General features: G+C 39.7%; 4 protein-coding genes across 6 annotated transcripts; 2 read left to right on the top strand and 2 right to left on the bottom strand.

The window, feature by feature from the left end:
- Positions 1 to 23,749: 23,749 nt before the first annotated feature.
- Positions 23,750 to 53,955, bottom strand: KLHL15 (kelch like family member 15). 3 transcript variants are annotated; one of them, XM_081222369.1, is made up of 4 exons: positions 53,867 to 53,955; positions 48,279 to 48,329; positions 42,089 to 42,800; positions 23,750 to 27,686 (listed from the first exon to the last, which is right to left on the bottom strand). In XM_081222369.1, the coding sequence occupies exons 3-4, from the start codon at positions 42,791 to 42,793 to the stop codon at positions 26,577 to 26,579; spliced, it is 1,815 nt and encodes a 604-aa protein (XP_081078495.1). In that variant the 5' UTR covers positions 42,794 to 42,800; positions 48,279 to 48,329; positions 53,867 to 53,955; the 3' UTR covers positions 23,750 to 26,576. The 3 variants fall into 3 exon arrangements, with proteins under 3 accessions (XP_081078495.1, XP_081078496.1, XP_081078497.1); XM_081222370.1 differs by lacking the exon at positions 48,279 to 48,329 and having other exon boundaries at positions 53,867 to 53,952; XM_081222371.1 differs by lacking the exons at positions 48,279 to 48,329; positions 53,867 to 53,955 and having other exon boundaries at positions 42,089 to 43,462.
- On the top strand, positions 44,278 to 63,973 carry LOC308609487 (uncharacterized protein; the record flags this gene model as incomplete). Its single annotated transcript, XM_081223134.1, has 6 exons — positions 44,278 to 44,339; positions 51,886 to 51,991; positions 53,806 to 54,522; positions 61,676 to 61,737; positions 62,050 to 62,175; positions 63,732 to 63,973. 5 exons carry the CDS (start codon positions 44,278 to 44,280, stop codon positions 62,153 to 62,155), a joined length of 1,053 nt encoding a protein of 350 aa, XP_081079260.1. The 3' UTR covers positions 62,156 to 62,175; positions 63,732 to 63,973.
- Positions 63,418 to 63,825, bottom strand: LOC308608975 (guanine nucleotide-binding protein G(I)/G(S)/G(O) subunit gamma-5-like; the record flags this gene model as incomplete). The annotated part of the gene is made up of 1 exon (XM_081222379.1): positions 63,418 to 63,825. One exon carries the CDS (start codon positions 63,823 to 63,825, stop codon positions 63,619 to 63,621), a length of 207 nt encoding a protein of 68 aa, XP_081078505.1. The 3' UTR covers positions 63,418 to 63,618.
- A 4,449-nt stretch (positions 63,974 to 68,422) lies between the features above and the next one.
- EIF2S3 (eukaryotic translation initiation factor 2 subunit gamma) lies at positions 68,423 to 84,891 on the top strand. The gene is made up of 12 exons (XM_081222373.1): positions 68,423 to 68,634; positions 69,186 to 69,249; positions 70,218 to 70,345; positions 70,436 to 70,557; positions 72,918 to 73,012; positions 74,305 to 74,463; positions 75,411 to 75,545; positions 77,052 to 77,146; positions 77,569 to 77,713; positions 79,611 to 79,780; positions 80,159 to 80,331; positions 84,299 to 84,891. The coding sequence occupies exons 1-12, from the start codon at positions 68,566 to 68,568 to the stop codon at positions 84,360 to 84,362; spliced, it is 1,419 nt and encodes a 472-aa protein (XP_081078499.1). The 5' UTR covers positions 68,423 to 68,565; the 3' UTR covers positions 84,363 to 84,891.
- Positions 84,892 to 137,096: the final 52,205 nt, after the last annotated feature.

Below are 137,096 nucleotides of genomic sequence, written 5' to 3'. Positions count from 1 at the left end.
ATTCCATTAATCTATTTGTCAATATTTTACCCAAAAAAGATCCTGCTAGGACTTTGGGATTGCATTCAATTTTTGATCAGTGTGGGAGAGAATTAACATCTTAATATTGAGTCTTCAATATTAAGAAGACACATACCATACATTTCACCCATTTATTTTTTTAAATTAATTTATTTATTTTTGGCTGCACTGTGTCTTCGCTGTGCATGGGCTTTTTCTAGTTGCGGCGAGCGGGGGCTACTCTTCTTCACTGTGGTGTGCGGGCCTCTCATTGCGATGGCTTCTCTTGTTGTGGAGCACGGGCTCTAGGCAGAAGGACTTCAGTAGTTGTGGCGCACGGGCTTAGTTGCTCCGCGGCATGTGGGATCTTCTGGGATGAGGGCTCGAACCCGTGTCCCCTGCATTGGCAGGCGGATTCTTAACCACTGCGCCACCAGGGAAGCCCCAATTCACCCATTTAAACTAAGTATATCTTGTCATTAATTGAGTCTTTTTAAATCTCTCTCAGCAATATTTTGTAGTTTTCAGAGTGTAGGTCTTTCACATCTTTTGGCAAGTTAATCCCCAAGTATTTAATGTTTTATGCTACTATAAATAAAATTTTTTCAAAATTTCAATTTTCAACTGTTTATTGTGAATATATAGAAGTAAAATTGATGTTTGTGTATTGTTCTTGTATCCTACTACCTTGCTAAACTCATTAGTTCTAGTAGCTTTTTTTTGTAGATTCCATCAGATTTTCTACATATATAATCTTGTACAAGACAATTTTACTTCCTTTTTCCAATCTGGATGCCTTTTTAAAACAGCTTAATTGAAATACAATTCACATACCATACAATTCACCCATTTAAAGTGTACAATTTTATGGTTATTAGTATATTCACAGAGTTGTGAAACCATCACTGCAGTCAATTCTAGAACATTTTCATACAGCAAAAGGAAATCTCATACCCGTTATCAGTCACTCTCCATTTACCCCCTACCACTGCCCCCACCCCCAGCCCTAGGCAACCACCAGTCTACTTTATGTCTCTATAGATTTGCCTATTCTGGGCATTTCATATAAATGGAATCATATAATATGTGACCTTTTATGTCTGACTTCTTTTACTTAGCATCATGTCTTCAAAGTTAATCATGTTGTAGCATGTATCAGTACTTCATTCCTTTTTTTCCCCATTTTTTTTATTGTGGTAAAATACACATAAGATAAATTTGCCATCTTAGCTACTTTGATGGTAAAGTACAGCTCAGTGGTATTAAATACATTCATATTATGCTACCATCACCACCATCCATCTCCAGAACGCTTCTCTTCTTGTAGAACTGGAGCTGTATACCCATTAAGCAATATCTCCTCATTCCTCAATTCCCCCTCCCGCCCCACCCCCTGCCAAGTCCCTGGCAACCACCATTCTATTTTCTGTCTCCATGATTTTGACAACTCCAAGTATTTCATATAATTGGTATCATACAGTATTTTTCTTTCTGTGACTGGCTTATTTCACTAAACATACATTACCGAGTCCGAGCTCATACTGCTTGCTGCCTGACAGGCCGATAAATCGAGAGAAGAATTGTCAGGGCAAGGAATAGCGACTTTATTCTGAAAGCCAGCAGACCAAGAAGACAGTGGACTAGTGTTCCAAAGAGCCATCTTCCCCAAGTTAGAATTCAGCCTTCTTTTATAGTCAAGGGAGAAGGGTAAAGTCTTGGTTCCAGCCAGACTCCAGAGGGGGTGTGTTAATTTCGTCCTTCCTGCAGCCATTCACAGGTAGGCCTGGCCACGATGTTTCCTGTGAGCTAAACAAAGGTATTTTAGCTTAAGGCTCATTACCTGGGAGGCAGGGTTCCCAGATATGGGCCATTATGTATAATTTAAGTTTATAGGCAGCATCCCTTTAGTGATTAACTTGTAATAGAATACAAAGGTTCTTACCTATTACACAAAGTGTCTATCCTCGAGATTCATCCATGTAGCATACGTCAGTATAGTATTTCATTCCTTTTATTGCTGAATAATATTACAGTGTATGGATATATGTACCACATTTTTTTATCCATTCATCAGTTGATGGACATTTGGATACTTTTCACTTTTCGATATTAAGAATAATGCTGCTATGAATATTTTTGTACAACTTTTACCCCTTACCAATGGAAACCACTGACATCTATTCTGTCTTCATGGTTTTGCCTTTTTCCAGAATGCCATACAGATGGAATTACACAGCGTGTAGCTTTTTGAACCTAGATTCTTTCACTTACCATAATGCATTTGAGATTCTTCCATAATGTTGCATGCATCAGTAGTTCCTTTTTAATGCTGAATATTATTCCATTTTATTGATGTACCATACTTTGTTTATCCACTCAGCAGTAGAATGATATCTGGGTTGCATCCAGTTTTTGACAACTGTGAATAATGCTACCATACACATTTGCATGCAGGGTTTTGTCTAAACATCTGTTTTCATTTCTCTTAAGTAAATATCTAGGAGTGGAATTGCTGTGTGGTATGGCAAGTTGTATTAGTTTCCTATTGCTGTTGTAACAAATTACCAAAAACTCACTGGCTTAAAACAACACATATTTATTCTCCTACAGTTCTGGAGGTCAGAAGTCCAAAATGAGTCTTTTTTTTTTTTTTTTTAGTATTTATTTATTTGGCTGCGCCTGGTCTTAGTTGCGGCATGCAGGATCTTTACTTGCGGCATGTGGGATCTAGTTCCCTGACCAGGGATTGAACCCGGGCCCCCTCCATTGGGAGCGTGGAGTTTTAGCCACTGGACCACCAGGGAAGTCCCGAAAATGAGTCTTAAGTGGCTAAAATCAAGATGTCAGTAGGGCTGATTCCTTCTGGAGGTTATGAGGAGAGATCCTTTTCCTTGCCTTTTTCAGTTTCTAGTGGCCACTTGTATTCTTTCTTCAGGTGGAATACAGAAGGATGGATGAAGGTCTCTTCTTCCATCTTCAAAGCTCATCACTCCAATTCTCTGCTTCCATCATCACATTACCTTCTCCTCTTACTGACTTCTCTTGCATCCCTCTTATAAGTACCACTGTGATTACGTGAGCCCCACCCAGATAATCCAGGATTATTCCCTCATCCCAATAGCCTTAACTTAATCACATCTGCTTGTTCCTTTTACCATGTAAAGTAACTTTCACAAATTCCAGCGATTAGGATGTGGACGCATTTGGAAGGTCATTATTCAGCCTATGTGTGTTTAACTTTGTAAGTGTATGTTTAACTTTATAAGAAACTGCCAATCTCTTTTCCAAAGAGGCCATAACATTTTGCATTCTCACCAGCAATGTATAAGAGTTCTAATGGCGCCACAGCCTTACTTTGCGCTTGATATTATTAGTTGTCTTAATCTTAGCCATTCTAGAGGGAGTGGAGTGGTATTTCATTATGGTTTAAATTTGCTGTTTCCCTAATAACTAATGATATCAAGCAGCTTTTCGTCATCCATATATCTTCTTTAGTGAAGTATCTGTTTAAATATTTTGACCATTTTTTAGTTAGGTTGTTTGTGTTCTTAGTGAGTTTTCAGAGTTCATTACGTATTCTGCCTACAATTCCTTTATCAGATATGTATTTTGCAAATATTTTTCTCAGCCTGTGGTTTGTCTGTTTCCTTTTCTTAAAAATGTTTTTCAAAGAGCAGAATTTTAGTGAAGTCCAGCATCAATTTTTTATAGATTGTCCTTTTAGTGTCAGAGATAAGGATTCCTTGTCTAACAAAAGTCACAAGAATTTCATTCTAAAAGTTTTCTGCTTTAGATTTTACATCTAGTTCTGTGATCTATGCTTAATTCATTTGTGTATATGACGTGAGGTATACAATGAAGTTCTCTTGTTTGTTTTCCCTGTGACTGTTCAGTGGTTCCAGCAACATTTGTTGAAGAAATTATCTATTTAAAATTTGCCTTTGTGCCTATGTTAAAAATCAATTGACCATATATGTGTGGGTTTATTTCTGGATTCTCTGTTCTATTTCATGGGTCTATGGATCTTTTTTGTTTTGTTTTGTTTTGTTTTTGTTTTTGTTTTTTGTTTTTTGTTTTGGTCTATGGGTCTTTTTGCCAATACCACACTTAATTACTCTAGCTTTATATCACATCTTGAAATCAGACACTTTGAGCCCTCCAGCTCTGCTCTTCTTTTTCAAAATTATTTTGACTATTCTAGTTCCTTTGCTTTACTATATCAATTTTAGAGGCAGATTGACAATTTCTACAAAAAATCTTTCTGAGATTTTTGGTTGGGATTGCATGGAATCTATCCACCAATTTGGGGAAAATTGACATAGTATTATCTATTACTACATAACAGACTAGCCTAAAATTAACCAGTCTACACCATCAAATATTTATTACCTCACAGATTCTGTGGATCAGGTGTCTCAGCTTAGCAGGGTGCCTCTGCCTCATGTCTTTTCACCAGCTTGCAATAAGTTGTCAGCCGGGGCTTGGTTGAAGGCTCAACTTGTGGAGGTTCTCCTTCCAAACTCACTCATGTGGTTGTTGGCAAGATTCAGTTCCTTTTGGGGTGTTGGCTGGAAGCCTCCCTTAGTTCCTTTACCCATGGGCCTTTCTGAAGAGCAGCTCACAACATGGTAGCTTGTTTTCCTCTGAGCAACAGGGTGAGAGAGTGCTCAAGACAAAACCACAGAATCTTTGCAACCTAATCTAGGAAGCCACATCATTTTTGCCCTATTCTGTTCATTAGATGTGCATGACCCTATGTAGCCCACCTTCAAGGGGAGGAGTTAGTGCAAGGGCATGAGTACCAGAAGGCAGGGATCATTAAGGGCCATCTTTTTTTTTTTTTCAACATCTTTATTGGAGTATAATTGCTTTATAACAGTGTGTTAGTTTCTGCTTTATAACAAAGTGAATCAGCTATACATATACATATATCCCCATATCTCCTCCCTCTTGCATCTCCCTCCCACTGTCCCTATCCCACCCCTCTAGGTGGTCACAAAGCACCGAACTGATCTCCCTGTGCTATGCAGCTGCTTCTTAAGGGCCATCTTGAAGGCTGCCTACCACAGACATCTTAACAATGAGTCTTCCAGTTTATGAAGATAATATATCATTATGTATTGACGTCTTCTTTGATTTCTTTCACTGATATTTTGTAATTTTCAGCATACTGATCTTGCACATATTTTATAAGAATCATACCTAAGGATTTCGTGTTTCTGGTGCTCTTGTAAATAGGCCTATTTTCAATTCTCAATTTCCAATTGTTTATTACTAATATACAGAAATATAGTTGATTTTCACATATTGACCTCCGGTCCTATGACCTTGATAAACTCACTTATTGTTTCTAGTAGTTTTTTCGTAGACTCTTTGGGTTTTTATACATGGAAGGGTTGTTTGTCAATATAAATGATTTTATTTCTTTTCTGATATGTATGCTGTTTATTTCTTTTTCTTGCCTTTTTTCACTGGCAATGTCCCAGATGTTCCTCTTAGAATCATTTTTATCCTTCTGGGATATATTCTTTAAAAGTTCTTTTAATGATGTCTGTTTATGTCTGAAAATATCTCTATTTCACCATAATTCATAAAAGTTTATTTGCTGGTGGAACTTCCCTGGTGGCACAGTGGTTAAGAATCTGCCTGCCAACGCAGGGGACATGGTTTCCATCCCTGGTCAGGGCAGATCCCACATGCCGCGGAGCAACTAAGCCCGTGTGTCACAACTACTGAAGCTCGCACGCACCTGGAACCTGTGCTACGCAACAGGAGAAGCCCGCACACCTCAATGAGAAGTGGCCCCCCACTCGCCGTAACTAGAGAAAGCCCGTGCACAGCAACAAAGACCCAACGCAGCCAAAAATAAATTAATTAATTTTTTCAAAAGTTTATTTGCTGGTATAAAATTCTAGGTTCACAGTTATTTCTCTTGCCGCTTCAAATATACTATTTTATTGTCTTCTGGCTACCATTACTGGAAAGTCTTCTGCTTGTCTTTGCTATACTGAAGTTTTATTACTACGTGTTTAAGTGTGAATTTATTTTAATTATCCTGCTTAGAATTCTTAGGTTTCTGCATCTGAAGATTGGTGTCCTTCATAATAACTGAAAACTTATCTCTTTATATATTGCGTTTTCCTCTATTATCATTCTTCTCTCCTTCTGGAATTCCACTTGGAACATATATTGGACCTTTTCCACGCTCTATTTCTCTTAACCTCTAATTAGTATTTTCTATCATTGTCTTTTTTCCTATATTGGTAATTTATTTAGATCTCTCTTCTAATTCTCTGATTTTATCTTTAGTTCTAGCTGCTGTTTATAACATCCTTTGAGTTTCTAATTTAAATTATTACTTTTTTATTGTATAAACTCCTATTTGATTTTCTTTCAAACTTACCCTAGTCAGTTTTGATAGTCTCTTTGCCCTTAATTGTCAAGCCTATTTTAAATTTTTTTTAATGTATTTATTTATTTATTTTTGGCTGTGTTGGGTCTTTGTTGCTGCGTGCAGGCTTTCTCTAGCTGCGGTGAGCGGGGGCTGCTCTTCGTAGTGGTACGTGGCCTTCTCATTGTGGTGGCTTCTCTTGTTGCGGAGCACGGGCTCTAGGTGCTTGGGGTTCAGTAGTTGTGGCTCGCGGGCTCTAGAGTGCAGGTTCAGTAGTTTTGGCGCACAGGGTTAGTTGCTCCACGGCATGTGGCATCTTCCTGGACCAGGGCTCAGACCCGTGTCCCCTGCATTGGCAGGCGGATTCTTAACCACTGTGCCACCAGGCAAGTCCCTAATTCTTTATATACAACAAACATTGCTGTTTTATAATTGGTACATGAATATCCCATATCTATTGTTTTGTGTGTGTATGTAGCTGAGTCTGAATTTTGATGTTCATATTGACTCTCATGGATTTAGTGATTTAGTTATTATTCTGAATTAGTAACTTTATGGTAATTCTTTAAAGCTGGTAAACGTGTTCCTTCAAAGAAAAATTTTTGTTTTCTTCTGGCAGTTTTCTGAGGGCACTACCAAGGACCACTTTGAACTCTATTTTGGACATGGTGTTTATTTTGGCCACAGCAATTCAGGTTTAGATCTGGCCCATACTCATGTGAGTTCGCTTGTGCGTGGCTGTTCCCATGAAGTTTACTTCCCCCAGTTCCATCTGCAGGGTGGGCTTTTTCTAGCTGAACTTCTTGAGGCTGTTGCTCTTTGGCTCTCCGGCCTTTATGCAAACGTCTCCATCCTGACCTCTCACACTGCTTGGCTCTAGGATTTGTCTCCTGTCCCCCACAGCAATGGCTCATTAAAAGCTGGCTCTAGACCATCAGGAATCAGCAGATACCTCCAGAGTAATATAATCTCTAACTCTTGTGGATTTGTGCTTTCTTATCATTCCTGCCCCCACCCCAGGAATTCCCGTACTTTCCCACCACTACCCTATGTATTAAAATATTAAAACTAGGGGACTTCCCTGGCGGTCCAGTGGTTAAGACTCCACGCTTCCAATGCAGCGGGTGCGGGTTCGATCCCTGGTCAGGGAACTAAGATCCCACATGCTACACGGCCAAAAAATAAAATGTTAAAACTTCTTTTTTTGGCATTTAATGTCTTCTGAACTAGGAGTTTCTCTAAATACCTAGTTCAGCATATTGCTGGAAAACACAAGTTCTGCTGTGAAATTATTAGTGTTTTCCTTACGGAAATTTTTTCCATGCAGGTATGTCATCAGTATAATAAGAAAACACCATGCATACTGCTTTATAACTTGTTGTTGTGTCATTTAGCAATATATTTTGAACATCTTTTTCACGTGAATAAATGTGTCAGCAGTGCTGTGGGCGGGGTTCCCCAGGAAACGGACTCTGAAGAGATTTGAGCGCAGGAAGTTTATCTGGGACAACTCTTAAGATCAACACCATAGGGAAAGGGAATAAAGTAGGACTAGGCAGAAGGGGAAGTTAGGCAATGGTGCAGTAGTCGCAAGGGCTCCAGCTCTGGAGCTGGGAGGGCCCTGCAAATCGAAGAAAGAAGGCTGGGTCTTTACACTTCTGTGGACAGGTGGATGTGGGCTGCCTCCTGGGAGGGGGAATGTGACATTGAGCAAGGCAGCCAACTTCAGCTGAGTGCAATTCCTGGAGATAGCTGGCAGGTGAAGACTGGCAGCCTGGAGCACTCCTAGTATCTGGGAGCCCTGAAGGGAGATCTGAGGAAGCACATCACAACATCCATCAAGTTAGAGACACTTTGGGCTCCAAAAAACAGAAAACCCAAGCAACTCTTGCTTAACAAATAGTTAAAAATTTCTCCCTTAGTATAAGGTCTGCAGTAGATGATTATTGGCATCAACAGAATCTTTCCCTTTGATTAGGAAAGCAAAAAACTTCCTCAAAGCCCCCAGTAGACTTCTCCTTAGATTTCATTGACCAGAACCGGATCACATGTCCACTCCTAGGTGCAAGGGAAGCTGGGAAAGTGGGAACAGGATTGTCATGATTTTCTGCCTTCGAAGTGAGCATTGCTGCCCTGAAAAATATCTGGGTTCTGTCACTATAGAGGAAGAGGGGAAAGGATTTTAGACATGCAATTAACAAAGCCTTCCACAATAGACCTCAACAAAATTATTTTGAATAATTAGACATGTATATAACTTAGTGAAGCAGTCCCCATATTGCTGGACATTTTGATTATTTCCAATATTTTGCTATTATACACTGCACTGCAGTAAACATCCTTGCCTGCCCACATCCTCAGTTATTTACTCGAAATGCCAAATATGTAACTTCTGGGCCAAGAGAATCCTTTTTAAGGATTTTGATATAGATACCAAGATGTACTTGAGAAAGGGTCTACAGATTTATGTTTCCAGGAGCAGTAAATGTAGAAGCCTAGTTCCCCTGGATCCTTACTAACACTAGATGTTAACATTCTTGTGACTTTTCATCAGACTTACATTCTCAAAAATGTACCTTATTATAATTTGCATTTTGATAACTTTGTACTCATCGTATTTATTCATTTTTTGAATTATGGTCCAAAAATAGGGTTTGTATGGTTTCAGTATTTTGGAAATTATTGAGTTATACTTTGTGTTTTGCTATTGCACTATAAAGGTTAATCACAGCAGATCTGCAATTAACCTGAGCTGTTTGGTAAAATTAAACCTCCTGATTGACACTGACTCCTGGTCACGGCAGGAAACACTGATGTGTAGTGTCTCTATGTAACCATGAATCCAAAGAGTTTCAGGGTAGTTTGGCCCAGCTTGTCTGCCTTGTTTATTAACGGTGAGATTGAAGAGTTGCACCTGGTTTGGTGTGATACTCCCCAGCCCCCGCCCCAGGGTTCTGCTGGTTCTGCAGCAGGGCTATGCCTAGGTGGTGAGCAAAATGTAAACAACCTCAGCAAAGACTTCATTTTAGTCTCCCTGGTTCTGAAGTGTTCTGTGCATACATCAGTGGTTCCCGATCCACAAGACATCTGGCCTGGCCTTTCCAGCAAGGGGACAATAGGAGCCTGCACCTGGCCTCTCCAGACCCCTGCTGTGAGTCATATGCTCCGATGTATGTTCTGACTTTCACGCTCTTGCTATACTGTGTCCTTTCCCTGTAATAAACTGTACATTTGTAATCTTTGCCATTTTGGGTCCTGTGAGTCTTCTTCAGCAATTGAACCCTGTTTAAGTGTCACTGTTAGTGCAGCATATATTCAATTTTTGTGAGTGTTCCATGGGCACTAGGAAAAAAGATGTATTGTTTGGTATACATGTTTCTTTCCAGGAAGCTATTAAATAAGACTTACTGTTATTATTGAGGCTTTATCCTTCATATTTTAGTTTTATACATTTCCAAGCCATTTCATTCAGTTTTTGGTCTCAAATTCTACTAATTCAAGTATCTTGATCTTGGTTTCCCTTCATTTGTATCTGTTTTGCATGTTTCTCCAATTCTCTTTTTGTGCCATTGTGTGATTCTTTTAAATAACATAGAAATGATTTTTTAAAATCCAGTCTGGGAAATTTTATTTTTAAATATGGGAGCAGATTCCATTTATATTTATCATTATCGCTAATACATTTAGTTTATTATGTTTCATCTTTTTCTAAGCTATTTTTAGTGGGCTTTTTTGCCATTTCCTTTGGTTTATGATTTTTCTTTTATGAGTATTTCCTTTGCTTTAACTTCTTCATGCTTTGGAAGGCATATATACTCCTTTTAGGACTAGTAAGTATGCCCTTTAAGCATTCTGTGGGTCTGGAGAAGGACACATACAAGGTGTTTTGATAGCAATAAAACTATCAGAGACTACTAGATCATGTCAAAAGGATTCAGGAGCCAATTTCAAGTTCCCCCTAGCTAAAGTGGGGATAATTTTAGCATCAATAAAGATAATTGCACTGGTGTGAAACACATCAAATATGTTTGAATCCATGAGTTCATATTACCAAAAAACCTTTACTGTTTATCTTTTAAAAAAAACTTACTGTTTTTTTTTTAAGAGCTGTTTCTGGCCCCAGCTGTATTTGGAAAACTGCTAAATAAAATATGCAAGCAGAACAACAATTTTTTAAAAAAGCATTCTGTGGCCTGTATTTCTTAAATTATCAGAATTTTTTAAATGAAATAGTAATCTTTTAGTTTCTCCTGCTTCAGCCAAGTTGACCTCACTTTTACTTTCCTCCCTCTTCTCTTTGTTAATAAAATCTTACATTTAGATGCAGATTAATCATTTAGACTTTTAAAATTTTTGTCGTTTTTACACGATTTTGTAATTTTTTTGAACTCTGTTTCTTTACTCTCGTTATTGTGGCATATATTTTTATTAAATTTTTTTTCAAGAAGTATGTGTTGGGACTTCCCTGGTGGTCCAGTGGTTAAGATTCCGCACTTCCAATGCAGAGGGCGTAGGTTCAATCCCTGGTTGGGGAACTAAGATCCCACATGCCACACAGCATGGCCAAAACTAATAAAATAAAAAGTGTGTGTTGATGATATGCTTTTGAACCCTGACAGTGTGGAAGAGCGGTTCCCAGCATGGGCTTAGAAGATCAGATTGCCTAGGCACCATCCTGGCTCTTAGATAAGGTACTCAATCTCTCTGGGCTTCAGTTTCCTCATCTGTAAAATGAGGATAATAAGAATTTCTGTCTTACAGGGTTGTCCATAGAGTGGATGAGTCAATATATATAAACCACTTAGAACAGTGCCTGTCACACAGGGTGTGGTTTTCTTTTTCTGGCGGGGGGCCGCCCCGCGTGGCATGCGGACCAGGGATCAAACCTGTGCCCCCTGCAGTGGAAACATGGACTCTTAACCACTGGACCACTGGGGAAGTCCACACAGGGTGTGTTTAATATCTGTTCCGTATTATTGTGAAAGACAATTTGGCAGGGCACGCAAATCTTTGGTTACAATCTTTTTCTCCACAAAGTCTAGCTGTTGCTCCGTTTTCTTCTGAAAGCTGATGTTGCAAAGAAGCCTGAAACCAAACTGGTGTTGTTGCCTTATAGCACAGTGGTTAACAGCTCTGGTCAGACTGCCTCGGTTTGTGTCCTGGCTCTTCACCTTACCCTGGATGTGCGACCTTGGGCAAGTTACTCGACCTCTCTAATCCTTACTGTCGTCATCTGTAAAGTGGGGCAGCTCCTAGACCTCCCTGTCGTGGACCCTTTGGATTTGTTAGCCAAACCATCCTTCCTCTCTTTTATTTGTCTATTTTTTCTCACTCTAACCTGTTAGTTCTGGGACGTCTAATCATAGTGCCCTCAGCCCCTGGCCAAGGATCTTCCTCCCTCCTCTTGGCCACCGTGGTGGATCCAAGGGCAAGCACAGAACATAAAGACAACTGGTGTCCTTCTGTGGTGAAACCAGAAGAGGGACCCTGCCTTTCTTCTGGGGCAACTGAGCTGGGACAACGTGAGCCCGGAGCTGCGTGTGCCGCTCTGGGGGAAGCCTGCCTGCTCCCACGCGGAATGAGAGAGCTGAGGCAGCTGGAGAGCACAGGGATCCTGACAAGATCGTCCGAGTTTCTGAATCCAGTCCACTTAAAGGCCCGCACCGCCACTTTACTGGAATGCTATGAGGGTTAAATGAGAGCGTCCACGGAAAGCACCGAGTGGCGTGTGGAACTCCAGGTGAGCCCTCGGTTAATGATGACTTGTTTTCTCCTGCCGTAATGATCACAGGGTTTTTCCCCCTTGTTAAAAGTTGTTGCCAACTGTGTCTGCGTGTAGGTAGTTCATTTTCCCTGAAGTGTGGCAAGTTCTTGCAGTCTGCAGGTACAGATCTTCCTCAAGCTTAGGAAGACCATTTTCTCAGAGACCTTTCATTGCACGTCTTGGCTGGGAACAGCGAGTACCTGGGTGCTGGTGCTCCCTCTCTGTTCTCCGGATCGATCGATCGTCTCTCTCGTCGTTCTCTCCTCCACCTCTGCCTGATGAGCTCCTGGGGGCGTGCACGTGGGGGACAGTGTTAATCCCGGGAGCGCTTGACTCCTTCCTTGTTCTAGCCCCAACCCTCCTGGGCCACAGAAGGCCTGGGAGGACGAAGCCCCTGGCTGCCTTGAGGCAGCCCCTTTATCCGGAGGGGTCCCCGGGACGATGGGCTTTGGCCATTTCCCGGGCCAGGGCCTCTGTCCTTCTAGCAGCAGTGCTGGCAGGTACCTGCCATAGGCGTCTTCTGAGTGCAGACTTCAGGCAGAGTCGGGGGAGGAGCGGCGGCTCTGCAGGATCCCACAGGCCACTGCTGCACAGGCCTAGCCTGGGCGCTCAGAGGAAATGCAGAATCTCAGGCACCATTCAGGACCCACTGCATCCCAAGGAGCGTTTCTCACAACATCCCCAGGCGATTTGTGTGCCCATTAACCTCTGAGAAGCTTTGCTCCAGAGCACAGGCCACTTTAACCCTTTTGTTCATGATCCTTTTTTTTTTTCTCTTTTTTTTGGTCTACTCACAAAGTCGTTCTTTACAGCAAAAACCTTCCCAGACTTTATCACCAGACCAGATCACGTCATGTTCTCTTTATTGCTTACTTCATCTTCATGTGAATTTTCCCTTAATGTAATGTTATTATCATAGAGTGGGGGCTCCATTGCCAGGGACTAGGAGTCTTATATGCACAGTCCACACTTCACTGAAACTTTAACTTTACTAGGTCAGATTCCTGCTGTGTCCTTGGCTCGCCTCACCTTGCCATATTGTGTCAGCAGCTTCTGTTTTGTTCTTCTCTCCATAAGAGCTCAATGATTTGAATACTTTCTCCTGGAGTTTAGAAAGGTAACTAATTTGTTTCTACTCACTAACCGTGATACATTTTCTTTCTCCAGCACTGGATCAATATTGCCCACCCAACAGTAACAAAATATTAATGGCTAACATTGGTTACCACACACCATTGACATGGTTAATCTCATTGCAACTCCATCAGGTAGGTTCACATATTCCCATTTTTTGGATGAGTTGGAATTGGGATCTTTCTCTCTCTCTTTAAGATACTTCCATTCTCATGACAAAATATTATGTGTACTATAATGGGTATATAGAAATTCAATATACAATTTTGTCTACTTCTGTGTACCTCTGCATATTTCCATCAGGAAAAGGTACGTAAAAGCAAAATAAATAAGTACTGTCTGTAACAGTGGATGACTGTCCAATGTATCTCTCCAGCTCTGACCTCTCTTCTAAGCTTCATCTAGATTTATATCTAGGGACTTTTTTGACCTTTACACTTGTGAACACCTCACAAGCATTTGAGACCTGATGGGACTGAACCTGCACTCCCGCTACTTCCTCCCCAAATCGCTCTTCTACCCATCCTTCCCACTGTAATTTATGGCATCATCATATGTCCTGTACTCAAGATGGTCCCCTCTCCAGCACCTCTTGTACCCAACCCATCACCAAGTTCTGTCAGTTGTAACCTCCAGAGGATGTCCTAACCATTCACTTCTCTGTCTGCAGTGTCAGCCACCACTGTTTTCCAAGTCATCATCACCCTTCACACTTCCCTGACCCACTCAGTGAGAGTCCCAGCTCCATCCTTATTGCCATCTGGGGACCAGACGAACCTTTAAAATATAAATCACATCGGCCACTTATTTAGAACCCTTCAATGACTTCCCATTTCCCTTAGAATAAAATACAAACTCCTTACCCAGCCTTAGGTGGCCTTGTGTGATCTGGCCCTAGTACCTCTCCCATCATATCTTGCACCACATTTCCCACCTTCCTCTCCTCAGTCCTCTTTTAGTCTCTCTGCTGCCCCACATGCTTTTTTGCTGCAGAGCTACACACCCCTGCCCACTCTCTATTTTTCGATCTTCTCTTACTCATCCTTTATATCTCCAGCTATATAGTCCTTCTTTAGAGAGACCTTTCCTAACCACCCAGTCAGAACTGGCTTCTCCTGAGTAATCTTTATAGTGCCAATTGTGGCAGCCATCACAATTTGCAATTACATGTTAACTTGTGTTTAAGGGTTTAATGGCTGCTTCTCGTACTCTGAAGATAGAGAATATGAAAGCCTTTAGATCCTAGCACCTAGCACAGTGACTGGCACATAATAGGTGTTCATGAAGCATGTGGTGAAGAACTGAATCTCCTTGTCATTTTCTTCTGCACTCTGGGAAAGCATCTCAAAGATGTCTTTCAGGTGAGCAGGTGAATTTTCTACCACTTCCTTTCTATTCTTTACTGACTTCATATGGATTTTAATTCTCTTGTTGCCTTTGGAATTTTCTTAGTCTTTGAGTCAACTACCTTTTCGTCTTTTGCTCTTCATCTTCCTGTGACCTTTTGCTCCTCACGCACAGAGGTTATGATTACTTGCAATCTTTTGAAGATGCCAAGTAGTGTGACTTCCTTCTTCTGGACCTGAAAGCAAATAATTTCCCACAAATATTTCCTTTCTCTGAGTCTTCCAACTACTTCTCTTATCCCATAGTCTTTGTTTGTAAACCCCAACTTGTTTTTTCACCCAACTTCTTTTTTCACTTAAGTCATAAACAAATAAGGGAAGACCCTTCCAGACTCAGTGGGTCAACAGAATGCATGGGTTGCCTTTAGTCTCAACTTCTATCTGTTTGGGTAGCGGTTCCATCCCTTTGATACATCTGTAGTTGGAAAGTGGGTGAGTTGATGAGCACAGCTTCCAGTCCACATTTCAGCTTCTAATAGGCTCTCATTGCACCTGTTGAATTCTGGTGATTATTGCCCTCCTCTCATTGTCTCCTTCTCTGGTACTGGAAGCCAGTGGCAGTAAGTGAAACTGTTCTTCCTATGTCTGTGGTCGCCTACACTGAGTGAGTAATGGGGGAGGATATGCTTTATACCACGGCCACTTGGTCCTTACTTCCTGCCTAGTTGATTGCTGGGCTTGTTCTGTCTCAATGTGAAAATGTAAAAAGACAGTTGGGTAGACTGAGCGGTGGGGATGGGGGCCGGAGGGGTCAGAGGGCGCTGGTGGGGGTGAGGGGTTTCAAGGCAAGGGGCAAAACTCAGGAACAAAACTGCCTCACTTACAGTGTAGCTCCTTGGAATCAAGAGAATTGAATGCCCAGTTCTCTGGCTAGTAAAAGTCCGAATCTCTGAGTCAGGACACAGTTGGTGGAGCAATAACAATATACCTTAAAAAATATGTATTTCTCCACTTGCTCTCTTTCATGAAGGGAAGCCTGAGTATTCCATAATGTGAAGTATGGATCTATTTTTCTCAGTCTAACTCCATCTGCCTTAAAATTATTTTCAGGGCTGCTCACAATTTTATATTATGTTGCCTGTCAATCTTTCATTATTTTAATGGGTTTTTATTCTTTTCTGTAAGGTCATGGGATATTAGTGAAAAGTTGTGAGGAGTTTCACTGGAGGACTGTAATATCCAATTTTTCTCTTATCCGCTTTCAACAAAGGACTCTGTAGATCCACAGAATATTCATGAATATGATTTTTTTTCTTAACATCTGCTCCCATAGCTCTGTCAGTGAGGAATTCATCATTCCCAAAGCATTCCATATGCTTTTCCACTCTGCATTTACCCATGCAATTTCCCCTGGCACAAATCCTCTTCATTTTTTGGCCTCTAGCAATTCAAGAACAGGATGTTTCGATCCTCCTCTTCTTTTGAGCCGAGGACACTGTGACTCCATGTTTGTGAGTACAAACATTCTAATCAGAATCATGCCAACATTGATGAAATTTAATGAAGAACATATTTTCCTGAGCAAATTCAAATCAATTTAATTCCTTGATATCATTTTTCTGTATAATGCAGGTAAAATGTTTCTAGTATATATTTAAATTTATTTGCTTTTATTTTACTAATTATTTTCATCTGGAAAATTCTTGTTTATAAAAATGTCACCATGGAGACCTCTTTTAAAATTTGTCCCAATAGGGCTTCCCTGGTGGCACAGTGGTTGAGAGTCCACCTGCCGATGCAGGGGACACGGGTTCGTGGCCCGGTCTGGGAAGATCCCACGTGCTGCGGAGCGGCTGCGCCCGTGAGCCATGGCCACTGAGCCTGCGCGTCCGGAGCCTGTGCTCCGCAACGGAGAGGCCACAACAGTGAGAGGCCCACGTACCGCAAAAAAAAAAAAAAAAAAAAATTGTCCCAATAAAAAAATTTAACCTCTTACAAGTGAGTTTACTTTTATGGCAATTTTGTCTACCAATTTCCTGAGATGCAAATTTTGTGGCCCTGAATTTTGCCAAGACGTGATTCTTCTGATAGTTTTGAGCCAATAATAAATGTAGAAGATAGTAGTGGTGACCCTCCCCATACTCCCTTGGCACTCACCCTTCAGTATACCTGCAACTCCCCACCTGAGGGCTTTCTCTCAGCCAGACACCCCAGGCCAGAAGTGCTGGGGGGTTAATGTGCCTGGGAGTAACCCTGAGCCAATGACGGACAGCAGTTGGAGGATAAATATCCTAGCTTCCTTGTCCTCTGGTGAGATGACTCAGGTGAGTTCTACAGTTTTTCCCAGTACGCCGGGGAAAGGGGTGGGATTGACCCCCAGTGAAAAACTGCTTGCTGATATACTCTTTACTGGCTCATCCCCAGCCCTGTCTTATTTCCCACCTCCCTACTGATGCTTTCTGGAGTGACCTCTTAGATCATTCTAATACTCTCATTCTAGTCTCAGATGGAGTCAGCTTCCAGGGAGCCCAACCTAAGATTACAAATATAATTGTATAAAGTTTTTGCCATTGTCAGTTATATTGTGTTGATTATTTTTATGGAGTCTAAATTTTCCATGGTTGGTGTTTTTTTTTTAATTCCCAGAGATAAAAAAAAATTTTAATGAGTTAAAATAAATGAGCCCCTAAATAAAAATGAGCCATTTTTTCATCTTAACAAATTTTACTAGGTGCTATTCTATGTTGATTATTTCTACCAGAACTAGAATCTACTTGAATAGAAAACTGATAGATTGGATCTGGGTGCATGCCTGGGTCAGAACCTCCTGCCTCATGTGACATCCTGTGCTTTTTTGCACATCCTTTCTTAAAAAGCCTTTTTCATATTCTCCACCTAGAGAAATCCAACTTAATCTCCATGACCAAGTAGAAATGCCAATTCCTCCATGAACCTTTTACTGATTCTCATCAATAGTAACTATAACTCTGAGCTCCCACAGCACTCCTGTTTTTCCTTCTACTTGGCACCTTGTCTTAAGTGATATTTAGGTGTTTCTGTTTCCTCATTAGATTGAGAGCAAAGTAGATCTTTTCTTTCACTCCCACTAGCACCCACATAGCAGGTATTTAATAAAAGTTTGAACGTATGTTTTCATTACAGAAGATGGAACCCTACAAAGAAAATTCTCATAATCCAGATCTAAGGAGAATGCTATTTAGGGTTTCTTTTGAATCTGTAATGTATAACACGCTTTTCTCAATATTTTGTCTCTCAAATATATTTGATTCTTAATCATTTTGTTACATTAGTATATTTTCCATCCCTTTTTCTCTAAATTGTTTTATTTGCTTTCCGTATTTAATGAAATGTGATGATATGATTTTTAATAATTGCCAATAATTAAAGATACCTAGTCATCATTTGAAATACTATACTGAAGAGTGACAGAGCATAGTTGAAGAATCCTTCAAAATCCATAATAAAACACCAAAATATCATTGAAAAATGCATAAATGACATGAACAGGAATTCATAGAACATATATGACAAATAGACGTGAAAATTACTCAACACTCACTATAATCAAAGAAATAGTAATTAAAATACAATTTTCATCTATTAAATTGCTAATTTATTTATTTCTAAGTACAGGGTATGGTAATAGAGAAACTCAAATTCACTGCTGATGTGAGTTTAATATTGTACAACTTTCCTGGAACTTAACCTAGCAATATTTGTCAGGGACTTCAGTTCATTTTTTAATTCCATCTTACAAAACTACATTTAGGAAACAACTGTAAGTCTGGAACATATCAAATGAAAGAAATTTTTTAAATGTAGTATAGGAACAAGAGGGGCATGGTTAGATAAATTACGGTACAGCCATATTATGGAACACTAGGCAATCAGTACAAATATTTTCAAAGAAATTTTAATGACTTGTGAAATTGTTTCTAATAAAATTTTATGTGGAATACAGGGTACAAATACAGGATACAAAACTAATCTCACTCATCTCCATAACACTCTGATCCCCAAGACAGCTTTCTATTGACTCCTAGGTATGAGTCACTTTCCTGTTTCTTAGCATGTCTCACAATTTTTCATTAGAAACATTTTAGATAATATATTGTAGCAACTCTGGATCCTGTGGGGTTGTTTTGCTGTTTTTTTGGTTTGTTGTGTTTGTTTAGTGACTTGCCTGGAGGAATTGTGGTGGCTATTCCCCGCCCCCCTCCCCCACCCAGGTACAACCACTGATGTCTCAGCTCACTTTTTTTTTTTTTTAACTCTTGTTTTTATTTTTAAACTGGGATGCCCAGGGATCACCGGAGTCATCACAGCTTTGTGGTCAGCCAGTGATTGGTCAGAAGTTACACTTAAACACCTTGAGCCAGTAAAGCTTCTGCCCTTTGCTGAGCAATCTGTGTGTGGCCTGGGGAATGCATTCAAAGTCTGTGCAGTTTCCAAGTCTATTACAGCTTTTATTTTCTGTGTTTGCAAGGCCTCACATCCAGCCAGGGACAAGTAGCTTGCTAGGGCCCTCTTAGGTCTCCCCTTAGTTACACACAGCCTTGTCCATGAGCACAGCTTCCTAGACCACCAGGGTTAAAGTAAATATCTCATTCACAAGATCTCCTGGTCTGTCCACTAGTCTATTGCTAAACCCAATCACTATTGAGACCTCAGGCTAGCTGCAGTGTCGGCCACACTGACACATGGGATTCTCCACACTCCATTCCAAAGAAAGGCAGACCCCTCCAATGGCCCTGGTAGAATTTCCATGCCACAGAGCTGGGGGACAAGGAGTTAGGATGAGAACAGCCCCAGGCTAAAACATCAGACTCCCACTGTTCTTACTGAGGTTCAGTACATTTTCTTGAATAAGTGCTTCTCAAGTTGTTGGATGCCTTTGGTCAATTTCCAGTTTACATTTTTTTTGACAAGATTGTTCACTTTTATCATTGTTTTTTAGGGAGAGGATTTGCTGAGCTCCTTAGTTGTCCATTCTGGAAGTCCTGCTCCTTAAATCATACAAGTTGTACAAATTAATTACACAAACTTATCTTACTCCTGGGGGGAGAAGGTGGGACCTTCCTTGGGATGTGAAATCCCCAGGGTAATGTTGCCTTGGCAAGATTTTCACTTCAAGCCTGGAAGCTAACTGGAGCTGCAGGAGTTAAGTCCTACTTTGTAAACCAGAGTGCCTGAATCAGTGGTCCTCTGTGCTTGTTTTCTTTCAGTTACTCCTTAGCCAGGCTTTCTCAAGAGCATTCATGGATCATATACATTCCATGAAAAAAAGAGCTCCGTGGTCAAATGTTTGATTTACACCTAAACGAAATCAAATGAATTTACATAAGGACTTCTCACAGCCTTTTAACATGCTGTTTGAGATTCTCTGAGAAACGATATGTAGGGTTTCCTCAAATTATCGTGACCACTGAACACTATCCCCCACCCAGAGCATTTCAGGGGATTAATGACCTGCAAAACACCCTTTGGTCTTGTTTCATTTGACATTTTCAGCCTGGGTCAGAAATACTGGATATTAAGGGAAGAGCTATCTGTTGACAACTGTGATAGCTGTATGCATCAACCTTTTAGACATAGGAGCGATGGTGGTGGAAACTGAATGGAGGGAAATTCCTCTGGGAGGTCAATTTTGGCAGACAATCTAGCTCTCTAATACAGCTGCCCCTCCTCACCAGGAGTATTTCATTGGTGATCTTCCAAGTTTCTGGGTTCTATTTTTATTAAGGCAGACTTATCATGTGCCAGACATTAAGTCAGACTCTTGGAAAATAAAAAGACAGCATCTGTCCTCAATGAGTACAGTTAAAGGTAAGGTAAAGAAGACATTTATAATCAAGTTTTAGAGGAGGTGGGGTCTAGGTATCCACAAGGTGCTATGGTAAGACCAAGGGGACATTTAAAAAAGATGACAAAGGCCATGATGCCCAGGCTGGTTCTTGAAGGCCAAGAAAGGGTTAGCCAGGAAAAGAGGGACAGATCATGTGTGAAGGCAGAGAGGCTGGAGAGAACATGGCATGTTCAGGGAACTCCCAGCAGCTTGCATAGCTAGAGAATAGGGCACAGGAGAGACTGAACAGGTATGAAGGGCATGCTAGGTTTGAATCTTATTCTCATGGTGAAGGGGGATTATTAAATGCTGTTGAATCTCAGGATCAGATTTACCTTTTGAAAGGTCACTCTGCAAGCAGTGTAGAAAATGGATTGTGGAGGTAGAAGATCAGAGAGAAAGCTCCACGAGGCCAGTATGGATGGCAAGGTGAGGGCAGTTGAGAGTTTAAAGTGATAGGAGTGGGTGAAGTAAGACGTTGGGGTGAAGCAGGAGAGAGGCAATGGTAGCGCCACATAATAATACATGGAATACAGGACAAGGGGCAGGTTTGGGGGGGAGAAGATAATGTACTGAGGTTTGCACTTGTTCAGTTTGAGATTCCGATAAAACATGTGAGAGATGTTCAGAAGATGGTTGGAACTCTGGGTTGAGAAATAGAGATTTAACAGGTATCAGAATAAAAGTGGTAGGTGAAGCCATAGATGTGGGTGAAACTGGACAGGGAATGTATAGACTGAGAAAAAAGCAGAGACAAAAACCCTGAGGAACTATATTATCTCCCTCTTCCAAATGCCTACAGAATCTTTTTGTAACTCATATAGCAATAAACATTTAGCTCAGTGCCTATTATGTACAAAAAGTATCATGCTAGATATGAGGGTACAAAGAGGAATAAAAGAAGGTCCCTTCATCCAAGGAGACTATGTTCTAATTGTGGAAGGAATTACACCCAACTAGTATGCAAAATGAAATGAAATAAGAGCTATAAATGTGTTGAGCATAGAAGAGGCAATTAATTCAATGGAAGAGATAAAACATGTTTCAGGAGAGGAGGAGAGCATTTGAGTTGGGCTTTGCAAAATAAGTGGACTTTGCAAGCAGGGAAGGGGAAACAAGGCAAGCGATTTGAAGCTGGAAATTAGCAAAGATCACAACAGAATAGAGTGCTGGAAGTGATAGAAAGAGGTGGGAAAGGTGGCTTGAGGCCAGGATCCAGGGAATCCTGTCCAGGTTTCTCAGGAGTCCATTTTAAAGAAGGCACACATGTGCCTAAATATATCCAAGTGCTTGTGTTGCAACAGATTCATTTCTACCGGATTCCCTAATTTCAGAAATGCCTTTAAGAACAATGAATCAAAAATGCTAAAGGAAATCTAAAAATCACCAAACTAAGGCTTGAGGGCTTATAAATGCTTTTTCTCAGTTCTCTATTTCCATTCTGCAAAACTCTGTTAGTGGAACTTTAATTACTTGGCTTCACTATAAAATTTCCATTGCATGTAAGTGTAAATAATTTCACTCAAATGCTCTCATTTCAATCTGTGGCTGAAAGCATCGGTAGAAATTACATTTTTGTGGCACTTCCTTGGCACGTTGAAGGAAAACAAAATGTATACTGTTAATCAAGTCATGAGCGACTTTGAAAGTGACAGATTATATCAAGATAGTAAATAATAAGAGATGAAGTATATTTTAAAGATTAAAAATATTTTATTTAAACTTTTCTTCATAAACACTTTTAACATTTTTTTCAATTCAAAAACAGAATGGATAGCATAAACATGTTTTGAATAGATTATATTCACGGCTTGGGAAAAATTACCTGACAAAAATGTAAAGGCTTCCAAAACAGGTATAAAAGGCAAACCTTAAATTATTCTAAGATTTTTAAATCGGCCCTAGGATTATTTGACTACTGGCCCAAAATGTACCTAAAGGTCAAAATATTTTTTCTATAGACAAAATATGCCCAAGGGGTATAGGGCATATACAAGTTAGATAGAAAATAACCTCTCTGATCACCTCACTGGAACATTCCTTCAGAAAGCAAACACCTAATCCTTACTGATATACTGATTAATAAGGTTTTTAATGTAGTTGTTCCCAAAGATGTAAAAAGAAAATCTAAGAACATTAAGGAGGAACAAACAAAGCTGATGGCATTCTCTCAATGTTACTCGTGTAATATTGAAGTTATACTGGTATACTGAAAGGAAACGACTTCCATGAGTTTACCTATTCCAGTCTATGTCTATTGAATATTTGACTTTATAAACTCTTGATAAACTAATTTTTCAGAACTTTCATTTTTAAGATAAATCTCTTTTTAGAAGATATTTATCCCCAAACCAACTCTAATCTGATAGAATGCATGATCCCTAAAAATGTTCAGAGTACAAAAAAAAAAAATGTATAATAGGCAAACAGGAAAAATGGCACTAGCAGTTTTACTGCCATATAGCCCTCATTTATATCTAATTTACACTATTATCTATGTTGTGTTTTACTTCAGTCTAAAATTTTAAATTACGTATTCTCAAAAGAGCTAGTCTTTTCTGAGCGATAGCTTATAAACTGAAATAACAAATTATATTATAAACTGAAATGTTATGACCTACAACCACATATACATATATAAAAATAGTCCCACTGAACGTCTGACATGTTTAGATAATGCAGCTCAAATAATTTGTTATAAAATATTTTAAAGCTTAGTTTCATGTAATTAAGACAAAACCATTTTTACCACTTCTGCCCACACAAATGTGTGTGTCCTTTCCTATGACTCGAGCAGGCTTCCCAGAATGAGGTGTCCAAAGGTGCTGCTTTAGAAAAGATAAGTGAAGGGCTCAGCCAATATTTCACAAGTTATAGTAACACTCACACAGAGTAATGAGGACACAGAGAAAGCTGTCTCAAGAAAAGCTAATAATTCTATTAATTAAGCTTTACTTTTTAAAAACCAGTAGTATTTCTTCCAATACAAAACCTTCAACGTGAGAATCTTGAATTTTATGAAAAGGTTGTAGTGCAAGGATTTTCTTTAAGCAGATTAAAATAAAAACTTAGGTCAAAGACATGGAAGAGAACAAACTTTCTAATTAAGATGCAATTAACAAAAATCAGCTATTTTTGTAAAGTCTGGCATTTAAAATGTAAAGTGAAAATTAACACACAAAGATCACAGCAATTACACTGTATAGTTTTAAATCTTACTGAATTTTTAAAAAGCTATTTTGAGCACATATAATGTATATAAACAAAAATGGTTCCAAATGAAGCACACAAAAAATAAACTTGAAAAAAATTCTATGAAAAATTTTTCCATAGTTTAGTATAACAAAAATAAATCTCTTTCAGCAATTAAACCATAATTTTAAAAGGGAATGTACGTTAATCATGGATTTAAAATAACCTAAATTAGCACTACATATAAACAGAAGAGTTTTCTCATACATTCAGAACCCAAGCAATAACAACTATTCTTAAAGCTCAAAACTGATTACAGCTAACATCAGGTCAGACATGACTTACGTGTGAAGCTAAACCCAGAGTTAGTTCAAGTTAAAAGATTTCACAAATTTTCCAAAACATGAACTTTGATCTTGGCCTTGTGTTTTTACAATGAAGACCAAGAATATTCAATTGTTTGCCCAGATCTTACTTTAACTAGGACTACGAAGTCATATCTAAGCAATTAAAGAGAACCACCACTGGAGTGTAAAAGCCTGATAGGGTACCCTGTCTCGGTCTTTTCCAGCAAAAGACAACAATGAGGAAAATAATGAAGACGTTACTGTTATTTTCTTTAAAGCAAGATGGCACACATATAAAACACTAAGCCAACTAATATATTAGAAAAAGAATTAAATGGCTAATCTAACTCCTAGTTTTCAAAAATAAAACGACTAAAAATGATTTTTAAGATGTAGAAAAAGACTTTTACCCATATTACCATGGGAAACATGATACTGAATTTCATTTTTAGAAACTGAAAGTAAATGATAGGACAACTTAATAAAAATTTAAGTCTCATATACAAAAGAATATTAACTTGATTTCTAAAGCCAATCCCAATGTTTCGCTTTTTTAAAAACTACTTATGTACCTGACTGTTTCTAGCCTCCAGTTGTAGAGTTTTAAAATCAGGTTTTTTTCATAATTGTCTATTTTAATTGCAAAAATGAAACAAGTCTTCACATTTCCATGACTTCACTCTTCCATTTCATATTCAGTGGTGGCAGCAGCAAAAAGAAAAAAAAAAGTGAAACTAGAAACTTTATACAACAGCCATATAGAAGGCATTGCAATATTGCACCAATATCCTAAGGTCTGGCAAGTTTTGCCAGTGTAGATCTAGACTGTATCATATAGTCTACTCAGAAGAAAATGGCATCAATTTGAATGATCCACTTCCTGGCTATTCTTGCTTAATTTTGACAACTATATGTTTTTTCTTCGAGTTTAAAGAGTTGAAAGGTGCGGCTAATCCTAAAACACTTATTATAAATGCTTTAAAAGTTATTCTTGATCCATTCTGAACTTTGAGGTTACTATCCTTCATGCTAGTAGCTTTCAGTAAATAAAACAAAAGCTGAGGGCTTACATCCCCAGTGCCACTAAATATTTTGTACTAAATAAACAAGTAGATATGACCAGTTAAGATTATAATTCTACTCCTTACCTCTAAGTCAAAACTGAGCTCAAATTTTCCACAAGTTGCTACTTTCCATTCAATAACAGATGCAGCAGCCTTATTGAATGTAAAGAACGGGAGTTGCACTTACTTTTAAGGGGCCTTTATTTAGGACTCTGGTATTACCTAAATTCTCTTTAAAAGTGCTTGCACGCTGCAGGGCCAGGGCTTGTCATATACCACTCCAATTCTCACTAAAAACAGGGTAACATTAAACAGACTGCAGAGAAAAACATTTTCAAAAAGAAGACATACATCGATAAGCAACATTAACGTTTACTTTTGAAAATAAAACATAAAATGTTAGTTTTCAGGGCTTCCCTGGTGGCTCAGTGGTTGAGAGTCCGCCTGCCGATGCAGGGGACACGGGTTCGTGCCCCGGTCCGGGAAGATCCCACATGCCGCGGAGCGGCTGGGCCCGTGAGCCATGGCCGCTGAGCCTGCACGTCCGGAGCCTGTGCTCCGCAACGGGAGAGGCCACAACGGTGAGAGGCCCGCGTACCGCAAAAAAAAAAAAAAAAAAAAAAGTTAGTTTTCATAAAACCATACATGTTTCAGGAATATAAGCAGTTTGAATATTACTGAATCAGTATGGACTGAAGATAGGCTACTCTGATACCAAACGAGGACTCCAGTTATTTTAACTTTCTAAAAATGTTAATACATGAAAAGACATTACATCTAGAATACAACAAGTATGGCAAACCGTGTGTGCAAGTGCACTAGCTTAAAAATATAGAATCCTAACCACGCATAAAAGGGGATGTGCCTTATATATTCATAAGATGTAAGCCAGTATGGATATGCATTCACTAACACAATGCAGATAAGAGAAGGCAGCTTAGAAATAGTGTTCTGAATATAAAAAAGTTAAATTTATAGAAAATTTATATTTTTGCATTTTCAGCAAAAAGCCATGCAAAAAGGTCAAGAGTGTTAAACTTAAAAAATAAAATCAAAGTCTAACAGACTGCAATACACCGAAATAAATGTTCAAAAAGATTTCAGATAGAGATAGGAACTGAAATTACATCCAGTGACACTTATCAGGTCTTCTCTTAGAAGATGCATGACTCCTACACTGACATTTGAAAGAAATGTTTAAAGCATAACATCAACTTCCCAGATAAGTGAATCGTTCTATTAAACTGCTTCTGGAAGTAGTTTCAAGAGCTAGTGCTTAGAATTGACTTATTGCATGAGTTTGAGGCCACTAAAAAGAAAAAAAAAGGATGTGAGAACAGAATGAAATTATTTTTATATATTAGACCAATGGCTTTGATAGCAAAACTAGTGAGGTTTTTCTTATGTTTCTTAATTAACTACTTTGTCTCAAACATTTTTTGTTTGGCTTTTTTGAAGGGAGAAAGATGCCATTAATTGCAACGTCTGACCTCGTCCAGTATATATTCTGGAAAATGCAGGTTGCATACTTGTAAACCATCCAGCTTGCAGGGCATCCGCGGGTACTCATCTTCCTTCCATTTGTTTTCATCCGGATCAAAAGTGAGAATAGAATCGCTGTAATGACCATTGTAGCAAAGACCTCCAAGAACCATTATCTGTTTGTCCAGCACAGTCACACCATGGCCACTTCTACCAATTGGCATGGACGCCAAGATGGTCCACTGATCAGTCTCTGGGTTGTACACTTCTGTGGAAGGGCATCCCTGAGACTCAAAAGAGGCCCTCAAGATCACACAGACACCACCGAAGACATAAAGCTTGCCGTTGTAAGAAATCATCTTGTGAAAGCATCTAGCGTAATTCATTTTGCTCTTATTCTCCCAACAGTTGGTAACTACTTGAGTTCTCCTGGTCCGCTGTTCTATGGTCCCTTCTTTACTGGGGTCAAACACGCACACTTGTTTGGAGGTGGAAGATGAGGTGATTCCACCAGTGATAAACAACTTGTTATTGAGCACTGTCCCCTCATGTCCATATTTGTTAACTGGATAAGGATCCACAAATTCCCACTTATCATTCGTGATATCATATCTCTCTGTTGAATAGAAAGTCTCATCTCTGGTTCTGCCTGCTACAGCGTAAATAAACTTTCCAATAACACCAACTGCAAATTCTGAACGTGGTACAGACATGTCTGCCATCCGGAGCCAAGAGTTTTGTCTCGGGTCATACCTGAACACTTTGGAAGAAGCATGGAATTCGCCATCTGGGCCCAGTTCTTCCCCACCCAACAAGAACACGAAGTTATTCACGATAGCAAGGCAGTCCGGACGCAGAGGTACTTGTGGGCCCTCCAGTTCCCACCAGACTCTTGGTTTCTTTAAGAGAAGTATTTTACTGTTAACCATGCTATGTCCAATCATGCCTCGGAATACTGTAGTTTGGGGTTTGGCAGAGCGGATGCGGCTTGATTTCATGTCCAAAAGAGGCTGCTGGTGAACGTTCTGAAAGTAATTCAAGGCTTGATCAACTTCATAGCGCAGCTGTCGGGAGTATCTATAAAATTCTGATGTCTTAACCTAAGAATACAAGTAAAATAATTTAACAACAAAAACAAAAAACAAAAACAAAACATCAATGGCAAACAAAATATCAAAGCCCACTAAGATGATTAGCTTATGATTTTAAGCTACTTTACTAAAACTGATTTCCTGTTAAGATCACATACTTTCTTTTTATTATTTTTTTTACACAGCTTTTATCATATTTGTTTTTGTAATTTGTATTTGTACTAATTTATGCACATTCCCAATCTTTTTAAAAGTAAACAAGTTATTTTCCAGGCACAAGCTAAATTCCTCTAACAAAAAAATGTATTAATCATCTAATATATGTCGGGACCTGGGCTACAAATGATGGCTATATGAGGACAAGTAGAGGTTGCACAGTAGAGGAAACGTTGGCCTTGCTTTTCTTAACCACAAGGAACACTGTAAGAACACCCATGGCTGAATAATTTGGGGAATTAAGTTAGTGAGTTAGTAAAAATTTAAATACACACAAAATTCTCAGTTGGTTTTTGACATAAAAACTTGGTCTGCGGGGCTTCCCTGGTGGCACAGTGGTTGAGAATCTGCCTGCCGATGCAGGGGACACAGGTTCGTGCCCCGGTCCGGGAAGATCCCACATGCCGCGGAGTGGCTGGGCCCGTGAGCCATGGCCGCTGAGCCTGCGTGTCCGGAGCCTGTGCTCCGCAACGGGAGAGGCCCGCGTACCACCAAAAAAAAAAAAAAAAAAAAAAAAAAAAACCTTGGTCTGATATCATTAACTCCTATAGTAATAATTCAGTTGACAAGAAAAGGTCAAACTTTTTCCTTTTTTTGCGGGGGGTTGGAACTACCGAATTATAATGACTGCTAACATCTTATGAAGCACTTTTAAGTATCATGCTAACTTCTGTGGGGAGATTAAAAAAAAAAAAAGAGTATAAGATGTGGTCCATTTCCTCAAAGAACTTAGAGTATATTTCAGGAAATGAAAACAAATACACATTTACCAGTTTTAAGTGAATGAGGCAATTGACAGTTAGGTATGAAGCTGTATAGCACATCTGTGAGTGCTACGAACTTTAGATACAGAACATATCAAACTGGTCCAAAACATTCAAGGGATGTTTTGTGAAAGAGGTAGGAAGTTGGAAACCAAGCAGAAACAGCCTGTATCATAATGACAAGGGTGAAATAAGAGGGCTAGGACTTGGATGGTTACCATTTGGATCCTGTAGAGATAAAATCGACAGATTTTATACTTTTTCTCTTTATTGAAATTGTTCACTATTATTATTTGCTGTGGTTTCTTTCACAGTTATTTTGCTAGGAAGAATTAGATTGTATGTCCAATCATTGTGATCATATGATTAATTCTTTGTATTAAGAACAATTATACTATCTTTTCTCTTAGAGGGGTCATTAGGCTAACAAATTAAATATTTAAGTGCCTACTGTGCACAGCCAGTAGTCTGACTGCTACACAGGTTTTGAAGTAACAGAATCAGCATAGTAATTAAGCACCACATCAAGCAGCCCAGTATGGTGATTAAGAATTCGATTTAGGAAATATCTGACTTTGCCACTCACAAGCTGTGTGATTTTGGGCAAGTGACTCAGTATCTTTAAGCCAGTTTCCTCATCTGTATTACTGGGACAGTAGCACCTACACCTCATAACCCTAAGGTAGGAGACAGGCAAGATAATCCTACACGGAAAGGACTTAGTATGGTGCCTGTCATGTGGCAGTGCAGGAAAAATCACAGCTGTTATTAGCTATTATTACTGACCAGGGGACATCTGTGGAAGTGTCACTCAATTTACATCAATGCATCTGATGATGTGCGTTTGTTTGTGTAAATATTAAGTCTTCCAGAAAGTAGAGGAGAAATGAGAAAAACTGTTACTTTGTATCTAATCCTCACCAGAAAAGCATGACTGATGACATGCAAGTAGGAGGAAGCTTTAGAGGAAGCAGCCATGTTGTTTGGAGATCAAGAAAGAAAGGAAGGGGAATGCTGCCCATAATGGATAGGCAGATTTCAAGATTTTCAAAGGAAAAATAGGATCAATTCCAAGATCAGAAACTGTGTAAAGAAGCTCGAGAAGGCTTGGAGGCTCTCAAAAGCATAATGCTGACTGCATAATTGCAAAACATACTGATGAGGGGAAGAAAGGGGGAAAGTATCTAAAAAATCTGATGTGCTGCAGAGAGCTTTCTGGAATTCGGATGTTAAAAAACCACTTACGACAGATGGTAAAAAACAGGCACATAAAACAAGTATTATAAAGAGTGAAATGGAGCTGTAAGAATATTGTGAACAAAGCTAAAGCCTAAGGGGGAACTGTGACTTTACAAAGTGCCAGAGAGTGAATAAATGGCATTTTAGAGGTTAAAGTAAAAAAAAAGTAGAGGAAAAAGTGAATTCCCCCCTGGATGAGGTGGTTAATGTAATATTAATAAAGATAAAGAGAAACAGCCTCCTATCTTATTTCCATTCTTGGCTAAGAATATTATATTCTTTCCAATCTGAAGATCAAACACAATAACTAAGAAAAAACTTAAATCCAAGATGGCTGAGAAAAAAGAAAAACCAGCTAGATATTCACACCGAGTTCAAGTCATCTGATCTCACAAATCACGTCCTGGGATCCTAGGAGCCTTCACAGATAAGGCTGCTTAACTGCTTTCTGTAATCTGTGTGGAATCATGAAGGATGGCAGAGGACTAGAAACCAGACAGACTTCCGAACTAAGACTGCTTAGCTTGAGCCTGATCCTGCATTGTTCAAAACTAGTTAGCACTTGCATGTAAGAAAGCACTACAAACTAGGAGGCAACACAGACTCACCAAGTAATGCCAAGACTGACCATTTCTGGTTTAATTTTTGATGATGTAACAACACTGCTAGAGAATGAGAGAACCTATGACTTCAGCAAAGTAATCAACAAAGCTTAGTCATAAAGAAAACAGAAACACTAGGGACCCATGAACCACCTGAAATTGCAACAGTAATTATGTTAATGCATTTGGGGGGGGAGGGGGGAAGTCCAAAGCTTTTATCAGATGTTCCAGGGATCCACAAACTCCAAATGTAAAGCTTTAACTGACTCTATCCTCACTACGAACCAACAATGTGATATGACAGTCTTAAGAACTAATAAAATCATGGACTGAATTAGACAGTCCCAACCTCTCTGTTCAGGTGAAACCACAACTAAGACAGTGTTCAATTCCACCAGTGTACTTTAGACAACAAAGTGGATCATGTCGAGAAGACAGCAAAGAGATCCAAATCACAGGAAGAGTGGTCAAACAGATGAAGAATGTTTCAATCCAAGAGAAGACTCAGGAGAGAAAGATGGCAACTGTTTTCAGGACCAATAAGTAGAAGGTAAGAGAAAGACTTTAGGCCAATATAAGGAAAAGCTTTGCAATTAGGACTGACAACATAATGGATGTTCACTGAATTATTATTTGTAAGAGCACAAAAACTGGGCACAACTCACATATCTATTAATATTAAATTGGTTGACCAAACTCTGGTATATAACATGCAATCATTAAAAGGAATGATATTAATCCACATGCAGTAACAGACATTCAAAATGTCAAAATGACAAAACCTGCAGTACTGTATATATAATACTCAAAAAATAAAAATGGACTGTTTTGCACAGTCAGCAGTATATGCAGGGGAAAAATGTATATAATACGTGTACAACATATAGTTACCAGTGAGCTCTTGAGGGGCTTGCCCTTTTTAGATTCAAAATAGGCCTGTACTGGGCTTTTCTACAGGGACTACAGTAAAAAGGGTACGGGTACATGTTCCCAAAGTGAAGAACTGTCTACTTCTGGAGTCTAGCATCCTGCCACTGAAGGTAGTCCAGGTGTGGCCACCTATCAGGATGGCTGGAGAGGAATTCCAGCATCACACGAGGACTAGGCAGAATGGCCTATAATGGCTTTCCACCTTCCAACCCCAGGTTCTTGCAGATCACGTCAAACTGGGCCAGCTTAATGGCTTCCTACAGTCACTTCCTAGTCTTTCCTTTTTTTTGTATACCCAATCTTTGGTCCCTTTGTCCTCTCCCTATTCATTCTATTGTGCTCCTTTGATATTTGGGTTCCAACGAGTTTACAAGAATCACTTCAGCACTATGTTGAAGTCCCAGTCAAAGCTGCATCTTTACCTGATCTGTTCTACCTCTAAGCCCACAATAATGGAAGTTGTGCCTTTTGAGATAGCTATTATACCCTAAGAGATATTCTAACCAAAGAAATTTAGCTCCTACTTCTCTCTGCCAAGGCTAGAAGTTCTAGACCTACCTTGCCTTTTTCCAGGGCTACTTATTGCTGCAATTTTCCTCTAAAACCACACAATATCAATAAGCATAACTAGCTTCTCCTTTCATGATAGGAACAGAAAATTAATGAATCTGTGATAATCCTGGACAAAGTAATTACAGATACACTCTGCTTTAAAACAAAAAGTGTAGGGCCAAAAGCTTCTTTGTGAATGGAATCACTTAAAATGCATTAATGAAGGGAGCTATCCAAAAAGAAACGTGTGGCTCATTTTTTCACAGAGAAAGCATTTCTCTCATCATTTGCTCCTCATATAACAGTTTAACTATCTGTGTATCAGGCTCTTTCAAAAGAAAGATACGGAAAGAATGACATTTCTTTCATGTTCTGAATTACTTTCCTTATCCTTTCTAGGACTTAAAAAGCTGTCTTGGGCCTCCCTGGTGGCGCAGTGGTTGAGAGTCCGCCTGCCGATGCAGGGGATACGGGTTCGTGCCCCGGTCTGGGAGGATCCCATATGCCGCGGAGCGGCTGGGCCCGTGAGCCGTGGCCGCTGGGCCTGCGCGTCCGGAGCCTGTGCTCCGCAATGGGAGAGGCCACAACAGTGAGAGGCCCGCGTACCGCAAAAAAAAAAAAGAAAAAAAAAATTGTATTATGAAAAGCATTTTGAAGTGAAAGTATTTACTACCTCTTAAAAACAGTGATCTGAAAATTTTAAATTAGCCATTTCCTCCTCTAATCTTTTGGTTTAATGAAATTGTGTGCATGCACATATGCATGTAGAGAAAATGTGAGAATTAATAATTTTGAATGTGATTCCTCTAAATATGTTTATTAAGTCAAAGAAATAATAGCTAGCCATTAGCACTGGGTAAAAATTCCATGATTCTCTTCTGTCAAAATGTTATATAATCCACTTACTAAATTTTTAACTTTTAAAGGTAATTTGTTTATACAGCTCTTAATTTTGAAAGAATTAAAATGAAGCAGGCAATATAATTAAAACAGGCATTTCCATAGAGCTTACTACCTTTATTTGATTAAAAATCTACAATTTAAAAGTATCTACTAAAACAGGCTATAGTTTAAAAAATTATTTTAGGCTTTCAGCCAGCCAATTTAAGGTACTATCAGCTGTTTCACCTTTCAAAAGGATTTTTTAAATGCCCAATATACTAAACCAAAGAAACAAAAGGGCTTTTATTAGTTTAACCAGTTGTAGGGAGGTGAGAGGGGTGAGAACTGAGGGTCAGAATAATCTCTGAACTCAAGATCCCAGGTCTTAGACTTGGCACTGTCCCCAAGTCACTGTATGACCATGGAGCCTCCAGTTTAGGTATTTTCCCTTTATAAAAGGAGTAAGTTGCATGAACAGGCATCTCTCTGGCCCTCCTACATCCAAAACTGCTAACCTAATTTTTGCAGTGGTGAGTATAAGGTGTCATGTGGAAGGAAGACTGAGTCCTGGCTGTCAGTTTTATCATCCTTCCTCCATGATTCAGTATTCTCAAAAGAAATACCCAGAAATAAAGCAGTTACTGTCATGGAGCTTTAGTGCAAAAACAAATTATGTCTTTGGGAACCACAGCTACACTTGATATTAATTTTGATATTCAGTAAAATGTGGAAGTCTTTATATGTTTTACTGCAAAAGCATCTACCCTGATATCAGAGGCTTACTTATAAAATCATGCTCAGAACTGAAGCTTGTATTGATTTATGTGACACAAAAAAAGCTAGTTACAAAGTGCCTTTAATTAATCCCTTTGTCCTGAAAAACTGAATAATGACCAGGGATAAGGCTATTTAAAAAAATTAGTTCCTGTTAAGCACAAATCCTCTCAATAACACTATAATTGCAGTCAAATACCAAACAGTTAAAACAAATTTGAAAAAGGATTTACACATCCTGTCTTCTCCAGGTAGGCAAGAGTCTGAAGTATTGACAGCTTCAGAAGGCAAGTGACCAGGGCAAATGGGGGAAAGGGAAAGGACTCCCTCAGGACAATCTTCTTATACGAGTTTCAGCACAATTTGGTGAGTCCTCTATCCCTTCAACTTTTCTATAGATAGTGAAAAACATTTAACTCAAAAATAAACGTGCTTCATATGTAGGAAATAAACTTACGGTTACCAAGGGGGGCGGGTGGGAGGGATAAACTGGGAGATTGGGACTGACATATACACACACTACTATATATAAAATAGATAACGAGTAAGAACCTACGTATAGTACAGGGAACTCTACTCAATACTCTGTAATGACCTATATGGGAATAGAATCTAAAAAACAGTGGATATATGTGTATGTGTAACTGATTCACTTTGCTGTACAGCAGAAACTAACACAACATTGTAAATCAACTATACTCCAATAAAAAATAATTATAAATAAATAAATAAATGTGCTTAGGGAATTCCCTGGGGGTCCAGTGGTGAGGACTTGGCGCTTTCACTGCCAAGGGCCCAAGTTCGATCCCTGGTCAGGGAACTAAGACCCCACAAGCTGCGCTGCAAGGCCAAAAATAAATAAATAGATAGATAAATAAATGGGCTTAGAAAGTCTAATTTCCTTCCAATTTTGGTACGACAGTAATAGAGCACCACTAGAAATTAAATGAGTGCACAAGCCTAAAAGGTAGAAAATAATGTAAAAGACTTAAGAATATCTTATCACCTGATTACACTAATATTTAGATAGTACAACTAAGTTCTAGAATTCACAACTTTTTTTACACAATTTTTTCCATACTTATGGAAATACTCTCAACTATGTCAATATTTTATTTATAAATACGGAAGAGCAGAAGGAAAGTCAAATAAAAGGTTTAATCCTAGAACTAACTTCTGAATGAGCAAGGCTTACCTATGACACATGTAACATTTTCTGGGTAAATATTAAATTTGAGAATTAAAACTTTAAAGCCTAAAATCTTAATATACCCCCCTGGTTCCTTTCCTGCTCCTAACCTTTTCTCCAGTCATTTTCTGAATTCTCTGATCCTTTTTGATTTCTGCTTATCATTTGGTTTTTCTCCCTCTCTTTATTTCCCAATTCATTAAAAAGATTTTCTCCTTTTACAAGTAAATATGGCTGTCCCCATTCCATGTCTTCCTCTCCTGTTACTCCACAGTCAGTTTCCAATTCTATGCTTTTGTTTTCATCTCCCTTTTATTTAAAAGGAAAATCAGCAAGTAAGGTTGAATTTTTTAACTCCCATTTTCAATAGGTTCCTACCAGCTTAATACAACATTCTAATAGTCTCTTTCCCAGGGGATTTCACAGCAGTCAACACCTAGTCAACTCTAGGAACCTGGAATGAATGCAAGTCAAAGGCGGAAAATAAGAGCACTCCAAATCTATACACAAAGGGCAGAAGACTGGAGAGGAGAAAAACACCTTGGGTGATTTTTAAAGAAGCGCACATGTATTAATTACAATCATCCAAGTCCATGGGGCTGGGAGGGAGGGGTCGATAAAAAAGAGACTGATGCAGAAAAAGACATTGACTGAGAAAGTACGCTTAACCCACTGACCTAATTTCAAACAAAAACCTGCTAATCTCTGTGTTTTCACTCCAAGGGGCAAGTGAGCTGATTGTTAAGTAATTTCATGTTTATAGCTGTATAAGTACTATTTAATATATGAAGGGGATTTTAAACTTTTTCAAAAACAACTCAAGCTTATTAGAAATTCTAATCAAATTTCACATTGGAAATCCAGGTTACTGTCTTCTAAAAAATATTTTTATTGTCAAATACAGCACTGCTTGTTTCTTCTAAAACTGTGAGGGTTAGAGGGAAATTTGGGTTTTTTTCCTCTAGATTTTTCTGGCTGTAGTATAAGTCATTAGAAATAATTACTTTTTTTGAGTTTTTGGGCTAAACTGTGGTAACACTGAAGTTAATGGTTTGGTTTCTGGACAGAAATTTTGGATTGGTCAAGTGCTAGTTTAGTCACAACATGTTGCAGTGCCTAAGTGAAGGAATTCTGAGGGGTACACAGCACCTACATTTTTACATAGATGTGTCCTTGCCCAGGCAATTTCATTACCAAGTGGGTTGTGCCTCAACCAAAATATCGCACACCCAAGCACGACACATGAAGAATAAATTTCCTTATGTGTCATAGTCCACTGTTAATGCTATATAAACAACTATGCTGATAGGGAAATATTTGGAAGATTATCAGTGCTTTGTGAAGACCAGTTCTGAGAGCTACCACGTTCTTCAGAAAGTACTAAGGGTCTTAGTAAGGTATACTTGGATACTTAATTTGTAATCCTTAAATTCTATCAGTTTCAAGGTGAGTCCAGGACACCTTACCCCATTTTAAACTGTAGCTTTTAAAGCCACAAATTCTGGTCCTTAAGTAAAAGACATTAAAAAAAAAAAAAGTGTTAGCCTTTCTGAAGCATTTTCACTCTGATCCTAGGATTAATATTCACTAGTAATGAACTTATCTTCTTTCAATGGACTATCAAAATTATCTCAAGGCTGTAAATATCCTTATAACAACAAACTTTTATAAAATGCAGACATGATTTGCTAAATCCAAATATATTCTCAGTGAAGAACATCTTTTCTCATTAAAACATTAGCTTTGCTCTTCAAAAGTTGAATAAATGTAATTTGGGGGGATATGGTGAATTACATTTAACAGGTTGGGGAAAAAAAGCACATTATGGTATCTGAATATCATGAGCTAGTTTATAAAACAAAATATTTGGAATAAAGCAGAATTCATCTATATAATCTGATTCCTTAAAAAATAATTTTCTTTCCTTTTGAAAAATTGTAAGATCTTATGATTATGATTAATATAATTTCTAAGGGGATCATTGGTATGCTAAATCTTACCTTACACATATTTATGATACTGAAGATGCCCTGCGTTCAAAAATATTAAAATGTCACTTTACTAAAAAATCAACATATGGGTATTTTAATGAATAATTTAACAATTTTGCTAAAAAGATCTTTCCTGTACAAAAAAGTAAAAGAGGCATTTTGCCAAATATACATTTACTTAATAAAATGTTTTCAATAAAGCAATAATTGTTTTTTAAAAACCAAAAGACCAAAGAGAGCAAAGTTTAAACTATTTAAATCTTCACATCACTGAAATTCAGAATGACAAATGTCAGGCCTTATCTCTGTTAACAGATGCAAAGACCATTAGAGTTAGTAAAAATACATGACACAGACATTTGCATTACGTAAAAACTGAGATTGAAGTCTAGCATTAAAACTGAGAATGGACTATAGTTAGAATCAGTCATACTCCTAACCAACTATGTCAAAAGGACAAGATCCTTAATTTTCAGCTTTCCTCGATTATACAGTGAAAACTCCAGAATTCTGCTTTCACACCTTACAGTGTTCCCACATCTTACACTTTTTTCAGTGCCATTAAAATTCTTAGGCTATGTTTTGTTCATGCAAACATGTTAGGATTTTCACAGCTCTGTAACAACTTCTAAACCACCCAAGCAGGCCCACAGGGTTAACTACATGCTTCCTGCACATGAGGGTCCTCTCCCTACTCTAGTAGCTTGGACTGAGAAGCAACCAGACCCGGGTTCCAGTCTAGACAGTGCCACTTACTCTGGGATAAGACTCCTAACTCTTCTGAGCCTGTTTCCTTACCTACAAAACAGAGATAACCTGCAGACTCTACCTATGTGTACAGCACTCAGTGCAAGGCCTGGCATATAAGTGTAAGGTGTTCAGGTAAGTAGAATCACTGCCTCTAAGGAACTTGGTGAGGAAATCTGCGAAGTCTTGGTCTCTTGGTTGATGATCCTGTCCCACAGAGTCAGTACAAAAGTTAAGACAGTCTGTTTTCAGCTGGGGAGAAAATCCAGTAGACGACTAGGGGAAAAGATACCGTAGAAGAAAAACCCAAAGATTTCCGCACAGCTAGAGGGCATGATTCAGGTCCCTGGAATCAGTGGGGGCTATTCCTTAGGGAGAGGCAGAATGGCCCTACAAAGCCATTGCTCAGATCTGATCGTTACTACCAAAGGAAGAATTAAAATCTCTAAAGGTTTCTTCACGAAGCTTTGTTCAATCACTTTTTATTTTCCTGAGGCCAGGGAAAGGATTCTGACAAAGAGATGCTATACTTAAGTTATCTTCATCAGCCATTCCACAGAATAGTTAAGTAGGAAGGTTCACTTAACACTATACTGTACAGAACATTTCTAAAGGTTAAGGCTCCAGGAAAGGGTTAAATAAGTTAGAAAGGCTGTTTAATGTATGCATATTTAGAGTTTCTAGAGCACAACTTACTCCCTGAACTTGTAGAGCAGCGCTGTGCAACGGAAATATAATCTGAGCCACAAATGTGAGCCAACGATGTAATTTTTACACTTTTTAGTGGCCATAGTTTAAAAAGCAAAAAGGTGAAATTGACTTTAATAATGTATTTTAGCCCAATATATCCAAAATATCATTTCAACATATAATCAATATTAAAGTTAGTAATGAGGTAATTTATATCCTTTGTGTCATCTTAACCTTTGAAATCTCAAATCAGACTTGTCACATTTCAAGTATTCAAAAGCCACAAGCAGTGATTGTATTGAACAGCATGGTTCTTAGAGATACACTACTTTTTTAATAAGAAAGAATAATCTTTTAATTTCGACATTTTAGCTAGTTTTAATTCCAATAAATTGAATGGAAAGGCTCCAAATTTTTTTTTTAAAGGGAGGGAAATTTTATGAATCTAAAAGGAACCTAATGCAGAGTAGTGTGAATAAAGTCCTTGATGATTTTAGTCATAGGATTGGGCTACTTAGCCTCTTAATACAGAAAAGAATGGCAAATTCTAAGTTTGATCAGAGTTGCTAAGTGGTTTTCCAAGACTTTCTCTGGCATTACAACAATATTTTCCTGTAATTGTTCCTGAAAATACACGATGCTAAAAAGTAGGTGTGTTAACAGGAAATATAAGGAAGAGAAGAACTAAGTTAACACCAACACAAGGAAATAATCTGATAAATCCAGAATGTGGGGACACACTAGGACAATTGGCAATCTGATCTTTCTAAAAAAAAAAAAAGTGGGGGACTGTTTTAGATTCTTTAAGAAAGATTAAACAGACATGATAACCAAAAGCAATGTGTAAACCATGACTGGATTCTAGGGCATTTGGGGGACAACTCTGAATATGAACTAGCTGTTAGATGATATCAGGGTCTTACTCTTAATTTTCCTGGGTGGAATGGTATTGAACCTGGGTAGGAAAAAGTCCTTATTCTTAGGAGAGGCATGCTAATAAGTATTAAGGGATGAGATGTCATGATGTTTTCAACTTATTTTCAAACGTTCAGCAAAGGAAAAAAATCTACATAAAGAAAATATGGTAAAATGTTAACAGTTCTTGAATCTAGGTGATAGCTATATAGGTATTCATTTTAATTTCAATAACGGTATTATGGTTATGTAGAATTTCCTCACTCTTGGGAGATAAGATGCTTGCTGAAGTAGTTAAGGAGGAAACGTCACATCTACAACTTTCTTTGAAATGGTTTAGCAAAAAACAAAAATTTTACATAAAGGCACACACTCTCCTCTCTATCTAAAAACAGGGCGGCAAAATGACAACAACTATTAACCTACAAGATATGTTTATGGGTGATCATTCTACTGTTCCTTCAGCTTTTTTGTATGTTTACAAAGTCTAATAGACAGTTTTTAAAAATTGAAAGCTAAAAAGTGCATATTAACATTTCATTTTTCTAAATTTCAGCAAATAGGATAAAACCACAAATCAAAACTGCCTACACTTTTCCCCATGTAGATCCTCATACTAAAAAAGGACCAGCACAGATGTACTATGTCTTTATTTCTGTGCCCTTTCTGGTTCCATGCATATATAATGGTTTTAAAACGGCCTTGTTTGAGACCTGCAGAGTGCTGAGTACAGGAAAAATAGATGGGCCCTATTTTCAAGGAGCTCGTAACAGTATGGTGTAAAATAGTCCAAATTCTTATTTCCCAACCAAATTTTCCATTTTAGTTTCTGAAGTTTAATTTCTAGAGATAAGGTCTCAAATCTGCTTAGTGTTTTACAACACATTCCTTTGATAAACATTATCTCTCACACACTGCTAAGACAAGAATCACCAACTACCTTCCCTTCCATTTACCTTACCAGTATCACAAATAAAACTGGAAGATTTATATAAAAAACAGAAAGATTTCTCTGTAGCTAGGGCCTTATTAAGTTTTCGTAAGAAATTAATTCAAGAAGGAAGCCTTAACAACAGTTTTATTCTGATGAGATTCCCAATACCTGGCCAATAAGTAATAACCACATCCTACGCTATATATGCAAACAGAACCATCAGAAGGTACAAGTGTTGTTTTATATGATTTACCAAACTGGGAGTTCCCTGGCGGTCCAGTGGTTAGGACTCCATGCTTCGATCCCTGGTCGGGGAATTAAGATCCCACAAGCCGCGCAGTGCGGCCAAAAAAAAAAAAAAAAAGAAAGAAAAAAAGAAAGAAGATGATGGAAAAAAAAAACTACAAAATTACCTGATGATATTAACTTCCATCCACTGTCACTATTGACCACACTGAACTGATAGTTGGAATATAAAAAGGCTCTGCAGCTCAGCACTTAATCATTTACTGCTATCAATTATCCATTATAATGTCCTACAAGAGGGAAAATTTTATTCTCTATTTCATGAGCGCTTCCATCTAGACTGAAGTTGAGGGGTGTTTGTTTGCTTTAATAGTGGGAAAGCATTTCCATCTAACATGTAAAGACAAAACAGGATTCCCCAGGAAAAGAGAGCAATAAAAACAATAGTAAGGAAAAAAATCAAAACATCAGAGAAAAATGATTTACATTGTTGATGTGGGGCTGATTATCACTGAACAAAAAATAATTAAGAAATGTATTCTTTAGTTTCAATTATTTCTGTCATATCAGTACATTCTGAGAATAAAGATAAAATCCCACAAAACTGAGTTATCTAGTAAAAGTTTAAGTTAATGATATTTCACAGCATTTCAGAGGGGAAAAAAAAAGACATGCCAGGCTGCTGAGTGTTATTCGAAGGCGCAAATTTGTTTATTTTTCAAATGGTGTAAACAACCCTCCTTTGCAAATATTATATTTTTATCACCAGGTCTGGTAACTAAAGCTAAGGAACCACCTAACATGAAAGGTGTCGACCAAAGCTTTCAATGTGCTTTCTAGAAAGAAGAAAAGATGCAAGAGGTAAACAGAGCGCCAGAGGTAACCATGTGATTAGAATCCAATTAAGTTAAGTAATTACTGAAACTGCTTTCTCTCCTTTGGGCAAGAGAGCATTACAACCGAGACTCTGATATAAAAATGAAAAATGCTTACATGCAAAAAGGCCAAGGCTGTTTTGGAGAAAGACAATTTTAAGACAGCAGAACTATTACATGGTAAAATGTGCACAGGGATGTTTGATCAATGTAGGTAGAGGATCTATAGTCTATTTGTTTAGAAATGCCAAAACAACGGTTTTAGACAAACATGTTTTCAAGATTAAATTTAGTTAGTATTCACAGTGAAGGGGGGTGGGGGAGACGGATGGGGAGGCGCAGAACTAGGCAAGAGTAGGGAAGAAAATCAGCGCCAGGGCCTACTGGTTTTCAAGAGCTATTTTATGTTTCCTCACTACATTTTAGAGGAATACGAAATTGTGTTAATACTTATCATTCAGAACTACAAAACTCCTCTCAACTCTAATTTCATCATGTATCACTTAAACTCATTTTTAAAAAGAGAGCTAGACGGACCCAGTTCAAATTTAATTACTCTGTGAAAAGAAAGAGAAGCTAAAGCAAACTTATAATATTTGGGGTTAAATAATTATGCTTCAACTTTAAAAGTACTTTCAAAATGAAACTATTCTACCACCTACCTGGTTCATCTTTCACCCACAAAATGTGTTTTAAAAAACCTAAATACACAAGCTACAACAAATTAGACTTCTTACACATCACTATTCTTAAAAACTATTCATTCTTTCTGGCTCCTGACCAAGCCTGAGAATCTTATCTATAAAGACATACTGCCTTATTAGCTAAACGATGAGTCCTGTCTATTGCTTTCAAATGTACCAACCTTCTCAAAAACACTGGATGGGGTCATCAAACAAAACCTGATGTTCTGAATGATGGTATCGGTATGTCTCCAGCGTCTTCTATCATGCCGCAGCCAAGACTGCACAGCCTCGTACAGCTCTATCTCTGGGAACCTGCTCAGATGATCATTATCCAAGTAAGACATGAGCTTCTCAAAGCTCAGATAAGACAGGAAGTCAGGCCTGGACATGAGTGGTACGAAGTTGTCTAGCAGAAAGGCGTCCAACTTCTCCCTGACTCCCTCGATGTTTACACCGAAATCATCTAAGAGTCTCATAATTTCTGCACAGTTTTCTAAGCAGATTTTTGCTAATAGAAAAGAGCAGCAGAACTTCACCACTTCTATAAGTTGAACATACATGGCAGCCTGAAGAATCTCATGAACAGTACTCATACTCAGTTCTATAGTTCCATAGTACATAAACTGAAGGACGTGGCTGAAACCGGTAGCAGTTAGACCTTTTAAATGAATTTTGTCCTGATCTCGCTCCCTCATGTCTGCGGTAAACATAATTCTGAAGTAATCACTCTGGGTGGCCAAGAGTGCTTTATGGGCCTGGAACTGATGATCTTCAATAACCAGAGTGACATCAAGAAGCAATCCCTCCTCATACAGTGCTCTGAACCCAGCAGAGACACTGGTGTCATGGATGGAGGAACAGAATCCTTCCACGTCCCCTGCCATGAATCACCTGGAAAAAAAGTAATCAAAGAAAACTGTGTTAATCATTTCCATGCATTCTGAAGACATTATTAACTTAGAGCTTAAAAAGTTTTTATAATTATCTCAATTCCACTGCCTAAGTCCTACATGTACAAACCCTTTGGGAGAAAACAACTTAAAGGTTTGTGGGCTAATATTTTTGGCTTCCCTACCTGGGGGAAAAAGTCTATTAAATATCTATTCAACAATGGTAAATTGTTAACTTACAAATATATGCCTATCCCAGTGATTTTACACTGTTTACCAAATATATTTAAACATGTCCCCAAATTATCAACCAAAAAGGATTTCTCAGCCAAATACTAAATCATGAGAAAAAGAGGTAAGAAATTAAACCAAAAAGTACACTGTTGACCTTGAAACCTCCTAGAAACTTACCCAAAGGAAATAATCAGATACATATGCCAACTTGCACACACAAGGTTTTTCTTTCTAACCTTATTTATAATAAAAAACTGGAAAGTATTCAAAAGCCCAACAATAGAAATAAATACAGTACAGTCCTACAATGGATTACTGTAACAACTAAAAATGATGGCAGCAATCTACCTATTCTGAGAAATAATATTTACTAGGTATTGCTATTATGTGGGAAAAAAAGCAGGCAATTGCAGTATACTCAGTATATTTTCAAAAATTAAATATACATATATATATATATATATATATATATATATATATATATATGTTTAGATGAGAAAAAGTCTGGAGGAATATATACCAAAATGATGTCCCTGGGGTAGTGGGACTTCAGGAAATTTTGAGGTTTATCTTTTCCTTCTCACTTACCTCATTAACCTTATTTTTAAAAACAATGACCATGTATTGTTTGTATATTTAAAACATAAATACATAATTTTTAAAGGAAATTAAACCGCATTTTTGCATATCAGAGAAATGAAGCCAAATAGTGGGATTATAATTAGATCTCTTAAGCAGAATAAACTAATTCAGTCTACTAGACTGTTTATGAAGTAAAGTAATTTTCTTTCCACACAACCCCCCCAGGCCAACTATCTATCCTCTCCTCAACTCTCATCCTCACACAGCTCCAAGCTTCCTCCACGATGACACATCATCCCATCCACGAATTCCCTCCCAACCCTTTCCACTGTGCCCTGTGGAACCTTGCTTCAGTGTAAACAAACTCCCCTACAGGCTCATGCGGGTCACAGAAAGTTTTCTCTGCTTTCTGATTTAAAAACAAAAAACAGAACAACCCTCTTCTACGTTCTTCTTAGAACAAAATGCTCTTCTATAGCTTACGACCTACCTTCTAATAAGCCTTCTTTTAGCTTTCTACTGTCCTTTTTCTAAAACATGGCAGAGGGGATTCCTGGGAGGCATATACCACTATATCTAACGTAACGCCTGGCACACAGAGGTGCTCTTCTTTTGGTTAACAAAGGGGAAGGCACTGGTAATAGAGCGGTGAGGCTGCCAGGATGGCCTCCCTGAAGGAGGTAGAGCAGGTGCCAGCAGTGACTGCGGTGCCAGCTGCTTCGCTGTAGGGCTCGTGGTCCACCCAAACACTCAACCAGGGAAAGGAAAGAAGGTCTAAGCTGGAGAAGGACAGAGGTAAAGTTTGGAGATGACAGACCAAATGAAAAGAGAGGAGATTAAGCCAGAGACTGGGAAGCCAACAGTTAAAGATTTCAGGTGTGGATCAGTTCCTGATTGTGGCAAGGCCCAGCAGGTTTGAGAATAAGGTTTTAAAATGGAGCAAGGCGGGGGGGGAGGTTATAAGAGTTTAGGTGGTCAGGGAACTTTGCCTCTCAGTTTTTGGATGAGTGGTCTTATGTGAACATTGAAGAGGTGGAGAAAATGAGTCCTAGCCAGGTACCACAGTCATCAGTGAATATGGAGGGGAGAGAGAGAGATCAGGATATGTGTATATGGTAAGTAACAAGGAGCAATAGAAGGTGGATTTTTATCTAAGAGAGCTATCCCTTAAACACTGGTGTTCCCTAGGATTCTATTGTTGCACCTTTCCTCCTCTCATCTAAACACTGTATTTCCCTCAACGATCTCATCTAAACCCATGGTTTCTACTAATACCTACCTTTATCAGTGCCTTCACCATCACTGTCCCAATCTCTATCCTTACACTAGTACTGTACATAGCAAATCTCCTGTTAGATACCTCTGGGTGCCCCACAGGGATTTCAAAATTGTGTCTAAACAGAATTATAACTCTACTCTCTCCCCAATCAGTTCTTTCTTTTGTATTCCCCGTCTTATCAAGAGGCATTCTAGGTGCCTCTTTCTTCCCCTTTGTCCTTAACTTACCTGTAAGTCTTACTGATTACCCAACATAATATGTTCACTTACCTAACACAGCAAAGTATGCACAAGATGAAATTAATATCAAAATTTTTATCAGCACTCCATTAATCCAAAAGCTATATACTTTCACTTTGCAAAGACAGAACACAAGAGGGCTGTCTATAATTTGGAAAATAGATATATTTTAGACACTGTAATCAATGCTTGGCAGAACTACTTTACTAACACATTCAAGACTAAAGTAAGCTATCAGATTTTATTTCCTGAATTATTTTTAAAGGTAAAATGAATGAACTTAGAATTTTCCAAGTGATATGAAGCACATGTACAAAAATGCATACTGCGAACAAAAGGAACATATCGGAATAATCAAATATTCTGGGTAGTAGAAGGCTATCAACATCACACTAATTCTCAATTTTCAAAATAATTAGAATAAAAAACAAATTAAACTGGATGAAATTTTGATATTTCATTATCTTTCTCAGGATCATTAAGGACACCAACTATCACTCTGACTCATCAAGATTTATTGGTCACAGTTAATGTAGATTTAATAGTAGAAGGTTGGACATGAGCATTTATATACTTGAGAGGAAACTGCTTTGTTTCATTAATCTGTTATTTTGACAGTGCCTAAAATACCATACATTTCACTTCTTGTCAAAGTAACCCTCTCTATTTAACAGTTATCACTATGTGATATGGTCTCAAACAGCTAATATTCACCTTTTGGACAAAGATTCCATCTAAAGGAAAGATTTTAAAGGAGATACCATGCTTTCTCAAAAAAAGTAACCTAGGTTCCAGATACTTAATATGGTGGTAACATCATAGGGCAAAGAAGCTGGGGTGGGGGGGCGGGAATGAGGAGGACTGATAAGCTGTGAGGCAAAAGACCCTAAAGATGTAAGGAGAGCACCCACTCTCCTCTGGGCACCCAGCCCACCAAGTGGGATTCCTAGCAGACAGGCATCCACCCTGTGATCTTGTCCTGTTACATATGGTCAGATTGGGGTGGGAAATATGAATCAAGATGAACGCTCTTGTGTCAAGAATTTAGAAAGAAGAGGAGAGATAAAAGAAAAAGAGACGTGCACTGACTATGTATGACTGGAACTAGAACATGTCAAAGAGCAGCTGTGGGCACCAACTTCTGCCTGCCATGTGGGCTGAGTATCAGAGAAAGCCAGTCAACTGAGAAAGAAGAGGAGAGCCAAGACGAGAGGACAGGGAGTTCTCCCTAACTCCTTCATTTTTCCACTTTGTAGGCCCAGCTCTATTCCTACCCATGGGTGCTGAGAGAAATCCTTACATGCTCAGAATAGATCTTCCCCCTTACTACCTCAGGTGGGTTTTTCCTACATATAACCAAGGTCCCTAACTAATACAGTTTTAGAGCAGAAATAGCTATACTTTGAGTAAGTTACTCAAACTTCCTTGGCCTTATCTCTGCACCTATAAAATAAAAGCATTCAACACGATGATCTCTGAAAATTTTTAGTCATAAAACTCTTATTTATTCTACTTTTTATATGATTTTACAGATGTGTAAAGCACGTATAAAGACATGCAAAGTAAATAAACTATAGCTATTTTTTAAGTCTTAGCAATGCATTTCTGAAGTTTATCTGATCTAAAGTTCTTCTAAAACTAATTTGTAATAGCTGGGAAATTTGCAGTAATTTTTTTCTACATGAAAAAGCTTGGTGCAGGGGCTTCCCTGGTGGCGCAGTGGTTGGGAGTCCACCTGCCGATGCAGGGGACACGGGTTCGTGCCCCTATCCCGGAGGATCCCACATGCCGCGGAGCGGCTGGGCCCGCGAGCCATGGCCGCGGAGCCTGTGTGTCCGGAGCCTGTGCTCCGCAACGGGAGAGGCCACAGCAGTGAGAGGCCCGCGTACAGAAAAAAAAAAAAAAAAAAAAAAAAAAAAAAAAAAAAAGCTTGGTGCATCTATCAATAAGACAGCTTTAGAGAAGCAGCAGTATCTTACACTTTTATAGGAAGCATGTATGTAAGTAGAAAATGATACTCAGTGATTAACTGACCAACATGATATAGTCTGTAAATGGTAGTGAGTTACGAGTACAGGACTCCAGACCTGGAGTCTCTTAATTCTGGAGAAACCCTTCTCCTTAGCAACAGCACTTCAAACCCCAGCTCATTTTCTCAGTAAGGTCTCTTAGGACGCAGGCCAACTCTAACTTGAGAGATGAAGATACTAATGTCCACAGGTGAAATTTTTCTTCAAAGTCATACAACTAGTTAGAAATAGAGTTAAGACTAGATTTGCAAGAAGTACAAAATAGTATGGTTAGGAAGAGCAAAATCTTTGAAATCAGAGCGCTTTTAGTACTTACCATCGGTGTGACCTGGAGAAATTTAACTTCCTGACCTCAGTTTCCATCCATATATTAGGAATAATCATCATCTATTATTACTGAGTTGGGGTGATGATCAAATAAACTGACGTAAGTTAAATGTCTAGCCCAGAGGGAGGCACCCCACCAGAGGTCAATCAATGCTGCCTTCCCTGTCCAGCTCTTACCTAATGCTCCTTATCACCCACAGAACCACAGGAACTTAACACCCTTCAAACTTCCCTCTACAGACGCCATACCTCCCTAAGGTTTATCACAATGCAAGTTTATAAGAGATCAGGAGATGTACTGGTAGTCAAAACACTGGACCTCATTTGCAATGGCATTGTTTTCCATTTTTTTCTCTTCACACAAGTATAACTTTCTAGCTTTTCTGGGCTCCTTAGGCTTTTCTGCCCTAACAAGAGTAATTACTCTTTGTATCTGTGCTGTTCAATATGAAAGCCACTACCCATAGGGCTTTTGAACACTTGAAATATGGTAAGACCAAACTGAGATGATGTGCTTTAAGTGTAAAATGAACACCAGATTTTGAAGACTTAGAAAAAAAAAAGTAAAATATCTCATTATACAAATTTTTAATACTGATTACATGTTGAAGTAATATTCTGGATATACTGAGTTAAATAAAACATTAAAATTAATCTCACCTTTTTTTACTTTTTAAAGCTGCTGCTATGAGAAAAATTTAAATTACATATTGTGGCTTGCATTATATTCTGTCAGACAGCACAGATCTATAACATAAATGTTTAAGGTGTCAAACAACCAAACTTACAAATGAACATGTGAAACAAAACCAACTTGTCCACAATCCATACCCTGGAAGCTATAAAGAAAAGAAAAAAAAAGTGAGGCTTAGATTAAAATAAAACAAAAATAACACAAAAACACACATGTAAGCAAATAAAATAAATAACAAGAAAAAGGTAAGTGTAAGAAGAATACAAAAAGAAAAATATACAAAATCTTAAGTGTAAGATAATTATAGGAATTTAAGGAATAAATTAATAATTATAAGAACTAATCACTGTAAAAGTAAACAAAAATAACGATAAATCAGTGAGGGCTAGAGAAAAATAATCTGCTAAGGGGCTTTGAGAAAAGATATTTACTGACATACAAAATGCTCAATGTCAAAAATTATGTATCCTAACTTTTCAAAACACATCATCAAGTTAAGAGAAATCATGGTTTATAAACCTGTATACCCTTGGCTTTCTACACTTCTGTATTCTACACCTGGCCTTCAGAATTTCAAACGGTAGGGTTTTTCAAAAGAGGAACCAACTTAAACTAAATGATAAGGCATACTGATACTACGAGGAAAGAAAATACTGGAGTTTGTCCTGTTCCATAAACTTGGCACTGACTAAAGAAAAAAGAAAGCCTCACATTTTCTATGCATGAGAATGACTGGTATAGCATTTCTCAAAGTGTGGTCCAGGTATAACTGGGACCTTAGTCCCCTAAGAGAACTTAGTGAGATCAAAACAATTTTCATAATAATTATTTTATTTTATTTTATTTTATTTATTTATTTTTTTGCGGTACGCGGGCCTCTCACTGTTGTGGCCTCTCCCATTGCGGCGCACAGGCTCCGGACACACAGGCTCAGCGGCCATGGCTCACGGGCCCAGCCGCTCCGCGGCATGTGGGATCTTCCCGGACCAGGGCACGAACCCATGTCCCCTGCATCGGCAGGCGGACTCTCAACCACTGCGCCACCAGGGAAGCCCATAATAATGATTTTAAAAGCGATTTTTCTTTTTTACTTTCATTCTCTGTGTTTTCCAGATACTACATGTGATATGAATGCAGAAGCCAATAAGAAGCCTATTGTCTTTTATTAAGCCAGACCTTAAAGAGATTTGCAAAAATGTAAAACGATGCCGTTCTTCTCACCAAGTTTTTCGTTGTTTTGGAAAATATTTATTTTCCATTAAAAAATGTTATTTAGATTAACAGGTAATGGTTTTTTTTGAGAATGAATAACAAGTAAGTATTTTTTTAAACTTCCCAATTTTAATTATTAACATGTAATGGGTTTTTAGAATGAATTACAAGTATTTTTTTAAACTTCCCAATTTTAATTTCTAATATGGTCAATATAAATAGACACAACCCACATAAACAAAAGCTCTTTGAGATCCCCATAATTTTTAAGAGTATAATGATGTTCTGAGACCAAAAAGTTTAAGTACCACTGACTGTACAAGAGATAAATAACAACACACACACACACACACACAAAGCAACCTCTTCCTACCTCTGCCCTGGAAGACCATTACTGCTATTTGTATCACAGAAATTTCCAACAGTTCAAACTCTCTAGTGACCAGTAAAGAAAGAAGTCTGGTGGGAGTAAAATTGGACAGGAAATTAAAGGCAAAGAAATTAAATGCTTCCTTTTCAGTTAGAAGGCTGTCATTCTGATTGGAAGGCAAAATTCTGGGCAATTAAGTAGAAGATATTTCAAAATTAACTAACCTCCATGTTTATGCCATAAGCAATAATTTAATGCTTTCACATTCCTCCTACAGCTGCTTGAAAATTCATACTAAACCCTAATTTATTCAGTACAAAGCTAGATTCTCAGAGGTTGATACACGTATCCCCAATGAAAACTTTGAAATATTTCAGACTACCTTCATCCTCAAACTGTTAGCCTACCAATGTTGATGCCTATGCAGAAAATGCCATACTTGCATACTAAAAAGAAAATGCAAAGCTTACTACGGATAAAAATAGAATTAATGCCTGAATCGTAAAATTTCTCACAATTTCTGTAACCTGTAAAATTTTTATTCAACAATCTCAAAGCAACCAACTTCTCAATCTAAAAGGAAAGAAATTCCAAAAACAGACTAACTTTATTAGCTCTATTAGCAGTCATTTTACCCTGAGATATGCTACTCAAATTGAGAAACAACTAAGGCTAATAATACTAGAGGAAAGGCTGCATAAGTTAACTAATTTGTTTAGTACTGGAAATTCTTTCTTGTCCATCAAAATGTTTTTATAACTCAGTACCAAACTGCAAATGACCATTAACTAAGCTTTTAGAAAGGCTCTGGGTCCTCCAGCCTCCTGGTTGGCACCTAATATCTAAATTACTTCACTTTTCAGGTATGTTTAGTATTTAGTCATCCTATAATAAAAGAAACCTTATAAGAAAAAGCCACTCCTGTTTCAATGCTACTTTTTCATCAGAAGATTTTAATTTAATGCCCCTCTGCTTATTCCTCACTACAAGTAAAAGTAGTCCAAGAGTGATGTCATGGAAAACAGCTTCCCTAGCCTTTAGAGATTGGATCCAGTGAGAATTCTAGGAAAAGCCTCTATTGGGGAATAAAACCCCAAATCTTCTACTGAGTTACTTCCTAACATGAAATCATCAATACTATAATGTTAACACCTTAGTTTTACATAAGAAATAAACAACTAAACTGAATCTTTCGGAAGGTCCTGATGTTATGATACAGATTTCCTGCAAATCTTAAAATGATGCAGAATCATTAACTAAATTCAATGATCTTATCAGAGACAAAGAACACATCTTCTGTTTTTATCTGCTTCAATGATTCAGCCAAATGAGTTTTAAAGGTCTTCTATTAAAAACAAAAAGTCTGAGGAAATATCTTGCCACTTGCCTCCTTGCTGTTTCTTGAAAAACAGCCATACACCCGCCTTAAGACCTCTGAACTTGCCATTCCCTCTGCCTGGATCACTAATCCCAATATACATGGCTCCCTTCAGGTCTTTACTCCCGTGTCTTATCTCAGTGAGGCCTTCCCCAAACCCCCTCTTTAAAATCGAAAACCACCCACCCGCCCCACCCAACAGAAAGTCCTCCTGTTCTTCTCCTGCTTTATTTTTCTCCATAGTATATTAAATGGAGATACAGGCTATTTTCCTTATTTAGTTTACTTTTCTGTTTTCTTTTTTTTTGTTTTGTTTTGTTTCGTTGACTGTTGTATCCTCAAAACCTTTCTAGGAACGGTGCTTGGCACATAATAAGTGCTTAATAAATATTTGTGGGATGAATAAACAAATTTAACCCTCGCAACCCTCCATGTTCTGTTACCATCCCTGATTTAGAGATGAAAAAAAATCAAAGCTCACAGACGTTAAGTAACTTGCCCAGGGCTATGATTCTTCATAAGCTGGGGTCAGTCTGACTTCAGAGCCTTCGAGTTTAACCACTATCCTGCAATGCTTCACCAATAACTGCCTTTCATTTCTCTTTAATAAAAAGGCCCAAAACAGCTACAGCATTCCAATTCAGAGGAAATATATGCTAATAAACTAATCCGACCCTTCATAAGCTATAGATTCATTCTCTTCACAGTTAATCTTATTCACTCTGAAAACGTCTAAAATAGGAAAGGGCAAGTTTCAGAACAGGCCAGCTACATCATTTTTGGGGCACAGGGCAAAATGAAAATGTGGGGCCCCTCGCTCAAAAGCAGGAAAAAAGTGTTGTTAAAGGTAGTAAAGTACAAAGCTTTCTCCTTTCTTCTGAGGTCTCTCTCGACATGTCATGGTGTTTTTTTATTTGCTGTTTAATGCATTCTAAGTAAAGAAAAATAAAAATTTACATTATTACCACGAATTTCACCATTCACCTTTATATTGTACAATGCCAGTTTTACGCGCAGATTATTAAACCAAGTTTGGGGTCCTTCTGGACACCCATGAAGCCACGCCAGCCCTGGTTCCAAGGTTTTAGCCCCAGGTAACCCAAATCAAGGCAGAGAGAAGGCCAAACCTTGAAATTCCCAATGAAGCACCGATTTGCCAAAATTTTATCTTCAGGACAAGCGATAAGTCCAATGTATAAAAGCTAGCACATTAAAATAGGCTCTTCCTTTTGCTAATTTAATCCTGCCCGCCTTATATTATTCTGCTTTAAAAAAAAAAGCATATTCGGAAAGACAACTGGTATTGGATTATAAATTTAATAAAACATTTCAGAAAAAAACTCAGAAAACCATTTGTTAGCTAAAAATAACAATATACTAAAAAAAAAAAAGCTTCTCTTTCACTTTTTGTGGACCATTTTAAGAAGCCATACATTTTTGATGTGCCAAATAAAAATGATTTCATACTGATCTGTTACACATATGTATCATAAATTCTGACAAATAAGTCCGATTTTCAAACCACAAATATTTATGGCTTATATATCCTAGTATCCCCCCCAAGTTAATCGGCAATAAAAAGTGCAAATTAACATCCTTTACCACTGAAAAACTGGTTCTAAGCACCTACTAAGTGTTGTGATGATTAAAAAAGAGAATTAAGTTACATAAATATGAAATTAAGTGTCCCAAAATTGAAATTTTCTATACATTTCTAGATCTATTAAGTACAGAAATCTGAATGCATTTACAAGCTCTCCAAAAACAATTTTCAAATTACTAGAGATATTCAGGCATCTTGTTTCCTAGATATGAAAATCAGGCATTAAAATTAGGGTATATATCTTAAAAGCATTTTCTAAATTACAATTTAATCAGATTACCAGAAGAAAATGTAAATTCAAAATATAGAAAAGACTAAACAAATGCAAGGTGCTTAATATTCCGAGTAAGAAAAAGGGCATAAGCGGCCTAGAAAAATGAAAAGCAAAGCACTACAGTAACGTTAAATTTGAATTAAAGAATACCGTTATTTAAATAAGCAGTTAGCATTTCGTAGGAAGAAGGCCAAGCAACGTGACTATTATATATCTAGTCGATTTCATAGCACTGCTTCGCTATCCCGCACTTATTCCTTATACTTATAATATAGAAATAAAGAGGCAGCAACAGTTAGCCACTACAACATTCACCACTCTGGCAAAGGTTACTTTAAAAATTGCCTTGCATTTTTACAACACTTTACAGCTACAGATTATTTTCACATATATGGCCTCATACAGTCCTCACTACCCTGTGATGTGGCTATAACTGACTAGATTTCATAGATAAGAAACCGAGGTTCGGTAAGCGATTTTCTCGGAGTCACCCAGTCGAACCCAGACCTTCTGATTCCGCGTTTTATGCCTCGCATTTCGCACAGTTCTATTTCAGGCACACACAGAATTTTTAAAGGGAAGAAACGGGTTAGGGAGAAGATAATCATGGTACCTGCAGCTGTGTGCTGCAAAAAATGGCTGAATTATGCTTCTTTTTTTTTTTCTCCTTGAAAAAAATTAAATTTCAAACAATTTAAGTAAACTCAAAGACAAATTAGATCCCGGCGTCAACCAAATGTGTGACTCCGGTCGGTACGGAAAGGGCTACCGAATTCGTGCCTAGCGCGGGGCCGCGGACGAAGCCCGGGCTCCCGCAGGCCGGAGGGCCAGGGGCGGCTACGCACCTCGGGGGTCCGTCCAGCCTCTAGTGGACGGCAGTCTGCATCAGGAAGAAGCGGGCCAGCGGGCCGGACGGTGGGCGGTCGGGCGCCGGGACGGCACTCAGCAGGCTCCTCGAACGTCTACAAGGGGCCGCTCCGGCGCCGGGCCGGGGCGCTCCGGCGGGGGGCGAGGCTGCGCGCTTGCGGCCCCTACGAAACCAGTCCTGGGAAAGAAGACAGCGCTGAGACGCGATTCGAGACAGTCGGGATCTGCGCGAGGCGGAGCGGCGTCGGGGCCGGGCCCGGCCTTGCCAACGCCAGGGGCCTCGCAGCGCCCGGCGGGGGTCGGCGGTAGGGCCGACTCGGTGCCTCGGGCGGAGAGAGGGGCTGGGGGGTCGCGGGCAGCAGCAGAGGCGCAAGCACCGGCGACGTCGACGACGGCGTCTCCGGGCTCCTACCCCGAAGCGCGCCGAGCCTCAGGATCACCCACGCCGGGGGTGGAGGAAGGCGGGAAAGGGGCGGGCAAGGGGCGGAGCGTGCGGGGCCACGAGCCACGGGCCGCTCCGGGCCGCGCGTCCCCTGAGGGCCACGGGAGCCGCCCGGGGCCCGCCCAGGGAGGCGGGGCCCGCCGGTATGGGGCTCCGTCCGCCGTCGTCGCAAAGCGGAAGCCTGCCACGCGGGTAGGGAGGTCGTGGGGTGGGAAGCCGAGAGTTGGAACGTAGGCCTGGGAGGCACCCTCGGCCCCCACCGGCGCCTCGAGGGGGCCCGCGCGCGGGGAGCGGCCCGGAGGGTGTTTACCTCCCCCCTGGTCGAGCGCCAATGCCGCCATCTTTCAGCCAGCGCGCGTCACTTCCGGCGCCGCGGGAGCGGGAGCGCGTGTGGGAGCGGGGTGGGGGCAGGGCTGTCCCACGCCCGCGGGGCCCCACGTTCTACAGGCCACGCCAGCGGGCCTCACCGAGGGAAGAAGGCGGCCCGACGCTGCCGCCGCGGGCCCGGCCCGACGCGGCTTCCCCCGCGGCTTCGCCGTCGGGGCTGGGAACTCTCGGCAATGCTGGTCCCCTCGCCGCGGTCCCACTCGAGCGGTGGGCTCGAGCCGGTGGGGTGCGCCCACCCTCGACAAGTTGAGGGTTAGGAAACCCGGGAAATGTCTTTTTACATCTTGTACACGGTGGGGGTGGGGGAATCAGGGATGACGTGGAGGGAGCTTTGCGGTACGTACCTGTGTTGTAAACGTGACTACATCTGCGCCAAATGATATCGTTGTTTTAAAGGCAACTTGCAGGGGATGGTTGCATCATAGTTCCACTTGGCTAGTTGCACAACAGTTACACGTTTCAGAAATACATTTCCCAGAGGTGAGAAAATTCATAGAAAACGGCATGTCTGCACCGCACAGAAATGCCGGATCTAAAAACGCTGTTCTGTTTCTATTTGCGTCAAAATAAGATGGCAAGAACGAACATTCAGAGGGCAGTGATTTTGGGGGTTGTTGTTCGCTTTTGACAAATCGGTTCTAGAGTTGTAGCTATTCACATACCGCCTTTTCTTGATTTAAGAATTTAAAACTACATTACAGGACTGTTTTGTAAATTTATTGTTGTGAAATCTCTTTGTGGGAAAAGTGTAGATGACAGAAAAACACAGTTGGAGGCCACTGGTTCTACAACTAACCTTAAATTAAGTCATCCATTGCCCATTTCTGATCCTAAACTGAGAGATTTCTCCTACCCCCACCCCCTGCCACCATTTTCTCTCTACACCAATATCCCGAAGATATTGGGAGATGTATGGCTAAAAACGATCATTAATCTCTTTCTAGCAAACTTGAATATGTCATGTTTCCCAAGAGGCCAAAAAAGCACACTGTGTACCGTTTTGCTGAAGTAGACTACTCCGTGAAAAAATAGTGAATCACTTTAATCTTTTGAAAATAGGGAAATACGTGTCCCTTTTCTGATTTAAACCATAAAACAAGCTTTAAAAAACTGTAAGCCATAAATAACTTTTTAAAAAATAAATTTATTTTTGGCTGCGTTGGGTCTTCATTGCTGTGCGCAGGCTTTCTCTAGTTGCGGCGAGTGGGGGCTACTCTTTGTTGCAGTGTGCGGGCTTCTCATTGCCGTGGCTTCTCTTGTTGCGGAGCACAGGCTCCAGTAGTTGTGGCTCGCGGGCTCTAGAGCGCAGGCTCAGTAGTTGTGGCGCATGGGCTTAGTTGCCCCGCGGCATGTGGGATCTTCCTGGACCAGGGCTCGAACCCGTGTCCCCTGCTTAGGCAGGCTGATTCTTAACCATTGCGCCACCAGGGAAGTCCTCTATAACGTTTTAAAGTTATTTTATGGGGCTTCCCTGGTGGCGCAGTGGTTAAGAATCCACCTGCCAATGCAGGGGACACGGGTTCGAGCCCTGGTCCAGGAAGATCCCACATGCCGCGGGGCAACTAAGCCCATGCGCCACAACTACTGAGCCTGCGCTCTAGAACCCGCTAGCCACAACTACTGAAGCCCGCGCGCCTAGAGCCCAAGCTCCTCAACAAGAGAAGCCACCACAATGAGAAGCCCGCGTGCAGCAACAAAAGACCCAACTCAGCCAAAAATAAATAAATAAATAGATAAATAAAATTTTAAAAAGTTATAGATTCAACTTTGAACATCTGAGTTTTCATGCGTTATTCTTTTTTTTTAATTAATTTATTTTTTGGCTGTGTTGGGTCTTCGTTGCTGTGCGTGGGCTTTCTCTAGTTGTGGCAAGCAGGGGCTACTCTTCGTTGCGGTGCGCGGGCTTCTCATTGCGGTGGCTTCTCTTGTTGTGAAGCACGGGCTCTAGGCACACGGGCTTCAGTAGTTGTGGCACGTGGGCTCAGTAGTTGTGGCTCGCGGGCTCTAGAGCGCAGGCTCAGTAGTGGCGTACGGGCTTAGTTGCTCCGCGGCATGTGGGATCTTCCTGGACCAGGGCTCGAACCCGTGTCCCCTGCATTGGCAGGCGGATTCTTAACCACTGCGCCACCAGGGAAGCCCCATGCGTTATTCTTGAACATCTAAAAGCGCTGGATTTTGATTTTTGTACATTAGCTAATAGACATACTTTTTTTTTTTTTTTTTTTTTTTTTTTTGTGGTACGCGGGCCTCTCACTGTTGTGGCCTCTCCCGCTGCGGAGCACAGGCTCCGGACGTGCAGGCTCAGCGGCCATGGCTCACGGGCCCAGCCGCTCCGCGGCATGTGGGATCTTCCCAGACCGGGGCACGAATCCGCATCCGCTGCATCGGAAGGCGGACTCTCAACCACTGCGCCACCAGGGAAGCCCTAGACATACATTTTGAACTATGTATTACATAGTGTGGCACTGTCCGGAGAGAGACTTGTTCAAGCAGAGACTGAAATGTGTCTGTGTCTGTGTTCTAAGTAGCACGTGTATATATAGTTACTGTGATGTCATGAGCTATTGTCATCACAATGCTCCTTATTATGACATGACACGGTCTGGTGACATTCCATTAAGTCCAGCTTATGTGTGTGTGTATATATATACAGTTTCTGAAACTGGGCTGTGTCTTTCCACCAATCTATATATTTACTATGTAGAGCCCCCCCCCGAAAAAAAGTTATCTTTAATCACTGATGCCTCCTTTACTATCTTTTTTTTATGAGCGTTTTAAACAAAATTTTTTTAAAAAGAACATAAAAAATAAATTTAAAAAAATGAGTGTTTTATAGAAGGGTCTAGTATAATAAGAAGCATTCTGCTTCTCCAAGACCAAGCAAAATAAAACCACATCATTTAAATAAACTAACTCCTCCAGGTAATTCCTGTCTTCAATTACTTTTCCCACCAATTACTGGAAAGTAATGGGAGTTCCTAAATGCCTTGAGGGCATCCTTTCACACTGAAAAACCCCATGGGGCAACTGGAAGCTGTCTTTTCCTAGCCATCTAGCTTAAGTATTTGAGAGTACAGTCCTCAAACCCGATATCTAGCAGTCCAGAAATGTCCGGATGCGTGCTAGAGGCTTGGGGCTGGGAGTGGTAGTGGAGTTAGAAGGAAGTTCATAGCCAGGGGTTCTGAGGATTTAGGATACTGTATACCCTCTCCCCTCCCTCTTTTTTTAAAAAAGAAGTTGAGGCTCTTCAGAAATCCAGAGTCTATGGTAATTATCTTGGTAATCACTTTTCAGGTAACTAGCCTCCACCCCAGTCTTAGGGAATCAAAGAGTTACACCCTCAGCAAACTCTAATAAAGCTGCATATGCATTTTCTTTCCTCGAAAACTTTTGCCAAGCATTCTGTAGCTCTTCAGCGTTTTTTTTAAGCCCCTCAGGGTACACCGGTATCCCCCAAATCAGTACAAACTTCTGCGGGTCCACACCAAGACTTGTACACTGACACATTCCAACAGGATGGTGGCTGTTGTCCTAGGCCTTATTTCCGGGTCCCTATCCCGGGTGGAACCTTCAAAATGCAATCAGGATCCCCTGTTTGATCCCAAACTTTTCCAGCCTTGAAAGCTTGTTGTTTTAACAGCCAAACAGAATATTATGTTGCATGACTAATAGGAAATCGGTGTCTTCATGAATGTTGGAGGAATCCTGGTTAACGTTTACACATCTTGGGCATCGTTGCTCACCTGTCACTTGGAATGACTCTTCTTAGCTTCTCTCCTGTTATTACCTCTGGCCTTCTGGTCTTTCACCACCTCTCCATATTTCTCCAACTCTCTCTTTGCACTTCGTGACTCAAACTTAATTCTCCCTCCACTTCCCTAGCAAAGCAAAAACCTAAAGCCATCACAAGGAAACTGCAATCTCTTTAAACAGGTCATGGCTTCTAGAGATCCTTACACAGGGATGTTCTTTCTGGTCATCTCTAAGTCAGATCTGTACTATTTGGTGGGAACCCATTCTTAAAAATATCAGTTGTTTCTCCCATCTTCTCTCTTCCCCAGTCTCATGAGCCCCCAGACCCATCCCCTGGGCCCAGCTAGGAGAATACGAAATTCCTAAACATCCAAAAGCGATGTGGACACAAAAACAAACAAGCAAAGGCCCTTCACAGGGCACTCCCCCCATGAAACAGGTGTGTCTGAAATATTTTCATTTGTGTTATTTCACCAATGTGGGGAGCTACCTCAAGGAAAATGAAGTGATAACATATCTTTATGGTCAAGGGGACTCAACACTAATTCTTCCAGGAACCAAATGCTTCTTCATATTTCACTTCCATCCTTAAAGCCCTAGCAAACAATTCTCTGCCTGCAGTTGTTAGGGTAACTGCTTTGCACCTGTGGCCAGCCAACAAGGATTCAAAAACACTCAGCTTTGGTTTCAGAGTCCCTCACACATTGTGACAGATTTAGACAACATGGGGTGCTGTGTGAGCTAGCACAAACGGGGGGATGTAATCTGGGCTTCGGCGTGTCAAGCAAGGTTACTTGGAGGCAGTGATTGCTAAGTTCAGTCCAAAGGGAAGGAGGAAAGGGAAAAGGAGTAAAGGATACTCACAGGGCAGTGCCTTCCAATCCTGGAAGAGGCAGTGAGGCACCTTTATTTAGAGAACCGCTGAAAATTTAGATAGGGTTACAGTAGGACCCGAAGGGCAGAGGGAAAAGAAGCAAAAATCAGGAAGGCTGGCATGTACAGACCTTGGCAGACAGGGCTTCTCCCCTCCTGTGTTGCCTCTCACCCCGTGCTCTTTCCACTGTATTATGTTATTATACAGATTAACATATTCAGTGATCTTCACACTTGCATTTTTTTTACTCCTACTTAATTCAATAAATTGTTCACTTATAATCTACTATACTAATTTATTTATTTATGCCATAAATATTTATGAGTACCTACTATGTGCCAAGTCCTGTTCTAAGCACTGCGGATCTATCAGTGACCAAAATATATAAAAATCCTTGCCTTCATATAGACTGTGTAAGTCAGGCAATAAACAAAATAAATAAGCAAATTATATGGTCTCTCTTAGAATGTGACCATAGGGGAAATAATAGAGCAGGATAAAGAGATTACGAGTGTCAAGGAGGAGAGGTGTTTCAATTTTAACTGGGATGATAGGGTAGTCATTTTAGCCTTTTTTTTCTTTTTCTTTTTTTGGCCACACTGCGCAGCATGCAGGATCTTAGTTCCCTTACCAGGGATTGAATCCACGCCCCTGCAGTGGAAGGGCGGAGTCTTAACCACTGGACCACCAGGGAAGTCCCTTTTTTTTTTTCTTCTATTATTTTAGCCTTGACTTGAAGGAGATGAGGGACCAGACTGTGTAAAGCCTTATTGGCCATTATAAGGTCTTTGGCCTTTGAGAAATTAGGAACCTTTGGAAGGTTTTGAGGAGAGGAGTAATATGATTAACACTCAGGCTGTTGTGTAGAACAGAATTTAGGCGTAATGTAATATACAACATGATGAGTATAGTTAACACTGGTGTATGGTATATTTGAAAGTTACTTAAAGAGTGGATCCTAAGAGTTCTCACCACAAGGAAAAAAGCATTTTTTCTTTCTTTTTTTTCCCTTTGTATCTGTATGAGATGATGGATGTTAACTAGACTTATTGTGGTGATTGTTTCACCATATATGTAAGTCAGGTCATTATGCTGTACACCTTAAACTTATACAGTGCTGTATGTCAGTTACATCTCAATAGAACTGAAAGGGGAAAAAACACTGGAAGATAATACACACAAAAAAATAAAATGAGCAGTTTAAAAAAAGAATTAGGCAGACAGGTGTGGAAGCAGGGAGATGGGTAAGGAGATGGACTTTTCCAACGATGTAGTGGAATGGGGGCCACAGTGGAGACGGTGAGAACTGGCCAGAGTCTGTAAATATTGTTGAAGGTAGAACCAACAGAATTTCCTGGATGTAGGGATAAAGGAAAGAAAGGTAGCAAAGAAGGATGGAGTTTTCATTTCCTGAGATCTGGAAGACTTCAAGAAGGAGCAGGTTCGAAGGGAATGGGGGAAAAAGGAGAAGGTGCAAGGAGTAGAACCTGGGGCGTGCCAAGGGTAGGGAGCCATCCCAGAGAACATCAGGAACTGGTCTAGGAGACTAGAGTGTGGTACGCTACAAGCTGGGGAGACACGTGCTGTAAGTTGCTGAACATCCACCGTCAATAAAAGATACAGTGAATGTCGCCATTTTTTAAAATTAATTTTTATTGGAGTGTAGTCGATTTACAGTGTTGTGTTAGGGAATGCCCTGGCAGTCCGGTGGTTAGCACTCTGTGCTTTCACTGCCAAGGGCCGGGGTTTGATCCCTGGTTGGGGAACTAAGACCCCGCAAGCCACGAGGCACGGCCAAAAAACAAACAAAAAATACAATGTTGTGTTAGTTTCTGCTGTACAGTAAATTGAATCAATTATACATATATCCACTCTTTTTTAGATTCTTTTCCCATATAGGTCATTACAGAGTATTGAGTAGAATTCCCTGTGCTATACAGTAGGTTTTTGTTGGTTATCTATTTTATATATAGCAGTGTGTATGTGTCAATCCCAGTCTCCCAATTTATCCCTCCCCCCCTTTCTCCTTGGTAACCATAAGTTTGTTTTCTACATCTGTAACTCCATTTCTGTTTTGTAAATAAGTTCATTTGTACCATTTTTTTAGATTCCACAATATAAGCGATATCATGTGATATTTGTCTTTCTCTGTCTGACTTACTTCACTCCATATGACAGTCTCTGGGTCCATTTTAACTGAAAATATTTACCTCGAAATGCAGTCTAGACAATGCCCCCTTGAAAATGAAAACATTAAAAAATAAAATTTTTAAAGAAATTCACCACTTTTGTGCTCCTTACAAGCTAATGAAAAATAACACTGTGTTTCAGAAGCCTCAACATGCAAGCCACATATTCATGAGGTGTTTGGGAGATTACCAAGGGGCTGAGGGTAAGTAGAGCAAGGGCTGGGCTCTGGGGCACTCCAACGTTAGGGAGTCATCTGGGAGAAGATAGAGAGCTGTCAAGGAGACAGAGAAGGAGTAGCCAGTGACATAAGAGTAAAACAGTGTGGTATGCTAAGCTCACTAGAAAAGTACTGTAAGTTGTTAAACACCCACTATCAATCAAAGATGAAATTAATGCCATCATTTTAATGAAGTGTATTTACTTTGAAACACAATGTAGACAATACCCCCTTGTAAATGAAAATGTTAAGAAGAACAAATCCTCCCCTAAAGTTAATCATTTTTATGTTCTTTAAGAACCAATGAAAAGCAATACTATACTTTAGAAGCCTCAAGACACAAGCCGCATATTCATCAATACTGCACTTCAGTAGATCTGCATGCAAACACACACACATCCTAAGTGTGAACGCCAGAGTTGAAGTGAGTGGGAGCAATGAAGAGCTGCTATATGGTGTTTGCTTGATGAAAGAAGTGAAGAAAAGCCTCCAGTAACTGCTGTTGCCAGAGCACAGCTTTAGGGTTTGGGGACTGTGGTTAAGGATAGAGACGGGATTGAATCTAGGCTCTGAGGTTATTTATTGGTTCTAAAACTAAGTTCTTCAAAAAAACAGCTATGCATAGCTGTCTTGGGACAAAATGTCTTTGTCAGTACAGGGCACGGAGGGACTTCAGGTAAGTCAGTTCTGGCCTCTTCAGCTTGGGGCGGGGGTAGCTGAAGTGGAAGCAGGGGAGGTACATGTGAACAACCGGGCCCAGGCCTGGCTGAAAGGACGGCTGAACTTTCCGCTGTCCTGGGAGCATGACTTGGGAGGGACACTGGAATGCTAAACATAAGTGGGGCAGGATGGCCCTCTGGGAATGGAAGTTTCAAGGTTGTGAAGATGGTGATTTTCCTCAAATTTATCTACAGCTTTAAAACAATCCCTATCAGAAGTGTTCTCCTTATACAAGCAAACACCATGTGCCTGTAGCACTTTGGTCAGCTTCACCAGAGAGCAGTGCAGGAGACTGTGCAGCACAGTGCTTCAACATGTGGGTTCTGGGTCTGACTGCGTGGGTTCAAATCCTAGATCCTCCATTTTTTTGCTTTATGCCTTGGGGCAATTTATTTAAAAAATTTTTTTATTTTATGTTGGAGTATAGTTGATAAACAATGTTGTGTTAGTTTCAGGTGTACAGTAAAGTGATTCAGTTATACATAGACGTGTATCTATTTCAAATTCTTTCCCCATTTAAGTTATTACAGAATATTGAGCAGAGTTCCCTGTGCTATATAGTAGGTCCTTGTTGGTTATCTATTTTAAATATAGCAGTGTGTACATGTCAATTAATTTCACCTTTCCAAGGATATGGACAATCTCCAAGGGTAATTGCTTTTCTTTTTTTTTTTTTTTTTTTTTTTGCGGTACGCGGGCCTCTCATTGTTGTGGTACGCGGGCCTCTCACTGTTGTGGCCTCTCCCGTTGTGGAGCACAGGCTCCGGACGCGCAGGCTCAGCGGCCATGGCTCACGGGCCCAGCCGCTCCGCAGCATGTGGGATCTTCCCAGACCGGGACACGAACCCGTGTCCCCTGCATCGGCAGGCGGACTCTCAACCACTGCGCCACCAGGGAAGCCCCTTCTTTTTTTTTTTTATATACTAAGTATTTTATTGTATGCTGCCACCAGTGTATATAAAATAATTACCCTTGTGAAACAGAAATTCATGAATAGTCAGAGAGGTAGACTGACAGAAGTAGAAGTTTGTATAGTATGGCACGTGTTATAGAGACAGGCTTTTGTACAGCCTTCAAATTTAGCTTTCCTTTGAATATTCACCGGTTTGTGAAAAGTGGTTTAAAAACCTTGCAAAGATTCATTTTACTACAAAAAGGAACAGACTTTCTGAGGTCTGAAGGGATTTGTACTTGAAGATACTCTAGTCAGCAGGGGGTCATGTTGAGCATTCTGCAGACAGAATTGTTTCAAATCTGCAGCTGCCTGGGAACCCTTCACGCGGTTGAGCCTGGCCTCCAGCCGGAGCTGTTGAACCACTTTCTTCATAGCGGCGACGCTGGAGGAACCAGACATGGCGCACGTGAGAGCTGGGCAGATCGGCAATCCGTCGGTGGATCGGTGGTGGGTCCTCCAAGGGTAATTGTAAGGAACAAATGCAATAAGGACTGTAAACCACTCAGCACCATGCCTGGTAAACAGCAAATATTTATTTATATTGTTATTCCTAAGAAATATATGCTAAGAATTTGGGGCTATTTAGGAAGAGGAGAGCATCCAAAGGAATAAAAAGATATCCCCCCCAAAATAAAATCCCTATCAAAAACCCAGCAGGCTTAATTGCAGAAATTGACAAGCTGATCCTGAAATTTATATGGAAATACAAAGGCTCTAGAAGAGCCAAACCAGTTTTGAAAAAGAACATAGTTAAAGGACTTACACATTCCAAATTCAAAATGTACTATAAAACTATAGAAATCAAGACATTGTGGTACTGGCATAAGGATAGACATGTAGATCAATGGAACAGAATAGAGAGTCCAGAAATAAACATTTATATGGTCAATTTCTTTTCAAAAATATTTATTTGGCTGTGCTGGGTCTTAGTTGCAGCATGCAGGATCTTCGTTATGGCATGCGGGATCTTTTTTTTTTTTTTTTTTTTTTTAGTTGCGGTGTGCGAATTCTTAGTTGCGGCGTGTGGGATCTAGTTCCCCAACCAGGGATCAAACCCGGGCCCCCTGCATTGGGAGCACAGAGGCTTAGCCACTGGACCACCCGGGAAGTCCTTGGTCAATTTATTTTTGACAAAGGTGCCAAGGCAATTCCATAGGAAAAGGATTGTCTTTTCAATATATAGTGCTGGTACAATTGGATAAGTACATGCAAAAATATGGAGTTAAACCCTTAGCTCACACTATACACAAAATAGATCACAGACCCAAAAGGTAAGAGCTGAAACCATAAACCTTTAAGAAGAAAACATAGGAGTAGGTGACTTCCCTGGTGGCACAATGGTTAAGGATCCACCTGCCAATGCAGGGGACACAGGTTCGAGCCCTGGTCCAGGAAGATCACATATGCTGTGGAGCAACTAAGACTGTGTGTGCCACAACTACTGAGCCTGCTTTCTAGAGCCCATGAGCCACAACTACTGAAGCCTGCGCGCCTAGAGCACGTGCTCTGCAACAAGACAAGCCACCGCAGTGAGAAGCCACGCACCGCACAGAAGAGTAGCCCCTGCTCGCCACAGCTAGAGAAAGCGCGCGCACAGCAACGAAGACCCAATGCAGCCACAAATAAAAATAAATTAATTAATTAATTAAAACAAAAGAAAACATAAGAGTAAATCTTTGTGTCCTTGGGTTAGGCAAAGTGTTCTTAAATTTGACACCGAAAGCAAGATTCATAAAAGAAGAAATAAATTGGACTTCATCAAAGGTAGAAACTTTTGTTCTTCACAGATACCATTAAGAAAATGAAAAGACAAGCTACAGACTGGGAGAAAACATTTGCAAATCATGCATCTGATGAAGACTTGTATCCAGAATATATAAAGAACTCTTGCAACTCAATAATAAGATAAACAACCTAATTTTAAAATGGGTTTAAATAGATATTTTACCAAAGAAGAGATATGAATGGCTATTAAGTACATGAAAAGATGTTCAACATAGTCATTAGAGAAATGCAAATTAAAACCACATCTACTAGAATGTCTACAATAAAAAGAAGAGACATTATCAAGCATTGGTAAGGGTGTGGAGAAACTGGAGCTCTCATATGTTGCTGCTGGGAATGTAAAATGGTGCAGCCACTTTGGAAAAATTTGGCTGTTCCTCAAGATGTTAAACATAGATTTACCATAGGACTCAGCAAATGCACAAGTACATATTTACCAACATAAAGGAAAATATGTTCTCATAAAAACTTGTACACAAATGTTCATAGCAATATTATTCACAACACCCAAAAAGTGGGAACAATCCCAATATCCATCAACTGGTGAATGGATCAACAAAAGCGGTATGTCCATAAAATGGAATTATATTCAGCAATAGAAAGGCATGAACTACTACTGATAGATGCTACAACATGGATGAACCTCAAAATCATTATGCTAAGTGAGAGAAGCCAGAAGCAAAAGACCACATATTGTATAATTCCATTTATATAAAATGTCCGGAAAAGGCGAATCTATATATAGAGAAAGACCACTAGTGGTTGCCTGGGGCCAGAGATGGATCCAGGGATTGACTGAAAATGGGATTGACATGAGGGATCTCTTTGGGGTGATGGAAATGTTCAAAATCTGGATTGTGGTGATGGTTTCACAACTCTGTAAATTTACTTAAAAGCATTGAATTGTATACTTTTTTTTTTCTTCTCGTGCCTTGCAGCTTGTGGGATCTTAATTCCCCGACCAGGGATTGAACCCAGGCCCCGGCCGTGAAAGCAATGAATCCTAACCACTGGACCGCCAGGGAATTCCCCAAGTTGGAGCCAATGTTAATACTATTATTAATAGCATTATTTTCAGTGACATTTCTACTTCCAATAAAAGTTTCTGACAGTGAAGCATATTATATACTATTACCAACAAATTTTATGTTTTTTATTGAGATATAATTCACATACCATAAGATTCTCCCTTTTAAACAGTACAATTCACTGTTTTTTAGTATATTTGCAGTTGTGTAACCATCACCACTAATTCCACATCTTTATTACCTCAATGGGTTTTCTGAATTGGCTGGTACAGTATAACTATTTAGAATGTAAGATAAATTTGAAATTTAGGAACTTATAAATTTAGAAGTTAATTTGTTCAAGTTTAGGAATTAAATGCCTCCACCCAAATACAATATATTGTACAGTTTTTACCATCACTTAACCAATGAATGCATTTATTGAAATGTAACTTCCTATTTTAGGTTAACTGTTGTACCCAAAACTTGTGTGATAGAAAACATATATATATATAAATATATATATGTTTTATATATGTAAACATATATATATGTTTACAAAATGTTTATTTTATTGAAGTATAGTTGATTTACAATGTGTTAATTTCTGCTGTACAGCAAAGTGATTCAGTTATACATATATATACATTCTTTTTCATATTCCTTTCCAATATGGTTTACCACAGGATGTTGAATATAGTTCCCTGTGCTATACAGTAGGACCTTGTTGTTTATCCATCCTATATGTAATTGTTTGCATCTGCTAATCCCAAACTCCCAATCCATCCCTCCCTGAACCCCCCTCCCCCTTGGCAACCAGAAGTCTGTTCTGTCTGTGATTCTGTTTCGTAGATAAGTTCATTTGTCATATTTTAGATTCCGCATATGTGGTATCATATGGTATTTTTCTCAGATAGAAAACATACATTAATTTTAATCTTGCTTAAGTATTCAATGACCACAGGTAACTGAAATACTCATTTCTCCTTACATTTTTTCTGGCTAGAAATGAAGACCTGTACATGATAGAAAATTTGTAAAGTGTAGAAATGCATGCAGAGAAATGAAACTTACTGTAATGCTTTTTAACACGACGAAAAATGGGTTAATAAAGTCTCAAAAATCTTTAAATTTTAAAATACCGATTTATTGGTAATCGTTCCAGTGAAGAAGTGGGTTTTCTCGGATTTTTTTCATACAGAATATACAGTTTGTTGTTATTATATGCACATTTTACTGAAAATCAGGAAGTCAAACAGGAAAGCAATAGCTCTTACCAGAAACAAAATTCCAAGTATATTAAAATAAGTCAGAGATTATAAATATCTTTAGTATATTCACTACTCTTCGCTTTTTTCACTGTTTTAAAAAACAAATCCCCAAAGAATAATTTTACATTTGATTTCAGGGCAGGTGATTTTTAACTATATTTTCTTACATTTAAGATTTACAAAAAATATGTATGTACAGATTGTTTTATGTTCTTGGGATAAAAAAACATATTTGATGATTCCCAATTTCCACTGAATACTATCTGTACTCTCAAACATGACATTTGAAGACCTTCACTTTTCATTAGCTGCAGAAAAAGCACATTGAATATTTAGAAACAAGAAAGAGTAAAGAAAATAGAGATGGAAATTCGGATCGGCTTAAAAAATATATTGGGGCGCTCTCACGACACCTAACTTCTATCCAGTGCTAGCTCCATTAGGGCCACCATGGACCACCTCCCTGGCTCTAGAAACTTCCCTCCGAGAACAAGTTAGAGACTTTGCTTTTGCCCTCCCTGGGCCGGGGAACCTCCGCGTGAGGGCGCCCTCCCCACCGCCAGCTCGGTGCGCGGCCACTTTCCGGCCAAGGGCCCCGGCCGGACCCGGAGCTGATCTCGCCTTACTAAATTATAGAAATCGGTAAAGAAGGACATTCCCAGTGTCTATCCTCACACCCCAGATAAGAATCCCAGGTTTCGGGAAATTCTTTCGGCCCTCCCCACGGGAAACGGAAATGGCTCCACCCTCCCCAGCGCGCGCGCCGGTTGCATCGCCTGCCTAGCAAGGGGCCTTTTTTAGGGCTGCCCTCACCGTTGCCTGCACAAAAATGCCACAGGTCTGCTGCGAATAGATCCTGAAACTGGCCTTGTGTTTTTTAGTCAGCCTGCCGGCAGGCACTGTACAAACCCATGGGGAGAAAAGTCCAAGCAGTGAGGCCTTCGCTGCACCGGCCATCCTCCTCTCCCAGGCCTGAGCTCTAGTCGGCCCTCCCGCCTCCGCTGCCCCGCCCTGCACAGGGGGGCTTGCGAACGGTCAGGCAGCCACCTGGACGACTTCCTTCCTCTCCGGGCAAGATGGCAGGGGGTGAGGCTGGTGTGACTTTAGGGCAGCCGCACCTTTCTCGGCAAGATCTCAACACTTTGGTAAGTCATCGCTCTGGCAGGATGCTGAAGGAGCTCAGGAGTGGGGATGACCAGGCCTGCCGGGAGGTTTTGAGACGAGGCAGTGCCGGGCTGTCGGGAGCATGGGTTAGGCGGTAGAGCCGGGGCCCGGCGCCCTAAGTCGTGCTCGGGCCGCCCTATGCGCCTCTGCTAGTATGCGAGCTGGGAATGAGGCTATGCGGTCGTGGGACCCCGAGCCTCCCGAATGATTCGGCTGGAAAGTCACAGTGTTAAGTGTCATTAAGGCTTTTCAGTTCGGAAGGTCTGGGAAGGGAGTATCTACACTGTCCTCGTGCTGATGCTCTCAAGGTTGGGGGACCTCAAGCTTCCACATCTCCCATAGGCAGTGTGTAACGATGAAGGACTTTTAGGGCTTCCCAGTCATCAGAGTCCAAGGTTGCTTATACAGAAAAAGCGCTTTAGAAGTAGAAGAGGGTTATTCAAATGGTAGAGAGCTGTAGGTAGCAAATGTAAAGTCAGAGTTGTGATTTGTCTTACGTACAGCGATTTAAAATAAAAATGTTCGATTGCAGGATGTTACCAAGTTGACGCCACTTTCACATGAAGTTATCAGCAGACAGGCCACAATTAATATAGGTAAGATAAGAATAACTTGGAGACGTGACTTAATTGATCTCCGGCCACTAATTTTAACCTCTCTCTTTGTGTGATTACCTGAATTACATGAAGATGCAAATAATTCAATAAATAGATGTTCAGCTCTTGCGAGCCAAGCACCTGCTAGATATTTTTGGGAAGCCCATGTTGCCCGTGCCTAGCTTACAGACTAGGTGAGAAGAAGCGATAAATACATAAGAAAAGTTTAATAGCATAAGGTGATTGTAGTCATGTAGCATTTTAAAGAAGAGGGGGAAATGCGACTGTACTTGCCACACAGGGTTATTGCAACGGCAGTTTGCGGAAGTTTTGTTTGATATATAAGCTATTATTAACTAGATAATTTTTTTTCTTAATTGGCACGTAGAACTTTAGAGAAGAAGTTATGTTGACTGATTGTAAATTTGGGGTATTTGAGAGTCTGCACAAACAACACAGTAAAGCCTAGTTAAAAGTAAGGCTCTACCATGAGGCTGTTAAAAACTTATAAGATATGTGCTACCCTTGACAGCATTACCGTAATGATACCTGAGTTGTTTTCTTGTTTTCATGGATTCCTTTTTGTTGTGTGACGGCTCCTCATACCTATTTACTTCACTCTGAGAATGCTGGAAAGTTTCTTGATATACAAGATTTCATGTACTTTTTACCAAGTGTTTATTTTAAATGAAGGCATTCTTTTCTGTGAGTAAAAACATAAGATGGATAGCTTTTATTATGCTGAGTATGGTTTAAAACAAGGTTGTCGGTTACATGGAAAGTTCTCAGTCCTGTATCAGAGTAAGTTTTTTGTAATCAAGGATGTGTAGGAGGAGAAATTGAAGTCACTATTAGTTTTACATTGATGTTTACAGTGAGTTTTGGCTTTGGGTTTTCTACTCTAAAACTGAAAAAATATGTTGTGTAACTGAGTGCACATGAATTAATTTTTTGTACTTTGTCTATAGGTACAATTGGTCATGTAGCTCATGGGAAGTCTACGGTTGTAAAAGCTATTTCTGGAGTTCACACTGTCAGGTTCAAAAATGAACTAGAAAGAAACATTACCATCAAACTTGGCTATGCTAATGCTAAGGTGAGCTGTGTACAGTGAAATTAGGAACTAACTTTAATTGTTGAATGGGCAGATAACAAATCCAAGTCTTTTTTTCATTGGAACTTTTAGATTTATAAACTTGACGACCCAAGTTGTCCTCGGCCAGAATGTTATAGATCCTGTGGAAGTAGTACACCCGATGAGTTTCCTACAGATATTCCAGGGACCAAAGGGAACTTCAAATTAGTCAGGTGACCTCTTTTCTGCTAAAAACACTTTACAGTTCATATTTTGTTGTTGTGTGATTTGTGCTTTTTGAAATATTTAACTGAGATTTTAAACAGTGAACCTAATTGTTGAATGGCTTTATTTTTGCATTATTTTGTTTTTATTGTCCATAATGACAATAATTTGAAAAGTCAAGTATTTAAACCTACATTAAGAGATGTACATGTAAGTTCTCCAAAGAAAAAGTATCACATAAGCAGAATGAAATGGAGGGAAACACAGCTCATTGGATTTAAGGGATTCTTTTTGCCAGTCCTCCTAAATTTCTCTTACACAATGTTGTTTCTGTTTCTGAGAGGAGAACAAAGCCATTCTTAATCACGTTTTTTAAATACACGGGCTTGTTACCCATCTGTTTTCTGAATATGATTGCGTATACTTTTCTTTATTGGAGGATACTGTCATCCACCCAGCAGTGTTTATGGGGGTTGGGGATATTCCACAAAGAAACTGTAAACTGGAGCACAGCTGGGACTAGGGAGAGGCGAGTGAAGCCCAAAGTTTAAGGGGAGGGAGAAGCTTTAAAAAGAAAAAAGAAAAGAAGAGAAAAGCAAAAGGGCCTCGGCAATCAAGATAAATAGTATTATTTATTTATTTATTTTTAAATTTAAAAAAAATTTATTTGTCCCCACCGTGCAGCGTGTGGGATCTTAGTTCCCCGACAGCTCAAACTACTAGTGTTTTGCTTTTCATCATCACTTGGGGTTTTTTTGGTTTTTTTTTTTTTTTTTTTTTTTTTTGTGGTACGCGGGCCTCTCACTGTTGTGACCTCTCCCATTGCAGAGCACAGGCTCCGGACGCGCAGGCTCAGCGGCCATGGCTCACGGGCCCAGCCGCTCCGTGGCATGTGGGATCTTCCCGGACCGGGGCACGAACCCGCGTCCCCTGCATCGGCAGGTGGACTCTCAACCACTGCGCCACCAGGGAAGCCCTCACTTGGGGTTTTTTGTTTGATTTGCTTTTGGCATGGCATTGTTGCTGATCCTGTTTTCATTTAAATTTTTGATATTTTTTTCGTCATAGATTTTTTGCATGAATTTTGATTTTTTTAAATATTAAATTTAAATATTGTTTGTCTTGATTACTGGGTTTTTTTGGGCACCCCCTTAAATTTTGCACCTAGGGCGAGTGGCTCACTTGCCTCACCCTAGTTGTGGCGCTTATCAGATAGCAGCAAACTTTTCCTGCAAAGGGCCCGATAGTAAATATTTTCAGCTTTGCAGGCCATAGATTCTCTTTGCAACTACTCATTTCTGCTATTGTGTTGTGAAAGCAGACATGATGTGCATGAGTGGTTATGGCAGTGGGCCAGTCTGCTGCCCCTATTTTAGATCGTGAGTGTGAGCATACAATTATTAAAAATAATGATTCCTAACGAGTAGCATAATTTTGTTTAAATGGTGCTGCCATCTGCACTTCAGATGGGCAATTTCAGCTTTTCAAGATGCTAGAGAAGTTTTTGGCAAATTTTTTCAGATGGCACTGCCCATTCTGTTAACACTGGTTTAGCTTTCAAATCAATGACATTCCCAGTATATACTTTATACCATATTCACTTTGATTGGATTTGGGAGTTTTTGTATCTAGTTATTTCTACACATAGCTAATTTCATTTGCTTTGTAATGATCTGCAGTGATTTTACTCTCAGCCAGTAGGTACTTTTTGTTGTTGTTCTTTTCATATTTTATTTTTTCCCTCCAGTTTTATTGAGATGTAATTGACATACAGCACTGTATAAGCTTAAGGTATACAGCATAATGATTTGACTTACATACGTCGTGAAATGATCACAATAAGTTTAGTGAACATCCATCATCTCGTATAAACTTAAATGAGTAGAAAAATTTTTTCCTTATGATGAGAACTCTTAAGATTTATTCTGTTAACAACTTTCATGTATAACGAACAGTGGTGTTAACTATATTTATCATATTGTACGTCATATTTCTAGTACTTATCTTATAACTGAAAGTGTGTACCTTTTGACTGCTTTCATTCGATTCCCCCTCCCTCCATGCCCCACCTCTGGTAACCGCAGATCTGGTAATCACAAATCTGATCTCTTTTTCTATGAGTTTTTTTGTTTGTTTGTTTTTGAAGTATAACTGAGCCAGTAGGTAATCTTATTTCTAAGGTCTAGAAACTCCAAGTCCTGTAACCACTTGACTTTACAGAAATAAGAATTATTTCCATATTCTTATTTCATACTTACATGTAATATTCATATTCTATATTTAAAGGGATTTAATTTTAGGAAATCTGTAACTCGAATGTTGAAGTATTGATTGATCTTAGGACTGATTGCTGTTTTTTAATTGTTAGACATGTTTCCTTTGTTGACTGTCCTGGCCACGATATTTTGATGGCTACTATGCTGAACGGTGCCGCAGTGATGGATGCAGCTCTTCTGTTGATAGGTAAATACGTCAGAACTGGTTTGGACAAATCATTGTGGGGCAAATCCAAGATGGACAATTTAAAGGGAAACTAAGGCCTTTAAGGGCCACATCCAGTACCTAAAGGTGACGGAAATGGGAACTAACATGTCAACCAGGATGATATCCTTGTCTACCAGCTATCACAAAATACTAAAGATAGACCTAGGGCAGATGTCTTATGAGAATTCTTTTGGTAGTGTATATATATATATTTGAAAAAATCAGTAGTGCATTTTCTCCCCTTAGATCACATGAAATGATTTATTAGTTTTATATTTACATGTAAAAGTGCATGTATTTTTTTGTGTGTGTGCATCTTTGAGTTGTCTACTGCAACAGTGGTGTATAATGGTTTTATTTAGATGCAAATCTCATTCATAATAAGTGCTGAAGTCTAGATGAATTGGGGTTTTCAAGGCTGGTGTTGTGCCGCCTTCTTTATGTGAGCTGTCAAGAGATTTTGTTGCTATGGGATATAATTTTTAAAAGTGTGCCGAGTGGATATAGTATAGGACACCTGAACATCATCACTTAGGATGGTCATTAAGGTGCTCAAAAAACATACCTATTTCTTTATAATACCAATGGTTGTTCTTAGTGTTCTTCCCTCGGTTTGTTAGGGAGTAGCCTCTGATAGTAGCTGAAATTCATGGACTGTGTTAAGTGTCTTCCCTTAATTACTCTCTGCCTCTCGGGAGCTTGACTGGGCCAGAACGTCTCTAAGACTAGACGGAGCCAGAGGGCTCTTCCTTATGCCTGAGCAAAAGCTAAGGGCAGACCCTGAGATGTCAAACTTGTGGAGTCCAAGCTTTTGGCTTAGGACCAGGGAAGAGAGCCAAATGATCAGGAGGCTCCAGTGAATCCAGACACAGTGGATGAAGCAGGGGCAAAGGTGGATGCTCGGCAACGATCCAGGACTTTTGCCTTGAGTAGGGCTAGGGCATTCAAGCGTTTCCTTTTTTAGATGTCAGCTAGTGTTTTTTTGGTAATACAATACACATAACACAAAATTTAGCATTTTAGCCATTTAAAGTATACAATTCAATGATATTAAGTACATTCACAGTGTTCTACAAGTGTCAGCACTGTCTAGTTCTGGAACATTTTCATCACCCCAAAAGGAAACCTGGTGCCCATTAAGCAATCACTCTGATCCCCCTTTCCCTCAGTTCCTGGCAACCACTAACGTGCCTTCTGTCTCATGGATTTGCCTATTCTGACAAAGATTTCTAGCTAATTCTCATGCATCTTTTTTATCCTTTATTATTTAGCTGGTAATGAGTCTTGTCCTCAGCCCCAGACTTCTGAACACCTGGCTGCTATAGAAATCATGAAACTGAAGCATATTTTGATTCTACAAAATAAAATTGATTTGGTAAAAGAAAGCCAGGCTAAAGAACAGTATGAACAGATCCTTGCATTTGTACAAGGTAAGAAGCCATAGTATCTAATAAGAATCCTCCTCAGTGATAGTAAAATAAACAAAAGCATTTAAAAAAAAAAACAAAAACCTTAAGTCTTCGGAATTCCCTGGTGGTCCAGTGGTTAGGATTCTGCACTTTCACTGCCGAGGGAGTGGGTTCAATCCCTGGTCGGGGAACTAAGATCCCACAAGCCACACGGCATGGCCAAAAAAAATAATTAATTAATTTTTTAAAAAATCCATTAAAAAAAAACTTCAGTCTTAAACTGTTCTTACTGAGTAGCTACTTTTAGAATTGAAACTGACAATGATTTATTTTATCTTTTAGTGTTCCTTTCCTCTAACAGCAGTGTTTTTCATTTCAGGGAAGACATCTTATTGACATTTGATCCTTTCTTAGCCTTGTTTTTCTTGTTAGAAAGGTTGATTTCCTATGCACCCAGTTCTCTCATAACAAAAAAGAATAAATCATTTTGATTAAAATCTCATTGTGTTTGGTCCGTTTCTTTCACCAGCCTGTTTGACATTTAATTAATAAGGAGCAAATACTATATATGCCATCACTCTTTGATTAGCAGAGTCTATAATTTTATCTTGACATTTATTGGGAAGTTAATTACATGTTATCAGAAATCTTTCAACTAGTAACGTGCTCTTTCCCAGGAGCGTTAGTATTTTATTCTTTTGAGCAGTTTTATCATTTTGATGTATTAAATATATCTATTAATATATTTTGACTTTTTTTCCCCTTAAATGCAATAGTATTCATTTTCAGGAGCAAAAACAAACAGAATACTGACACTTTTCTAAAAAGAATTATCATTTTCTACCTGTTGCTGGCATTTGGGGATGTTTAGGCATCTATTTTAGTAATCTTAACTGTTTCCTATAATATGTAAAGAACAAGTTCTGTAAAACTGAAGAATTTTGATCTTTCTGAATTTTGTCTTATAGGTACAGTAGCAGAAGGAGCTCCTATTATTCCAATTTCTGCTCAGCTAAAATACAATATTGAAGTTGTCTGTGAGTACATAGTAAAGAAAATTCCAGTACCTCCAAGAGACTTTACTTCAGAACCCCGACTTATTGGTAAGTGATAGGATTTTGTCTGATCTTTTCCACATTGGTGATTCCTCTTTAAGGGAATCAGCAATGATTTCTGCAGAGGTGATAATAAATTACAATCTCCATAAAATTTTTTTTGAACTCAATTCTGAGATTGTATTAGCAGTACTAGATTGCATTACTGGTGAGAGAAAGTTTTGAATACAGAAGGAACTTTTAGTCTTTTTGTGCTTGGTATGTGATATGTTACATGATTAAGATGGAGTAATGCATTATTCTGTATGGAATTATGTTTTAGTCAGGAGCAGGATATTAGAATTTCCATACAAATTATTTCATTGTACCATTAATGAAGATTTTCATCTCTTTCAACTTATTTAAGTTCATAGTACCAATATTGGTATAATTTGATCATCTAAACTCGTGATTTCTACATAGATATAGGAGCCTTTTCGAAACAGACATTTGAACCCCTCCCTTCATCCAGGCCCCCCCCCTCTGTGTGTTGTGGGAAGGGTTCTCTTGGGTGATTGTGATGTGTACCCCTTGTTAATGATCACTGCTCTCAGGACTGAAGTGCAGGTCATGTAGTTCTAGGGTTGTGGGGTTTTTTGTTTTTTGTTTTTAATTAATTTATTTATTTATCTTTTGGCTATGTTGGGTCTTTGTTGCTGTGTGTGGGCTTTCTCTAGTTGCAGCGAGCCGGGGCTACTCTTCGTTGCAGTGCACAGGCTTCTCATTGCGGAGCACAGGCTCTAGGCGCGCCAGTTCAGTAGTTGTGGCTCGTGGGCTCTAGAGTGCAGGCTCAGTAGTTGTGATGCACGGGCTTAGTTGCTCTGTGGCATGTGGGATCTTCCCAGACCAGGGATCGAACCCTTGTCCCCTGCATTCGCAGGTGGATTCTTAACCACTGCGCCACCAGGGAAGTCCAATCCTAGGGTTGTTTTGAAGTTTTAAAACTACATTTTTAATGCAGAAATCATATAATATAGAGGTATATGAAGAAAAAGGTCTACAATCTCCCTGCCTCGCCCCTTAGCCCTGAAGTAACCAAAGTTAACAGTTGGTGTGTACTATTCCCGCACCTTTCTCTTTGTTCATATTATCATGTATAAACATATACACATTTCTTGTTTTAGTTTTTGTTTGTGGAAGTGGGATCATACTATGCATAACTAGTTTTTTCTTTTTTCCTTAACAATATATGAAGGTTATCCTTCCACATCATTACATGTGCTCTAACATTCTTTTTTAATAACTGCTATTAATAACTGCTATTAATAATAGCTATTAATAACTCCATACTATGGGTGTACCATAATATGCCTCCTATCAATGAACTTTTAAGTTATTTCCACTTTTTCCATTGTAATTAAGGTTGCAGTATACTTAGTTGGAATAATATTAGATTTTGTCACAGTTCCCCTTGTATAAATCTTATGTGTCTACTATTTTAGAGAAGTTAACTTAATCAAATTTTTCTGAAGTTAAAGTGAATAGAATTGGCTTTAATTTGTTTTTTTTTTTTAGTTATTAGATCCTTTGATGTCAACAAACCTGGCTGTGAAGTTGATGACCTTAAGGGGGGTGTAGCTGGTGGCAGTATTCTAAAAGGAGTATTAAAGGTAAACTAGGTTTTGGTTGTTGTGTTTTTATTTTGTTTGTTTTTCTCTTGTCTTAATTAGGAAAATAGTATGAACACTCCAAATTGAAAAATAATTTTTTTCTTCATGGTGTCTAGTACTTGATATAGACTTCTTTGTTTACTATTATATCTTTTGAGTGTGTTTGACCTCTAACTTTATAGGCTTCTATGAACATGGAGCACATTTTATATGGTGATAGACCTGTGTGGTAGGTAGTTTGAAACATTTGGATGGTTCTGGTTTTGAAGATCTCTCCCACATCTTTTTTTTTTTTAAATAGTGATCTTTGAAATAGAGAAAGGGTTGCTTTTCAGTTTTGTGGTCTTCCTGTTAGGACTTTTTGTATGTAATGGAAATCGTGTTGTCCCACAAATTCTAATCACTAATGTATATTTTTACAGGTGGGCCAGGAGATAGAAGTCAGACCTGGTATTGTTTCCAAAGATAGTGAAGGAAAGCTCATGTGTAAACCCATCTTTTCCAAAATTGTATCACTTTTCGCAGAGCATAATGATCTTCAGTATGCTGCTCCAGGAGGTCTTATTGGTAAAGATTTTTCTCTCATCCCTACGTTTTTAATTTGTGGATATTCATGGTACTTTTCATGAGAAACATATTACTCATAAAGATATAGATTTTTAATTTGATGTTTAATAATTGAATGGGGTAGAGGAACATATGTGGTTAAGCTGTTGATTTTAGGTCATAAGATGGTTTCATGTGTTTGTAAAAATTATTTTTAAACATAAAGTAGGGCTTCCCTGGTGGCACAGTGGTTGAGAGTCCACCTGCCGATGCGAGGGACACGGGTTCATGCCCCGGTCCGGGAATATCCCACATGCCACGGAGCGGCTGGGCCCGTGAGCCATGGCCGCTGAGCCTGCGCGTCCGGAGCCTGTGCTCCGCAACGGGAGAGGCCACAACAGTGAGAGGTCCGCGTATCACAAAAAAAATAAAATAAAAAGTAGAATTTTGGTTTAGTTTGTTTCTTTTTTTGTGCGGTACGTGGGCCTCTCACTGTTGTGGCCTCTCCCGTTGCGGAGCACAGGCTCCGGACGCGCAGGCTCAGCGGCCATGGCTCACGGGCCCAGCCGCTCAGTGGCATGTGGGATCTTCCCGGACCGGGGCATGAACCCGTGTCCCCCGCATCGGCAGACGGACTCTCAACCACTGCGCCACCAGGGAAGCCCTTGGTTTAGTTTTTAAAGTAGCTCCTTTTTAGCAGTAACAAAGTAAGTTTTATGTCCTATCATTTAAAATACCTAACTATACTTTTTTTTTTTAGCCTACATGGTTTTGGGGGTAGAGTGGTGGTGTTTTTTTGTTTCTGTTTTTGTTTTTTTTAATGTATGTTTTGCAAATGGAGAGTTACCCACAAGTGTCAGCTGAATCATGTCAGATCATAGTTACACTGAAGTGGGAATTAAAGAAGATAACTTCCGTTATGTTGGAATTACTGAGATAATTTATGGATCTTCTCATCTCATACAATAGTGTATTACCAGATACCCAGAAAAAGGCAAGATACAGTGAGAATTAGAGGTATTATAACTTACGGATTAAAGAAGAAAACATTTGGTGAAGGAGTTTGTCTTTTTGTTCTCTGGTGTTTGGCTATATAATTCATTTTTCTATTGTATATTGTAATTAGGAGTTTACCGTGTATAATTTTATCCTTTTTGTTTGTTTTGTAAACAAGGAAACTCTGGAGACTTCTAAAATTTAACTTATGGAACTTTTCAAACATAAAAGTAGAGAGACTAGTGTAATGTAGTGTAATGTGTGGTCACGTAGCCACCACCCAGGTTCAACAGTTAATACTTTACCACTCTTTTTTTCACTTTGGCCACGCTACGCGGTTTGCGGGATATTAGTTCCCCGAAACCTGGGCCCACGGCAGTGAGAGCACCAACTCCTAACCGCTGGACTGCCAGGAATTCCCAGTACTTTACTGTTCTTGCCTCATCTTTGTATCTTCTTCCCTCTTCTGCTTGAAAGACATACAGCTAAAATATTTTGAAGTGGATCCCAGGAATCATATAAAGTCTTTAAGCTATCTTTTTGATCAGCCTTCCAGGGGAGAAATGGCAGGCAAATATCCTGAAAACTACTCATGAATTTCGTATCTTTTCAACCTTCATTAAGGATATTCAGGCTCATTTTTGAGTTAGGCTCTTAGCTCTGTTTGTCCTTTGCTTAGAATTTAAATCAAGAGAATCTTTCTGTTCTCAAATGTTCAACTAACCCATGAGTTTACAGTTCTGTTTCTTCATATAAAACAGGTATTTTGTCACATGTATGTAGCTAATAAATGAGTATGAAAATATAAGTGTATTAAAATGTATAGGTATATGCTGTACTTGTTTGACTAAGTCTTTTGGGTAAACAGCTTTATAGGAAATAAAATGTTGAACAATAAAATGTATATCTTATTTTGTATTAGGAGTTGGAACAAAAATTGACCCCACTTTGTGCCGGGCTGACAGAATGGTGGGGCAGGTACTTGGTGCAGTTGGAGCTTTACCTGAGATCTTCACAGAACTGGAAATTTCCTATTTCTTGCTTAGACGGCTTCTAGGTGTACGCACTGAAGGAGACAAGAAAGCAGCAAAAGTAAGTGCTTTCTGTAATTCCTGTTCCAAAAAAAGTGACAGTGAAGTTAAGACCAGTTTTGAGGTTCATTTCTTTTCAGTTAACGTGGGATTAAGAAAAAAGAAGAGGTAGATAAACTTGACTTCCTGAAAATTGAGAACTTCTGTATGGCAGTCAGTTCAAAGTAAAACAAAACAGGAAACAGTATGTCATGTATGACAGTGACATGATAATTCCTATTATCCATGTGGTTTTTTTAAAAAGTCTTACTGAGATCAGGGTGGCAGAGATGGAAAATTGCTGACATCTTTTGTTGGCAAGGTTGTAGGAAAATAAGCAGTTGTTTGGAAAGCATTTTCTTGATTTTGGGGTTTATTTTCCCCCCCTTGATTTCCCTAGGTGCAAAAGCTGTCTAAGAATGAAGTGCTTATGGTGAACATAGGATCCCTGTCGACAGGAGGAAGAGTTAGTGCAGTCAAGGCTGATTTGGGCAAAATCGTTTTGACTAATCCTGTGTGCACAGAAGTAGGAGAAAAAATTGCACTTAGCCGAAGAGTTGAGAAACACTGGCGGTAAGTTTATTAGCCTTTGTCAGTGTCTAATAAAAAAGACAGAATCAGTTTTCTTAACACATGCACAAACACACTTTACCTTGAATGCAACAGTTACTGTACTGTGGTTTCAAGTCTCAACTGTTTATTCGAATGACTTAGAAATCTGTATTTCTAGGCCTGATGAGTGATAGACACAACCTATGTGAAAACCAGTGAACTTAGGTTTACTATCTCCCTTATCTTTTTCTGAACCGTTTGAGGAATAGGTTGCCCCTTGATGTCTTAATACTTTGGTGTATATTTCCTAAAAACAAGGATATTCTCTTATATAACCACTTAACAAGTTTAACATTGTTAAAATACTGAAATCTACAGTCTTTTCCAGTTTTATCACTTCTTCCAGTAATGTCCTCTGTGTCCCCCGTCTAGGATCATGCATTGCATTTAGTTTTCATGTCCCTTGATCTCTAATCTGGAACTTCCTCAGCCTTTCTTTGTCTTGTCATTGGCAATTTTGAAGAATACAAGCTAGTTCCTTTCTAGACTGCTCCTCAGTTTGGGCTTACTTGGTATTTCCTAGGATTAGGTTCAGGTTATGAATTCTTGGTTGGAATACTTTGGTGTAGGTGGTGATGTCTCTCCTTAGGGAGTCACAGCCAGAGACACATGATATCTGGTTCCTCCTTGTTGAAGTTAATTTTGATCATGCAGTCAAGGTGTTAGCCAGTTTCTCCACTATATGGTTACTCTTTTTTACCCTTGCAAATAAGCGTTCTGTGGGGCGACTCTATGCAAATAGCCTGCTCCTCATCAAATCCCACCCCGCTGGATTTAGCATCCACTGATGATTTTTGTCTGAACTGAGCTTGATTATAGTGTTTACAAAATGGTGATCCCCATCCCCCAGCTCCACCACTCCTCATTTATCATTTGTCATTCTTTCTGCCCCGTTATTTACTTATCTAGTTATAATACGCACTCATGGCATCCTATTTTATTCAGTAGGTTATGATTCATTACTGTTCTTATTTATTTATTTATTTTGAATTTTTGAATTTTATTTATTTTTTATACAGCAGGTTCTTATTAGTTATTCATTTTATACATATTAGTGTATATATGTCAATCCCAATCTCCCAGTTCATCCCACCACCACCTCCCCACCCCGCCAAGTTTGTTCTCTCCATCTGTGTCTCTATTTCTGCCTTGCAAACCGGTTCATCTGTACCGTTTTTCTAGGTTCCACAAATATGCGTTAATACACGTATTTGTTTTTCTGACTTACTTTACGCTGTATGACAGTCTCTAGATCCATCCGTGTCTCTACAAATGACCCAATTTCGTTCCTTTTTATGGCTGAGTAATATTCCACTGTATATATGTACCACATCTTTATCCATTCGTCTGTCAGTGGGCACTTGGGTTGCTTCCATGTTCTGGCTATTGTAAATAGTGCTGCAGTGAACATTGTGGTACATGACTCTTTGAATTATGGTTTTCTCAGGTATATGCCCAGTAGTGGGATTGCTGGGTCGTATGGTAGTTCTATTTTTAGTTTTTTAAGGAACTGCCATACTGTTCTCTGTAGTGGCTGTATCAATTTACATTCCCACCAACAGTGCAAGAGGGTTCCCTTTTCTCCACACCCTCTCCAGCATTTGTTGTTTGTAGATTTTCTGATGATGCCCATTCTGACTGGTGTGAGGTGATAACCTGTTCTTATTTATTTTGATGCCCAAACTGTCGAGCATTTGTCCAGTAGAGACCCTTTAGGTGACTCCTATGTCCTTTTGACATTTCCCCTCTTTTTTTTAAAGCTATTATCTTATTAAGGAATCCATTTCTATGACTGTCATGAAACCCAGGCTAGGTTAGCAGTGATGCATTCTGGAGGTAACTACATCCCACTCTGGACTTTCTGGTAATAGCCACTGTCTTCTCTACCTCAACTGAAAACCCAGAATCAGTCCCTACCCTCCTACCTTGGGAAGATGCCAACTACATAAGAGGCTTTTTCAGAGAAGATGACTTTTCTTAGAAGACAAACCCTCTGCTTTGTTTTACGAAGCAGATAGCAATCCCATGGACAGGTTGGGACTTGCGCAAGCCTCAGTATTTCCCCATTGGGTTTGTTTTTGGTTTTGGTTTTTTGACAGTTCCTTACTTTGTGGCACAAGATGTTCTGGAATCATCTTGTACTTCTCCCCTGCTCCAGTTTAGAATTGGTCATTTCTCCTGAGGAGGCCCTGGTTCTTCTTAGTGGAAAATGGTATTAGAAATGCAGATATGGGTGCTAGGTGTGCTTGTTGTTCCTAAGGTGCTGTTGCTTCGGGGCGCTTCGAGTGGATAGAGCTAGGAAACATGCACATATTGTTGACTCCTGTCTCTTTTCTCTTTTCCGGGTTAGTTACTGAATCTACTGTTTCCTTTCTATTCTGTGTGACCTCATTATAGCCCATACCACCATCATTTCACACATAAAAGTTATTGCAAAAGATTCCTAATTTGCCTCTTCCACTGTTACTTAAGCACTCAGTCAAAATTAATCTTCGTTAAACATTTTTTCATGCTGTACTCAGTAATTTTTAGTAGCTTCCCACTACTTTCTGATATTCAGGACCTTTCTGGAAGCCTGCTTGAAAGAATTTTAAGTTTCTCCTGCTTTGTCTCATATAAACCCTCTAAATTAGACTGTTCTGTGTCCTGATTGTCCCCATAATTACTCAAGTCACCCTTGGCTTTTTTTTCTCATTACCTACCTCCCTTATTAAGGCTTCCCTGGTACAGTGCCTCAGGATGGTCTCTCACCATTTACTGTTCAGAAGATATGAATTATTACTCTCTAATTTAGACAGAGTTAAACTTTTTGTTCTCTTTTAAGTAAATCATTTCTGCTTTGTGGTGATTTATGCCTGCTTGATTTTACTCTCTTGTGTGATTATACTATTTGCTGTTATAGACATTCTGATTTATAGTGTATTTTAAAAGAAAGGAATGACCTTTTTGTGTCTGTGTACTATTTTTTATATTTATTTGTTTATTTATTTGGCTGCGCCAGGTCTTAGTTGTGGCACACAGGATCTTCATTGCGGCGTGCGGGAGCTTTTGTTGTGGCACGTGAACTCTTAGTTGCAGCATGTGGGATCTAGTTCCCTGACCAGGGATCGAACCCGGTCCCCCTGCATTGGGAGCACAGAGTCTTAGCCACTGGACCACCAGTGAGGTCCCTGTCTACTAATACTGTAAGAGGATTCTACCCAAATGAAATTTTATACCTTGCTTAAAAATTAGCAAGTATGTTAAAAGAAATGAAAGCATCTGAATGATCCTTATATTCTTTAGATTTGTTGTTTTTAACCCATGCTTAGGTAAGTTCTGTTCTAGAAGCTACCGTTGAGGTAGCAGTCTGGCCTGACCAGTGACTAGAGCAGACATTGAAAGAGAAGGAGCAGAAATCCCTCTGCTCTTGAGAGTAATCTGTTTATAGATTATCTAGTCCTCTAGGACTTCTCTTAATTTCCTTTACCAGCTAAAGTCATGGTAAAGCAAGCCATGGTGATCTGTTGAAGTGCTATGAATGGTTAAAAAACAAAACAGAACAAAACAAAAACATTTTCCAAAGAGGAAAAGAGAATGAAATTAAAAAAAAAAAAAAATCAGACTGAAGTGGTTTGTGTATGGTTCCTTGGGCAGACTGGAAATTTCTTCATTAGTGGTTCTGAGGGGCAGGTATATTTTGGTAAGAGTGAAGGTGAGCATATTTATACTAGCACCTTTTTGTTTGCTTTTCTTATCATTCCTTCTGGCTAGAGCCCATCTCTCTGGGTCTAAGAAGATAATGTGAGCTTTCTTTCTGAAGGAGCAGGTTCTGGAAACATTTAGATTTAGCAGATAGGCAAGTAAAACTAGTTATGTCATGTGATTATGTGGTAATGATAATGAAATGGATATAAAATTCATTATTTCTTTTATTTTCATTTTGCAGTTTAATTGGTTGGGGTCAAATAAGAAGAGGAGTGACCATCAAGCCAACAGTAGATGATGACTGAAGAATTAAATAACAGATTTGGAGGAAGTCGGAATTTCTCTTAACAACCTAGGGGTATATTTACAAAGCAATAGTGGGGAGTTAATTTCACAGTTCATTACCTTAGGAGTAGCTGTAAGGTTATTTTCATTTTTTGGTTATGAAAATTTAACTTCTAGTACTAAAATAGGGTCTACAGTAAATGTAAAAATTGGCATAATGTTGGATTGAATCTACATTTTACCAGAAATTAATCATTCCCAAGTAATGTCTAATTTATACATCAGTGCAGGTTTGAAAGGAAACTGCTACAACCAGCCTTTGCTGTAGCACACATGCAACTGAATCTGTTTGAAATAAAAGTTTTCTTCTTATTTTTCATGATTCGTCTTTGAGTAGCTCCAGGCTTGAAGGATTATTGTTATCAGTAAAAACTTGAAGACAAATTCTTGAAGACCAACTTCCCCTTTACCCCATATTTTATGTTGCTTTTATCTTTTTAACTTTGAGTGACAAATTAATAGGTTCAAATAAAATTGTCCTTTCAGGCATGAGGGCTTGTTCCCATGGGCACTCCTTTCTCTCCCCTTTTTTTCTGGACTAGAACACAGGAAGCTAGAGCCCGAAGTTCTCATCCTCTCCCTGTGATGCCCTGCGATTGTTTCTGCATTGCTTTATGCCCGAAACCCTACAGCCTTCCCCCATTGGAAAGTACTGTTAACACCAGATGATTTTAGTTAAGTAACAAAGATCTTTCCAGGCCTTATTTTATGTTTTTTCTTAACTGCCCAACCTAATTGATAAGGTTATGATGTAGATTCAAATATTAGTAATCTTTGGAACTTTCAGGAGGCAAAAAATGTTATACAGCAAAGGGTGAGCCCTTTCGCTTTTAACTTAATCTCCGTGTTCCTGCACTTTTCCTGTGTTACGCATTTCAATTTTGTTTATTTTTGTTTCATAAAATTCTGTTAAAGCAGTGGTTCTTAACTCTGGCTGACATTAGAATTGTTGGGGAAGCTTAAAAAAAGATAGATGCTCCACAGAGATTCTGATTTTAATTGGCTTTGGGTAGAGCCCAGGCATTAATTTTTAAAGCTCCCCTGTGTTGAGTAACAAATTTAGAGAGTTGAGAAGTAGGAGTAGCAAATAACAGAATCTTACTAAGGTTTGGTAGTCTGATAATATTCTTGTTTGCTTTTCTTAAATTTGCATTTAATGTGGGACTTGATGACACAGTTGTAACCTTGTGCTCTTTGGGGCATTGGACATGCTGCCTTGTAGAAGTTTAAAAGCTGTGGCTCTGGTTGTTACGTAAGTTTATAAGTTTTGGGGAAACATATTAATGTTACATACCTCCTTGACTTTGAAGGGTTGTGTTATAGCATGGAGAACACACTTAAATGAAACGAGGTTTTAATCCAGACATTAATTTTATGTCTAACATGTCCCCATGTGTTTTGTAAGCACCTTCTACCAGAAATTCTGGAGTAACGTAAGACCCAAGTTCACTGATGTATTGTAATTGATCTCATGTCAGCACTGAAACCAGAAGTCTTTTCTATTTCAAACATCCACATGAATTTCAACAAATTTGCAAAGCACTGTGCTTAGTGTAAATGGGAATACGCAAATACGAAAACAGTGGGCCTTGTTTTCATAGAACAGTGATTCTCAGCAAAAGTTGTACCTGGTTGAGAATCTGCCTGTAATGCGAGGTTATTGATGAAAGTACACTGTATATGTAAATCCTGTTGGCTCTCCTGTTAAGGTATTTTCAGAATCTGACCAGTTCTCACCATCTGCACTGCTACTGTCCTAGTCCAAGCCACCAGTGGCTCTCACCTTGAATAGCCCTGTAACAACTCCTCACTTCCACACTTGCCCCACTGCAGTCTGTTCTCAAAACAGCCAGAGTTAACCTTTTTGTAAGAGAGAATGCTATGCACCACTCTGATAAATTATAGAGTTCATCTCACAGGAATGGGGGGCATCAGGACAGTAGCTTTGACATCTTCCAAATGATTTCCAGGCTGACCTAGAAAGCTCACTCTACTATTTCACTCTTTGTATGTAACCTCCAAAGATGATGATGATGTGTTTTTGGTTTTTGCAGAGCAAAAAAGAATTTTTCTTTTAATAAGAGTGTGCAAATAGCTGCACTCCCATAAAACTGAAATTCTATTTCTAGAAAAATTTAATATGGTGAAAGGAAATGGATGCTTCTCTGGAAACACACAAAAAAAATTTTAAATTACCAGAGATGAAGCAAATACCCTTAAAATATTGATAATCAAGAAACAGGTTATTAAAAAATTAACCTCTGCAGAAGTTTCCACAAACTCACAATACAAGGAATGGGTAATTCCTGTTGTTTAATTTGTACCAGAATGTAGGACACAAAAAGGAGGCAAGAAAGGAGACATTCTAATTCATTGTTCAAAAGTATTATATCCTTGCTGCCCAAACGTGGAGAGAACACTACCAAAAACAAAGCAAAAGCAAACCACTAGAGACCATTCTCACAAAGATAAAATCCATACTAAAATATTAGTAGATTAAGTCCAGCATTCTATTGAAAGAGTAATGCATTCTTATATGTACCTGGAGCTTTTAGAGGTGGAAAGGAAAAAGCATACCTTGAAGATGTATTTGATACAATTCAAAAATTTTTAAATGTAGGTAATGTAGAGAAGGACACTATTAACTTGATATAAGGTACTCAGAGAACTATCAGAATCATTGTTTTTATTTTATTTATTATTATTATTTTTTTTTTTTTGCGGTATGCGGGCCTCTCACTGTTGTGGCTTCTCCAGTTGCAGAGCGCAGGCTCCGGACGTGCAGGCTCAGCGGCCATGGCTCACAGACCCAGCTGCTCTGCGGCCTGTGGGATCTTCCTGGACCGGGGCACGAACCCGTGTCCCCTGCATCAGCAGGCGGACTCTCAACCATTGCGCCACCAGGGAAGCCCAGAATCATTGTTTTTAATGATGAAACACTGGAGCACAGTAACATCCTTCCATAATGCTGTAGGTGTGATAAATTTTCAATTGGGTAAAATGTGGGGTTGTGAGGTTAATGAAATAACAAGGGTAAATTCAGAGGGTTGGGAAGTAGTCATCAATTGCATTGAACCGGAATTCATATTGTTTGGCTTCTCTGTATTCTCATTAGGGTCTGGAACAAGTCAAGAGTATCAGCTACCACTTGAATTCTACAATATTGTTCTCTGGGGCTTAGCAAATGAGGCAAATATTAAGAATGGAAGCGACAGAACGTTACTTACAAGGTATAATAAGATTGTCTGCCTAGAAACTACAACCCAGAAACTAAAAAACTTGAACTGCTATGAGAGTTCAGTGAGGTGACAGTTCAAAATAAACATGCAAAAGTTATTAGTTTACTAAATAATTTACTAATTACACCACACTTACGTACACACAGACACACACATCAGAAAATGCCATGGGTATAAACTTACCAGGTATAAATTTAACACGATTATGTAAGATATACATGAATAAAAAACTAACTTGTTGAAGGACAAGAGAGGAGCATATGAGTAATGAGAAAATAGGCAATACTCTTAGATGAGAATACTCAATATCGTACAGATGACTCCTTTTCTTCCCACCTATAAATTCAGTGTATTTTTTTATAGTTTATTTTTTTATTTAATTTTTATTTTTGGCTGTGTTGAGTCTTCGTTGCTGTGCATGGGCTTTCTCTAGTTGGGGCGAGCGGGGGGCTACTCTTGTGGTGCGCAGGCTTCTAATTGTGATGGCTTCTCTTGTTGTGGAGCACGGGCTCTAGGCATGTGGGCTCAGTAGTTGTGGCACATGGGCTCAGTAGTTGTGCCACGCAGGCTCTAGAGCACAGGCTCAGTAGTTGTGGTGCACGGGCTTAGTTGCTGCGTGGCATGTGGGATCTTCCCAGACCAGGGCTCGAACCCGTGTCCCCTGCATTGGCAGGCGGATTCTTTTTTTTTATTTTTTATTTTTTTATTTTTTTGCGGTATGTGGGCCTCTCACTGTTGTGGCGTCTCCCGTTGCGGAGCACAGGCTCTGGACGCGCAGGCTCAGCGGCCGTGGCTCACGGGCCCAGCCGCTCCGCGGCATGTGGGATCTTCCCGGACCGGGGCACGAACCCGTGTCCCCTGCATCGGCAGGCGGACTCTCAACCACTGCGCCACCAGGGAAGCCCTAGCAAAGCATTTTTTTTTTTTTTTTTTTTTTTTTTTTTTTGCGGTACGCGGGCCTCTCACTGCTGCGGCCTCTCCCGTTGCGGAGCACAGGCTCCGGACACGCAGGCCCAGCGGCCATGGCTCACGGGCCCAGCCGCTCCGCGGCATGTGGGATTCTCCCAGACCGGGGCACGAACCCGTGTCCCCTGCATCGGCAGGCGGACTCTCAACCACTGCGCCACCAGGGAAGCCCTGGCAGGCGGATTCTTAACCACTGCACCTCCAGGGAAGCCCAATTCAGTGCATTCTGAATAAAAATTTCGATAAGGTTTTTTAAAGAACTTGTCCAGTTGATATTAAAGATTTGGAAAAGTAAGATTCACAAGAATCGTAAATAAACCGGAATTCTCTGGCAGTCCATTAGTTAGGACTCTGCGCTCTCACTGCCAAGGCCCCAGGTTCAACCCTTTGTCGGGGAACTAAGATCCCACAAGTCATGCAGCACAGCTAAATAAATAAATAAGTGAATGAATAAAAATGTAAGAGTTCTTGACAGGGTTGGGGGGAATAGTAAATAAACTTGTTTAAAAGAATTATGATGGGAGAGTTGACATGTTTTAGAACATATGATAAAGCCACAATATAAGAAGTGTGGTATTGATGCAGAAGTAGATCAGTCATTGGAACAAACTTTACAACCAGATATAAAATTTTAATAATACATGCTATAGGCAGCATTTTATGTCAGTGAGAAAAAGAATAGACTTTTTTAGTCAAAATCGTGAGCCATTTGGGGATAAAAGATCTTTTATTTAAAACCTTATTTAAGATATTTTATTGAGACAAAATTAGGAACAAAGAAATCTTAGGAGATTATTTTAATAGTTTGAATGATGAAGGCAAAACAAACCCAAAAGCCTAAAGGAAAAGTTGGTAGATCTGATACATAAAGAGTTCAAAACTTACAGCCAAGGAGATTACACATTTAAAAGATGATAGGTTGAGAGAAAATAATTAAAACTTACATGAAATGTGAAAGATTAATATTCCTAGTACAAATCAGTAAGATAGAATAGAAATGGGACAAAATACATATTGCATCACTTTAGATAGGCTAAAGACTAGCAGGAGGAGGACTCATGTAGACTCATGAGCACACTCAGTGCCGCTGATTTGATTTGGGCAAAGACGGAAGTTAATGGCAGTGAAGTCCCACAGGCAGGAGCAGACACGGCATCTCATCTCCATAGAGTTTTCTTTGTGCCTCAGGCTCCACAACAGGGAAGGGCTGTGCTGCTGCCAGTGACTCTTATAAGGTAGGGTCTTGCCAGAGCAGAGAAAATTAGTTCTGTGCTGAGCCATTGACTTTTTTTTTTTTTTTTTTTTTGCGGTATGCGGGCCTCTCACTGTTGTGGCCTCTCCCGTTGCGGAGCACAGGCTCCAGATGCGCAGGCTCACGGGCCCAGCCGCTCCGCGGATCTTCCGGACTGCGGCACGAACCCGCTTCCCCTGCATCGGCAGGCGGACTCTCAACCACTGTGCCACCAGGGAAGCCCGCCATTGACTTTCATACTCAGGGATCATATCACTGTTCAGGAAGAACTTACACAAATACTCCTCTTAATGCTTGCATTTAAGGGAATGTTTACAAACATTGGGCAGCAGGGTAATCACACTGTTCTGGAGGATAAAGCACCATTATTGAACAATATGTCTGACTGCAGCTCTTTGGCAACAGGGAAAATCCAGCTCGCAAATATGTATAGACTGTTTATAAAAGAAATGCAAGTACCCAATACACATTTGTGAAGTGTTCAGCCTGTCTACTAATAAGAAACGTGAACAATGTGATTCACTTTCACTCATTAAAATTGGCGAAAATTAAAAGGATTTATAGCAGCCAGTGTTGGTGAGAAGTATAAACTGGTACATTCTCTAAAGAGGACAGTTTGATTACATCTATCGAGATTTAAAATATCTCACCCTTTGACCCAGAATTCCGTATCTGGGAATGAATCATAACGAAATATTTGCTCATGTTCACAAAGACCTATGTAGAAGGATGTTTATTCCAGCATTGTTTAGTATGGCAACAATTGTAGGACACCGAAATGTTAGTCAAAAGGGGATCATTAAGTAGCTTTTGTGGTACATTTATTGTGTTATGAAATAAAACTATAAGCCACCTTTGATTCAGCCCTGGTTAAAATGAAAGCTGAAAATATTGGTCCCAAAGGTATTTTATGAAAATCCCGAGAGGGAATAATCTCTTTGAGTTAAAGTGCTTTGAGAATTCGTAATACAGTATTGGTTGTTGCTCACCTTAGCAAAAAGATTCGAGAGGAGTGTCAAAGGAACATGCTCCTTGTCGGTGTTAGCACTGAATCTGTTAGATTCACAAGTTTATTTTCTCAAACAAGTTTTTTTGGGGAAAGTCAAGACCAGCAAGTGAATTCATGCCACTTACATAATAGTGAAATTATACATTAAAGTTTATCACTATCAGACTGGTATATCCGTTGCAATTTATATTCCTACAATAAATACATTCTATAAAATATAATTTCCTATTACAAGCATACAGTGACTAATATATTTCCTACAACAAACATATAAAAAGTCTAAGCAGAAATAATAGTTTTAAGTAGTATACTCCAAAAGAATTAAAAATCAACCCTTTATAAATGATAGGTATGTCAAGAATATCGCAGTAGGAGCTTCAATTAACCAGGAATGCGTTTAATGATGGCAAGATGCAGATTATAGCTCAAACTTAAAATCTTTATCCCTTTCAAACTCTCTTAAGTCTTAGGGACTTTATGGTTTGTAAATCATCTTCAAACTTCTCCAAAGGGTTGTAAAAAACACAACAAAACCCGGGCTTCCCTGGTGGCACAGGAACGCAAAACAAAAAACAAAGAAACAACAAAACCCATTAGTCCAGTGGTTTTTATTCTTGAAAGCACTATTCCAACAATCTTTTGTCTCCAAAGTTTCTCATCAACTACCATTATTCCTCATGGACTATTTTTTCAAAAATTGTATTGGCCTTTTCAAAGGACCAGTTTTTGGCTTTGTTGAGTCTCTTGTGCTTTTTTTTTTTTTTTTTTTTTTTGCGGTACGCAGGCCTCTCACTGTTGTAGCCTCTCCCGTTGCGGAGCACAGGCTCCAGACGCGCAGGCTCAGCATCCATGGCTCACGGGCCCAGCCACTCCGCGGCATGTGGGATACTCCCGGACCGGGGCACGAACCCATGTCCCCTGCATCAGCAGGCGGACTCTCAACCACTGCGCCACCAGGGAAGCCCAGGGTTATTTGATTTTTGATTTTCACATTTTGATCTTATATCCTGTGACCTTGATAAACTTGTTTATGGGTTCTAATCTTTTTTGGGGAATTCCTTGGGATTTTCTACAAATAGGATCATATGATTTGCAAATAAAGACAGTTTTACATCTTCCTTTCCAGTTTGGTTACCTTTAACTTTTTTTCTTCTTCTTTATTATACTGGATAGAATGTCCAGATCAATGTTGAATAGAAGTGGCAATAGTAGACATCTTTGTTTTGTTCCTGATCTTAAGAGAGAAAGCATTCAGTCTATCACCATTAAGTATGATGTTAGCTGTGGGTTTTTTAGGTTGAGGAAGCTCCTTTTGATTCCTTGTTTGTTGATAGTTTTTATCATGGATGGGTGATGGATTTTGTGAAATATTTTTTTCTGCATCTATTGAGATGAATATGTGTTGTCATTTATTCTTTTTTAAACACAGTGTATTACATTAATTAAATTTTGGATGTTACATCAACCTTGTATTCCCAGGATAAATCCCATTTGGTCATAGTGTATGATCCTTTTTATGTTGCTTAATTCAGTTGGTTTATGTTTTGTTAAGGATTCTTGCATTTATGTTGTGAGGGATATTGATTTTTTTTTTTTTTGGCTGCATCAAGGGGCTTGCGGGGTCTTAGTTCCCCGACCAGGGATTGAACCTGCCCCTCAGCAGTGAAAGTGTGGAGTCCTAACCACTGGACCACCAGGGAATTCCTGGGATACTGATTTTTAGTTTTCTTTTCTTGTGATGGCTTTGTTTGGTCCATACGAGACAATGATAATGTTAGGCTCATAGAATTAATTGGTCAATGTTCTAACCTCCTCTGTCTCCTGAAAGAGTTTGTGAAGGATTGGTAATATTTCTTCTCTAAATATTAGATAGATTATTGATTTGATATCTCCTTTTTTCTCATATAGGCATTTGAAACTATAAATTTCCCTGTAAGCACTGTTTTCTCTGTATACCATCCTTTTTTTAATTATAGGTTTATTTATTTTATTTTTGGCTGTGTTGGGTCTTCGTTGCTGCGTGCAGGCTTTTCTCTAGTTGTGGTGCACAAGCTTCTCATTGTGGTGGCGGCTTCTCGTTGCAGAGCATGGGCTCTAGGCGCGTGGGCTTCAGTAGTTGTGGCACGCAGGCTCAGTAGTTATGGCTCACAGGCTCTAGAGCACAGGCTCAGTAATTGTGGCACACGGGCTTAGTTGCTCCGCGGCATGTGGGATCTTCCTGGACCAGGGCTCGAACCCGTGTCTCTTGCATTGGTAGGCGGATTCTTAACCACTGGGCCACCAGGGAAACCCCATAGCATCCTATTTTTAAGGTTAAACTTTTTACTATGAGATAACTGTGAATTCACATGCTGTTCTAAGAAATCATACAGAGAGATAACCATGTACTCTTTATGCAATGTCCCCTGGTGGTAACATCTTACAAAACTATAATACCATTTTGCAACCAAGATATTGACATTGACATAGACAAGATACTGGGCTTTGCCATCACCAGGGGTCTCTTATGTTGCCCTCATGCAGCCATACCTGCTTTCCTCCTGCTCTCCCTCCCCCTCAGTCCTTTAGCCCTGGTGACCACTAATATGTTCTCCGTTTTCATAATTTTGTCATTTCAAGTATGTTTATATAAATAGAATCATACCTTTGGGGATGGGCTTCTTTTTTTTTTTTTTAACTCTGCATAGTTCTCTAGAGATTCATCTAAGTTGTTATGTGTATCAATAGTTCAGTAGTTCATTTCTTTTTATTACTGAATAGTATTTCGTGGTATGGATATACCATAGTTTAACCATTCTCCCATTGAAGCACATTGGTTTTTTCCAGTTATTGCCTCCAGTTAAAGCTGGTATAAACATTCATGTACAGGTCTTTGTGTGGACTTAAATTTTTAGTTCTCCAGAATAAATGCCTAGGAGTGCAATTGCTGAGTCATGTGGTAGTTGCATGTTTAGTTTTTCAAGAAACTGCCAAACTCTTTTCTGGAATGGTTGTACTATTTTACTTTCCCACCAGGAAGGTAGCCAGTCTTTCTGTATCCTCACCAGCATTTGATGTTGTCACTGTTTTTTATTTTAGCCATTCTGTTAAGTGTGTAGTGATATCTCATTGTTGTCTTAATTTGCATCTCTTATGGTAATGATATTGAACATCTTTTTATGGGCTTATCTGCCATCTGTATATCCTCTTTGGTGAAATGTCTGTTCATGTTTTTTCCTCATTTTGTAATTGGATTATTTACTTTTCTACAGTTGAGTTTGAAATACTGTCCTTTGTCAGATGTGTGCTTCGCAAATATTTTCTCCCAGTCTGTAGCTTGACTCTTCATCTTCTAGTTAAAGTTGTTCACAAAGGAAAATTTTACATTTTAATGAAATTCAGCTTATCCATTTTTCCTTGTATGGTGCTTTTGATGTTGAGTCTATGAAAACTGTCTCAGGTCCCGAAGATTTTCTCCTATTTTTTTTCCTGAAAGTTTTATAGTTTTATGTTTTACATTTAAGTCCATGATCCATTTTGAGTTAATTTTGTGTAAGGTATAAGGTTTAAGTTGAGGTTCATATTTTTGCCTATCAGTGTTCAGTTGATCGAGCACCATTTGATGAAAAGGTTCTCCTACCTCCACTGAATTACTTTTTGCACCTTTGTCAGAAATCATTTGGGCATATTTGTGTGGGTCTGTTTCTGGGTTCTCTATTTTGTCCATTGATCTATGTCTGTCTGCAAATATCACACAATCTGGATTGCTGTAGCTATTTAATAAGACTGATTCATTCCACTGTATTCCTCTTTTCCAAAATTAATTTAGCTATTGTCGTTCCTTTTTCTTTCCATATGAATTTTAGAATAAACTTGTCTACATCTATAAAAAATATTGCTAGGATTTTGATGGGAATTACATTAATCCTGTATCTGAATTTGGGGAGAATGGGCATCTTTTCTTTGTTAAGTCTTCCAATCCATGAACACAGAATGTCTCTCCATTTATTTGTCTTTTACTTCTTTCATCAGTGCTGTGTAGTTTTCAGCATACAAGTCCTATATATGTTTTGTTAGGTTTACACCTAAGCATTTCATTTTTTTGGACTGATTGTAAATGGTATTGTCTTTTAAGTTTTGGTATCCAAGTGTTCATTGTTAATATGTAGAAATACAGTTGAGTTTATACGTTTACCTTTTCTCTTGCATCCTTGCTGGACTCACTTATAAGTTCTAGGAGTTCTTTTATAGATTGTTTTTACATAGACATGCATGTCATCTGCAAATAGGGACAGTTTTATTTTTCTGTGTACAAACAAGTTGCCTTTTTTTTTTTTTTTTTTTGTCTTGTTGCACTGACTAGGACTTCTAGTACTATGTTGAGTAAGGTGATGAGAGCAGACGTCCTTGCCTTGTTCCTGTTCTTAGGGGGAAAGCAGTCAGTCTTTCACCAATAAGTATAATGTTAGCTATAAGCTTTTTGTAGATTTTCTTTATCGAGTTGAAGAAGTTACCTCCTATCCCTAGTTTTCTGAGATTTTTTTAATGAGGAATGGGTGTTGACTTTTTTCAAATGCTTTTTCTGCATCAATTGATATGGTTATGTGATTTTTCATCTTTAGCTTGTTGATGTGATTTTTGAATATTAAACTAGATTTGCATCCAGAGAATAAACCTCTTGGTCATGGTGTATGATTCTTTTTAAAAAAATTATTATGGTAAAATATTCAATACACATAGCATACAATTTACCATTTTAGCCATTTAAAAGTATACAATTAGTTGGGGTTTTTTAATGTTTTTTCTTTTGCATTTAAAAAAAAATTATTTTATTTATTTATTTTTGGCTGCATTGGGTCTTCGTTGCTGCACGTGGGCATTCTCTAGTTTCGGCGAGTGGGGGCTACTCTTCGTTGTGGTGCCCGCAGCCTTCTCATTGCGGTGGCTTCTCTTGTTGCCGGAGCATGGGCTCTAGGTGCGCAGGCTTCAGTAGTTGTGGCTCACGGGCTCTAGAGCTCCGCGGCATGTGGGATCTTCCCGGACCAGGGCTCGAACCTGTGTCCCCTGCACTGGCAGGCGGATTCTTAGCCACTGTGCCACCAGGGAAGCCCGATTAGGTGTTGCTAAGTACATTCCCAGTGTTGTGCAGCCATCACCACTGTCTAATTCCAGAACGTTTTCATCACCTCTAAAGGAAACCTCATACTCATTAAGCAATCTCTTCCCATTCCCATTTCCCCCAGCCCCTGGCAACCACTAATCTGCTTTTTGTTTCTATGGATTTGCCAGCTCTGCATATTTCATATAAATGGAATTATACAATATGTGGCCTTTCGTGTCTGGTTTCTTTCACTTAGCATAATGTTTTCAAGGTTCATCCATGTCATAGCATGTCAGTACTTCATTCCTTTCTATGACTGAATAATATGCCATATTTTGTTTATCCATTCATCTGTTGATGGACATTTGGGTTGTTTCCATCTTTTGGCTATTGTGAATAGTGGTACTGTGAACTTTCATGTACAAGTTTTTGTTTGGACACCTGTTTTCAGTTCTTCTAGGTATATACCTAGATGTGGAATTACTGGGTCATATGGTAATTCAACGTTTTAACTTTTTGAGGAACTGCCAAACTGTTTTCCAAAGTGGCTACACCATTTTACATTCCCACCAGGAATCTATGAGGGAGGGTTCAAGTTTCTTAACACCCTCATCAATACCTGTTATCTTATGTTTTGCTATTGTTGTTGTTATGGCCACCCTAGTAGGTGTGAAGTGGTGTCTCATTGTGGTTTTGATTTGCATTTCCTAATCATTAATGACGTTGAGCACTTTGTCATATGCTTGTTAGCCATGTGTATATCTTTTTTTAAATTACTTCATTTATTTTAATTTTGGCAGCGTTGGGTCTTCGTTGCTGCGCACAGGCTTTCTCTAGTTGTGGCGAGCGGAGGCTACTCTTCGTTGCGGTGCACAGGCTTCTCATTGCGGTGGCTTCTCTTGTTGCGGAGCACAGGCTCTAGGCCTGGGGGCTTCAGTAGTTGTGGCACGCGGGGTCAGTAGCTGTGGCTCACGGGCTCAAGAGCACAGGCTCAGTAGTTGTGACGCACGGACTTAGTTGTTCCGCAGCATGTGGGATCTTCCTGGATCAGGGCTCGAACCCATGTCTCCTGCATTGGCAGGCAGATTCATAACCACTGCGCCACCAGGGAAATCCCCATGTGTATATCTTCTTTGGAGAAATGTCTATTCAAGTCCTTTGTTCATTTTTTAAGTGGGTCTTTTTGTTGTTGAGTTGTAGAAGGTTTTTAAATATACTCTGATACTAGAACCTATGTAAGAGACTGTATGTAGTTGATGTTAAGTCTTCTTTAAAAGTTTGGTATAAGGGCTTCCCTGGTGGCGCAGTGGTTGAGAGTCCGCCTACCGATGCAGGGGACACGGGTTCGTGCCCCAGTCCAGGAAGATCCCACATGCCGCGGAGCGGCTGGGCCTGTGTGAGCCATGGCCACTGAGCCTGCGTGTCCAGAGCCTGTGCTCCGTGACGAGAGAGGCCACAACAGTGAGAGGCCCGCGTACCGCAAAAAAAAAAAAAAAAAAAAAGTTTGGTATAATTCTCTAATCAAGCGATCTGGGCCTCAAGATTTCTTTTTTTGGGATTTTTAAGATTAAAACTTCAATTTCTTTCAGAGTTACAGGACTATTAAAATTATATATTTCATATTAGGTGCATTATGGTAGTTTTTTTTTTTTGAGGAATTGGTGCATTTCCTCTTAGTTGTCAAGTTTTTGTGTGTAGAATTGTTTGTAGTATCCCTTGTCATCCTTTCTATGTCTCCAAGGTCTGTAGTCATATCCCGTTTCATTCCTGATACTGGTAGTTTGTGTCCTCCCTCCCTTTCCCCTCTTCGGTCGATTTCTAGAACACTGAAATGGTTTTTGTCAATTTTATCCAACTTTGTGGTTGCTTTTCTGGGAAAGGATTTGTCTTCCACCTTCCCTTCTCTACTGTAGTCTTTTTTTAAAACATAACTTTCTTTTCCTAGGTTAAAGAAGTTTCCTTTTAATTCTAATTCTCTTAAGGGTTTTTATTTTGTTTTATTTTATATTATTATTTATTATTATTATTTTTCTGGCTGCACTACGCAGCTTGCAGGATCTTAGTTCCCCGACTAGGGATTGAACCCGGGCCACGGCAGTGAAAGCGCCGAATCCTAACTACTGGACTGCCAGGGAATTTCCTATTTTGTTTTATTTTAAGTAGTGAATAATTGTTCATCGTCTCTTCTCTATCTCATGAAATGACTATATTTTTGCCTTTAATCTATAAAATATCATATTACTTGATTTTCCAATGTTGAACTCTTCTTGATGCATTCCTCAAAAAGTTCTACTTGGTCAGAGCACATTACTTTTTTTAATGCGCTGCTGAAATTTGGTTTGTTACTATTTTATTCAGAAGATTTGCATGCATATTAATAAGCAAGATTGATCTAAAATGTTATTTTCTTTTACTATTTTGTTGGTTTGATATCAAGTTTATGTTAGCTCATAAAATGGGCTGAGTAACTTTTCCACTTCTTCTGTTTTATGAAATATGTTGTTTAATATGGAAAGATTATATTTCCTTTGAAGATTTGGTAAAACTTTTTAGTGAAACTGTGGGCTTGGTATTTCTTATCATGGAAGACATTTGATTGTCAGTTCCAGTTTTGGTAATTTATATTTTTCTTGAAATCGCTCCATGTCTTCCTAGTTTTCAAATGTACTGGAATAAAGTTATTCATAGTATTCTCATATGTTATTAAAAATATCTGCTGTTACTGTTTGTTATACTTCCTTTTCTGTTCCTAATATTGTTTATTTTCTCACTCTCTCCTCTCTGATAAGCAGACTTCCCGGAGTTTTTTCTAGTTTAGTAGTTTTGTCAGAGAACAAGATTTTGGTTTTATTGATTACTATTTTGTTTTCTATTATTAATTTGTGCTCTTACATACATTTTTTTCCTATTTTTTTCTTTTCTTTCTTTTTTTTTTTTCTAGTTCCCTGACCAGGGATCGAACCCATGCCCTTGGCAGTGAAAGCACAGAGTCCTAACCACTGGACTGCCAGGGAACTCCCCTGCTCTTTTATTTTTATACTCATTTTTCTAGTTCTTTTGGGTTTACTTTCTTCACCCCAGGGTCCTGAACTGAATATGGAGCTCATTTATTCTCAGGATTTCCTATCTTCGATTTTGCAACTTTTTTTTTCTTAAATCAAGCCCCTTCCCCAGGAGCAGCCACTGGAACTGTCCTGTTCCTTGAGGCTCAGGGTGTTTATTTTATTTTTCATTGAAATATAATTCACATATTGTTAAACTCATCCACTTAAAGTGTGTGATTCAGTGGGTCTTAGTATATTCACGAAGTTGTACAACCAGTATCACTATGTCATTCCCAAACCTGAAGCCCCATACCGCATACCCAGTAGGCCGTCATTCCCAGCTCCAGCCCCTGGTAACCACTAATCTCCTTTCTGTTTCTATGCATTTGCCTTTTCTAGACATTTAATATATATGGAATCATATAATATATGGCCTTTTACACTTGATTTATTTAGCGTAATGTTTTCAAGATTCACCCATGTTATAGCCTGTATCAGTACTTGTGTTAGTTTCCTAGGGTTGATATAACAAATTACCACAAAACGGATGACTTAAACAACAGAAATTTATTGTTTCACTGTTCTGGAAGCTAAAGGTCTGAGATTAGGGTGCTAGTGGGAATGGTTCCTCCAGAAGGCTGTGAGGGAGAATCTGTTCCAGGCCTCTTGCCTAGCTTCTGGTAGTTGGCTGGCAATCTTTGATGTTTCTTGGCTTGTAGGGGGAAAACATTTAATCTTTGTGAGTCAGGTGTGTGTTACCTAGGTGTTCTCAGTGTTATCTCTCCATTATAAAATTTCCCTTTCACCTCTCATCTAGAGGTTTTAGCCTCCACTGATAATTGTAACGTAAATCCATAACTTCATTAGGGGTGGCAAACTGTTGATTTTCTAATTCTCTCATTCTTTTTGGCCAGTGGGGCCCCTTCAACGTGACTCCTGTGCCATCCTGGTAGCATCCTTGCAAGTTGTCCCAGGTTTGCCTTGTACATTTCCTTCCCAGATTTGGAATCAGCCATTTTGGAGCTTTCCTTTTTTATTTAAAATTAATCCATTTTAGGATCAAAAAGTTATCTCAAAATACTGATTTTGCCACACCCCATACATTTTAGTATGTAGTACTTAAATTCTAAATCAGCTATAAATATTTTGTAATTTTTAAATTTACTCTTATTTGTATTTATTTTATTTTATAAATTTATTTTATTTATTTGCTTTTGGCTTCCTTGGGTCTTCGTTGCCATGCGTGGGCTTTCTCTATTTGCGGTGAGCAGGGGCTACTCTTCATTGCGGTGCGCGGGCTTCTCATTGCAGTGGCTTCTCTTGTTGCAGAGCAAGGGCTCTAGGCGTGCAGGCTTCAGTAGTTGTGACACGCGGGCTCAGTAGTTGTGGCTCACGGGCTCTAGAGCACAGGCTCAGTAGTTGTGGTGCACAGGCTTAGTTGTTCCACGGCATGTGGGATCTTCCCGGACCAGGACTCGAACCTGTGTCCCCTGCTTTGGCAGGTGGATTCTTAACTACTGCGCCATCAGGGAAGTCCCTATTTACTCTTCTCAAAAAAAAAAAAACAGCTATATGTGAGATATAGTTCACATACTCTACAATTCACACATTTAAAATGTAATTCAGTGGTTTTTTAGTATATTCATAGAAATGTGCAACCATCATCACGGTAAATTTTAGAACGTTTAAATCATCTCAAAAAGAAACCCCATACTCTTTAGATATCACCCACCCACTCTCATTCCCTTGTTCTTCAACTCTCTAGCCCTAATAACTGCTAATCTACTTTCTGTCGCTATAGATTTTTCTATTCTGGACTTTCATGTGAATGGAATTACGTGTGGTCTTTTGTGTCTGGCTTCTTTCACTTAGCATAATGTTTTTGAAATTCATCCATGTTGTAGCATGTATCAGTACTTCATTACTTTTTTATTTTTTATTTTTTTTTTATTTTTTATTTTTATTTATTTATTTATTTTTTTTGCGGTAGGCGGGCCTCTCACTGTTGTGGCCTCTCCCCTTGCGGAGCACAGGCTCCGGATGCACAGGCTCAGCGGCCATGGCTCACGGGCCCAGCCGCTCTGCGGCATGTGGGATCTTCCCAGACCGGGGCACGAACCCGTGTCCCCTGCATCGGCAGGCGGACTCTCAACCACTGCGCCACCAGGGAAGCCCCATTACTTTTTTAAAAACTGCTTTATCGAGATGTAATTCACATACCATACAATTCACCCATTTAGAGTGTACAATTCAGTGGTTTTTAATATATTCATAGATATATGCAGTCATCACCACAGTAAATTTTAGAACCATTTCATCACTTCAGAAAGAAACCCTGTACCCTCTAGCTATCATCCCCTCCCTCTGAAAGCCACCCGCCCCCCCACGGCACTAAACAACCACTAATCTACTTTCTGTTCTATAAATTTCCACAATCTAAACTTTCATATGACTGGAGTCATAATATGTGGACTTTTGTGACTGACTTCCTTCATTTAGCATGCTTTCAAGGTTCATCCATGTTGTACATTCCATCAGTAAGTACTTCATTACTCTTATTGCTGAATAATCTGTCATATGGATATACCACATTTTGTTTATTCATTCATCCATTGATGGTCATTTGGGTTTCCATCTTTTGACTATCATGAATAATGATGCTATAAACATTTGTATGCAAGTTTTTGTGTAGACATGTTTTTGTTTCTCTTTAGTATATAGCTAGGTATGGAATTACTGAGTCAAATGATAACTATATTGAATCATTTGAAGAACTGCCAGGCTGTGTTCTAAAGTGGCTGCACCATTTTGTATTCCTACCAGCAATCTGTGAGGGTTCTTATTTCACCACATCTTACCAAACTTGTTATTATGACCTTTTTTCTCTTTTGGCTATATTCTTTTTATTTTACATTATTTACTCTACAACAGTTTTTTTTAAACTAAAGTCCGTGGTTTACGTTACGATTCATTCTTTGTGTTATACATTCTATGGGTTTTGACAATTGTATAATTACATATATCTGCCATTACGCTATCATACAGAATAGCTTTACTGCCCTAAAAATCCCCTTGCTCTGCTACTCATATCCTTTCCTCCTTCCCCTCCATCCCTTGGCAACCACTGATCTTTTTACTCTCCATAGTTTGCCTTTTCCAGAATGTCATAGTTGGAATTCTACAGTATGTAGTCTCTTCAGGTTAGCATCTTTCACTTCAGCAATCTGCATTTAAAGTTCCTCCACGTCATCTTGGCTTGATAGCTTATTTCTTTTTATCACTGAATAATATTCCATTGTGTGAATGAACCACTGTTTGTTTATCCATTCATCTATTGAAGGACATCTTGATTGCTTCCACATTTTGGCAATTGTGAATAAAACTGCTATAAATATTCATGTGCAAATTTTTTGTGTGGACACAAGTTTTCAGTTCATTTGGGTAAATACCAAGGAGAGTGATTGCTGGATCACGTAAGAGTATGTTTAGTTTTGTATGAAACTGCCAAACTATCTTCCAAAGCGACTGTATGTTTTGCTTTCTCACCTGCAATGATGAGAGTTCCTGTTGCTTATTGTGGCTTTTTGATTCTAGCCATCCTAGTGGGTATGAAGTGGTATCCCTTTATCATTTTGATTTGCATTCCCTGATGGCTAATGCTGTTGAACTTTTTCTTTTCATTTTATTCTTTTTTTTGTGGTACATGGGCCTCTCACTGCCGTGGCCTCTCCCGTTGCGGAGCACAGGCTCCGGACGCACAGGCTCAGCGGCCATGGCTTACGGGCCCAGCCGCTCCGCGGCAAGTGGAATCTTCCCGGACCGGGGCACGAACCCGTGTCCCCTGCATCGGCAGGCGGACTCTCAGCCACTGTGCCACCTGGGAAGCCCCATTTTATTCTTTATTGAGGTAACATTGGTTTATAACATTGTATGAATTTCATGTCTACGTTATATTTTGACTTCTGTATACACTATGATGTGCTCACCACCAAAAATTTAGTTTCCTTTCATCACCATACAGTTGACCTCCTTTACCCATTTTGCCCTTACCCCCTTCCCCTCTGGTAACCACTCTTCTCTGTATCTATGTGTTTGCTTTTGTATGGTTTATTCATTTTTTTAGGTTTTTTAAATATTCCACATATGAGTGAAATCATACAGTATTTGTCTTTCTCCATCTGACTTATTTCATTTTACATAATACCCTCAGGGTCCATCCATGTTGTTGCACATAGCAAGATTTCATCTTTTTTATGGCTCAGTAGTATTCCATTGTATTTATATGTGTGTATACATGTATATATCACATCTTATTTATCCATTTGTCCATTGATGAGCACTTAGGTTGTTTCCATATCTTGGCTATTGTAAATAATGCTGTGATGAACATAGGGGTTCATATATCTTCAAATTAGTGTTTTTGTATTCTTTGGATAAATACCCAGAAGTGGGATAGATAGATCATGTGATAGTTCTATTCTTAATTTTTTGAGCAACCTCCATACTGTTTTCCATAGTGGCGGCACCAATTTACATTCTTACCAACAGTATATGAGGGCTCCCTTTTCTCCACGTCTTTGCCAACACTTGTTGTTTCTGGCCTTTTTGATAGTTGCCATTCTGACAGGTGTGAGGTGATATCTCACTGTAGTTTTGATTTGCATTTCTCTAATAATTAGCGATGCTGAACATCTTTTCATGTGCCTGTTGGCCATCTGTATGTGTTCCTTGGAAAAATGTCTATTCAGCTCCTCTACTCATGTTTTTTTTTTTTTTTTTTTTTTGCGTTACGCGGGCCTCTCACTGTTGTGGCCTCTCCCATTGGTGGAGCACAGGCTCCAGACACGCAGGCTCAGTGGCCATGGCTCACGGGCCCAGCCGCTCCGTGGCATGTGGGATCTTCCCGGACCGGGGCACAAACCCGCGTCCCCTGCATCAGCAGGTGGACTCTCAACCACTGCGCCACCAGGGAAGCCCTGCCCATTTATTAATGGGGTCGTTTGTTGTTGAGTTGTATGAGGTCTTTATATAGTTTGAATATTAACTCCTTATTGGATATATGAATTGAAAATATCCTCTCTCATTGGTAGGTTGTCTTTTCATTTTGCTGATGGTTTCCTTTGTTACTCAGAAGCTTTTGAGTTTGATATAGTCCCATTTGTTTATTTTGAACACCCTTTCATTTGTTTATTGGTGATTTGTATATCTTCCTTGGAGAAATGTCTATTCAAATCCTTTGCTCATTTAAAAATTGGATTGTGGGCTTCCCTGGTGGCGCAGTGGTTGAGAGTCCGCCTGCCGATGCGGGGGACATGGGTTCGTGCCCCGGTCTGGGAAGATCCCACATGCTGCGGAGCAGCTGGGCCCGTGATCCATGGCCGCTGAGCCTGCGCGTCCAGAGCCTGTGCTCCACAACGGGAGAGGCCACAACAGTGAGAGGCCCGCGTACAGAAAAAAAAATAAAAAATAAAAAAAATAAAAAAAATAAATAAATAAAAATAAAAATTGGATTGTCTTTAGAACAAATGTATGGACACCAAGCAGGGAAACTGGCGGGGGTCGGGGTGGTGGTGTGATGAATTGGGAGATTGGGATTGACATGTATACACTAATATGTATAAAATAGATAACTAATAAGAACCTGCTGTATAAAAAATAAATAGGGCTTCCCTGGTGGTGCAGTGGTTGAGAGTCCGCCTGCCGAGGCAGGGGACACGGGTTCATGCCCCGGTCAGGGAAGATCCCACATGCCGCAGAGCGGCTGGACCTGTGAGCCATGGCCGCTGAACCTGTGCGTCCAGAGCCTGTGCTCTGCAAGGGGAGAGGCCACAACAGTGAGAGGCCCGCGTACCACAAAAAAAATAATAATAATAAATAAATAAATAAATAAATAAATAAGATAAAAAACAAATTGGATTGTCTTTATTGTGTTGTAATAGTTCTTTATGTAGTCTGGATACAAATCTCTTAACGGATTTATGATTTGCAGATACGTTCTCCAATTCTTTGCATTTTCTTTTTCTTTTTTATTTATTTTTTCTTTTCTATTTATTTATTTTTGTGGGAGGCCACGCTGCGCAGCATGCAGGATCTTAGTTCCCCGACCAGGGATTGAACCCGTGCCCCCTGCAGTGGAAGCATGGAGTCTTAACCACTGGACTGCCAGGGAAGTCCCCTTTCTTTGCATTTTCTTGGTGGTATCCTTTGGAACACAGAAGTTTTTCATTTTGATGAAGTCCAATTTATCTATGTTTTCTTTTGTGGCTCATGGCTTTGGTGTCATATCTAAGAATCCTTTGCCAAACCATGATTTATTGTTAAACCCATGAGTTCTTCTCCTTTTTTAAAATATTTATTTATTTATTTAGGCTGTGCCGGCTCTTAGTTGCACGCAGGATCTTCATTGTGGCATGTGGACTCTTACTTGTGGCATGCATGGGGGATCTAGTTCCCTGACCAGGGATCGAGCCCAGGCCCCCTGCATTGGGAGCTCAGAGTCTTACCCACTGGACCACCAGGGAAGTCCCCCATGAGTTCTGTAGTAGCATTTTAGTGTTCTAAACAATTTTTTCAGCTTTATTGGGGTATAATTGGCTAAACATTTTTAAAATTTCCTTTTATAGTTCTTTTCCATCAGAGAGTAAGGTCTGTTTAATTTTTTTAAATAAATTATTTATATTTTTGGCTGCGTTGGGTCTTCGTTGCTGTGCACGGGCTTTCTCTAGTTGGTGGCGAGTGGGGGCTACTCTTTGTTGCAGTGCGTGGGCTTCTCATCATGGTGGCCTCTCTTGTTGCAGAGCATGGGCTCTAGGTGCATGGGCTTCAGTAGTTGTGGCACGCGGGCTCAGTAGTTGTGGCTCGCAGGCTCTAGAGCGCAGGCTCAGTAGTTGTGGCACACGGGCTTAGTTGCTCCGCAGCATGTGGGATCTTCCCGGATCAGGGCTCAAACCCGTGTCCCCTGCATTGGCAGGCAGATTCTTAACCACTGCTCCACTAGGGAGGTCCGAGGTCTGTTTAATATTGATTCTTTGAAATTTGTTGAGACTTCATTGTCACTTATATCTGGTCATTTTTAAATAAATGTTCTATATGTAATAGAGAAGAATGAACAAAACTTTTTTGTTGGTCAGTTTATCTTGTGGGTTTGCTGATCTTTATATATTTGTCTTCAAATTTGGGGAATTTTCAGCCATTATTTCCTCAAATATTTTTCCTGTGCTAATCTCTTTCTGCTCTCCTGGGACTCCAGTGGTACAAATGGTAGACCTTTTGATATTTTTTTCACAGACCTGAAGTTCTGCTAAATTTCTTCAATTTTCTTTCTTTCCATTTTTTGGATTGGATAATTTCTGTTGATCTGTCTTCAAGCTCACTAACTCCTCTGTCATCTGTAATGGTTAATTTTGTGTGTCAACTTGGCTAGGTTATGGTACCCAGTGTTTGGTCAAAAACTGGTTTAGATATTCCTGTGAAGATATTTTAAAATATGTGATTAACATTTAATAAGCAGGCTTTGAATAAAGCAGATTTTCTCTATAATCGTGGGTGGGTCTTATCTAATCAGTTGAAGGCCTCAAGAGAAAAGACTGACCTTCCTTGAGGAAGAAAGAATTCTGCTTCCAGACTGCTTTTGGACTCAAGACTGCAACATCAATTTTTTCCTGGGTCTCCAGCCTGCTCTCCTGCCCTGAAGATTTTGGATTTGGCAGCTCCCACTATTGCCTTAAGCCAGTTCCTTAAAATCAGTCAATCAAACCCTTTTTCTGTCTCTGTCTCTCTCTCTGTCTCACTCTCCATATATATATATTCTCTTTATCACTGATGTTTTGCAGTTTGACTCCAATGTATCAAAAAAATGTACCCACAAGCTTCCAAAATGATCCCTAGAGGGCAGTGTTGTCCCCGTTGAGCCCATAGCACTTTTGAGACAATTGTCTCTTTTGACTGAGGTTGCTTTTTGACCAGAGACTGGCTGGGTTGTAAGATCTGGGCTGTAGATCTCCAGTTTCTCATGGTCTCAAAGGCTAGACTAATCCCCTTTTTATAGACAAAATGACATGGATTCCAAAATTTTAAAGTAGGGGATGTACCTGCAATCCACATAATCCTCATTTTATATAAACATAATTCACTAGATGAGCTCAGTAGAAGTAGATGTGTGATATACATACATACACATACATATAATGAGGATTTTATACATATATATTTTATATATGTGTATTACACATTTACTTCTATTGAGCTCATCCAGTGAATTTTTAATTTTGTATATTGTATTTTTATCATCTAAAATTTCCATTTGGTTAGTTTTTATAGTTTCTTTTTACTCTGCTGAGAACTACCTTTTCATTTATTTGAACGGTGTGTTTACCTCACAGAGCATAATTATAACAGCTTTAAAGTCTTTGTTAATTTCAACATCTGCATCATTTTGGATTTGGCATCTGTTGAATGTGTTTTCCCTTGGGAATTAGTCACATTTTCTTAATTCTTTGTATGTCAAGTAATTTTGGATTCTATACTGGATACTTTGAACCTAAAATAAGAATCTGGGTCCTGTTAAAGTCCTCTGATGGATGAGATTTTTTTTTAAAGCAGGCAATCAACCTAGTTAGGTTCAGTCTACAAGTTCTTGCTCACCTTCTGTGCGAGGTGGTCCCGGCGTCAGTTCAGTTTTCAAAGCCATTGTGCTAATACTTTGGGCTTATCCTATGTATGCGCTCCTCAAGGGTTAGTTTGAGTGATGTTTCATATAGTAGTTCAGTTCTCAAAGTCTGCTATGTTGCTTTGGGTCTGCCCCATGCATGCTCAGCTCAGAGGTGAGCCTGGAATTTCTGCTGGTTCATACACAGAATTAATGGATCCCCTTCTCCAGCTCACTCTTTGTGATTCTTTCTACACTTTCCAGCTTTCGGGGGCACGTTTTCTCAGACCTCTGGCCAGAAGTATGGGGTTCCTTGGAGTTTTTCTCCTTGTACTGCCTACAGCAGCTCTGCTAGAGACTTCTCCTCTGATCAGTGTTGGAATAGAATGTAGATAAAAATTCGGTAAATCACCCTTGTATGAGTCACTTCTTCCAAGTTTTGACTTCCCTTCTCAATTCACCTCCTTTGCTTACTTTTCAGGATTCTCAAATAGTTGCTTTTTGTGTTCTGTTTTTTTCCCAGAGATTTTAGTTGTTTGAAGTGGGAGAGATAGACTGTAGTGGGCTTACTCTATCTTGACTGGCAGCAGAAATTGGTACATCCACAATATTTCTTTTAGTGAGAGTCTGTGAGTGGTAAATTACTTCTTTGTATGTCTGTATGTATCTCTGTTTTGCCTTTACAATGGTAATTTACCTAGGTATAAAATCCTATGTTGTGGGCTTCCCTGGTGGCGCGGTGGTTGAGAGTCTGCCTGCCGATGCAGGGGACACAGGTTTGTGTCCCGGTCCAGGAAGATCCCACATGCCGTGGAGCGGCTGGGCCCGTGAGCCATGGCCGCTGAGCCTGCGCGTCCAGAGCCTGTGCTCCACCAACGGGAGAGGCCACAACAGTGAGAGGCCCGCGTACCGCAAAAAAAAAAAGAAAAAAAATCCTATGTTGCTAATAATTTCCCTTTTCACTTTGAAAATATCATTCCACTGTCTTCTGGTATCAGTTGATGGTTGATGCAAAGTCTGCTGATATTCTGATTTACATTTCTTAGTGGTAATGCCTTTTTTCTCTTGTGGCTTTCAAGATTCCCTTTATCAAAGAAAAAGTACCCACAAACTTCTAAAATTCTCCCTAGAGGGCAGTATTGTCCCTGTTGAGCCCATAGCACTTTTGAGAAAACTGTCTCTTTTGACTGAGGTTGCTTTTTGACCATAGACTGGCTGGGCTCTGAGATCTGGGCTGTAGATCTCCAGTTTCTCATGGTCTCACAGGCTAGACTAATTCCCTTTTTATAGACAAAATAACATGGATTCCAAAATTTCAAAGTAGGGGTTGTATCTGCAGACCACATAATCCTCATTTCTGGGTTTATAGCCTATTAATCCCTATTTCTTTCACTGCTTCATGGAAATCTGCAGCTTTAAGATTTTGGCTAGCTTCCTTCAGTCCTTAATTGCTTTGTATTTCTTTGTTCCATTTAAGGTATTTAAATATATTTCAGAGTAACTTAAAGCCACATAAGGCCATCTCATTGTATCATTTGCCTCCCTTCCCCCAATTATCCATTCATTTATTTAACATTAATTGAGTTAATATGCCAGTTTCTATACTAGACCGGGGGACAGAGCTAAATAAAACCCAGACCCTTTTCTCAGCGTTCCCGCAGCCTCTTCAAAGCATTATTAATCCAGAGAGAAATTTCATGACATAGAACAGTGTTTTAAGGAACACGTGAAGCTGTGCCAGAAAAGTCTTTGATTTAAATAACTTAGGGACTTCCCTGGTGGTGCTGTGGTTAAGAATCCTCCTGCCAAGGCAGGGGACACGGGTTCAAGCCCTGGTCCGGGAAGATCCCACATGCCGTGGAGCAACTGACCCCGTGTGCCACAACTACTGAGCTGGCGCTCTAGAGCTTGCGAGCCACAACTACTGAGCCCACGTGCCACAATTGCTGAAGCCCACGCGCCTAGGGCCCGTGCTCCCCAACAAAAGAAGCCACTGTAGTGAGAAGCCTGCGCGCCGCAACAAAGAGTAGCCTCTGCTCGCCGCAACTAGAGAAAACCCGCATGCAGCAACAAAGACCCAACACAACCATAAATAAATTAATTAATTTTTAAAAATAAAAGTGTATTAAATAACTTAATATCTTTTTCGTGGTACGCGGGCCTCTCACTGTTGCAGCCTCTCCCACTGCGGAGCACAGGCTCCAGACGCACAGGCCCAGCGGCCATGGCTCACGGGCCCAGCCGCTCCGCGGCATGTGGGATCTTCCCGGACCGGGGCACAAACCCGTGTCCCCTGCATCGGCAGGCAGACTCTTAATCACTGCACCACCAGGGAAGCCCAACTTAATCTCTTTCTTAGTGGGTGTGATAATTTTGGTCATGAGAAACTTGTTCCTCAAGCTTCTTTAATGCCAGTTCTGCTACTTTCTATAAAATACATTACAGGGCTTCCCTGGTGGCGCAGTGGTTGAGAGTCCGCCTGCCGATGCAGGGGACGCGGGTTCGTGCCCCGGTCTGGGAAGATCCCACATGCCGCGGAGCGGCTGGGCCCGTGAGCCATGGCTGCTGAGCCTGCGCGTCCGGAGCCTGTGCTCTGCAGGGGGAGAGGCCACAACAGTGAGAGGCCCGCCTACCGCAAAAAAAAAAAATACATTACAGTAGGACTTCCATGGTGGCACAGTGGTTGAGAATCTGCCTGCCAATACAGGGTACACGGGTTTGAGCCCTGGTCTGGGAAGATCCCACATGCCGCGGAGCAACTAGGTCCGTGAGCCACAACTACTGAGCCTGTGCGTCTGGAGCTTGGGCTCCGCAACAAGAGAGGCCGCAACAGTGAGAGGACCGCGCACCGTGATGAAGAGTGGCCCCCGCTCGCCGTGACTACAGAAAGCCCTCGCACAGAAACGAAGACCCAACACAGCCATAAATAAATAAACAAACAAACAAATAAATAAATAAATAAATAAAAATACATTACAGTAATATTTATTGATCCATGTGCAGGATGGTTGTGCGATATTTTACAATGTTTACTGTCAAGTCTCATTCAGCAGAGAAATTGTTACTGGAAATAGTACTTTTGGGAAATGTTTTGTCAGGCTGAATTATTTGTTCTATAACATCTTGTGTTGAACCTGAAAGTATTAATAGACAAGTATTCAAAATGAATCTCAGTTTTTTCTTTCATCAGTATTAATAATACCATTTCAAGTGGACGTTTGACAACATTTAATTTTTGAGCAGAAATAATAGAAATATAAATGTACTTGTATAATTTTGAAAATTAAATATTTGTTACCAAATATTCAAAAAAAAGGTTGTGGGGACTTCTCTGGCCATCCAGTGATTAAGACTCCGTGCTTCCACTGCAGGGGGCACGGGTTCAATCCCTGGTTGGGGAACTAAGATCCCTGCATGCCACGCGGTGCAGCCAAAAAAAAAAAAAATCAAAAAACAAAACAAAAACAAAGAAGTTGATGGTTTAGGTTAGGGACATCTTTATTCATCATAAGTGGTTGTTCACAGCTTGGACTTTGAATTTCTGTTTAATATGCTAATTAAAAATATGAAGAATCAAAGTATATTTAACTGTTAAAAAATTTTTTTTGAAGCATAGATGTGCCTTGTTTGGGGAAATAGATATTGTTAGTGAGAAGCAAATAATTTGTATGATAATTTTGCCTAAATCAAATTTCTGTTAATTGAATGCTATTCCAAAAATTTATTAGAGAAACTTATACATGAACAAATTAGTTTTAAACCATGAAGTACTATATTAACAGGAAATATTACAGTTTGTAATAACAATTTAAAGGAATCCTAGGGCTAAAAGTATTATGAAGTGATTTCATAGACTTAGTTTACTTAAATGAGCAAGGCCATAAGAGGAGAAAATATGAATGAATAAATGTTCCCATTCAAAGAGAGGAAGAATAGAAAAATAGAAAGGAGAGGAGATCCTTCATTTTCAGTTTTTCATTCACAATTTGGTGTGCAGTCCTCCAGGGGATAGGACCAGTAGTTCCATTATTGGTAAAAATATTAGGATAAAATCCAAGAAATTGAAAACATTGTAATATTAAAATGGAATTGAAAATATTCATGTAAATCCATCATTAAATAGTGCACTAGTTATCTATTGCTACATAGCAATATTTCCACACACTTAGAGGCTTAACACAAGACATTTACTATATCACACTTTCTGTGGGTCAGATGTCTGGGCATAGCTTAACTAGACACTCTGCTTCAGGGACTAACAAAGCTTCAGTCGAGGTGTCAGCCGAGGCTGTGGTCACATCTGCTTCCAAGCTCACATGGTTGTTGGCAGGTTTATTCATTCCTTGCAGGCTGCTGAACTGAAGGCCTCAGTTTCTTGCTGGCTGTCAGCCAGAGGCTGCTCTTAGTTCCTTGCCAAGTGACCTTCCCCATAGGCAGCTTACAACATGGCAGTTGTCTTCTTTAAAGCCAGCAAGGGAGATAGTCTCCTTGTAAGGCTGGCATTAATCATACATACTATAATCATATATATTTGTGTGTGTGTGTGTGTGTGTGTGTGTGTGTGTAATCATGTGCATCCTGTCACCTTTGGCATATACTACTGACTAGAAGAAAGTCATAGTTCTTCCCACTTTCAGGAGGAGGGGAGCACAGAAAAGTATGAACACCAGAAGACAGGGCTCATGGGGGCCACCCTAAAGTCTGTCTGCCACAATATGTGTATTTTTTTTTAGCTCTGTCCGTTGAAATGACCTAAAAGCAACGTCACCTCAGTAATAACGAACACCCCCTCGTGCTCAGGTTGTCGCCTCTGAAAAGCCATTCTGCCTTAAAGGGAAGCTGGGTGCTTTTGGAGAAATAGTTTATTCCAGGGCTGGGACACAGAAAGTACAAGGAGAGCTAGGGACATTTTGTTGTGCTAGAAATCCATAAAGTTCTTGAAGATCAATGGGGTTATGTTCCACTGGCCACAGCCATGACATTTAGAACATTATAAAGACTAATGGTGGCAATTAATTGAAACAAATGGATTCTAGGAAAACCCATGATTTGATAATGATGTTCAAAATAAAGTCTGAAAAATTTTATTTGTCACCATTTGAGGCAGCTATTAAATCAACTGCTTACTATGAAAATTGGTAATTAATAGTAAAGAAGTAAGCATTTTATCCTGCCTTTTCAGTAGAATCTGTGTTTCAGGTAACCAAATATCCCCAGTTGATGAGGGAAGCTCTACTTCACAGATGAATGCCAATTAGTAAATGTAGACAAGATGATAGATTTTGAAAAACATCACAAACTTTAAAGAAATTATCAGGATCACTATCATCATCATAATGGTTATCAACTGGTGTTAAAATGAATGGGTGGCATTGGATATTTTTAAAATGCAAAAGTAAGATGGTCACTTCCTAGTTTCAGGGCAAAGATATAATTGTAAAATGGAGGAATTAAGCAGTCATCACTTTAATCGAGTAATCAATCTTAAGATTATTAATGGATTAACCATATATTATGTGTTTCCCCTGATGCAATTCAATATGAATACCGATCGCCTATAAAATATTCTAGCCAAAAATGTTTAATAAGACTGTTACAGAAAATAACAAATAGAAGAACAAACTAGATAGCACCAAGAGGTAGCAATTAAACAAACCCAGAAGGTGGTATATCCTCAGAACAACTGTAGGACCATCTCTCTAATAGTCAACACTATAACGAAAGGTACCTAATAATTATATGCTATGGGTGGTCCTTGAACAGATCATGATTGGACCAAACAACTGATAAGGACATTTTTGTGTTATTTGGGAAATTTTTAATATAGTCTAGGTATTTGATGAAATGGAAAGATGGAGTTTGTTGACTTAAAAAAAGCAGGTTATAAAATAGCATGTACACTGTGATCCATTCTTGTAAAAAATACATACACACACACATAATAGTATAGGAAAAGATCTCGAAGTACAGGTACTAAGGTGTTAACAAAGGTGGATCTCTGTTTTGGTTGGCGGGGGAGGGGGTTGTTTATGAATTTCCTATTGTTGCTGAAACAAATTACCACAGATTAGTAGCTTAAAACAATACAAATTTAGTCTCTCACAGGTTTGGAGGCCAGAAGTATAAAATGAGTCTTATGGGACTAAAATCAAGGTGTCTGCGAGGCTGGTTCCTTTTGGAGTGTCAAGGGGAGAATCCATTCCTTGCCTCTTCCACCTTCTAGAGGCTCCTAGCATTCCTTGGCTCTGAATGCACATCACTCAGTATCTGTTTCTATCATCACATCACCTTCTCTGCCTTCTGATCCTCCTGCTTCCTTTTTTTTTTTTTTTGGCGGTATGGTATGAGGGCCTCTCACTGTTGTGGCCTCTCCCGCTGCAGAGCACAGGCTCCAGACGCGCAGGCTCAGCGGCCGTGGCTCACGGGCCCAGCCGCTCCACGGCATGTGGGATCTTCCCGGGGCCAGGGCACGAACCCATGTCCCCTGCATTGGCAGGCAGACTCAACCACTGTGCCACCAGGGAAGCCACTGCTTCCCTTTTATAAGAACCCTTGTGATTACATTGGGCCCACATGGATCATCCAGGATCATCTCTCCATCAAGATCCTTCACTTAGGGACTTCCCTGGTGGTACTCAGTGCAGGGGACCCAGGTTTGATCCCTGGTCAGGGAACTAGATCCCACATGCATGATGCAACTAAGGAGCCCACGAGCCACAACTAAGGAGCCCATCTGCTGCAACTAAAACCTGGTGCAACAAAATAATAAATAAATACATAAATAATAATAATAAAAAAAGATCGGGACTTCCCTGGTTGTGCAGTGGTTAAGAATCCGTCTGCCAATGCAGGGGACACAGGTTCGATCCCTGGACTGGGAAGATCCCACATGCCATGGAGCAACTAAGCCCGTGTGCCACAACTACTGAGCCTGCGTGCCACAACTACTGAAATCCGTGTGCCCTAGAGCCCACGCACTGCAACTACTGAGCTTGCATGTTGCAACTACTGCAGCCTGCATGTCTAGAGCCCGTGTTCTGCAACAAGAGAAGCCACCACAATGAGAAGCCCACACACCGGGCTGCACCCAACACAGCCAGGAAGAAATAAATAAAATATAAATAAATTTATTTTTAAAATTTTTATAAAAAGATCCTGCACTTAATCACATCTTTAAAGATTTATTGGAGGTAGGAACCAAGATGGCGGAGTAGAAGGACGTGCTCTCACTCCCTCTTGTGAGAACACCAGAATCACAACTAGCTGCTGGACAATTATCGACAGGAAGACACTGGAACTCACCAAAAAAGGTACCCCACATCCAAAGACAAAGGAGAAGCCACAATGAGACGGTAGGAGGGGCACAATCACAGTAAAATCAAATCCCATAACTGCTGGGTGGGTGACTCACAGACTGGAGAACACTTATACCATAGAAGTCCACCCACTGGAGTGAAGGTTCTGAGCCCCACATCAGGCTTCCCAACCTGGGGGTCCAGCAATGGGAGGAGGAATTCCTAGAGAATCAGACTTTGAAGGCTCGTGGGATTTGATTGCAGGACTTGGACAGGACTGGGGGAAACAGAGACTCCACTCTTGGGGGGCACACACAAAGTAGTGTGTGTATTGGGACCCAGGGGAAGGAGCAGTGACCCCAGGGGAGACTGAACTAGACCTACCTGCTAGTGTTGGAGGGTCTCCTGCAGAGGTGGGGGGTGGCTGTGGCTCACCGTGGGGACAAGGACACTGGCAGCAGAAGTTCTGGGAAATACTCTGGCGTGAGCCCTCCCAGAGTCTGCCATTAGTCCCACCAAAGAGCCCGGGTAGGCTCCAGTGTTGGGTCGTCTCAGGCCAAACAACCAACAGGGAGGGAACCCAGCCCCACCCATCAGCAGACAAACGGATTAAAGTTTTACTGAGCTCTGCCCACCAGAGCAACAGTCAGCTCTACCCACCACCAGTCCCTCCCATCAGGAAACTTACAGAAGCCTCTTAGATAGCCTCATCCACCAGATGGCAGGCAGAAGAAGCAAGAAGAACTACAATCCTGCAGCCTGTGGAACAAGAACCACATTCACAGAAAGATAGACAAGATGAAAAGGCAGAGGGCTATGTACCAGATGAAGGAACAAGATAAAACCCCAGAAAAACTAAATGAGGTGGAGATAGGCGATCTTCCGAAAAAGAATTCAGAATAATGATAGTGAAGATGATCCAGGACCTCGGAAAAAGAATGGAGGCAAAGATCGAGAAGATGCAAGAAATGTTTAACAAAGACCTAGAAGAATTAAAGAACAAACAAACAGACATGAACAATACAATAACTGAAATGAAAACTACACTAGAAGGAATCAATAGCAGAATAACTGAGGCAGAAGAACGGATAAGTGACCTGGAAGACAGAATGGTGGAGTTCACTGCTGCAGAACAGAATAAAGACAAAAGAATGAAAAGAAATGAAGACAGCCTAAGAGACCTCTGGGACAACATTAAATGCAACAACATTCACATTATAGGGGTCCCAGAAGGAGAAGAGAGAGAGAAAGGACCCGAGAAAATATTTGAAGAGACTATAGTCGAAAACTTCCCTAACATGGGAAAGGAAATAGCCACCCAAGTCCAGGAAGCGTAACGAGTCCCATACAGGATAAACCCAAGGAGAAACACACTGAGACACATGGTAATCAAATTGGCAAAAATTAAAGACAAAGAAAAATTATTGAAAGCAGCAAGGGAAAAATGACAAATAGCATACAAGGGAACTCCCATAAGGTTAACAGCTGATTTCTCAGCAGAAACGCTACAAGCCAGAAGGGAGTGGCATGATATACTTAAAGTGATGAAAGGGAAGAACCTACAACCAAGATTACTCTACCCGGCAAGGATCTCATTCAGATTTGATGGAGAAATCAAAAGCTTTACAGACAAGCAAAAGCTAAGAGAATTCAGCACCACCAAACCAGCTCTACAACGAATGCTAAAGGAACTTCTCTAAGTGGGAAACACAAGAGAGGAAAAGGACCTACAAAAACGAACCCAAAACAATTAAGAAAATAGTCATAGGAACATACATTTCGATAATTACCTTAAACGTGAATGGATTAAATGCTCCAACCAAAAGACACAGGCTTGCTGAATGGATACAAAAGCAAGAACCATATATATGCTGTCTACAAGAGACCCACTTCAGACCTAGGGACACATACAGACTGAAAGTGAGGGGATGGAAAAAGATATTCCATGCAAATGGAAATCCAAAGAAAGCTGGAGTAGCAATACTCATATCAGATAAAATAAACCTTAAAATAAAGAATGTTACAAGAGACAAGGAAGGACACTGCATAGTGATTGAGGGATCAATCCAAGAAGAAGATATAACAATTATAAATACATATGCAGCCAACATAGGAGCACCTCAATACATAAGACAACTGCTAACAGCTATAAAAGAGGAAATCAACAGTAACACAATAATAGTGGGGGACTTTAACACCTCACACCAATGGACAGATCATCCAAAATGAAAATAAATAAGGAAACAGAAGCTTTAAATGACACAGTAGACCAGATAGATTTAATTGATATTTATAGGACAATCCATCCAAAAACAGCAGACTACACTTTCTTCTCAAGTGTGCACGGAACATTCTCCAGGACAGATCACATCTTGGGTCACAAATCAGGCCTCAGTAAATTTAAGAAAATTGAAATCATATCAAGCATCTTTTCTGACCACAATGCTATGAGATTAGAAATGAATTACAGGGAAAACAACGTAAAAAACACAAACACATGGAGGCTAAACAATATGTTACTAAATCACCAAGAGATCACTGAAGAAATCAAAGAGGAAATCAAAAAATACCTAGAGACCAATGACAATGAAAACACAATGATCCAAAACCTATGGGATGCAGCAAAAGCAGTTCTAAGAGGGAAGTTTATAGCTTTACAAGCCTACCTCAAGAAACAAGAAAAATCTCAAATAAACAACCTAACCTTACACCTAAAGGAACTAGAGAAAGAAGAACAAACAAAACCCAAAGTTAGCAGAAGGAAAGAAATCATAACGATCAGAGCAGAAATAAATCAAATAGAAGCAAAGAAAACAATAGCAAAGATCAATAAAATAGATCCAGTTCGCATCCAGTTATTTTCTTACTTTTTATTTATATTAAATCATAAAATTCGGGGCTTCCCTGGTGGCGCAGTGGTTGAGAGTCCGCCTGCCGATGCAGGGGACACGGGTTCGTGCCCCTATCCCGGAAGATCCCACATGCCGCGGAGCGGCTGGGCCCGCGAGCCATGGCCGCGGAGCCTGTGTGTCCGGAGCCTGTGCTCCGCAACGGGAGAGGCCACAGCAGTGAGAGGCCCGCGTACAGCAAAAAAAAAAAAAAAAAAAATCATAAAATTCAAATTCACAGTATGTTGCTAGAAATGGCAGCAAGTGTTTGGTAGCTGGGTCAGAGACTTTTGTATATTGGATTGAACAAGGACACATGAATTTAAAAGTCATTTCTTCCATTTATTGTCTCCCCCAGCCGCTGAGGGGATGAAGTATCAGACTCAAATTCTGTAAGGATGAATGTTTCACCTTAGGAGAGTGGGTCTCACTGGGGACAGTACCACCAAGGGTATGCTTTGAAAACACATGGGGCTATTTTGGTTGTTACAGTGATTGACAGGAATTCCCTGGCAGGAATCTCCTGGCAGTTAAGAGGGCAGGGGCCAAGAATGTCATATGTCCTTCAATGCATGTGACATTCACAGGGATGAATTTTTCTACACCTTACATAATTTTCAAATGTCCCTCTAGCCAGTCGTGTGTATGAGAAACCTATTTGTGATTGTCTCAGCCTAAGCCTAACCTCATTTTACATGTAAAGTCAAAGTACTTTTTTCTTTTTCTAAAATTTACTTTTAAAAATATGGGATGCTTCCACAAATGTGCATGTCATTCTGGTTCAGGGGCCAGGCTAATCTTCTCTGTATAATTCCAATTTTAGTATATTGCTGCTGAAGCGAGCGTAACTCAAAGTATTTTCTGAACAGTTTTAACATCCTGGAATTTTCCAGGAACGGAACTACTGTGTAAATTGAAAGGAGTGTGTGTTGTTTTGTTTGGAATGTTACCAAGAATGGTTTAATGTTTTAGAAAATCACACCAATGACATCAATGCCATTTATGGGCTGTACTGGATATCTTCCATTTGCCCTTCAAGATTCCCTCCACCCCTCTCTACCTCCCCTGGCCCTGGGAAGGGATTGTATCAGCAGGTTTCCTAGCCCTCTAGCTTCTGGGTGGGTTCACTCGTTGGAAGGCATGGGCAGGAGATCTGGAAGGTAAAAGGAGAGTGAGGTATGCTACTTGAAATGACCATCAGGAACTAGGTGTTATCTGATCCATGGAAACATAAAGCTGGATGTGACAGCGGTATTCTGTTTGAAAATGATAACGTGACATATACGATTGAGTCCAAGCTGGTCAGAAGGCACAAGTAAACTGCCCGAAGAGGTGTTTTTTGTTTTGGTTTTTTTTTTTTTTTTTTTTTTTTTGCGGTACGCAGGCCTCTCACCGCCGCGGCCCCTCCGCTGCGGAGCACAGGCTCCGGACGCGCAGGCTCAGCGGCCGTGGCTCACGGGCCCAGCCACTCCGCGGCATGTGGGATCTTCCCGGACCTGGGCACGAACCCGCGTCCCCTGCATCGGCAGGCGGACTCCCAACCACTGCGCCTCCAGGGAAGCCCTGAAGAGGTGTTTTAAACTCCTACGGTACTTGCTCCTACCGATTTACTTCTCACTTAATCCACATTTATGGCTTCCTAGAGAGTTCTCTATGGCTGGTTAACAGAGAAAAAGCCCAGGCCTGGTTTTTGCACAGTTTGCTGGAACCAGCTAAAGGCAGAATGTAGCTGCATTCTAGCCTCTATTTCACCACTGAAAAATAGTGGTAAAACGAAATATTCTAGGGACAAAACTTTGGGCAGTACATCTTATTGTTCACTTCATGTGGAAGGAGAGATGGCCTCTCTTCTCTCTGGGCATAATGTTATTGGGAGATACAATCTAACACAGCCCAGAGTGTCCCTGCTTGTTCTCATTTTATATGCCAAGAATGCAAGGCCCTGACCACTTTACCTGGCTCATTTCTCAGGGCTGTGTTTGCGGGGAGCTGTCTTGAGGGATGAGGTGATATTTCCTTCTGGGATAAAGAGCAGGCTTGCTGTAAAAGATGTGAATTTCCCAAGGCCAATATCCTTCGGCTGTGACGCAGACATGCATTGTGTACACCTGGCCCCTCTGCATGGCCCCCTGTTGGACCTGGGGATGTGGAGAACCCACAGAAATATGCTGATGATGCTCATACTGCTTACTGTGCTGCTGGTACCCAGGAAATAGTAACAGACTAACTTGTTAGCTTGTAAGTAGGAGAAAATCCCATACCCTGACAAATATTTGTTACACAATTTGAGGTTGGTTTTACAAGCCTTTTGCATATTACCTGACTTGAACCTGATTTCACATTGAGGGGTGCAACTCAGAGTTCTTCCTCTTTAGTTTTGGTGACTTAAGGAAAAATATTGCCACTTTTATGTTTGAATGGCTTATTTTTTTTCTCTATTAAGGCAAAACTCCCCTGGCAGAAGTGTCACTGCATATCTGTTGGAAAAAAACAGGTAAATTTTAATGACTTCATGAAACTATTTGACAAAATTTCATAGCAAACAATACTAAGGAGTAGGGGTGGGTAACATTACATGCTCCTATTCCAATTGTTTGTAATTCTATTTTGCCCCTTTCCTTCCCATAGTAAGTTTTAATCTTCTTAGAACTGTCCTTATTTCTCACAGTTCTAAATAATGGAATTTCATCATTTAGTCTGAAAAACCACAGGCCCTTCCTAACTGCTGGTGTAAGAAATCCCAGCAACAGAATAAGAAGATGATATTCTGGTTTCTTAAAATGTCCTTGAAAATGTGATTTCTAACAAAGGGGACTTGTAAGACACCTGGAACTGAGAACTTATGGCTTGTTCTGTGAATGTAACCTTGGCCTTAAAAAGCCTGTTAATTCTTTTTGTTTGTATTATTTAGTAATATGTTTCCCTGGTAATGATATTTAAATCGACATCTCCATGGCCTAAAAGCTATGAATACCTATGATTTGTCCTTTTAATATTTATTTTATTTATTTATTTTCCTTATGTTTTTGGCTGCGTCGGGCCTTAGTTGTGGCACACCGGATCTTTTTGTTACCGCACAGTCTCTTCGTTGCAGTGCGCGGTCTTCTCTCTAGTTGTGGTGTGCAGGTTTTCTCTCTCTAGTGGCGAACGGGCTCCAGGGCACATGGGCTCTATAGTTTGCGACACGCGGGCTCTCCCACTGAGGGGTGTGACCTCAATAGTTGTGGTGCACGGGCTTAGTTGCCCCACGGCATGTGGGATCTTAGTTCTCCGGCCAGGGATCGAACCCACATCCCTTGCATTGGAAGGCGGATTCTTTACCACTGAACTACCAGGGAAGTCCCTTATGAGTTGTCTTTCATAGCCAAGTGAAATGAAAATTTATGTACACACAAAAACTTGTATGCAAATGTTTATAGCATCTTTATCAAAAACTGGAACCAACCAGATGTCCTTCAACAGGTGAGTGGATAAACAAACTGGTACATGCATACAATGGAATACTAGTCAGTCATAAGAAGGAAAGATCTATTGATTCACTCAATAACATGAATGAATCATTTTTTTAAGTAGTAAAATATGCATAACATAAGCATGGACGAATCTTAAATGCATTTTGCCAGGCGAAAAAAGCCAGACCCCAAAGACCCAAAAGTATTGTATGATTCTATTCATATGGCATTTTGAAAAAGGCAAGACTAAAGATATGTGTATTAGTTTTCTATTGCTGCTATAAAAAATTACCACAAGTTTATTCTCTTACAATTCTGGAGGCCAGAAATCTGAAATCAGTTTAACTAGGCTAAATAAAGTCAAGGTAGGGCTGGTTTCTTCTTGAACCTCTAGGGGAGAATTTATTTTCCATGACTTTTCTAGCTTCTGGAGGCCACCTGTATTCCTTAGCTTGTGACTCCTTCCTCACATCACTCCAACCTCTTGCTTCCATCCTCATGTCTCATGCTACCTCCTTTGACTTTCTTGCTGCCCTCTTTAAGGACCCTTGTGATTACATTTAGGACCCACCTGGATAACCACATCTGCAAAATCCCCTTTGCCATATGATATGATATTCAACTATTGTGGGGATTAGGACATGGCTATCTTTCCATATCACTATTTAGTTTACAACAGGACTAGGAAAGCAGATCAGTGGTTGCCAGGGATTGGGGGAGAGGGAAGGATTGAGTATGTAATGGGCTGCACAAGAGGTAGTGGATACACGACTCTACAATTGTCAAAACCTGTAGAATGGTACACCACCAAGAATGAACTTTACTGTATGCAAATTTTAAAAAATCACTTTGGTTGTTAATGATCTCAGAGTGTGACAAAATAATTTAATTGTATTAAAAATGTATGACAACTTCACTAAAGAGGGTAGGGGGAAAAGTTGCTAAGAAACTGAAAAACAGTGTTTTCAAGCTCATAGATACAGAGAACAGACTGGTGGTTCCCAGAGGCGAGGGGTGAGGAGTGGGTGAAATGGGTGAAGGGGGTCAAAAGGTATAAACTTCCAGTTACAAATAAACAAGTCATGGAGATATAATGTACAGCATGGTGACATTTTTTAAAATTTCAAATACTAGTAATGTATTTTCATCTTTGATTTCTCTTAATTTGCATTTGTTTTATATATTTCCACTTCATTTACATGAATCTTTTTGTTTCATTTTGTGCTTCATTTAATAATAGTTAATACTACTATATTGCATATTAGAAAGTTGCTAAGAGAGTAGATTTTAAAAGTTCTCATAACAAGAAAAAAATCTGTAACTTTGTATGGTGATGGATGTTAACTAGACTTATTGTGGGAATCATTTTGTAATATATACATATATCGAGTCATTATGTTGTATACCTGAAACTAGTATAATGCTCTTTGTCTATTATACCCCAGTATATTAAAAAAAAAGAAAGAAAGAAAAGAAAGCCTGTGTTTTGACTAGGTAATGTAAGGCTACCAACAAAAAGAACTGTACATAAATACTGTACTCTAGTTGGTAAATAGATACAGAAATATAGGTATGTCTGTATATGTAGGGTGGTATACTTAGATATATTTCCTGGCTCTGACTGCTGAAATGGCCTAGAAACAGTGGCACCCCAGCAGCAGTAAGCACACCTAGCATCCAAATCTTTGTTTCTAAATACCTTTCTCCCATAAATGGAATCAGGGCTCCTTGAAGAAATGGCTAATTCTAGCACTGGGGCAGGAAGATACAAGATGAGTACAGAATATCTTGTGGGACCAGAGGAAAAAAAACAATAGGAGCCTACACTTGGCCTTTCTAGGCCCCTGCTATGAATCATATGCTGTGATGTATATTCTGACTTTCATACTCTTGCTATAGTGTGTCCTTTCCCTGTAATAAACTGTACATTTGTAAGTTTTGTCATTTGGGTCCTGTGAGTCTTCTTTAGTAATTGATCCCTGTTTAAGTGCCACTGTTAGTGCAGTTGTATCCATGTATTCAATTTTTGTAAAAGTTGCATGGGCACTGAGGGGGAAAAAATGGTATATTGTCTAGTATACATGTTTCTTTCCAGGGAGCTATTAAATAGCAAGACTTATTAATGATATTATTATTTTTATTGAAGTATAGTTGATTTATAATATTGTGTTAGTTTCAGGTGTACAACAAAGTGATTCTGTTATTTTTTTTCTGATTGTATTCCGTTTTAAGTTATTACAGGGTATGGAATATGATTCCCTGTGCTATACAGTAAATCCTTGTTGCTTAGCTATTTTATGTATAGTAGTTTGTATCTGTTAATCTCATACTCCTATTTTGTCCCTCCCTCCCTCCCTCTCCCCTTTGGTAACCATAAGTTTGTTTTCTATGTCTGTGAGTCTGTTTCTGTTTTGTATATAGATTCATTTGTATTATTTTTAGATTCCACATATAAGTGATATCATATAGTATTTGTCTTTTTCTGTCTGACTTACTTCACTGAATACAATATTCTCTAGGTACATCCATGTTGCTGCAAGTGGCAATATTTCATTGTTTTTTATGGCTGAGTTATATTCCATTGTCTATAAATACCACATCTTCTTAAGCCAGTTGTCTGTTGGTAGGCACTTGTGTTGTTTCCATGTCTTATATATTATAAATTGTGCTGCTGTGAACATTGGGGTGCATGTATCTTTTTGACTTAGAATTTTCATTTTTTCCAGATATATACTCAGGAGTGGGATTGCTGGATCATATGGTAGCTCTATTTTTAGTTTTTTAAGGAACCTCCATACTGTTTTCTGTAGTGACTGCACCAGTTTACATTCCCACCAACAGTGTAGAGGGTTCCTTTTTCTCTACACCCTCTCCAGCATTTATTATTTGTAGACTTTTTGGGGTTTTTTGTTTGTTTGTTTTTTGTTGTTTTTTTTTTGCGGTACGCGGGCCTCTCACTGTTGTGGCCTCTCCCGTTGCGGAGCGCAGGCTCAGAGGCCACGGCTCACACGGGCCCAGCCGCTCCGCGGCATGTGGGATCTTCCCGGACCAGGGCACGAACCCGCGTCCCCTGCATCGGCAGGCGGACTCTCAACCACTGCGCCACCAGGGAAGCCCTATTTGTAGACTTTTTGATGATGGCCATTCTGACCAGTGTGAGGTGGTACCTCATTGTAGTTTTGATTTTCATTTCTCTAATGATTAGCGATGTTGAGCATCTTTTCATGTGCCCATTGGCCATCTCTATGTCTTTTTTGGAGAAATGTCTATTTAGATCTTCTGCCCATTTTTTGATTGGGTTGTTTTTTTTTGGATATTGAGATGTATGAGCTGTTTGTATATTTTAGATAGTTACCACTTGTCAGATGCATCGTTTGCAAATATTTTCTCCAATTCCACAGGTTGCCTTTTCATTTTGTTGATCGTTCCCTTTGCTGTGCTAAAGCTTTTAAGTTTGATTAGGTCCCATTTGTTTATTTTTGCTTTTATTTCTTTTGCCTTGGGAGACAGATCTAAAAAAATACTGCTGTGATTTGTGTCAGAGAATGTTTCGCCTATGTTCTCTTCTAGGAGTTTTATGGAGTCATGTCTTATAGGTAGGTCTTTTTTTAAAAATAAATTTATTTTATTTATTTATTTTTGGCTGTGTTGGGTCTTTGTTGCTGCATGCGGGCTTTCTCTACTTGCAGTGAGTGGGGGCTACTCTTCGTCGTGGTGTGTGGGCTTCTCATTGCAGTGGCTTCTCTTGTTGTGAAGCACAGGCTCTAGGCGTGTGCGCTTCAGTAGTTGTGGTGCATGGGCTCAGTAGCTGTGGCTTGCAGGCTCAGTAGTTGTAGTTCGCAGGCTCTAGAATGCAGGCTCAGTAGTTGTGGTGCATGGGCTTAGTTGCTCCGCAACATGTGGGATCTTCCTGGGCCAGGGCTTGAACCTGTGTCCCCTGCATTGGCAGGCAGATTCTTAACCACTGTGCCACTAGGGAAGCCCTTATATGTAGGCCTTTAAACCATTTTGAGTTTATATTTGTATATGGTATGAGGGAGTGCTCTAATTTCATTATTTACACCTAGCTGTCCAGCTTTCCCAACACCATTTGTTGAAGAGACTGTCTTTTCTCCATTGTATAGTCTTGCCTTCTTTGTCATAGATTAATTGACTGTAGGTGTGAAGGTTTATTTCTGGGCTCTCTATTCTATTCCATTGGTTTACACGTCTGTTTTTGTTCCAAAACCACACGGTTTGATTACTGTAGCTTTGTAATATAGTCTGAAGGCTGGGAGGGTTATGCCTCCAGCTTTGTTCTTTTTCCTTTGCTTTGGCAATTCTGGGCCTTTTGTGGTTCCGTATAAATTTTAGGATTGTTTGTTCTAGTTCTGTGAAAAATGTCATGGGTATTTTGATAGGGATTGCATTAAATCTGTAGATTGCTTGGGGTAGTATGGCCATTTTAACAGTATTAATTCTTCCAATCCAAGAGCATGGGATATCTTTCCATTTCTTTGAATCACCTTCAATTTCCTTTAACAGTGTTTTATAGTTTTCAGTGTATAGGTCTTTCACCTCCTTGGTTAAGTTTATTCCTAGGTATTTTATTTTTTTGATGTGATTTTAACTGGGATTGTTTTTTATGTTCTCTTTGACATTTCATTATTAGTGTAAAGAAATGCAGCAGATTTCTGTGTATTAATTTTGTATCCTGCTCTCTTGCTGAATTCATTTATTAGTTCTAATAGATTTTGTGTGGAGACTTTAGGGCTCTCTCTGTATATAGAGTATCATGAAATCTGCAAATAATGATAGTTTTACCTCTTCCCTTACAATTTGGATAGCTTTAGTTTCTTCTTCTTGTCCTATTGTTGTGGCTTGGACTTCCAATACTATGTTGAATAGAAGCGGTAAGAGTGGGCATCCTTGTCTTGTTCCTGAACTTAGCAGGAAGGCTTTCAGCTTTTCGCCATTGATTATTATGTTGGCTGTGGGTTTGTCGTAAATGGCTTTTTTTATGTTGAGCTATGTTCACTCTATACCCATTTTGGTGAGAGTTTTTATCACGAATGGATGCTGAATTTTGTCAAAAGCTTTTTCTGCATCTATTGAGCTGATTATGTGGTTTTCATCTTTCTTTTTGTTAATGTGCTGTATCACATTGACTGAGTTGCATATGTTGAACCATCCTTGCGATCCTGGAATGAATCCAACTTGATCATGGTGTGTGACCCTTTTTATGTATTGTTGGATTCGTCTTGCTAATATTTGTGAGGATTTTTGCATCTGTATTCATCAAATATATTGGCCTGTAATTTTCTTTTTTTGTAGTGTCTTTGTCTGGTTTTGGTATCAGGGTAATAGTATCTTCATAGAATGAACTTGGGAGTGTTCCCTCCTCTTCAATTTTTTGGACTAGTTTAAGAAGGTTAGGCATAAGTCATTCTTTGTATGTTTGGTAGAATTCTTCAATGAAGCTGTCTGGTCCTGGACTTTTATTTGCAGGGTATTAATCATATTATTAAGCATTTTTCTATCCTTCTACGTATGAATTTCTTTATAAATTTCAATGTCTTTTTTTAATGTCAAACTCTACTAATGTAAGTATTTTCATATTTGATTTCTCTTAATTTGTATTTGTTTTATATGCTTCCCCTTCCTTTACATTAATCTTTTTGTTTCATTTTGTGCTTCATTTAAATAATATAAAATTGAATTTTAATCCAATTTGTGAATCTTAATTTTTAATAAGGGAGTAGATTCCATTTTTATTTATCATGATCACTAATACATTGGTCTTATTATTCATGTCATATTTTTCTATGCTATTTTAATGTTTCCTTATTTTTTATTTGCTTTATGATTTTTAAATTTATTTTTCTCTTTTGAGTGTTTAATTTTATCTTTGTTTCTTTGGAAGGCCTACATATTCCTTTTGATGCTGGTAACTATGACTTCTTTTTTTTTTTTTTTAGCCGCACTGCGCAGCTGTGGGATCTTAGTTCCCCGACCAGGGAGTGAACCCCAGCCCTTGGCAGTGAGAGCATGGAGTTCTAACCGCTGGACCACCAGGGAGTTCCCTGGTAAGTATGACTTATAAGTTTTTCAAAAGCATTCTGTGGGTCTGTGGAAGGTCATGTACATAGTATTTTATTTTATTTTTATAATTTATTCTATTTTTATTTATTTTTGGCTGTGTTGGGTCTTCATTGCTGTGCATGGGGCTTTCTCTAGCTGCGGTGAGTGGGGGCTACTCTTTGTTGCGGTGCGCAGGCTACTCATTGCGGTGGCTTCTCTTGTTGTGGAGCACGGGCTCTGGGTGTGCAGGCTTCAGTAGTTATGGCTCGCAGGGTCTAGAGCGTAAGCTCAGTAGTTGTGACGCAGAGGCTTAGATGCTCCACGGCTTGTGGGATCTTCCCAGACCAGGGCTCGAACCCGTGTCCCCTGCATTGGCAGGTGGATTCTTAACCACTGCGCCACCAGGGAAACCCCATAGTATTTTAGTAGCAAGAAAGTTGTCCGTAACTGTTAGGGTCACTTCAGAAGGACTCTGGAGGCAACTTAAAGAAGTTCCCACTAGCCACAGTTGGGATAATTTGAACATCAATAAAAATAACTGCATTGGGGAATTCCCTGGCGGTCCAGTGATTAGGACTGCACGCTTTCACTGCTGGGCCCAGGTTCAATCCCTGGTCAGGGAACTAAGCCGCACAGCACAGCCCCCACCCCCCCAAAAAAATTGCAGTGGGTCAAAACACATTGAATATGTTTGAATCATGAGTTTATAATACTACCAAACAAACATTTTTTGCCTAAAAAAAAACCTGATTAAGGTAGCAGACTTTCAAAATGGTGGGGTAAGGAGGTTGGGAGCTACTCTCCCCAGTGAAATAACCATTTAGCTAGTGAAAATTATTCTAAAAGCCCAATCATTTAAAGTCTCTGGAATTTGTTCTAAGGACATACAGTGAATAGAGAAACATGTATTCAAGAAAATCTACTCCAAACCTTAGTAAGAACAATGGGAGTCTGTGGCATTTGAGCCAAGAACTGCTTTCCATCCCCAGCTCAGGGTGATGGAAGCTCTATTCTTGGAAAATACAGTCAGAAAGGTGCGGCCCCGTTTCCTCACAGCTCCCCATCTAGAGCTATGGTTTCACTCCAGGAAGGGCAGGCCATTACCATCTCTCATCACAGCCAGCTCTGTGTTGCAGAAGGTATATCCAGGCAGGTGCAGGGCAGAGGGTTGGAGCTCTCTCCCCCTGCCCAGCTTCCGCTGTAGAACATAAGTTCTACTACACGTGCGGGAGGCTATGTAGTTCTAGGCCGTGATCACTCCAGCTGGCCCACAGGGCAACGGTTCCATAGCAGGAGAAGCAAGGTGAGAAGAGCACGGGCTACTATCCCTGCCCACTTACACTCTTCTAGAGCAGATGTGTCACTCTGGGAGAAGTGGGCCATCATCCTCCCCTCCCCCCAGCTCAGGTATACTAGTGCACAGGCCCCCTTAGAACTTAGACCTGTGCCTGCCACACAGGGTGTGTTTAATATCTGTTCCGTATTATTGTGAAAGACAATTTGGCAGAGCACGCAAATCTTTGGTTACAATCTTTTTCTCCACAAAGTCTAGCTGTTGCTCCATTTTCTTCTGAAAGCTGATGTTGCAGAGAAGCCTGAAACCAAACTGGTGTTGTTGCCTTATAGCACAGTGGTTAACAGCTCTGGTCAGACTGCCTCGGTTTGTGTCCTGGCTCTTCACCTTACCCTGGATGTGCGACCTTGGGCAAGTTACTCGACCTCTCTAATCCTTACTGTCGTCATCTGTAAAGTGGGGCAGCTCCTAGACCTCCCTGTCGTGGACCCTTTGGATTTGTTAGCCAAACCATCCTTCCTCTCTTTTATTTGTCTATTTTTTCTCACTCTAACCTGTTAGTTCTGGGACGTCTAATCATAGTGCCCTCAGCCCCTGGCCAAGGATCTTCCTCCCTCCTCTTGGCCACCGTGGTGGATCCAAGGGCAAGCACAGAACATAAAGACAACTGGTGTCCTTCTGTGGTGAAACCAGAAGAGGGACCCTGCCTTTCTTCTGGGGCAACTGAGCTGGGACAACGTGAGCCCGGAGCTGTGTGTGCCGCTCTGGGGGAAGCCTGCCTGCTCCCACGCGGAATGAGAGAGCTGAGGCAGCTGGAGAGCACAGGGATCCTGACAAGATCGTCCGAGTTTCTGAATCCAGTCCACTTAAAGGCCCGCACCGCCACTTTACTGGAATGCTATGAGGGTTAAATGAGAGCGTCCACGGAAAGCACCGAGTGGCGTGTGGAACTCCAGGTGAGCCCTCGGTTAATGATGACTTGTTTTCTCCTGCCGTAATGATCACAGGGTTTTTCCCCCTTGTTAAAAGTTGTTGCCAACTGTGTCTGCGTGTAGGTAGTTCATTTTCCCTGAAGTGTGGCAAGTTCTTGCAGTCTGCAGGTACAGATCTTCCTCAAGCTTAGGAAGACCATTTTCTCAGAGACCTTTCATTGCACGTCTTGGCTGGGAACAGCGAGTACCTGGGTGCTGGTGCTCCCTCTCTGTTCTCCGGATCGATCGATCGTCTCTCTCCTCGTTCTCTCCTCCACCTCTGCCTGATGAGCTCCTGGGGGCGTGCACGTGGGGGACAGTGTTAATCCCGGGAGCGCTTGACTCCTTCCTTGTTCTAGCCCCAACCCTCCTGGGCCACAGAAGGCCTGGGAGGACGAAGCCCCTGGCTGCCTTGAGGCAGCCCCTTTATCCGGAGGGGTCCCCGGGACGATGGGCTTCGGCCATTTCCCGGGCCAGGGCCTCTGTCCTTCTAGCAGCAGTGCTGGCAGGTACCTGCCATACGCGACTTCTGAGTGCAGACTTCAGGCAGAGTCGGGGGAGGAGCGGCGGCTCTGCAGGATCCCACAGGCCACTGCTGCACAGGCCTAGCCTGGGCGCTCAGAGGAAATGCAGAATCTCAGGCACCATTCAGGACCCACTGCATCCCAAGGAGCGTTTCTCACAACATCCCCAGGCGATTTGTGTGCCCATTAACCTCTGAGAAGCTTTGCTCCAGAGCACAGGCCACTTTAACCCTTTTGTTCATGATCCTTTTTTTTTTTCTTTTTTTTGGTCTACTCACAAAGTCATTCTTTACAGCAAAAACCTTCCCAGACTTTATCACCAGACCAGATCACGTCATGTTCTCTTTATTGCTTACTTCATCTTCATGTGAATTTTCCCTTAATGTAATGTTATTATCATAGAGTGGGGGCTCCATTGCCAGGGACTAGGAGTCTTATATGCACAGTCCACACTTCACTGAAACTTTAACTTTACTAGGTCAGATTCCTGCTGTGTCCTTGGCTCGCCTCACCTTTTGGAGAATTACGAAACTTTCCACATTTCTGCCAGATGCTTCTTCCTGTTTTGTTCTCAATTTGGGCTGTTTGTTTCTATTTGCTTGATGTCTGTATGCAAAAACAATCAAAAAACATTTGTGGTTCATGTAAACACAGAGCACAATTCAAATTTGTTCCATATGAGGCTCTCTGAAGAAGAATTCTTATGTCCGTAGTTGGTGAGAATATTTTTGCTTTAAACTTAAGCTTGAATGATCATTTCTTTTAGCATATTTATTTAATGTATTTTGGGGTGAAAAGTCATTATGTCATTAAAAAGGAGTCTTTGTTCAAAATGTGGAAGGTTTTTCAAGAGCTGCTTTAACAAATGTTGCTAGCTGAAAGGTCATTCTGTAAGATAGTTATGTTCTTGGCAAAAATTTAAAAGCATAAGCACATCAAGAGTTGGCGAAGGAAAAAAAAAGAGTTGGCGAAGGAATGGGGAACTGGGAATTCTCTTCTACTGGAGGGAATATATATTAGTACAGTCATTTTGGAAAGTAATATTGAAAATGTACCATATCCAGCAATTTTACTTCTTTATACTCCAAGAGAAAGTCTTATAAATGTGGGCAAAGAGGCACTTACCAGGATGCACTAGTATTTTTTAAAGTTCTGTTGGTGTGTGGGCTTGGTTAAATTGCAGATTCCTCAGCCCTATACTGTATCTACTAAAAATCAGAATTTCTAGGAATTGAGGCCCAGGAATTTGCATCTTTAGCAAGGTGTTGTTCCCTTCCAAATTTGAAAAACATTGCTGTTTTCCTAATGTTGTTCTAATTTTATTGCTTAATTATGCTAACTGTCTTGAAAATAAGTGGTGTTATATGGTCCACAGAAAAGTGAGAAAGGAAGCAACTAATATCTGTAATGCTCACCTTACTCCAAAGATTCTTTGAAATTTGAAGATAATTTTTTCTTTGTATGTTTATTTGTGTTTGTTTTTTAAACTTGCTATGGAAAATTTCAAATATATATACAAAGAGAATAATGCATCAAGCCCCCATGTGCCCATCCCACAGCGTCAACAACTGTCTGCTCAAGGGCAATCTTCTTTCATTTATATCCCCCACCCCCTTAACCCTCAACCTCTTTCCCGCCCCCAGCCTCCCAGATTAGCTTGAAGGCCATCTCTCATAGTATCATTTTATCTGTAAATATTTTGATAATGTATCTCTAAAAGATAAGGGCTCAAAGATATAATCACACCATCTTTACACTTAAACCAGATTAACAATAATTTGTTTATATCAGCGTTTATCCAGTTAGTGTTGATAGCAATCCCGTCAGTGTTCACATTTCTCCGATTGTCTCATTTTTTTATACTTTTTGTTTGACTCAAGTTTAAAATAAAGTTCATATACTTCAATTGATTGATATATTTTTTATGTCTTTTCTCATCTGTTGGTTTTCCCTCCAATGTTTTTTTCCTTATAATCTATTTGTTGAAGAAAGAAGATCCCATAGTGTTTCCCACCATCTAGATTTTGTTGATTACATTCCCTGTTGTTTCATTGATAAGTTTCTCTGTCCTTACATTTCCTGTAAATTGGCAAAGAGCTAGGGGGTTGATCAGGTTCAGATTTGATTTTTTTGGCCAGTACATTGTGTACTTCAATTATGAGGCATATGTCTGGTTGTCACTCTGGTTAGCAGCTATAGATGATTGTTGCTTAGATCCGTTGATTTATTAATGGTTGCAAAATGGTGATATTCTAATTCTATCAAGCCTTCTTCATGTATTAGTAGGAATACTTCTATTAAAAGAATATTCCTTTCATCAACTATTTGTTTAACCTGAGGTATAGTTCATACAGGATAAGTACTACTTGATCTTTCCCTTTACTAGTTTTCAAAATAATGGTTGGTTCTCTAGTATTCTCCAAAGGTGATCATTTTTTAGATATCAAGATATAATGTGGGGAGGTAGGGAGGTGGGGGGGGGCAAAAAAAAAGATATAATGCACATGCTATAAAATTCACCCTTTTAAAGTATATGATTCACTAGTTTCTTGTATACTCACAAAGCCGTGCAACCATCACCACTAGTTGATCATTTTTATTTACTTATTTTTAAATTTTTATTATAGTTTTAAAATATTTATTTATTTAGGCTGCTTCAGGTCTTAGTTGTGGCACACAGGATCTTTGTTGCCGCATGAAGGATCTTTAGTTGCAGCCTGAATGCAAGATCTAGTTCCCCAACCAGGGATCAAACCTGGGTCCCCTGCACTGGGAGCACAGAGTCTTATCCACTGCGCCACCAGGGAGGTCTCTAGTTGATCATTTTTAAAAGCCTCATTATAAACTCAGGAGCACACTTAATGTGTTTTTTTTTTTTTTTTTTTTTTTTTTTCGGTACACGGGCCTCTCACTGTTGGGGCCTCTCCCACTGCGGAGCACAGGCTCCGGACGCGCAGGCTCAGCGGCCATGGCTCACGGGCCCAGCTGCTCCGCGGCATGTGGGATCCTCCCGGACCGGGGCACGAACTCGTGTCCCCTGCATCTGCAGGCGGACTCTCAACAACTGCGCCACCAGGGAAGCCCACTTAATGTGTTTTGATCCATAGCAATTATTCTTTTAACATTCAAATTTTTTTCATCTTTAGCCAACTGGAGCCTCTTTAATCTGGCTCCTGAGACCTTTTGACACTTTTTCTTTTCTTTCTTTCTTTCTTTCTGTTATAAGGAGATATTCCTAGTTCATCTTGTACTTTTCTGCTCCAGCCCAGGAATCACAGGAACCCTGATTCCTTTAGTGGAAAATTGTATATAAAGGTCCCGATCTGGGTGCCTGGGGTGCTCATTATTACTTGTTATTCTAGACCTCATATTTTCACCTCTTTAGTGGAGCTAATTTGTTTGCTGTGTCCTGTGATTTATAATCCATGAAGTAGAATTTAGCTATTGGTGATTTTCAGGAATTAAACAACATCTTATTCAACTGATGATTCGTGTGAAAAGTACTGTTCAAAAACCACCTAATTGTCAGTCATTGTTTATTTTAAAATTATTTCCCTTGGGGAGTGTGTGTGGTTTAAAGACTCAGAGTAAAAATTCTTACTTGGCATTAATTATAGTCAGCTGAATTCCAACATGATGCAACTTGCTCATGTTAAGATAAGTATCAAGTACCAGATAAATGGTAAATTTTTATAGGGCATGCTTAGTTCAATAAAACTATGGTCTCTCTAGGGGAAAGTAAATATTTTTTTAACCTTTGGGATATAATGTAATGAATTACCACAACTTTATTCAAGAAGGTCTATATTTCTCATAAGCTAATAATTTATTGTTTCTTATTTGTATTTCCATCAGTCAGTGATGAGGAATGAAAAGCAACAACTTCTTTTATTCTTTTTTTAACAGCTTCTTTTCTGAATAATCTTTTTCTGGAAAAATGATTGAAAGGCCTTGTATTATTCCTGGCTCAAGGACCTATAAACATGTCAGGGATTTTTAGTTAAGTTATTAAAACACTGTCAAAACCTTGAGTAGTTGCTTTTAACTATCTAATATACATTAACAGCTCTGAAGGAACAAATAAATTTTAGCACATAACCAAAATCCCTTTGGCTGCTTTGAAACCATCTATTTTGTATTCACAGCATATGCCTTTGAAATGTTCTGCTCTCAATCTCCCTAAATAAAATTTCACTTTATTGTGTGTTTATTTAGGTGAGAAAATGAAAGCACTTAAGAATGTTTGTATTCAGCCATACACAGCCTCCTTATTCTGAGTTCCCCAAGGGCAAACACCACATCTTTTTACTCCCTGTGCTCAGAATTCTCTAGGTCCCTAATACTAAAAGAAGGAAGAAAAGTATCAATGCAAGAGAGGCTGCAGTAGGTCCTTTAAGTGCAAGGTGTCAGGGGCTTAATCACTTAGTGCTTGATTACCAAATGCTTTCAGTGATTTTAGGTGTCTTCAAGGTCCTGCTGTGAATATTTTCGCAACCTATATTGTGTTTTATTACATCGAACAATTCCTGATCTCTGCTGTTCACACTTCCTTTGAGCCTTCACTTTTTCCACACGAGAATTTTATATTAAATGTAATTCCAGTAAAATGATTTTTATCATACACTGTTTTTTATAGCCTTCCGTAAACGGATTTGAAGTACAAATTATTTTCCCTTTTTTAAAAACGCAAAAAAAAAGTATAGCTGACCTCATCTGTACAGTCATCTATAGAATAATATTTGTTGGACTCCAGTAATGGTTTATTTAATATAATTAATAGAACTAGGCCATCCCTTCCTTTTTTCCTATCAGAGTTAAGTCTCTTTATGGATGAAAAGTAATGGCAAAAGGCTCTTTAAAAGTATCGATACCTAAACTACTTCTGGTTTTGTAAATTCTGCAAACATCTTTTTTGTTTATGTTCCTTGACACTTTTTTCTTAAGTGCTAGTGGACTTAGAAGTATGTGATGGTAATTATGGAAGAACTAACAAGAATGCTGACATTAGGTTGTGTTCATGTTGCTTACAGTTACATGGTTGATGAGACCCTGTTCTTTACATGCCATAGCATTAAAAGGAGGCCCTTGGAAAGTACTTAAACGCTGGTTATCAATATTTTGAAATCACATTAGTGTAGGTATACAAGCTATTGCTCACTTATTTTTTACTTGAAAAAAAAATTAGTTTTATTTACCTTTCTGTGAATAGTCTATATCACAGCCCAGTGGAATTTTCTATAAATGATGAAGACATGTCATTTATCATTTAATTGCTTGAAAAAAATCAAGGTTAAAGCGTTGAGAGGAAACTTACCATCAAGTACATTCTCAGAGATTACTTCTTTTTTACTACATTTAAAAATTTATTTATTTATGGCTGCATTGGGTCTTCGTTGCTGTGCGCGGGCTTCCTCTAGTTGCGGCGAGCGGGGGCTACTCTTCATTGCAGTGCGCGGGCTTCTCATTTGCAGTGGCTTCTCTTGTTGCGGAGCACAGGCTCTAGGCGCGAGGGCTTCAATAGTTGTGGCTCGCGGGCTTTAGAGCACAGGCTCAGTAGTGGTGGCGCACGGGCTTACTTGCTCCGAGGCATGTGGGATCTTCCTGGACCAGGGCTCAAACCCGTGTCCCCTGCATTGGCAGGAGGATTCTTAACCACTGGACCACAGGGAAGTCCCTCAGAGATTATTTCTTACTGTACCTTTGCTTTTCCTTTTTGAAAGCAATTTTATAATTGTAAGAGGTCTGAGGGAAAGGACAACTTGCATTCCGGGAGTTTTAAAAAGTTATGACAGGAAACTAAAATACAAGGCCTCTGTATTAGAAGAGATTTCACACCAATATGCTATTTGCCTTATAACTTTTGTTTTATTTACTGTTTAGAAGTATATTTATCGGACTTCCCTGGTGGTCCAGTGGTTAAGACTCCGAGCTTCCAATGCAGTGGGTGTGGGTCCCCTGTGGGTCCCCTGATGGGGGAACTAAGATCCCACATGCCGCGCAGTGCGGCTCAAAGAATTAAAAAAAAAAAAAGAAATATCTTTATCTAACATTTAGTGAATTGAACGAAGAAATAAAGCATATTAGATTCGGATTAATGTAAAGGCTACATCATTTAGCGTTTAACTAGTAAGTTTTAAACATAATTTAGGTTCCAAGTTCAGTATGGAAAGAGCATAAAAATTTCAGTAACGAAAATGCAAAATACACATTTTTGGGGTTGATAAATGTTTTATTTACTCAAATACATATTTTTCTTTCTCTCCTAAGTCTTTTTAAACTTTGAAAGACTTAAGTAGTTTGTAAAAAACACCCAAATCCCAATTCTGCTCCTCCCTCTGTATTTATCAAAGAATGTGAAAAATTCATTATTTATGAAACAATCACACAAGACATATTTCATAGACTCCCCTACTTTGAAACAAGGATGTAGAGAAAATATATAGTAAAAATTCGTGTTCATTGCAATGTGCGAAACCAGTTTCAAAACGTAACCCTTATTTTTTCCGCCGTAAACTAATAAAGTCAATTAGGTTCTCTGATTGAACGCTTATTTAGAAAAAAAATTAAACGGTTTGGTAGGTGCTCTAGGATAACCCCTTCTCCCCCTCCTTTTGCCCACGCACCCATTTAGACTGGCAAGCCTATTTTCATTTTATTTCAAAGATTTTTTTTTTTTGTAAGCGAAGGCAGGGGACGGCGGGGGTTGCTAAATTTATCTTCTTCTCCAGCCACGGGGATGAAGAAAACACATTTACTGCGGGCGGGGGTCTGAGGGCCTGCAAACAACTCGAGCAGGCGCCTCGGCCAGGACCGGCGCGGAGAGGCGGTAGGTCTCCGGGGAGGGCCCGGGGGGCGGCCGCGGCCCACGGGAGATGGTGGGGGGCGGCCGGGCCGGGTGCGGGCCGCCTGCCTCTCCACGGGGTCGGCGGACCACGGCCCCGCGCGGGCTTTACGGCCGAGGCGGCGGCAGCGG

This window comes from Mesoplodon bidens (assembly GCF_964165515.1).
Source record: "Mesoplodon bidens genome assembly, chromosome: X".
Classification (NCBI taxonomy): domain Eukaryota; kingdom Metazoa; phylum Chordata; class Mammalia; order Artiodactyla; family Ziphiidae; genus Mesoplodon; species Mesoplodon bidens.
This window is presented reverse-complemented; position numbering and strand designations above follow the sequence as displayed.

Coding starts and splice junctions, on each gene's coding strand:
- KLHL15 (XM_081222369.1), bottom strand. CDS start 42,793: ATGGCAGGGGACGTGGAAGGATTCTGTTCCTCCATCCATGACACCAGT. Junction 27,687..42,088: donor CATCCAGTGTTTTTGAGAAG/GTTGGTACATTT, acceptor TTGTATTCTTAG/GTTAAGACATCAGAATTTTA.
- EIF2S3 (XM_081222373.1), top strand. CDS start 68,566: ATGGCAGGGGGTGAGGCTGGTGTGACTTTAGGGCAGCCGCACCTTTCT. Junction 73,013..74,304: donor TGCAGCTCTTCTGTTGATAG/GTAAATACGTCA, acceptor TTTATTATTTAG/CTGGTAATGAGTCTTGTCCT. Junction 77,714..79,610: donor TGCTCCAGGAGGTCTTATTG/GTAAAGATTTTT, acceptor ATTTTGTATTAG/GAGTTGGAACAAAAATTGAC.